This window comes from Labrus bergylta, chromosome 9 (assembly GCF_963930695.1).
Source record: "Labrus bergylta chromosome 9, fLabBer1.1, whole genome shotgun sequence".
Classification (NCBI taxonomy): domain Eukaryota; kingdom Metazoa; phylum Chordata; class Actinopteri; order Labriformes; family Labridae; genus Labrus; species Labrus bergylta.
Genome location: NC_089203.1, coordinates 21,730,414 through 21,874,592, shown reverse-complemented (window position 1 = coordinate 21,874,592; position 144,179 = coordinate 21,730,414). Strand labels below are relative to the sequence as shown.

The 144,179-nt window shown below is 39.4% G+C and overlaps 1 protein-coding gene across 1 annotated transcript; it reads left to right on the top strand.

Annotated features, from left to right (window-relative positions):
* Window positions 1-48,174: 48,174 nt before the first annotated feature.
* Window positions 48,175-107,679, top strand: LOC109986708 (complexin-2). Its single transcript, XM_020637473.2, has 4 exons — window positions 48,175-48,546; window positions 49,551-49,669; window positions 98,936-99,111; window positions 104,132-107,679. Exons 2-4 carry the CDS (start codon window positions 49,639-49,641, stop codon window positions 104,324-104,326), a joined length of 402 nt encoding a protein of 133 aa, XP_020493129.1. The 5' UTR covers window positions 48,175-48,546; window positions 49,551-49,638; the 3' UTR covers window positions 104,327-107,679.
* Window positions 107,680-144,179: the final 36,500 nt, after the last annotated feature.

Genomic DNA, 144,179 nt, shown 5'->3' with positions numbered 1-144,179 from the left:
GATGTTCAACCTTTTATTTCGAGGTGCGGCAGAATGATGAATGAGAGCGTGAGGGAGATTGAGCGATCAATGTTATCAGTGTTGTCAGTCCAATCTCCCTCCACCATTGATGTGAGGGTGCAGTCAGCTAGCATCAGTGTGTGACAGTGGAGCTGCTGAACAATTATCCGTCCCAAGGACAGTGGAGTTGTTTTGTTCTTTGCCATTATGAAAAAAGAAGTGCTTTTATTTTGATGTAACCTGTTTTGGATCCATGCCCTTTGGCCTAAATGTACCTGACTCAGTTTCTTCTACAGTTTGTCTCAAATACATGAAGGATCTCTGAACCTCCACGCTGTGAGGCACCAGCGCGTCTTGAGCTGTTTCGACTTAACAGCTTGCAATGACAGATTCCCAATCTGAAATGAAATACCTTCCTTCTTCACTTCATGTGACATATTTCTCTGACCCCGTTTGAGTTTTTTCATCTCACCCACAAGATTTGGATTTTTTTTAGTCTTTGCCTTTTCTTTTGAATTTCCTTTCAGATTACATTCCTTTTATGTGTAAATAAAAATGAAAATCCTTGCTCACCTACTTGGCCTTTAGATCAACGGTAAAATATTACATCTCGCATGAAACCAAACACAAAAAGAATAAATGTACATATATTATCACATATTTTCCAATGAAATCAAAAGGGAGATGGGGAAGATAAGGCCTGAATATAAATTAATCGATGTTACTGCTGTTGCGTGTTGTTGACCCCTAACACACACATGCACACACACACACACGCACACACACACACACACACACACACACACACACACACACACACACACTGTCACTCTGTCACCACTGCTTCATCTCGTCTCTCTGTTGTGATAGACAGCTTCAAAATAAAACCAGTTTTTTCGCAGCCTGCCTGAATCCTCTCAGTGTCACAGAGACACTGACGTCATCCCTCTGACTGTTTGGGATTTTTTTCCAGGCAGTTTTTAATTTGTTTCGCCCTAAGAAAGACAATAGAGGCAAAGTTTAGGCTGTCGTGTTCCAGCACTTGAGCCGCTTTGGAAAAAAAAAACTGTCACAACATCAGCAATCAGAGCTCGCTTTTCATGTCAAAGAGCGCATGCACACACACACCTACACACACACACATACAAACACACACCTACACACACACACACACACACACACACACACACACACACACACACACACACACACACACACACACACACACACACACACACACACACACACACCCATTCACACACGCTTTCACCGATTGCCGTGACATTTCTCAGTGTCACTGCATGCCAGCTACAGAGGCGTCAGGTGGGTGGAACAAATATCAGGTTTCTATAACCTTTATTTAGTCAGGAAGAGGTGGTTTATTCTCAATAACATGTGGCTTCACATACACACCTGATATAAATTATTTCTAGCTTACAGTAAATGCAGAAGCTGCTAAAGCACTTCAAAAGTAGCTGAAAGAGTTTCAGACTAATTTAAGACTTGAACCATTCAGTAGCAAACTAACATTTTTAAAGCCTATATTTAACTGGAATGTAAACTTATATTGCATAACCTTAAAGTGTTCTATCTTCCCTCAAAGGGGGAGGGATAGGGGCAGTAAGACAGATCGCAGGGACTTGGGTTGGGAACTGGAGGGTCACCGGTACAAATCCCATTGCGGTCCATAATATTGAAGTTGGTCTGGTAGCTGGAGAGGTTCCAGGGCACTTCCCGAGTACTGCCGAGGTGCCCTTGAGCAAGACACCGAACTCCCAACTGCCCTTGTAGCAGCTCCAATCTGACGTCTCTCCACTAATGCATGTCCACAAGTCCTGTTTGTGCATGTGTGTCAGAAGCATGTCTCTAAAATCACAGAGTGTAAAACCAGAACCAGAATTTCTACATTTCTAAAGACTAATAAAGTATATATATATATGAAAAAAAGTATTTCAAAGTTCAGTCTACAAGGCAAAACAACCCCTTTAAAGCTTCGTTATTTAAAAAAAATAATAATCAAAGACTATTAAACAACCTAAAGGGATTAGTGAGAGGTCAAAAGTTACTCCAAGTCTCTTTCAACATAGGCTATCACTACACTCTTTGTAACTGGAAGTATTAATCTTCATACTTTCAACATCTTTAACATACAAATAAACTACTCACTATTTCCAAATTTGATGCGTGTGGCACTCACAACTCCCCATCACTGTCACAAACTGAACACTTCCCTTCTGCTTCATGAATATTTTCCTGTTCTCATGCAGTATCGACTCTGCGACTGTTGGCTGTAAAAAGGCTCCGCTAATGATGAGAAATGGCCTGCAATGAATGACACAGCATGTCATAAATGACTCATTCCTGTTATTGGTCCAATGGCCTGTGATTTGACTAACAGCCTGTAATTTCTCCCTGAAATCAGGCTGGGTTTGAGCGAACAGGCAGGACCTGCGATTGAACTATTTATAGTAAGTGTGTGTGTTTGTGTGCTTATAATGAGAGGCAGTCAGTTGGCAGCTGGGTGGGATCACTCTCTGCTGCCATTAGTGGAAATGTCAACACGGAGGTAAATTCCCTGAATTATTCACTGTGTCGAGTATAGCAGTGTGAGTGTGTTTGCAGTCACGTTATCTCCCTCTTTATACATTTACACAGTCAGAACATAGTGCACACACAGTATGGCCGACAACAAACCTCTGTGGTGTCCTCTCTTCATGTTAATAACCCTGCTGGCTAAATTGTCTATCAGGCTTCAGTAGAAACATGTCAGTCATCTGAGCGGTCGTATATCTCATCTCTAATTAGTCGTCTTTCAGAGAGGAGAGTGATGCAGTCAGCTGTTGCTGTGGTTCATCAAAGATCGAAGCCAATCCAAGATGGCATCCTGTCATAGATGGAGAGCAGAGTCGGAATGATTCCAAATCTGGTGTTTGGTTTGAAATCAGATATTTGTCTTGATTTATGTTCAAATATAACAATGTGGCATGACATAAAGGACAAACTACACAATGTAAATTAGTTTAATTTACATGTAATGCATGACACCAAAGGCCTTTTTATAACTTATATTTTGATGCCTATTTCAGCACCATGGACAGAGAACTGAAACTCAACAGAATAAAAAAGAAATACATGAATGAAATGCTATTTTGTAGTAAATAATCAGGTGTTGTTTTTAATCAAAATGAAAATAGGCAGAAATGTGGTCACTTCTATGTAGTTTCAAGGAATTATTCTGACTCTGCAGGCTGATTCAGCCTGAATTACATTTTTATTTGTGGTTACATATTAAATTGTAAGGTGGCTGAACACTTGAAACACTATGTTAAGAGATATTTATTAACCATTAACAAACAGTTTATATGGTGAATAAAATGTTATAATGTGTGCATCAATAAACTGTTAACATAATGTCAATTATAGCATTAACATTGATTGTCCTGAGGTGTAAGGTAATTTATATAAGAAGAATGCAACTCAATGAAAAAGCAACACAGGCAGCTACAACAAGTACAGTGATGCAGACATAAGGACCTTTTTGAAAAAGAAACCACCATGATTTAACCCTTAAACAGCTGACCAATATGCTCTGACTTCCCCAAAGTAATTTGCTTTAAGTCCTAAAATAGCTTCCAAACTAGAAATATACAAGAGCACCCACACTCTTTTTACCCTCTGTTCTCTGACACAGAAACACAACCAAATCCACAGGAGAGTATAACGTTGAATTCACAGCAGAGACCCAGTGATTGTTTGTGTTGTGTGTGATTGAGGAGTGTGTGGGCGATTGCATCAGTCATGACAACAGCAAATGAGGCTTTTAGGAGCACTTTGTACACACGGTGTCTCCTGCATCTCACCGTGTTACACAAAAATCCGACAACCAAAGAGAGAGGCCAGGAACCCGGCATGGGGGCTGAACTCTCATTAGTGAGACGAGCATACGTAGCTGAGATGATCGGCTCTGACATAAAAGCTCTTTGGATAAGTTTTAGAGCTTGTTAAAGCCCTTCGACTTTGAGTCAACTTTCTGTGGAAGGCCTTTGAATTAAACAAGACTGTATGTTTTGCTGGCCCGGGCTTTCCCATTATCAGTATTTGCTCCTGATGATGGCAGAGTAGTCCGTCACACACAGAGCAACAGACTCCAGCAGGATGTGGATCCACTGAGGCATGGAGGCCTGCAGGCTGCTGTGCCTTTTTGACTACAAGGCCTCCTTTAAAGACGGTTTCTCTGACAGCAGCTCGAGCAATGTGAGTAGTGTACAAGAGTAAGAAACACGCTGTGTGGCTGCAGCTTGAAAGCAGAGCGTCCACTGGGGTACGATGCCGGAAGGCTGAAACTCTGCTGTGACGGAGCTGCCTTCAAAAATAGTTCTCCAAGCCAAGTCTCCCATGTAGCATATATACAGAAAAATGGGGCATAAAAATGTCGAGCCTTATGGATGAAAAGATTTCATACCGGCCGGCTTTTACACTAGCATGAAGTAGATTTTACAGTAGCATCTTATAGAACCCTTACAGCAACAAGTTCCCAAAAATGGGATTTATGGATTTAAGATATACATATGGACAGTTATTTTTTTATTCCTACTCCTCACAATTTACTCCTGTTTCACGACTAACTTGTGATAAGAGGGTGAAATTTCACAGCATGGCTTTCTCGCAGAAACCCTTGTAGGAAACTTTCTCCAGTTAGAAGAAGAATAAGCTCTACTTTATTAATCCTGCAAGGGGAAATACAATTTAAAACTTATTGAGACATACACACACATAGGCTGAAGTACACACATGCACAAACCGGATCCTATGGCCATGCATTAAGCTAAGAGCTGCTGCACAGGGAGCGTGCCAGAGCTGTTGGGTGTTAGGCCCCCTCGGCAGTACTCAGAAAGTGACCTTGCACCGCTCCAGCAACCAGAACAACTTTCATACTTTAGTCCACACTGGGACTTGAACCAATCTAAGTCCCTTCAGATACTGTCACCTACAACACAGTTGGGCAGAGCTGGGCCGGGCTATTTGGAACAAAAACAAAATAAATCTGCACTAGATGGGCTGGAGATCGATCACTCTGATCATACTCCATGCGCTTAAGAAACTCTGACGCTCAAGGAGTCTGACATGCCTGTGATTTTTAAATTAAGAAAATATTATTTAAACACAACCAAACTTAATGAGTTTGAAATTCAGGATGTGACAGGATTTCACAGCAGACTGGTGCCCAGATGTTTGATTCTCAGGAGTTTAACGTCAGAGTGAAACAGAGGAAATCAGACTCTGTGACGAGGAATGCTTAATGGGAACAAAACGGATAGAGAAAGAAATCACTCTGAGACAAAAGCGCATTTACCCCTTAAATACGCTGAATATTGTATATTTATTTATTATTGAACCAGGTTCTCTCAGTGTTACACAAGATCATATGTACACAGTCTGTAGAACTGTCAGTGTCAAGTTTTTTGTGCTTCCCAACTTGAGAGGAATGATCTTCTACACAAAAAGGACTGGACTCCACTCAAACAATTTCTTTTTCAGTTCCTTTTATTTTAGGCTTTCAATTTAGCTGTCAGCTTTAGCTGCTTAGGTGAAAAACCTATTGAAAAGAATAAATAAAACAACCAAACAAATGCAAGTTAACATGTGCTTAATTTAAACCATGCACCTCCACCATTCAAGCAGAATACACGCAAAATTAAATTGATGCCTTCAGCCCACCCTTTAACTTATTTGATGTATTATGTATGTATATGTATATGTATTTTTTGTATACATCACATTATAGACCAATATGTGACACTGCTGTGTAAATGCTGCAGCCGTGCGTGTGTCATAAGTGTTCAAGCACAAACACAGGATGCCCAGTGTGATTTTCTTTTTCTTTTGAAAACATGTTAGCCTTCACAAGCTGGTTTCCTGTTTGTGTCACATACTGTGCTGATGGAATGTGTACGACTCTGTGGGAGGCGTGTACATGTGCATGTGCGTCTTTGCCATAATGTTAAAGTGTGATGGAGCGTGGTGCATGTATGTGCATTAAATGGTGCCATGTTGACGAACTAACCTTTCAGTAACCACAGGAGTCTTCGGAGTCTGCAGCCAGGAGTAGAGTGGAGAGAGAGGAGGGTGTAGGGAAGGACGGGAATGAAAGGAGGAGGCAAGAAATAAAATGAAATGTTAAACAAGTGAGAAGAAAATGGTGGACTGAGGAGAGAAAAAAGGTTGGAGGAGAGGAAGGAAAGAGGGAAAAAAATGAGGACATTAAGGCAGAGATACGAGTAGAGGATGAAAAGGAAGAAAAGATGGATACAAGACATGATGAGACAAAAAAGCCTGAGGCACTGATACTTAGAGAAATAGTGAGAATGGATGAGAAAAAAGTGGAGTAAGTGGAGAGGAGACAAGGTAATGAGAGAAGGCAGGAGGAAACACTAGGGGGGAATAGAGGAGTTGAGGGAGGGATCAAGGTGAGAGCATAAAAAATGAGTGCGAGGCAAAGAGAGACACAAAAGATAAAGGAAATGAGGAAGACAAAAAGAGGAGAGGAGAATAAAGGAGAGGAAGGCAAAATGGGTGGAGGAGTTGTGAGGAGAAGGAGAGAGAACACCAGGGGAGAGGAGAGAAAGGAAGGTGGGTTGACACCATGGGAAGGAATAGGAAAGTAAAAGATAAGAGGACTGGAGGCAATCAAGAGGAGAAAAAAAGAAGGGTAGAGGGAAGCCTGGGGAGAAAAATGGTTGAGCACATGGAAGAGAAACAAGAGAGAAGCGCCCACAAAGTTAAACAAAAGATGCATCATGTAAACTGGAATGGGAAGGAGCAAAGAAAAGACAAAAAGAAAGAAGAGAAGAATGAGGCAAGGAAGGGTGGAGTAGAGATAAGTAGAGAAATGAAAGCCAAGACGGAAATTCATTTGGCAAAATATTTAACAATAATGAGATGAATAGTGGTGGAAATTACTCATTTGAGGGGCAGACGTCTGTCCTCTGGCTGCGCTGGCACATCCTCTGGGTAAATAATATCTGAGAAAAAAAGTAACTGAAAACTAATTAACAGAAGTTCAATTCCAGGAAATGTATTATGGGAAACCCCAACCTAAACATATCCTGTTCTACCAACTAATTAAGATTGGGCTAATTTAGTCTGATGGCCTTAAGGTGATCTTTGACTTTTTCCACTCTGGGGAGCATCCTATATACTTACATTTGATTTTACGCAGGGTTAAATGTGTCAGTGGGGGATGTCTCATTTGGAAAACCCTGGCTTTACAATACTGGCAGTGCAGCGTGGTACTCATGTGACGGGTTGGTGGGTTGGCTGATGAAAGTGACTGCAGTGTGACATCATGATTCATGGAGATATAAGAATGCAATCTGCCGCAATACTGGTTCATTCAGGAGTCACAAAGCAGGAGGTTCTGTAATTATACTCCTTTCAATGATACTAGTGGAGTTAATGTGGCTGCTGGATTCTTTTATCAAGAGATCAAATAAACTGAATATAAAATCAAGACTCTTTGTGAGTGACTGTTTGTACACTACATTTTTCTGGCCTTAAACTGGATCATACAATTGATATGAGTCCATTCTGAAGCTTTTGAATTCTGCTTCAAAATAAGATTATATATACATCATGAATCCTGTATCCCTCAGTCTAAGATCTCTCCGTCTTAATGGCCCACAGTCAACGTTGTAAAACAATGAGATCGCTTTAGGTAATTAACTCAAGCAAATGTTTTGTCAGGAGTCTGCAGGTGTTCCCGGGCTCAGCATGACGTCCCACTGTGAGGGATAAAGGCTAACATATGATCTTCACTCCCTCTCATTAGATGACCTTTCCAACGATTGCCTTGATTAAACTGCACATTAGTCGGGTGTTTCCAGTACAGCTGCTCAGTAAGCCCAGTGTGCAGGGAAATTATTGAGCTAAAGAGCATTTGAGACGTGCTTAGAAAGGGTTTTTACACCCATTTATCAGTCGCGGCAAAAACACAACGACTTGGGGCCTAAAGTAATAAGACCAGTGGCAGAGCTCGTAGTTGTTCCGCTCGTTCATTCAAAGTAAGGTTGTGTCCCTTAAGAGAATCTGAAAGGGAAATCACAGTTTGGCTTGATGGTACAAACTGAATGAACTATGCAAAACCAAGTTCCAAATGCATGGAAGGTAACAACGTTAAATCAGAGCTTCACTGTGAAAACTCCACACGTTCTCGGCAGTCTTTCCACTGATATAAAGGAGTAATAATGTGAAGTTTTAAAGGTTTATTCATGCATCTGTACTTCAGGGTTTGAATTGGAGAAAACCATATAGACTCTGTTTGTGTAGGGAGGATACACATGGACTCTGCTTATATTGGAAAAACAAACTGTGATGCTGCTGTGGGACAGACTGACTGTCAGCCTTAACACTGTTTTTTTATTATTCTTGTCTCTACGGTACAAAGTTGTAAGGTAACTATACGACACTAACTTCTTTGCTTTCGAAAAGAAGGTTTAACAGAATAAGATGGGTATTAAAGGTCAGCAGGGTTTGAATGGTAATGGGAAAATATTGTTTAAATGTGGCCCACAGTCCCTTTATGTAGACTTTTCTGAACAGAAGGTGACTTTTTTTATCCGCTCCGTCTATAAATACATTATAGGGCCAACACAGGGAACCAACACCAACCAGTTTTGGAAAGTTTCTGGGAAAGAAAACTCAATAATCAGAAAACAAGAGGTGAATGCAACTTCTATATCTGCAACATGACGAGGGCCCTGCACCTTTATAAAGCTTGCATATCTCCAGTAGTAATCTCTGAATTAAGTACAACACAGTCACCTATTTATTATCCTGAGCTGTACTTACTCATTTAGATTTTGAAATCTCTTTTCAAGACACTCAAGTAAACTTTGCTTGCAGATATATTTTTCTCATAACTCACTCATAACAAGCAATTCAGATTTTAATTTTTGCTCATCCCAAAATAAGATGTTTACCTGGACTATAAAGAGAACGTTGATATAGTTTGTTTTGGTGGTTTTAAAGATTTGATGTCTTTATTCCAGAGATAGGACAATGGATAGAATCAAAAACCGGGGCGAGTGGGAGTTGGGATTAAAATGCAGGAAAGGAGCCGCAGATAAGATTTGATCCCCCGCTGCCCACTCTCGAAAACTAAGCGCATGCACTAACCGCTAGGCTACCGGCGCACTGCATTTTATAATTCTTCTGGTTGTAGTTTTATACAAGCAATTTGTAGGCTGCTAACTGTGCTCGCACATATACTTTTCTGTATTTTTTCTGTGCCTCGTATTTGGGTTAGGGTAACTAATCCTATACATTTGTGAAAAAAAAAGTGATTAAAAAAAAAAAGGTATTGTTGAAAAGATGTTAGATGAACACACTTGCATCTTACCCTAACTTTTTGGGGGGGTCATGTATTTAATTAAATACAGTTACACAACTCAAATTAGGAATTTATAAAATACATATACAGATCTTCTTTCCTTTATTGCTGATTGAAGGAAACATTACTTATTTCCTTTTCAGTCTTGTGTGATTTGCGTTGGTTGGTTTTGTATTTGAAAGAATATGTGAGCTATAGCACACATAAATGTACACGCACTCACAAACATGCATTAAGTTAAGCATCCTATTTCTCCTGAGGCTTGTTTTTCCTCTTTTCTTCCCCTTTAACGGTGGATGTTTGATTGCTAAGAGCCTTGATGTCATGTCTCGTTCTTTCTTTCACTATTCATGTGTTGTCAAACCCTTGTTATCTTATCCTTTGTGTATCATTATTTGAAAAACAGCATGTCAAGGTATTTCTGTTTTGATGCTACATGGCACAGCCTCTCCTCTGTTTACATTCAACAGAGGTCATGGTCTATCTCAGTGTGCATTCTTGTATGTTCACCAGCTAGATGCTAACTGTGTCTTTCAGCTGTCTGGTACAGGGCAGGATGTGTATGGTTGTTTTGCCTGGAAAATCTGCATGCTGCACCTTCAAACTTCTCTGTGAGACTGAAACATAAACAGACCGGGCAGCTGAAAACTGAGCTGAAACTTACTACAAAGCTTTGTACAGCCAAGAGAAGCTGCAGAGAATTCTCTGTGGGTTCATCAGCAGGGACCCCTTTCATATTGCCACGGATAAATTGTTACTAAATTTCTTGTAGAGGAGAATTTTCTGATTTCCGAGACCATGTCCAAACAACTTTTGGGACGAGCCAGTTGGCAATGAACGCTGGACGTTTCCCAGTCTCACTAACACATCAGGTTGGCGTACTTCCTGCTGCCATCGGTGTTCTGCTGCCAAATAATGTTCTGATTTGTGATATTAAAAAAAGCGCTCAGCCTAATTGGATTCTGTATTCTGACAAACTGACTGCCAGTGATCAGACTGGAAGAATTACAACCTCACAGTCACAAAATCACTGGAGTGTGTGACAAATTGTAGCTTGTAGTAGTGCGAGGCATGACTGACTGACACATCTTTTCCCTCAGTGCTTACTGAAGCTGTGTGATCGCTTTGGCTTAACTTCACTTGACTCAGATGCTGGTTCCACATGAATCCCCTCCTTTTGTTTACGTTCACATTTCAGAACCTGTTTTCTGTGTCAGTTCATTGACCAATGCCACCAAAATGAAAAGTTGATTTGTCATTAGCTAATAGAAAGTTGACTATGCTGATAACAGACGAAGTTCATAGTGTGGAAAGGCAGTCCTCACTGAAAGTCCGAGGCACTCTGATGCAGTAAAAAAATCCTTTATTGATCAGAGATGTGTCTAAGTGTTTTCGAGTCCCCCCGGAAACGTTTATTACATAAAAATCTCCATCTCTTGGACATTTTTGTCGACACTTACTGTTCTATACAACTTTTGTGACTTACTGAATGCTACTTTATTCTGTACTCACTGTTTACAATAAACACTAAAAAACTACAGTTTTAAGTCTGGAAGGTCTAAAATGAATTTCCCTCGTGGCTCTGTCATGTGTTAGGTGAACAGTATTAGGGGACTAATTAATTACTGTAAGCTAATTCTTTAAAACCTCCTTTTTCCAAGGGATGATACTGTCCCAACCTTTTTGTATTTAAGTGGTTAATCAGTGTTCACGCAGTTCCTCTATATTTATTTAGTCAACTATTGTGACACAGAGCCATCAAAAACAGTTTGGTGTTACATCGCAAAATGATTGTGTTGTGTTTAACATGTGTTGTACATCTTCACTACTTTTCTTCATGTTTTCTTCCCTGACTTTTTGCCTGATAAAAGGTCTAGTACTGAAACGTTGCCAACAAATGTTTGTTTGCAAGTTAGACAGTATGGGGGAGTTAACCTTTAAGTATTTGATGGACACATTTCTCTCCTACGTGCCTGTCTTATGAAGTGGATGTTTTTTCCACTTCCCTGACTTGTAAAACCTCTAAATGGCTCTTACCTAGGCCTTGATGTAGGTACAGGATACAGAACAAAAGTGCACTCCTCTTTATTAAAGTAATGCAACAGAAAGGTTTATGGCAGCATAACTTCCTAATGGTCCTCCTGGAGCCTTTATGGTTCTATACAAAAGCGAAAAATCTCTTGATGACTGCAGGAGCTGTGTATGCTCTTATCCATCTTATCTCTCAGGAGATAAATACACCTGCTGCTGTGTACGTATGCAGCATCCTGAAACAGTTTGTCACCATTAGTCGAAACACTTCACAACAATCCTCCATTTACCTGCAGGAGAAACACTTTCTGTCAGCACAAAATTTCAGCTTTGTAAGCAGGAAAACAAAGCTTTTCATTTATAATTTCTGTTACAGTTCACTTATTGAGTAACTTGGGGATTTCAAACACAATGCAATTAGTCTGAGGAACTCCCAACTCGCTTCTTCAGTGAGTACCTACCTTGCCGTCTCTCTCTTCCCCTCTTCGGGTTCCCCAAAAAGCAACTGTCAGGAGTTGAATCCTGCTCCCCATGGAGCCATGCATTATTCAGAAGGCACTAGATATCTCCTTTTGATGTAGATAAATTAAAATGACAGAATCTGAGGCAGGCTTTACATCTGTGACATCTGCAAAGTGCCACCCAGGAGCAATTGGTCTCAGGACCTGGAGTGGTGGAGTTGCAAAGTTATCTCAAGTGAGTCTGAAAAGTGAAGATGTCACAAACAGAAGCCTGCTATTCTAAAGAAAAAAAAGTTTCTGAACTGTTGGCAGAGAGACGTGGACCCTGACAGAAGGGTTGTTCTTTATTTCCAGCCACTTTAAGTCTCCAGCTCTCCTGTCTGGTGTAATTACAGCATCCATCACACCTAAAGAGGACTGTTCTCTGTGGCTGACACCTTTAGGGCGGACATAGGAGGCATTGCAGCTAAATAGGCCATTTAATTACCCACTGCCTGTGTACCACCGTACACAGAGTTAAGCTCTCAATGCACATAGAAACCAAGCCAAGCATGAACACATGCCGGCATTTGCAAACACATACATGACACCCTCTTATTAGGCTCATTAGCTGATGCTAACACACGATAAAGCTTCACTTAAGGAGGGTGTCTGAGGGAAGCTTTAATTTTGGAGTGTTGAAATCATTCTCCAGTTCAGCTGGCGTGTCTATATGTAGAGAGCTAGAAGTTATCCAAGGACTGTTCTTGTTTCATGCTGGATGTTCAGAGTAGTGACAAGTAATGAACTAAATACAGTAGCCCAGGATTTCAACTTTCACAATATTGCCATGATCTTTAACACAAAAATAAAAGACACTACATTTTTGTTCAGTCCTTTATTACTAATCGATGTACAAAAAAATGCACCATGGAGTTCTGGTTAAGCTCAGTCAGCATCAGGTACCCCATGTACAGAGGGAAGTCCAGGATGCACTGGTCGCTGGTTCTACTCGTTATCTACAACCATTTGGCGCATGTCGTCTCTGCTCTCGCTTCCCCATTTTTTCCTGTGTCTCTTCAGCTTCAATCCAATAAAGGCAAAAGGTTAAATCAATAAATTATAAAAAGCTCTACTTTTCAAAAAACCCTGCGTCTTTGCCCTTTCTGACTGAACCTGTCAGTGTGCTAACAGTTAGCTAACATGCGAAGAGAAAGTCTTATGTTTCCTGCAGTGATACATAAGCCTTTCTCCTTCCTTCGCAGATATACTAGAAACCACAATGATGTGTTCAGGGCATGTTTTGAAAAGTACACTATATAGATGTGCTAAATGCTGTGTGTGTGTGTGTGTGTGTGTGTGTGTGTGTGTGTGTGTGCATGACCCTGTGATGCACCTAATCCAAGAATCCATTGATAATAATGTTTCTTACCAAGAGCATGAACAAAAATCATTCTTTCCCCCCTCTGATTTTCGTTCACTGTTTGTCACAGATGACATTGAGATGACATCACACTCACTAAATTGGTATTAGAGGATTAAGGAATGGTTGCCTTCATAAATAAATATAGACACTTTTCATTCATGAGAATAATAACCGTCATTAGGCTTTAAAATAAGACCATGCGACTACAAGAACAGATTTTTGGACCAAAACAATGCTCTCTTTGGACACACCTCCTTCATCCCTCAGCTCCCCCCTCTCTCTTCACCCTCCACCTGCCCTTTTCTCGTCCTGTTTCACCAGCGAGTGTCTGTGAGACAGAAAGCAGCAGATATGTGAGATCAATTTGAAGTACTGACATGCATCTCAAAGTTGATTCAAGTGTTATCTGTTTGTCTCTTAAGGCCAAAGGAAATCTATTCTTTGGTTTGGAAAGTCTTTTGGTTCTTCCTCAGTTCTACTTTAAAGAAGACACTCTTTAATTTTGCCACTGGTAACAGCGCCCTCGAGTGGGTTGGGCCGACTCCCTTACCCCACATGGTGGCAGAGCTAACGGTTGGAGAGAGAGGCGTTCATGTGGAAAAAGAAGAAGTATGAAACAAGAGTGAGCCTCTGAGTGAAACTAAAACAGGCTGAAGGAAGTGCTGTCCTGTCAGCGTGAACACAAAGGGGGTCACACAGACATCTTCAAGCCTTTCAGTCTCCATGCACTTTGGTACAGTGGTTGGTGAAGTTGTGGCAGTAAACCCTACTCTACTTCTTCAGTGTGAACAGAGAACTCAGAAAAACAAACCCAGAGGGAGTTTGACTTGACTCACTTTAAAATAAGTCATAACTCCACAATATATAAACATAGGGTATCTTTGATTTTTGCTATATTTATATTCAAAATGCTGCATATACCTTGAAGGGGTCCTACAGTTATCAATGAAATGATGAATTTAATGTAAAATATTTGGCCATAGTCTTTCTGTGGATACACCTTGATGATTTAACAAAAGAATATTACTGGAAGCCAATTCAAAAGCATTTGAATTCTAGCATTGCTAGCTTTATATTACAAGTTGGTGGTGAGTTTATCACCATTTTTCTATGATTAGAGTTTTTCAATCTTATGAATGCTATTATTGCTCTTTGTCTCTTTAGGTTGTTTGCCATCAGACATTTTTCATGTTGGCATTGCATGTTGTGTTTTACTGCCTGGTCTGCATTCTTTCTGTCTGCACTTATGTAAACATTTAAGTAACAGTTTGTGCTGTCCTCTCAGGTTATAATCACTCTCGGTACACTGAGCATGCTGTTCCTTCTTTAGTACACACAGTCTAAATAGAAACATAACCTGCAAAAACTGTTTTCTTTATGAAGTCCCTGAATAAATGACTAAACTGGCATTTAAGGGAATGTTTGTTTCTACAGAAGGTTTGTGTTTTTTTTACCTTAAAAATGTAAATATTTCCTGTTTGCTTCTCCTCAAAGCTATATTAACCTACATACAAACACTGTTGATAGAGTAAAATATCCAGATATAAAATGTAGATGGCAAGAGGCAAATGCATCTCTTTCACAGCAGCTTAGTCTCCAACACACAAATACAGAATCTTCTCTGATATTTGGTATGGCGCTCTCTCTAATCTCCTGTGATGTTCTGGATAGAGCTGAAATGTCGTTGCTGGTTGTTGTCCTTGAATGAGATCTATCGTGCATTGAACACTAAGCCTTATGTAAGCATGTTGAATGGGTAAATGCAAGGAGAAATGTATTCACTAGAATAGAAATATGTATCTTTTTAATAGTAAAACTCTGAAGAAGTCTTTGTACAGCACTGTCTGTACATTTTAAAACAGTAAATTGTGGAAATTGTGTTATCTGCGGTCTGACTGTTTTTTTTTCTTTATCTGCCTTTGATATATCCGGAGGCTTCAGATACAAGGGCAACTTTTCTTAAAAATCATATCTTTTGTCCTCATCTCAGAAGGAAAAAAAGGACAAAGTTATCTTTAAAATCGCTTATCAGCTGAGGACCACTAAACTCTGGAGACGTTTAAGGAGGTGGAAGATGTAGAAAAAGGAACAAATATACTGTACTCATGTTTGTTTGTTACTATACAAGGATGGTTTAACATCCCATTTCAAAGGCATGTAAATTTACCCCAAATGACCGTGATCTATGAACGCAGTTAAGCAGTGAGTACAGTGTGTTATTCTTATTTTCTCTAGTTCCTCAATTAAACAACTTTTATACACGATGGGGTGAGTCGGCCAGCCGTCCTAGCGATGTAAACAAACTGAAGATAGGACTCGGAAAGCATCACAGACAGTGGGACTCGGGTGTTACACCCATTGTAGACAGTCATGGCTCACAGAGTTATTTTCAGAGGATATACTTGATTTCTATCACATTTAAGTGTGAAAAATAAAGCATAAAGCCTTTAAAGCTAAAAATACAATTGCTGTAGCTACATCCACAGGAAGCTAAGCCTCAATCTGTGTTGATGGTGGGAAAACACCAGATTCAAAATGAGTACCACAGTGCAACCAATATACTCAAATCATAAGACAGGAACTGCAGAGATCTGCACTTTGCAAGGTTTTTGCTGATTTCGAGGCTGGTGGTAAGATGATAGAAGCCTGCAGTTTTTGAACTGCCATCCATTTAGCATAGTCTTTGTTCCTGAAGAAGAGCAAACACAACTTTGATGCAGACATGGCCAAAAGTTCAAATGATACCAGTAAGGTTTAATATGTTGTTTTAAGTTGTGAAAATGGCCTTAAATTATCATTTAATATGTTAACAAAACTGCGACCACTTCCTTCAATGTCGACTGGAAATGAAGATGATGGGGGAAATGCTGTATGTCAGTCAGTTTCAATAACAATCGGCCAAACAAACTGAGTGAAAAAATACAACATTTTAATTCAAAAATATTTTAAATGACCATAATATGACTATTCCATTAGCCAGTTAATAGCATTTTCCACTCTGTGTTATCATCAAGCTAGCCAACTAAGATACACATCCTGATTCATCTGTGAGAAATTCGACCCTGGAGAACAATGCATCAGCTGTTAACAGCTTTGAATCTCTTGTTAAGTCATTTCATGTCTTTTTATGAGACCAGGCTGGATGTCTGGTAAATCTAATAAAACTTGCAAAAACATCACTTTGATCTTTGCACAGATTAAGACCTGCAGTTGTCAGCATGAGCTAAAACATATTGACCAGAATTATATTAAACTTTTAGCAGAAAAAGACCTGACAGTGCTTATCACATTTTAACTCCTACATCCTCACAATTCCATTGAAGATAAGCACACAATTGGGAAAGAACATTCTCTATCTGTTCATAATAACATCTTATTGTCATTACAAGAAGAAGACATGGAAAATTCCTGTAAGGTGTTATCTCTCTCTTGCCATTGACACTTATAGAAGGATAAATTGCAAGTTATGTAAAAAGCTAATACGAAGCTTATAGGTGAAAGATGGCTGATTTATACCATTTTACTTGGCATAGTCCCTGATATCTCACAAATTATAACAATGGTTGTGCTGTGAATTAATGATCAGCAAGGCAACGAGACAAAATCTGCCAAAAATCCAGCTGGTGGAATTACAAATTAAGCATTCACTTTTATTGACTCTCGCTCTACGTCCTTTGTCAAGACAACCATACCAGGTGTGAAATATATAGAACTTCAGTAACAACACAGTAGTAAGAAGCAAACATGGATAATATGTTAAGTACACTTGTCCACACTTATTCTTTATGATACTTGTTGTTTTGAAAGGCTCTGTGTGGCCCAAATTGATTTGTCTCTCCTACATACTTCCTAATCTCACTGTGGGTAATTTGCCCTTTTTGCATTTACATTTATATTCATAGCAGGGACCATTAAAATGTTGAAGGATACAAGCCAAGAGAGAGAGAGAGAGAGAGCAGCAGCAGAGGCAGACGTGCAGTTTCCTCAGGATCGTTTACGGCTTCTGTCGATGCTCAAAGTTATCTTCATTACCCAGACCAGGCCAGGAATCAATACTTCATCAGGCCTGTTTGGACCATGTCTACAAGGAGCAGTGAGCATGCACACTCTCAGCCACATCCATTTTTATAAACCTGTGTGCCCTATTAACTCTCTCAGGACAGGGTCAAACATAGTTAGATATTCTGACACAGGACTTGCACATTTATCTCTGCAGCAGGACTCCGTCTGGAACTGGGGAGTTTGTATGCCAGAGAAAATATATCTAAATTCATTAGTGCTTAAATTTGTCTGAAGCAAATTCATCTAAAGAGTACCTGAAAATTAGCTGGAACGCCTTCAATGCGGTTTCAGCTGAACTTACTACACTTAAAGCTCTGAATATTTGAGCATAACGGCAAAAGTGGGAAAAGGAAAGTTTAACCAACAAACAACTTGTAGACGTCTAGACAGGTTTCGTTGCGTATGCCTGTATCACTTCACCTTCCTTGCCAAAGATTGAATGCATGATCAGTATTCTTTGATTTGGTTTTGTTTTAGCATTAACCTATATTCAGTACGTTAAGATAATTAAAAGAGAATGTCAGCACCGTGATTTTCAAGCTCCCAGTATTGTATCGATGCAGTCTCTTAATAAACATCATCTTTGTCAACTTTTTTATAGGTCAGGTTAAATTCAAAAACAAGACTTGTTTCACTCAAACTCAGCGCACTGGAGTTTTCTGGACCTTCAAGTGCATTCAGTCCTCCCTGTTTTATCATCATGACAGCCGCTCACTTCAATATGGCTGTACACTGATCAGTCTATTATCACACTATTAGTTGTTATTGCTAATAATACACATACTTTTACCATAATTAGTGACATTCTATTCATCTATCTTATTTATTGTTGTTGTTGTGTTTGTCTCTATCCATCTCCCTCTATCCCACTTTCCAAGCCAAACACAGTTTCTGAAGATGGCTGTCTGACATGTAACTCAAGAGCTTCAGAATCTAGTGTGATGTAAAACCTGGTGGGGCAACAACAATGATTCCTAAACAGATAAAACAGTTCTTTTTTCAAAGATTTTGTTTTTCAGACTTTGCTTTTATCTGAAAGGGAAGTGGACTGAGTTGGAAATATGGGAAGAGGCAGCGGGGATGTGCAGCTAAGGGCTGGATTCAAACCCAGGGCCAGTGCAACTAGGACTGGCCTTACTAGCTTTATGTCCTGATAATGCAAATAACAAGTTCCAGCAATTTAGAGGATAAGTTTGTCCACTGATTGGAAGATAGGGCGCTCCCTGTCCCTGTTGTATCTCCCCACTGTTGCAGGATTAAAATGTTCAGCAATCCCAGCATGAAAAAATGTGCCAAATTAACCATTTTTACCAGTGTTCATTTTGTTTGATTAGTCGCTCATATAGAAACTGGGAATGAAATACTCCTGCATGACTCTTCACTAGCCAAGATTCTGAGCGTTTAGATGTGCAGACTACTGATAAATAATGGTTAAAAACCCTTGTAACTTAAGTTAGTTCTCTTTTATCTGCTTCACCTTCTGATTTCTGCAGAAGAAAATAGAGACAAACTAACAAGCTTTAACTCTCTTTCTTAACAAGATGTTTAGATCTTGTTAAGGTTTAGATTTAGAAGATTTAGAAGTTCTGTGAACTTCAAAGATGAAGACAGGCGTTGATCATTAGATATTTTTCACAACTGTGAAGCCAACATTATTTGGGGAGTATGCAAAGTGAGTATGGCAGTTGGGCATGATGTCTGAGTCTGTGCTGTTACCAACCATGTGCCAGTCAGTTTCACCTTCAAGCAAATCACCGACACATACCCTCTCTCCTCCACCAACCCTCACCCTCAGGCAACTTAAGAGTATATACCAGCCCTGATTTTTATTTCATCAGAAACTTGCTTCGTGCCCCAATTTCCAAAAATATTAACATCAGATGTTGGGTTACATGGGAGACATGAAAACCAGGCGCTGCCTTTGTTCCTCACATAACCCAAACACTGTTGGGAGCTTCAATCTCCCATACAAAAATGGTAAAAAAAATTATGTCTGGCTTTAAGTGAAAATGAAAGAATTACATGTATAGATGCAGTAAATACATACACAACATGCATGAAGTGGATTTGGTAAATTATAAAAGGCTTATATTGCAACCAGAGCTGAGAAAACTGAGAAGGTGAGACACACACACATACACACAAACAGCATTCCTGTGACGTAGTTGCATTGCAGATGTATTAAGGCGTACAGCAGACGCCATAACTTCCTACAAGTTTCCATCTTAACTCTGCTGCGGTTTCCAAACCCTCAGAATGCTTTTCTTTCCGAGCAGAGCTTTTAACTATTCCCTCTGACTGGTGTAGTGTTACTCCCCTGCTGTTCCTTGGGAGAGTTGTTTCTGTAGTTTTTTCCTTTTTTTCCCTTTTGGTTGAAGGAGCAGTGAAAAAAATGAAGCAGTGCAGCCAAATCACAGGTTGGGTTGGATGTCGAGGGGCTGCAGGACACCCCAAAGGTCTTCAAGAGCAGCTTCAGAGGGTTCTCAGCCGGATGAAGAATAGTCCAAAGCTCCACTAATCAATAATGCTGTGTGTCATGTAAAAAGTGGTCAGTAACAAGCCTGCAGAGAAGTATGCCTGCAGCTTTTCAAAGCTTTCTATGATTTTATTCAAGGCCACTCAAAGTGCTTCACACAAGACATCAAAACATCTCGATGAATGGAAAGAAAAACACACTGTCCATTTAAAATCGCAGCATATTCTACATTTAATAGTCTTTGTGAAAATGTTGCCAAATAATATATTTGAAGAATCATGTGGTCTACTATAACCCTACAAAAATATCAAAAAGGGGGAAAAAGAGCTACAAGGATGAGGCAGAAAGCCAGTCAAAAATAAACGCCATTTATAAAGTTAGAGTGGTAGTAAGTAAGTGGTATAAAACTGGCAATACCTTTCATGTTTTCTACCCTTGTATCAAATCAAAATCCACATTTTTGTTCTCATCACTGACAGATGGCATATGAATCGAAACAAATAAAAGCTCAGTTATTCTTCCAAAATGAGGCTTCGATGAGACACTCCGATAAGAAAATGGGATAATTTAGGAGTTGACCTTTCCATCTGTAAAAAAGGAAAGAACTGTAATATAAATATGGAGGAAATGCCAGAAAAATGTATCTTTATGTCTGCACATAGAAGCAATATGTATGCCAATTATCATTGAATAAGAGTACATTTTATGCCGTGCACAACACAGTAACAACAATATCAACACAATAGGGATTATGGTGAATGATTAATCAGTGCATCAACTCTTTTATGTCAATCTTATATTGAGAAAATGGAATCCCTGGGACTGTATGGGTCTTTAAGTATGAGAATAAATGTGACAACAGTGCATGGAAACAACCAGAGACATTCAATACGGATTACATAGAGCTGCTCTTTCATTATTGTTTTTCTGCCGATAGTTTTCTTTCATTCTCAAAACAACGATGAAAAGTTTTCCTTACCATTGTGACAAAATCTCCAAAGAGTAGTCAGGAAGCAGACAATTCGTTCCTCCATAAAGTAAAAATCGCTCTGCAACTCCACATGCTGGGAAGAGCTTGATAATATGTCTGAAATGCTCTAATGCAGTTTACCCTTTTTTATTTTTTTTTAACGGGACCAGGCTGTGAGATATGAACTGATATCAAATTGAAAAGTACTTTCTGTGACTCGACTGATACCAATCTGCACCGGGATGATTGAAAGATGTATTATGTATTGAAATTCAAAACCCAAAATGCAGAGCGCTATCTTTGTTTGTGAAGAAGAGGTATGGCCTCGAAAAGTGTGCCATGAGTCTGCAACAAGGGAGATGGACTTTCAAACATTTCTGTGTTTTCAGGCAGAGATTCATGGGAGGCCAAACAACTCAGAGAAGCACTGATGTTAAATAAACCTGGAAACTTTCAGTCTGCCAAAGAAGATGAGACGTATTGAAGTCAGAATGGTTCAATAACTCTGCCAGGGATCTAAAGCCAGAGTTTCTTCTGAATGTCTGAAAGTAAGAAAAAGCTTTTTAGATTTAGGGAAGACTTTTCTCAGCATTCACACACAATGTAAGGTGTTATGGGAGTGATTCGGGATGTAGAAACTTTGACATGTTGACAGGAAACTTGAAATATTCGATTTAAAAGTTGTTATCATACCTAAATAGGTCATTGATCATTAATGCACATCGGTCTTTATTGCAGCTTGGATATAACGTTTCAGAAGGTGAAATAGTCGAAACATTTCCGAATTTTGGATGCGGCATGAAAGTGTTGCAATTCCCTTTACCTTGGAAGTCAGAGCTGGGACTGACGTCAGATCATGTTCCACTAAAAAATTGGCAAGAAGTCAGACAAGCTACATGGGCGCCTTCATGAGTACCTTTTGTTTCGTTAGCTTCCCAGTTGATAACAAACGCACGCATGCGATAGTTTGCGCTCAAAAATAACATGACACCAAGTCCACAGATAGAACTTGGACGGTACTATTCGTTTGATTGATTTCATTACGCACAAAAAAGACTAAGTTGCCAATCAACACTATAGTGTACATTTTGCAAAGAGGTAAAAGAGCAGGTGCAACCTTTTTCTTATGCAAAAACTTCAGTCTGATTGCATTTTTCCTGCAGAATTGTCCGTACATTTCCTCACCAACAGTAGTAAACTTGTTTCTATCTACCAACTAATTAAATACATACTAAATGTGCGCTGAACTCATTAAACTGAAATCAAATATTGTTATTTCCTCATTGTGAAAGTTGTTCATGTATGCTGAAATGCCAAATTGGCATGGAAGAGATTAGGTTGACATTCTGAAGGGGAAAAAAAATCTGTCATGACTGCAGGATCTGAAAGTTTTCTTCCTGAAATGTGTTTTGCCATTAGGAGTGAGTTGAGTGTGCGGGCGAAACTGGCAACAACAGTTTTTAGACTATTGCCGTTTTGTTGTAGCACTAATTAGAATGCAAATCAGGATGTACTGCCAGCAAACTGTTCTGTCACCACATCCTGCAGACAAAGAATACACTTCTCCAGTCATTACTGCTCCAATCAGACCCAGAGCTGACAAGAAATAAAACATGATTGGAATGCAAAGTGTTTTTTTGTCACGATATGTGTGCTTTAAGGAGGCTGATGGAAAGAGTTAGACATTTCTCCAAAATGTACTTCACCTCTGTGTGTTTTATTGCTTAGCATCTTAATATCTCTAATGTAATAATATTGTTCCTAGTTTATAGTGTTTATCAAAGATTACTACAAGTTATTCTTTGGCGCATCAAGTTGAATAATATTGTCATAAGTTCTCTGCCGGAAAACTGTGGACTTTTCTTCCTTCTGGGTGGGGAGTGAGTCTCTGCCTCAAGCAAAGGAGTTCAATTATCTCCGGGTGTTTTTCACGAGTGAGGGATCACAAGATTGACAGGCGGATTTGGTGTGTCGGACCGATTTACCGGTCAATCTGCGTTCTAACCCTCACCTTTGGTCATGAGCTGTGGGTAGTAACCAGAATAATGTCGTGGCTACAAGCGGCCGCAATGAGTTTCCCCCAAAGTGTGGCTGGGCTCAGCCTTAGAGATAGGGTGATTAGCTAGGACATCCCACTGGACCTCGGAAAAGAGCCGCTGCCCCTTTGCATCAAAAGGAGCCAGCTGAGGTGGCAAGGGCATCTAATCAGGGTGCTTCTTGGTCGCCTCCTTCTGGAGTTTTCCCGGCATGTCCAACTGGAGAGAGACCCAGGGTAAGACCAAGAGCTCTCTGTTGGCATTATATATCCCTTGTGGCCTGGGAAGGCCTTGGGATCCTGAAGTAGGAGCTGAAAAGTGTTGCTGGGGAGAGGGACGTCTGGGGCGACTTGCTTTGCCTGCTACTAACAGGTCCCGGCCCTGGATAAGTGAAGGATAATAGACCGATGGATAAGTTACATGATAAATGGACACAAGCTTGTATAGCGCTTTTCTAGTCTTCTAATAACTCAAAGTGCTTTTACACCGCAGGTCACACCTACACCTTCAAACCCATTCACATACTGATGGCATGGACTACCGACCGACTCTTCCAACTGGGCCACATCTTCTATTATTCATGATCTGGTTGGAAGTCTGTATGTACAAAACATATTTACTTCAAAGTTCCTTAAATATTGAGGAATAATACCCTTCATTTAATGAAAATCATAAAACAGTACAGGTTAATTTGAAAAAGAAACAACCATTATTTTCTATGAAAATAGAAATCTTAAAAGGCTCTGGATAGATATGACTAAGTACCACATCTTTTTCCATTGTTGTATCTGTGCTTGCAGACGTGGCCCCTCCTCAGCCCTCTGTTGCAAATAAAACTGTGTTCTTACTCAATCTTCCTTAAAAGCTAAACAAGCAAAGGCCGAGGCCAAAGGTTAGTACAGCTTTCAATCATCACGTCTCCAGAGTTTTGATGCTATTTACTGAAGAGTGAAGGTCAGACGGATATTGATGTTGGACAGTCAGGACTTAGAAATGTGAAGAACAAAGTCAAAGGGTTGTGAGATAAGGAGTTGGGGGATTCAAACTGTGCAAAGGACTAAAGATTGATTTCACAAGACAACTATAATGTTGCAGATTAAAAGAATGGTGTATTAAATGACACAGTTTCAGCCGCACTCTTTACAAAATGGTCATTCTCTGGTGTTATTAAACATTCCTACAAGTAAAGCTCTTTCCTGTATTATATACAGTATATTTATATATACCTTGAGCTAATTAAAACAAGTTATGTCTGCCCTGCTGTAAAGTATTTTATTATCATGAAATGTAATGAAATGCAAAGTAATGGTTCATTCAGTTCATGAGTCTTCATGTAATTGCCATAACAACAGGCTTGTAATCGCTGTGAAGCATCTAATTATCTCATTGAGGTTTGTTATAGGATTGGTATCCCTACCAGTAAGAGATTGTTGACTTCAAGCATTGTGTGAGTCTGAAGTTAAAAAATAACAATAGGGAGAGAACTTATGTCTCCATGCAACCTGTTTAAAAAAGCAAAATACTACTCACTTTTGTGCTTTTATTTTTTTCTGTTACTTTGCTTACAAACATTAAACGCTTTGCTTGTGTGCCTATATATGTGCAAGGCAACACCACCGTTTTCTATATTATCAGTAAATGAGTTACTGTCCATTTACAAAGAACATAATAACTACATGCTGACTCTGTGCAGGCTCCCCACAGAGCTCAGCAGAGGATTTTAATATTGTATCGGTGCTTTAGCTCCCACAGAGCCTGCGACATTTTGTAATACATGTAACCTATGTGAAGTTTTTGAGCAAGCCTGCTTTTAACTGTGCTGACGAAAAATGGAAAAGAATCAGAGTGAATATTCACAGCAGCATAAGAATGTTACCAAATAAACATTAGTCATGTTGTCCCCCCAGGAGAAGCTGGAAAGTGTTGCTTGGGAGAGGGACGTCGTGTTTTACTGTGCCTGCTGCCACCGCAACCCGACCTCGGATAAGCAGAAAAAAATGGATGGATGGATGGAGTCTGTTTTTTTTTCCTCTCACCCCCATTTTTTGCAATTTATTTATGTAATTTAACATTGTGTGGGGGCTTTAGGTATGGATGTTATTGTTAACACTAAGGCCCATTAATGTAATAGAACTTGTTTCTTTCTTTAAAAGTTAAAACTATTAAAGTTTTCTCTAAAAAAAAAAAAAAAAAGCTTTGATCACTACATTTCCAACACATGGAAAGTCTGCCTGCGTAATGTATTTTGTAAAACAAAATTAAGCAATTTTTGCAACTCTTGTACAATGATATTTTTTGTGCAATCAATCAGATGATATTATTGTGACCATTGGGTTTAAATAGAAGCAAATTATGGAATAATAAGTCAACAGATTCAAGTAACATCTGTTTGAACTGAATTAAAAAGTTTGCAAGTCCTCACATACTTCTTCGTGACAAAGCTTTCCCTTCAGTGATTGAATGCCATGACAGACTTTGTAAGCCAAGTGAGAGATCGGGGTGTTTGAAGAGTGTTGGACTCGCCTGTGGCAATGAGAGTTCACAGTCCTCCGACGCTCTGAATCCTCAAACTGGCAGCACACAGCGACTGACTCCAGGTTTCTGCCTGCCTATATTACAGAAAAGACATTTTTACTACATGCCAGAAAAAGGGTGTTTTAACCAAGCAAGATACAAAAAAATGCCAAGAAGACTACAAAGATGTGTTTTAAAAGAACTGATCTGTTAAAATAAAACAACACCAAGATCATATATCAATAACACACTGCATGTCATTCCAGGTGTATCCTTTCCAGTTAAAACCAACATGCAAGTCATGCTTTAGTTTATATTTTACTATATATGTGCTCCCATTATACCTTGTGAACACTAAAAGATTTCAGCTCAATTTTCTCAGCAGCTAGTATTTGAAGAAATCAAAGAAAAGGCCCCAGGCCATTCAGAGGCGACTAATAAGCGGAATGTGTATATTCTAAAAGATGGTATCTAAGAGATGTGTTTGCATAGGTGTTTAAGAGGTAGCCTATTACGCACGTTAAATACCTCAACCTGTCTGCTAGTCCAAACCCTATTCGGGATCATTTAAATTGAATGTGAGTAACAGCAATGACCTAATGCCAACGAGTGTCAATTCAGCACCAGGATCTCCCCACTCTACTATCACTTCACTGTCACCTCCGGCATGAGAATGTACAGCCACATTAAATTTAAACCATTGCTCAAAATAGATGCATATGCATGCAGTCCGGGGCTGCTTGAAATATTTAGATGAGGAAAGACACTTGAGATTACACTGTATGTGGCACGCAGCATGCATTTATTTAGCATACAGAAATGTAAAGGGATGAATCTCAACAGGGTTTTGGTTTGATCTGCGCCCTACATTTAGGATGGGTGGTGCCAGGAGAGACGGGCTTGTGAATTGAGACTTTCTAATGAATGTGTTGTAGCTTTATTAAACACTTCTTGAGGACTTAAACCAATTAATGTAAAAGTGCACACCTTACCTAGCATGTCAGCCAGAATATCAGAGGGATAACAGTCATGATGGGTAACTTTTCCCTTCATTATTTAAATCTAGAGCACCGCGGTGGTGCCGTGGTTAGTGCTGTTGCCTCAATATGGTTCCTGGTTTGAATCCCCGTCGGACAGGAGCTTCTCTGTGTGAAGTTTGCATGTTCTCCCTGTGCATGCGCGGGTTCTCCCCGGTTAATCAGGCTTCCTCCCACAGTCCAAAGACATGCTGGCTTGGTTAATTGGTGACTGTAAAATTGAATGTGAGTGTAGCTGGTTTTGTATCTATATATGTCAGCCCAGTGACAGGTGAACAGTCCAGGGTGTACCCCGCCTCTCGACCAATGACAGCTGGGATCGGCTCCAGCACCCAGAAGAGGAAAAGCGGTATAGATAACGGATTAATTTAGTTATATCAAATAAATTGTTTATTGCCAGTACAGAAAGTAGTATGCCTTATATTCTAACCATCCCATTAAAATGGGTCAGAATGGGTTGGACTGACCTTGAAGTCAAACCAGGGCTCAGCAGGTTTTGGTTTGGTTTTAGTTTCAATGGAAGCACCACAGAGATAAAGATCTAGGATACACTGGGTTACTGAGTGGCCCTTGATAAGGTAAACACAGAGCACATATTTGCAGATTAGGCCAACTTTAGACACCCAGAGTTTCCATGTCAGCTATCAAAAATAAATGCTCATTGTTTGCTTTTGGACCACACATTAGGCAACTCACTGGCAACTCACTTAGATCTCACTTAGAGCTCATTTTGAGCCATGCCCAGTTGAAGCACACTTAAAACAGGCATGGAAAACAACCCAGCTAAGCCAAAGTGGGCCATGCATCTGAGAATGTTAATGGGCTGGGTTGTTGTGGTATAAAAAGTGAAGGAGTTTAGGTTTTGGAGATGGATCGAGTCTGACTGTCAATCAGGAAACCAAAGTTCTGTCCCTTTAGAAAACTTTAAGTAATGTTCAGTTGTTTATTGATTGTAAGAGTCACCTTTCCCTAGGCTTAACTCCATTGGAGTTACCAAGCACAGAGAGCCATCATGTAAAAAAATCTAACCAGTGTAGTCTACTTTTCCATCCTTCCATTGAAGAGACATACTGTATATTATATATGAGTACATGTTTCACTGTTTTATTTTAAAGATGAAATAGTTGTCACAGTCCCTGATGTGCGCTGGTAATTACAAAATACAGATCCATACAGTAAAAAACAACAACATATAATGCATTTTTTCCATTTGAGGAAAATAATGTTTATCAAAATAACATTCCAAACTGTTGTAAGAAGGCAGTGTAGTGACAATTTATAACTGAGATTTATTGTATCTCTTAAATAAACCAGCTCTTCTTAGTGGAAAATAACAGGGTACTGGACAAAGAAAATGACCAACAATGTTCTCAAAGCTGCTGGCTTCACAACTCATACACTATGCAAACCGTGCAGCTTGTGGGCAGGAAAACACTGCATTAGAGAAAAAGAGAGAGAGAGAGATTACTGGTTCCTCTCGCTTTGCTTTGCAGCCTCTGTCATTTCCCAAGACATGAGCTTTTTTAATGGATTTTCTCATCTTTGTGTTTGAGGTTATATGACATGTATTCATCTGACTGTGACTGGCACCACATGGGGCAGAAGACTGACGGAGAGCTCGCTCATGTGCAAACAGAACAGGAATTATCCTACAACAATCACGGTACTCCAATCCTTCCTGCTCCTTGTTTCATTCATGGCACGTTGTCAGACCTCAGGCAGAACCTCCTGTCAAACAACACCACATCCTGCCCTTACCTTACCATTGCTTCAATAAGAATTTGTATTTATTATTGGATCATTTTAAATGGTATATGTAAAGGTTAATCTGAAAACAATCCAAAGGCAAACAAGAAGAAGAATCTCTGATTGGTAAAGTCAGAGCTTTTCACACAATTGGCTTTGCGACACAATTAACTCATCAGGAGGTTGGAATTGAATTTAACTTCTTCATTAACTGGTCTCATAATTTTTTTTAGCGATAATAACTGATTTAGAGGCATGACCAAAGGATTTAAGTTCATGCTGAAAATATATTATTGCTGTCCATGTAGGAGTGAGTATGCTTATGAACAGCATTCAATCTTTATTTATCTCCATGTAAATTATTTAATAAAGCTAGAGCTAAAACCTCGTCATCTGCAGTCACTGACACACAGGAGAAACATATAATACATGTTCAACATATCATTAAACCATTGCATTTTTGTAGGAAAGAGCAAACCACTTTCTAATTTAATCATTTGGCTGGTGGCTGGTGTTCATTTCCCATTTCTAAACATGTCACTGCAGCTGGCCTGTGTGGAACTTATCTCTTTTGAAGCTGCATTTGGAGACTTTAATGTCTGTTCCTTGGTGACAGAACAGAGCTTGGGGCAAAGACAGATAAGGGAAATACATTCTGATTCACTCATTCTGATGAAGCATAAATGAGTCCATACGAGGCTTTTAGCAGTCTCAGATATGAACATGATGCCTGCAGACCTAAGTGTAATATTACATCATCTGGAGAGGACTGGGAGAGCAGCCACTGCAGCTCCAGCCTCACTCAGGCAGGCTAAATGACTATTTGCATAATAACAATGCTTAGCTTTTGTTGACCTGCACTGAGGACTAAATGTGTGGGATTTAGCACAAAAAGCCAAACTGTTTTTTTTGTGCACATTGTTGATTGTCTTCCTAATTGTTTCCTGTAGTTGGTTCGAAGAATAAAATAGCAAAGAATTGTATCCAACCAGTCAAGCTGAATTTGTGTTTGATTCACAAGACCACCATCAAGAAAATCACAAGGAAGCAAACAATTACACAATAAATCAATCTATTAAATCATATGGTACATATGCAGGTTTAACTGGTGGATAAACAAGCAATTTTACGGTTTGCAACCTAATTTCGATCCAGGTTGCAAACTGATTCTTGTTTATTGTAGTTGGATTTATAAAACCAGCATATTTTTTTCCTTTCAAGATACAATTGCTGTCATGTCTGAGTTTATAACATCATCTGAAGGCACACCTATCTGCAGCTTCCGGGTATTTGAGGTTGACCAGAGACCAGTTTAAAAACCTGACAGCCAGCTGAGGTAGGGGGGCAAGGATTTCTAGGATGGACATCAGCCATCAATGTTCTGTTCTTCGGAGCACCTCTCCATCTTTCTCCAGTGAGAAGCAGTTTGACTCAGCTGAACTCAGGCTAACCATTTGAACCCAAAATGAACTGACTCTGCTTTGATTTAGTTGCAATGAACTAGTTGAAAGTCTGCTGTAAAGCTATATCCCCATACAGAGTTTAAAGAAATTCAGATCAATTGCTTCTGAATTATGAATTATTCAAACACTTGTGTCACTTGAATTCCTTAGTGGAAAGGTTTGACTCACCCAAATTTAACAAAATCATGGATATTTGCAACTTCTGATTTTTTTTGTATTGACTTTGAATGTAAATCTTTTATGGAATCTCATTTATTATGAACAAGTCAAGGCTAGAATAGATGCTGTGAGCTAACTAAACATGCAGAGAAAAAGGCTAGACCAGGGCAAAGAAAGATAAACTGATAAATGACTAACAGGTAAGATATCTTTTCTTCAGGGCTTATGGGATTGGCATGTTTTTATGCTAGAGCTGCCTAAAATCAGAACACAATGTTACTGTATTGAAATGTGTTTAAATGCAAACACTTCCCATAAAACATGATGCTGAGACAAAGTGTGACTGTCACTTGGTATTTGTAACCAAAGTGATAGTGATCGGTCGCTGGTACAGTTGCTCATGTGTAGAATATCAAACACAGGACTCAAAGATAATTGGAATTCCAAGAAAACTATTGTGCAATCAAAACTCATGCTGCCTAATTACAAACATGCTGTTGTTAACCCATATATGAATTGCATGAAGGTTGCTTGAAGGTCTTTGTTTACCTTAGAGCCATAGGATCACATGTTGATTACAGTGAGCCCAATAAAAAGTCAAGCATTTCACACTGTATGCTATAGACAAATAGGCTACAGGTGTTCTTAAATCTAACAAACAGAAATGACACAACTGCAAAACAGAAACATTCAGGCTGTAAACCTTCATTTTCAAAAGATATGATATTCATCACCATGGGAACCCCTTTGTATAGCACCGCTTTGGAGTATAGAGGCAAAGGAGAAAACACTAAAACTCCATTTTACAAATATGTGTCACCCCCCTTGTGATGAAATTGGATGTTTGCCTGGGCAAGCTTAAACAGGCTTTCTCTTTGAGTGTTTCTATGAGTGCATGAAAGAGCTTTTCATTTCATGCACAGACCTTAGCGAAAGATTGCATCTATATCAGCACAGATAATCTCACAGTAGATATCCATGCACATAGTCCAACTGTTTTCATGTATATTGTTGTTGTATTTGAAAGAAAGATCTGCCATTTGTGTTGAACAAAAGGGTGAGATTAAGTGTGTGTTGGTGAAACAGCTGAATTCCTCCCTGTAAGGATCTCATTGAGGGTGTTTACACGTGAGTATCACGGTTATGAGCCATATCCCAGTTTTGATTATAAATGGGATATGGCACTTACATGCACATAGAGAAACTTGGTTATTCATATCCCTGTACACATGACAAATACTAGTATCCCGGTTTCTGATTACTCTATCTTATTTGCGCAGGTGCCTGTGATGTTTAATTTTTACAATGCAAACCACTGCAATTTTGTAATTGGAGAAAAATTAGTCCTCTGTTGCTTATTGCGGGTGTAGCACTATTAAATACCAACTTCACGTTGCAGATATGCTCATTTCCAGAAACCGAAGAGGACTATAGCAAATATTAAACAAGTCCTCACCTCTGACCGGTGTTAGCCTGTCCCTGCCACTGCGTAGGACAAGAGAGCCAAGGGTGAATAAATGAAGCCATGTTTGCTGATACGTCACTTTGCTAAGACCGGGGGTGCAAAGGTAGTCGGCAGCTGTAGGAAAAAGGGGTAAGGCGTAAACATGCCACAGTATCCTGTTTTCTGTCATTTTCCATGTCTTGCTCAAGGACACTAAGACTGCTGAACTGGAAAGAGCCGGCATTCAAACCACCAACCCCAGGATTTATGGGTGACCCACCTAACCTCCTGAGCCACAGCTGCACTAAATATCTCATATTATGTCTGACTGTCGATTGCTGAGTTAGACTAATACTATAGTGGTATTACATGACACATCCATTGCACAATCAGTCCTAAAAGCAGCTGTATTGTTGCGTCCTCTTTTTTGTGGATTCATCTGTTTTCCTTTTTAATGCTATCTCTCTCTTCCTTTCAGCACTAATGGCATACATTAGCAAATCTGTCAAAGCACACAATTCAGTTCTTTGATGTTAAGTGCATAAAAATGCTTCTGCCTGAGAATGCCCCATCGCTACTCACATTATGTGGGTAGTAGTACCATTTATCTAAAAAAAAATAAAGAAAAGAAGCTATAAAAGCACTTCAAGGCAGCAAACTATTGTGTCATCTTTTTAAGAAATGGTGGAGGCTGGATGAGCTCCCAAAGCTGGTGTGATACTTTCACTGTATTAGTCATAATATACTAATGAGTACAAGTTAACAACAGGATATTAAATCCTTCTTTCTGTCTTTTGAAAATAGATGGCAAGTATTTTAAGAGTGAAGACGAATTATTTTCATTTGCATGAACACCTTATTATACTATCTTATTTCAGCGTGTGCTCTGGTAAAAATGACGACCTTCACTGTGAGCTGAGAGTCATGGTGAGCGAGCTTTGCCCTCATTAGCAGCCTGCATTCGATGTATGCTGGCCGTCTCAGCGGTGAAAAACAAAAAAAAAAAAGAAGACACGTCTTCCGACATGGTTTGGGTGAGAATGTCCCTGTAGCTTTCTTTGTCCCTAACCTCATCCATGTCCCTGCGTCTGCAGCCTGAACAGGGACAGAAATGTCAGCAACATAAGGTGGCAGACAGGCCTGCATCGTCTCTGTGGGTTCTGGAGACTATTTTCTGCTCATTACGAGGTATAACAAGATTTCACCCTTCTGCCCAAATCAAATAAAGGCAGTGTGATGATAGCCTCTGTGACCTTAAGGCTCTAATGAATCTGACAGGACAACATTTCTGCCTCCACTCTGTGTGTGTGTGTGTGTGCGTCAGAGAGTATCTGTCTGTTTTTGGAGTACATGTTGCAGGTGATTTGAATCTGACTTGACCTGCACATGTAAAGAAGTATAAACTTTAATGTGCACGGTGATGTAGAGCTGTAAAAAAAAAACTCTTCACTAAACTAATTACCTCTCCTGTTTAGACAGATTTCCATTAAATCTGTCTAACCCCCCATTACATATATTTTTAATAGAATAATTGATAAAACAATTGATGATTGAAGGCACATTTGTCATTATTAACATTTGCTGCAATATGTCAATATAAATCTCTGGAAAAAGAGATTGCATAGTCGAAAGTAAAGGAGAACAATAACTTCTCCAATCTTATACTGTATGTTGTTTTATGCACTTCTTCACTGGTTACACGTGAATAGAACAAGTACTGGTTAAAAGGAATACTGCTCATACAAAACTATACTTTGTCATTCTTGCTCAATGTTTTTAATCAAACACCCGCTTATATTTAAGGCTAGACATATTCTGGATAAAAGGATGTATCCATTTCTTGTCTGCACATCATGTTTTCGAGCAGATGTTCTGCACTGTGAGATGTACACAAATGACAAATGTAATGTGGAAGAAAGTAGAGCCAGAGTGCACTGAAGGATCTGCAGAGTGATGCAGTGAGTGCTGGCCTTTTCATCTGATGTCTGCACTTCCAAATGTCAAGCATGCAGGTGTTAATGAAATCACAAAATGACAGTGCATTATGTCTTGTTTTTTTATGTTCTTCAGATTTTGGATCCTGACCCAGGAAAAATATGTGTAATAATATGTCCTTAGTGTTCTTTTCAAACTAAAATCCATAGTTTAGGAACAAAAACAGAAAGTCAACACTTTTGAAAGATGGTGATAACCTTTAAGAAGTTTTTCCACGAAACATGATTTATTGAGATTAAAAGTTTCTCTCAGATTTGATATATTGGGTTCAAAAACTCCCCCCGAAGCACACCTGTGGCCCACACAAGTTCTCTGTAAGCCCACACAAGCTATCATTAAATATTAATAATTTCTATTAATGCAGTATGTGGGCATGGTGTGCAAACAAAGGCAAACCTCTGCTGTGTTCCAGATTGAAAATTTTAATTAAACTGGCTTGGGGAGAAAGGAACCTTAATGCATCATTGGGTAGCTGGTTATTTGTTTTCAGCGTTGAAAGATTTCTCAAAGCCTTTTTGAGTATAGAAGTATTTATTTTCACTGCTGGAACTGAATGCAGATTTCAAGCTTTTTCACTTTTTTATTTAATTTCAGTAACTAGAAGGGTTGAAGGCTTTACATATTTTGCATCTCATTAATCTTTGCTGTGTTTACATGTTTGTTCCTCAAAAAGCAGACTCTGAATTCAAGTTTCTAAAATATTTTTCAAACTTAACCGGCCTCTCTTCATGTATGCCAGGACTATTTCTGTCTGTCGTCTGGGAACCGGCTAAAATGAGTCAGCCCCTGATCAAACATTTTATTTTTACCATCAGTGGCCCCATGTCCTACTGAGGTTGACTGCAGTGCAGCGACAGCCCCATTGTGTTTCATGCTGGGATGCATGAGGAGCGGAGAAAGGTTTCCTACAATCAAGAAGTTTAAAAAAAACACAACCTGACAGCTCCTCACAGCTCTGATCTCAGGTCTGATTGCCTTTTATCGGTATAATTCAGCTGCCACAAATGCAGCCTGCCTTTGGGAAAGTTACCAGGAAAGAATGTATTTTCTTCAGCATCTCAGACAAGCTAGAGCGAGAATAAATGATAGAAAACCACATGAGATTTAATGAAATCTGCATGTGTTCTTATGATTGCTTGATAGATTTATATGTGAAGAAGTGATGAATCACTTCTTTTCTTTGACAGCTGTAAGTTGATGTTATTAGTATGAGGCTATTTTAGACTAAACAAATAAAATAAATATTGTGGAAATTTCTTGAAAATACAAAAATCCAGTACATCAACTTGATACCTTCACTGAATTTTACTGTGCCATGGCTTTTCGGGGGATCTAAAGAATACAAGAACCCAACTCAGAACCATGTTGCCAGGTCATATAACTTCTCAGCAGATTTGACCATCACCTTTACCCCCCTTGCTTGCCCTTAGTGTCAGCAGGCATCATCAGACTGACTACCTTGTAATCAGTTGGGAAGATTAGGACGTAAAGCTCACATATACCAACTACAATTACTGTGGCTTGTTATTCTTTTCTGCTGACCTGTAGCAAACTGATTAGTGCAGTGTAGTTGCTAATGGGACAGAAGCTAAAGAATCATGGGGGATTTACTTTACCCTCCCAGGTAAATCCTCTTAAAAGGCGGCCTTTATGCACACTGTGGTAAGAAAGGCCTATTCAGGTGAACTGATTCACCCGGTCATGTCATGTACATGGAGGGATTAAGACATTTATTGTGCAGGCAGTGAATAGAGATGGACATCTTAAGCATATTCCCCAAAGTCCCACTCTGAATCTTTTCTTGTTAAACACAAATAATGTGAATTAAGAAAGTAAATAAGCCAATGAAATGAAGCTACCTTGATGGAGAAAGTACATAGAGCATGCTATTGATTAGGTTTTCAAACATTCACACAATATGTGTGACTTATTGAGATTTTATGTCTTTGTTAGACTTGTGTATTTCACCAAATATCAGTCAGTACAGTCTAAGGACATGTAGCAGTACAGCTAGTTAATGTATTCTCTCGTGTCTGACTGTGACTCAGTCCCTGAAGTGTTTCTCTTCAGAAGATGTCTGATCCAGCATGGCACAGCCACAGTGTCTTAATGAACTTAAAGTGAACCTACTGTAGGAAGAAAAAAACACCTTCCTTCCTATAGCATGTCAGATATTAGGGGTTAAAATCTCTGAGCACTGTAATGTGGCTGCACTTTAGAAACCTGGGGTCTATTAGATGAGAAAGATGAGTCACAATAAAGCATTACAGCCACTAATAGCTCCTGAAATTGCACATGATTTGTCCCTAGTATCTCCTCCCTTAAAAGGTCTTATTCACAAAGCATATGAAGCAAATTAAGGCACAAATTTGCCCGAAAAGTCGTCCTTCTCTGTCCAGTTTGCTCTTTTTGTACGTCTGAATGTGAAGATTTTCTTCATTTTCATGAAAAGAATTTTACTTAAAAAATGTCAAAAATGTTCATAAAACAAATGTTGACTTCAAAAATGTTGAAAATGTTAATGAACTTGTATAGCGCTTCTAATCTTCTGAATACTAAGCGCTTATTTCACACCTGGACTGTAATGGGGATTAGCCCCAGACCTAGGAACCAGTTACAACTGAATTTGAATGGTAAATTAATGCAAGATCGAGCACGAATAGCTGTAGCCTTTAATGAATATTTTGTCAATTCTATGGCTGAAATTGCACAGAATTTTCCTCGAACAACTGAAAATATTCAAGTAGATGAAAGCAAGCCTTCTTTCAGCATTCAACCTATCTCTGAACTTAAAACTCAAGCAATAATTAATTCTCTTAAAATTTCAACAGCGAAGGATACTTATGGTATGGATTCTAAAATGCTTAAATCTCTGAAAGAACATCTAGTCTACCCCATCAACCAGTCAGTACTACAGGGGATATTCCCAACTACCTGGAAGACCACAATTGTAGCTCCAATATTCAAGTCAGATGACCCTCTGAACATATGTAACTCAAATGGTTTGAGTCATATTTAACTGGTAGAAGTCAACATGTTTCTGTGAACAACCAACGCTCATCAGCTCTTAATTTATGCACTGGGGTACCACAAGGATCGATACTTGGCCCACTTTTGTTTAGTTTATATATTAATGATCTGCCGCTGGTTTGCCCTGACATCAAAACACAAATGTATGCGGACGACACCGTAGTATATGTGCAAGACAAAACATCTGGCTGCTGCCCAACTCACCAAAGCCATTAATCAGATAACCAATTGGCTAAACCGTTCATGCCTTCAACTTAATGTAAATAAAACTGTAGGAATGTTTTTCACAAAAAGACAATGTAACATTGTTTCAAATATAACCGGTAAAAACATTAGTATTGTGCCGCAATTGAAGTATCTGGGCGTTATTATTGATTCTAATCTCTCTTTTAAAGTGCACATTAAGAAAGTGCAGTAAATTAAAGGGGACTGTCCACGAAAGAATAAAAAAAATAAACTAAACTAAACTATCTCTCCCATCCTGCTGTCACCCTGACAAAGACCTGAATGAAAAGATGGACTGATAATTAACTGTATTGAGGATTCATATCAATGTGTTTCAGGTTCTCCATTCTGTGAGTGTACGCACTGAGGACGCTCCCTGCAGAAATGATGATGCTTGTGCAGCCCACAATAAGTCGTCATCGCTCCAACAAAAGGACCTATTCACAGACTCCCACAAGAGCATTAGATTTTTTACCAAACCTCTCTTTCACTTCAAGACAAGGAGCCAATTACACAGTCCTCATACACATCTAATAAACCTCACCCCCACACAACGCCCCACGCTCAACACACAAGGGCGCAAAGATGGTTGTTTATCAAATTCCTCTCCAGACTCTGGATGTTTTGGAGAGGAGAGGAGAGGAGAGGAGGAGGGTGAGCAGGTTTCTCCCAGTGGCCCACAGAGATATCAATATAATCATGTTCTTCTTCTCTTGTTGTTGGCCCTCACTCCTCGAGTTAGTCCCAAGGAAGTTAGTGAAATGGAGCTCATTGGCTTAAAATAAGACGCTCTTTGTAGCAAATGTGAGAGAAAAACATGCTAATTAAGAAGGAGACTTAGAAATGATAAATATTATAGAAAAAATATAAATAGAAGTTGAAAGAAACTTTAATAGCAAAGTTGAAACAGTTTTTCTCTTGAACAGTAAAAACAAGTGAATCAGTTGTTAGATTGAGTGACTTTATTTGGATAATGGGTGAAACTTGAGAGGTCTGATACGAAAACACTAAGTGTCTGATTCACTAAGAATCGAATGTGGCCGCTTATAGCTCCAAAAATGATGCATCATTAGTTGCTATCTGTTCCATCTTAAAGTATAATTCATTGAGCATGTAGCGCTTATGATACGTTTCTGAGAGTGGAGAAAAGCTGTCTGCACCTTAACTCTGTGCGGGGCTGCGTATCATGCTGACGCAGCTGTTTTGTCCACATTAAGATGATGAGCTGGGAGGGAATGGTAAACTTTTTAGGGCATTTTAAAGCCAGACTTGAACAGTTGAAAATGTTAAATGAGTTGCACAGTTTAAAACAAAACTTCCTCACTGTCTCACCCCGCCCCCTCCTCCCCAAAGTCAATGCACACACAGGTTGCCATATTGCCATGAAAGCTTCAGTGTTTAACCTGCTCGGCATCGTTTTTTTTAAACCTTTCTGCGTTCTAAACGCTCTCCATTTTTCAGAAGCGTTGTATTATCCTAGCTTGAGTACATTTCTGGTTGTGGAGCTCATTAAAAAAGATGAAGAAGCTTTTTAGGTCGGGTAGAATCAGTTATATCTACACCAGTTCCCTTGCCCGCTTCGATCGCTGTAACACCTGTCTAAAATCCAAACTTAGGAGGAGGACATATATAAAGGTTTCTTCTTGTTTTTCAGTTGCTGTTGCACTTTGAATTGCATTTCATTTGTATGAAAGGTGCTATCTAAATAAAGCTTGATTGATTGATACTGGCTGCTTCATTGTCAGAAAAGCCAGCACTTAAACGTAACATGTTTCCTTATTGTCTGATGATACAGTAAAATTAATTTAGGATTTAATTCAAAAGATATCTTACATATCAAATTCAAAGTAATATTAACAGACTTTATATACTGATCATTTATTAAAAGTCATCGGGAGAATTGATTTTCTGATCACTGAAAATATTGTGTGTACTGCAGTGAAGTTACCACCACATCAGATGGTTTTTGCTTCATACTATCTATGCACGGCCCCAGTTTTTGTGAAATACTCTTTTTTTGCAATGATGCTTGTTTGCATATAAATGGGTTTTTCCTCAAATGATTGCCTAATGGCTCATTGAAATACCAACATTTATTCTGCAGCAAAATTATGGGTGCATTTAATCCCCTGGCTGTGTTTCATGATAAGGGGATGTGTCTATTTGATTCATTTGCACAAAGCAGCTCAATCCGTGAATCAGGGCCCAAGTTTGTTTTAGCTAATTCTCATGCTAGCATGGTCTGCATGGTGAATTGCCAAATAACTACTCTGATGATTACTTGGAGGTGAAAGAAAATTGCATCGCTTTAAGTAACAGTGATCAAAAAATATGCATTATTGCTTTCTGACTGCTGTAAACAAAGTGTTCTTTAAAATGATCAATATCTCATTTTCAAACACACAAGCATGCTGCATTGTCTTGTTATACAAGTTGTACATTGTTTGACAATTTGTTTGTTTCCCTCGCAGCTTCATGGACCATTACGTCTCAACTATTTTTGGATCGGAAATGATCTGAGTGCTTAATTAACATCTGCTTCCTATCTACCAAAACAACATTATGTACTGTAGTCTCACTGAAATTGAAAAACAATAAATCTGTTAAAAATGGGAATGATACATCTTGTTAACAGCATGCTAACATGATTCAAATTACATTTTCTACAGTAGAATATTTTTGCATGGAGAAAAAAACATTCCTGTTTAAAATATTGATGATACTCTCATTTTTTGTAAGTCAGCCAAAAAAAAGTATAAAATATACACAAGCAAATATTCATGTATGGCGATTTTATTGCAGAGTTTTTCTGAACATTTTGGCCACAAAGGTGTCCAGAGGGAGTATCTGACAGTATATAAAAAAACACTAATGCAATCAAATCAATTTTTTTTGCTAGTCTTTGACATATCCAAAATTCTAATCACCATTCAACAAATAACCTTGCACGTAAAGGGTCACAATCCTGAAAGTGATTGAATGTTTGGTAGTTCTGAGCAAGTCGGGAAGTTATGTATGAAAGAAAAACAGCAGAAAAATCTAAATCATTCTGAGGAGGGCACAAGGGTTAATGTTAGCAGTGGTGTTGTTTTACCTTGATATACTGTAGAAGAAGCTCTACTCCACTGTGGCGGCGATCAGCTCTGGAGCAGGCTCTTTGTCCAGAATGAAGAAACTCCACATGGCGTACACTTCCCTGTCAAAGTCAGTCCAATTAGAATGCTTACAGCCAAAACCAGCTTAAAATGCAGTCAGAAAAAACATAACTGATAATCTGAGTTAAATTTAAAATTAGGAAACTTTGATTTCTTGGATACATATGTACATGGATTAAATGTCATAATCCAGATGTTATGTACCTGATTGATGTTGAGCGCTTGATCTTATAGAAGTCAGTGTCGACTTCTTGTTTAGGAATTGAACTTCTGTCTTCTGGTGGCAGTCCTTTTGTTGTGTGTCTCAGCCAAAGCCTTGACTGCCCACCCTCACCCGTTTTACACCAAACAACAGGATATCCTACTTTTCTGATGTCATGACAGCCACTAAATATCAATCCGTTGATGTATACATTTAAATGTGACTGTGATAGGAAGCTGCACAGGGCAACAATATGTGTTGTTAGAATCCCATTTTCTGTTGGGACATTGTGTAAAATATTAAGAAACCATCAAAGACGGATGTGTTCCAGTGTGGATCAGTCTCAAGTGTTCATTCATTTAAAACCCCTCCTGGATATTATACTTGCTAAACAAATGTATGCTCTGAACCTCCTCTAAGGTCTGGTGGACTTGACAGTTTTCAGAAAAGAAGCTCAGTGACACAGAAACCACCTTCCTCTGTTAAATGCACTTTGCACGTTCAGTGTTCAGGGATCCATGTTCCCGCCCTGAAGTCTGCCTGCATGTATTATTTCTGGGTCAAACAGAAGAGCACAGTGTTACACATTGCTCAAATTATCATTAATTTCTTCAATCACATTTTGCACGCTGACACTGTCATCCCTCTTCTACATGGGGAATTACAGTATCAAACAGTCATCTGAAGACCTAAGTACAGGATATAATATGAATTTGCTCAATTTTTTTTCCCATTATCATTTTTATTTTCCACCATGCAGCCACAGCTCTCAATGAGGAGATTAATCATGGGTAATAATGTTCAGTGCAAGGAAATGGGCTGCTGCAATGAACTGTGGTATGATGTGGAATGGGTTCAGTTTGAGAGGTTGTCTGCTTAATTCACATGTGAATGGACGAAAGACGTCGGGATACATAGTGACAGACAGCCTATATGGTGACACTGAGGGGAGTTCACAGTCAGCTGAATCAGCGCATAAAAAACTTAAACGAAGTGGGTGAGAAGTTCTTCTCTTATTCACCACTTGTCACTTAAATCTTCATTTAATATCAAATCACATTAATTACAGTTGTGTATTTAGCTTTAATTTATTTTTGCTTGTGTAACATTGCAGCACTTACTATCCCGGGTTTGCTTGTGTCAGCATTAAGTTACAGTTCACATCAAAGTAGAAATTAAATTAAAGCAAACACACAGTCTTGATTTAGTTCAGTCATTTTGATTTAGTTTCTGGGATTGCAAAATATCATTGTTTGTCTCTTATCCATATTTACCTCTGTTTGTTCTTTTGTTCAGTTCCTCGTGTAGTCCCATGCAGCGAAAAGGGGCGGGCCGAGCACTTCCTGGGTATTTCTGAGATTGATGATGTCATCGCTGACATCACTTGGGCAGATCATCTGAAGGGGTTCTATAGCTGAGAAATGTTTTCTTTCTAATAATTTATTTCATGTTTAAGTTACTGGTCGAATGTAATTTAATTATTCAAAGTTCACTTAGTTGAGTAAATGATCTGAGGTTTATTTGAGGGTTTATTTAGATTTCTTTGCTTTAAGAGAAAAGTGTAAACCCACTATTTGATTTGTGCTGCACCCAGCGGCGACCATTTTGTTAATGGGGCCGTCTATAAAGTCAGGAGACATTTGTTCTTGCATGAGGAGAGGTGAGGACATGCTGCCTTTAACATGTTGCCTAGTCTGATTTAATTATGAATTAAGTTGCCTTAATTATTTTTGAACTTGTTTTGTTTTGTTAAGTTAACACGTGTTGGTTTAATCACTGTAAATAAATACTCACATCTTTGAAAACATCATCTGCTGAGTAGTCTTTCTACCACCTTCCTAGACACTTGTGCTAACTACTTTACAAACGTTGAGATTGACATTTCTTTCCATCTATCTAGCTCCGTGAAATGGCGATGTGGAGTGACGTCGAGCTTCTCACCAACGAGGATACCAACACGGTCTGTCTCGGTGTTGTGTCAAGGGAGGAGAACTGGAGCGGCTTGTACCAAAGTTGGAAAATTAGTTGAGGTGACATAAACGTATAATATTGAGTTAACACAACATTTTCATAGACTTGAAGTTAAACTAATTTAGAATTATTATGACTTTTTGTTTTTACAGTGCTATGTAATGGTCTGTGAAAAAATGCTCAGGTTTTTTTTCTGTATCTGCTGCTACTCCAATCAGAAAGAATGTCACCTCACCTGATTTTGTTGCTAAGCACAATTACCCAAAATCTATGTTGCATGGCAACATTAGCTGGGGGCTGTTGTACATATTGCTTACTGTAGATACATTAGGAAATACATACAGGTTGCTTTCTTTGATTTTAGGAGAAATATCTTTGAATGATGGTTCTGGTACATACAGAAAATGACTGCAGTGGACAAAACCTCCAATCCCATTGAACTGATGGGGTGATTTGAAACTTTTGGAAGAAGAACTGTCTCAATTTCTTGCTCTTGCCTTTAGTCAAAGTGAGCTGTCAGGCTAAAGGGGTGATGGAGAACAACAGCTTAATTTTGATAGTTGATGCCAACTCTACCACGATACATGCAGAAGACCAAACACGTTTTCAGGCTTTTGATTCTGTAATGACACTGCAGGCTGTACCTTCCAGGTTGCTGGAAATCATACTTTGAGATGCCCCCTTGGTGACTTATGCAGACACACATGGACTCCTTAGAGGTTCACGAGGCCTTTCACCAACTCTAGTGTTGACCCACTTGCGACAGTATAAGACGCTCAGGATAGGGAGGAGGACAGATAGTAAATGGAAACTGGAGACCAATATTCATGTTCTGTGAGAAACCAAAGGTACCCTTGACTGGAACCCATATCATTACTAAGCGGAAACCTTCAGGGTTGAAAAATGAAGCCAATGCTGGAGTGCAAGAAACTGAAATACCTTGGGTGTCCACTTGAGGCTGGCTCCAAAGGTCAAGGAATCCCCATTATGTTGCATATTATAATCCCTATCTATTATTACAGCAGAAATAAAAATGTTTACAGCTTGGTTTAAAGTAGTTATTTGGCACCAATTGGTGGTGGATCTCTTGGACGTGTTCTTTCCCTAGATAGCAAAACATTTTTTGATCGCTGTAGCTTAGCTGCTAACTTCTTCTGATTATATTTAGCTGCTGGAGGCTCATACACACAAAAACACTGCAAAACATCATGCCCTTACTTGTTATTTTGGCTGCCCTATTTACACAAATGTCAACTTAGCTTGGTCCTTCTGCTACCTCCAACTTTTGTCTATGCCTTTTATACAGAACAGTAAGGTGACATAAAGGGACAGCATTCCCACCTTAAATTAGTTGTAAAGGGGCTTTTTTGACTGAAGCTCCTTTGTGACCAAGTCTGTATTTGTTAATGATTACAGGTTGCTTACCCATGTGATAACCTGGAAAACTTCACCTCAACTGTACCAGACCAAAATACTTCTTAACCACAGTTCTGCTTTGATCTGTTGGGCTTTGTACTTCCTCCTCCCTGATAAAAATCAGAGCTCAGAGAGTCCTTTTACTCTGCTGATGTGGAAGAAGGCATCTCACCATGTATTGGACTGTCTGTTAGTCAATGAGGCCTTTGGGTGGCATATGATGGCCCAGTTCAACAATTGGTTTTATTATGAAAAACACATCCTTAATTTCACAGCAGCTCTTCTTGGTGAACAGTTTAATAATGCAAACTCAGTGACTATGAATAAATATTAATAAAGCTTAATTTCCTCCAGGTTTATGAAACAATAAAAAGCAACAACACTAAAGGGACTGCCCTCACAGGGATTATTTGTCGATAATAATCTTTGGTAAAGTGGCAGGTTCTGTCAATTGGCTTTATTGGCAGATTTTTCCCCCTTCAATTTCTTTGTCTGTAGGAGGCTATATATGTGTGTGTACTAAAATAATTGTAGCTATAAACTTCTCCCCATACACATTATCGGGACCCAGTGCCTATTTGAAGATTATTCCACACAAGGTTTTCCATCTGTACCAGAGCCAGGACTTGTTTCAGGGTCATGGCTTTACTTGAGGATTTCTGGCCATATTTTTCTGTCATCCTACCCAGTTTGCAAACGTTTCCTGAAATTTTCCTCCTTGGCTCCTTGATTCCTTGGCTCCAAACCCTAATTATCATAACAACCCCAAAACATACAAAGTAGTTATTTAAAAAAAACCTGACTTGAAATGGCTAATATATGCTAAATACTTTACCTTTACAGGGGGGTTAGATGGGAATGTAGTTAGCGTTAATAAAAAGTGGTTAAAATTAGCGATTGGTTAAAAAGACACTTTCTGATAGACGTTTGGATGTCCACCAACAGTTAACCCTTAAATGCTATGAAAGCACAATAGTTGGGTTATATTACAACTCCAAGAAAAATGTGGGTTCAAATGTAATGAATTACATTACATAATTATTATATAAAGGACAAGTTCCTTCAGTACATCATATCTTTCAGAAAAAAAGTCAACAATCACTGTTTGGTTTTACACACCTGTAAAACTGGTTGAATGTCCAGACCTCTCTATTGCCCCACTGCCATCCGGAGAAGACCCTTCCATTATTAATACACCATTTCTGGACCTCACCAGCAAATCCAAAATATAAGTGCCATAGTGCTCCATGCATACTTACAGAATCAAAAATGATCATTAGGATTGCTCAGAAGACATGATCAAGTAAAATAAATTAGTTTCCCCATTGACAATGCAATATTGTATTGACAGTGATAGCTTTAGAATAAATCACTTAATGTGAGTTACTATTGACTTCAGCTCTTGATCAATAGTCATCTCAGAGGCTGACGGAGGGGCCGTGTGGAGGCTTGTGAGTGGATGCACATTGACTTCTGCTTTGGTCAATAGCCCTCCTGGGAGTTGACCTGTGGTATCGGCAATGCTCCAGTTTGACAGCGGATGATAATAAAAATGAATGGAAAGCAGCTAGTAATGGGATGGGCAACTTTGGTCACAGCAAGGGCCACATTCATTTAACTTTCACTGCCAGAGGGCCAAATTGTAGGATAGAAAAATGATTGCAATCAATTATGTCTCAAATTGAACTCAACATATACCAGCGATCAAATATTATTATGGACATATTTCTGGGTTTCATGATTTCATGGCAGATTTTGTCATGTTTTTCTTCATGTTTCCAATTAATTGATATGTAAAAATTGACCGGAGGGCCACTTTGAGGGTTGATTGGTGCCGCATTTGGCCCCCGGGCCGCCAGTTTCCCAGCCCTGAGCTAGAGTGTTGTGAAAATATTTTATCTTAGCTCTATGTTGTAGTACAAGTTTTTAGAATAGACCAAACAGCCATTATCCCTTGGCTGTTTAAAGGCATTTATACTTTAGGATTAATGAAAACTATAATAAAAACTGTAAAGAAGTTGCCTGTGCTACTGTCGGCCTTGTGCCCATTAATGAAGTTTTTTTGTGCTGGCAATGCCCGTTCTCATTTTCAGAACTTAGCATCCTGTGCTCAAATAGCCCTCTTCTTCAGCTCATTTCCGTTGCTGCCCTTACAGCACTCTCTGTTGAAAACAAGTTCAACTTTCAGAACATTGTCGCTTGTCATTTTCACTTGTCCCTTATTGACCAATTAAAATCAGGAAGGAGTGGGACTTCTTTTATCAGCTATGTCAACAACAATTGCTGAGGAGAAACTAATATGTCTGGTCTTTTCGAGGGCACAATTTGCAGGTGTAGAGCTGCTGCTAATGCCAAGACAGTATTCATTAATGAAGTGAACGGCTGAGATAAAAGAGAGCAGGGTTTAATATTATCCACATGCAGCCTATTTCCAGGAAACGTATCACATCCCTGCTACACAGCTGAGTAGTGAAGAGCTTTCTAAGGTTGGCATGAATTTTACAAAGTACAATTCATGTGAACCAAAGAACACTGACAAAGGCCTAATGGGAGGCCAAATGAGACACAGCTCACAAGGTGTAATATACGAGAAATGTTGATGTCACAGTTTTGCATACATTTTCAGAACAAATGGTGTATCAGGAGAAAGTTTAATTCTAAATTACGGCTGGTTTCACAGAAAAGACTTACAGGTTAAATCTGCCTCTAAGGGAGGTCAGAGAAGGGAACATTGTTATACATTGAGAACAAAATGTACAAAGGGGCAATATGGACTAAAGCAAGCTAATACAATAATTTCATATCTGCCGCAGGTTCATACTAAATGTTGTAAATGTTCAATTGCAAAGAGATGAGTCAGTTTCTCCAACAGAGACCTACAACAGTGAGCTTACGAGGTAAAGGGTTTAATTATGGTTTCAATCAATTCTTGATTTCATTCAGACAATATTCAACATGGTTGTTTGTTCCTGTGTCAACAAAAAGAGGAAAGAGTTTAATGAAAAAAAGCTTCTGATGAAATCCGGCTCATTTCTAGGTCCCTTGAGGAATACTTTTCAGTGGAACAAATAATACTAGACTACTGTTTTTCAGTGTAATAACACAAATACACATCATAAGAACCTTAAAGTAAAGCAATAACTAATGTAAAATAAAGTAGACGTTTGGATAGTGTACATTGTACATACAGACAGTTTGACCAACACAAGCTGACTAAAAGTCTCAGCTATGATTTTAAAAATAAATAAATAGACAAGTAGCTTTTAACTCTGTTACTACCTTAAGAGAAATACCTGTCCTCTTTTTTCTTTTTCTTTTTTTCTTTTTCAGTGTTGAGTTGCAGTGATGTAGCTAGCCAGAGACTATCAGCCAATGATGCAACAAAACCAGTGAGTCCTGAAACAAATATGAATGGCAGATTTGTTACATGCATCCTCGTACCTAAACGTTAGTACATCTTAAACGATGTAAAACTGTGTTGTATGGTTAGATTTTAACACTAAAACTAGTTTGTTTGGTGAAAAGTAGTGGCTTGGGTTAAAATATTCAATTACATGCTAATTTGTCAATTAATTAGTTAACTAGTTACTACTTACTAGTTGAATAATGCTTGTTGTTTACCCTCCCAGTGGACAAAGAGCTTGCACTCCAGTCTCTGGGTAAAGGTCGTGACTCAAACCTTTTCTCTCATCATAATTACTGCGGCCACTAATAAACTTTATTTATAAGGTGTGAAATGAAAAAGAAATATATAACTGCGCCTCAGCCAGGAGTTCTGAATACAATTAATCAGCATTAGATCAGACAGTGTTTGTCTATAATATTAAATCTGATAACTCTGAGTAAGACAACAGATAATAATTTAACTGAATGCTTTATAAGTGAAAACAAACAAATAAATGTTCATGTAGTTTGTCTGTGTACTTTGGACACAAACAAAGAAGTAGAGTTCAGTAAAATGTTTACGTTGCGGGGCAACAAACAAGTTTAAATTAAGTTACTGAACTAATTAAGTTGGTAAAGAAAAAAGATGAAATGTTCTTGATTAATATATTTTACTTATATTTTCCACTTGTTTCACTGTTCTATAAAAGCAATACTTGCTTAAGGTTGTGATGTTGTCCTGAATAATAGCACTGTTGTGATTATGTTCAACACAGCCTACGGCCTCATGCCTACCGCCGAATCCCAGCAGTGCTTTTACTCGGAACAAATCACTCCCTCTTGTGTGATATTGCTTAAGTGTTATGGGTCAAAATAAGCTGGTGCACAGGCAATCTATAAGGTTGTAGTATCAGCAAAACAACATAGTGGTTTTAAAATACAAGGGGAAATAAGCAGGAGGGTGATAATAATATCTTTTTACAATTGTGATTCACCTAAAAACGCCTGCACTTAGTGGGCACAGGGGCTGTCATTACCACAACAGGACACCTCCATGCTTCATGTTTCCCTGAGAGTTCACGTCAGAGGGCAGGCTCAGCATCCTCTCATGTGACCTTGGGCAAGAATGAACATAACCATGAAAGGGTGCCTGTTTCATTTAGCTCCTGACACTACAGAGTCTTTGCACACCATGGTGTTGTTCATCATGATCTAACAATATAATACAAAGCAATATGATGTCACAATGAGCAGACTCTGGAATCCCCCATAGCAACATGAAAGGAAACCCAGAGGAACATTTAGCTAATTTCTTACACCGCCCACTGGATGCAATACCCAATGTGTGTGACACTTTGAACAAGACGGCGCAGGCAAACAATAAGACATCCATCTACAAAGCATTTGTCCTAATCCCTCGTTATATCCTGCTATACCGTTTTCAATGAGTCCCTCTCCCCGCTGCAGAGGAGGGAGGACGGTCTGTTGGAGCAGCCAGCCAGCGTCAGGGCTGAATAATTGATCTCTCTCTCTCGGTCAGGAGGACGTTAGTGGGACGTTTCCCTCTCTCTCTCTCTTTCTCTCTCCATCCCCTCCATGTGATTCAGTCGCTTCTTTCCATCACGGTGTGAACGACTACAGCTTCACCCTTCGTAAATCACCACCCTCTACTCCTCCTCTTCCTCTCTACGTGTGAGTGTGTAAGAGAGTGAGCGTGTGTGTGTGAGAGTGTGTGTGTGTGTGTGTGCAGGAAGACGTAGCACCAGCACCAACACCACCAAGGACGTCCCCTCTTTTTTTTTTCCAGCCCCGGGAGCCGGAGATGCAAGGGACGAGTAGTTAGATTAGCTCTTGCTGCTGTTGCAGGATAACTTGGTTGTGGAGGTTGTGCTGCAGCTGAAGAAGCTCTGCTTTTTTTGATTCCTGTCAGGTGTCTGAAGTGTGTGACAAGGATTTCTGCCAGTCGCCGGACGGAGGTAAATCGATGCATGATGCGGCTGCTTGAGTGCAATTCATCGGTTCTGAGGGGGAGCTATCCACTCGCGGTGGTGCTGAAAGCAGGCGCCGATCAAACAAGGAAGTGCATGTGTATTCCAGCTTGCACACCATCTCTGTGTCTTTGCGTTCACAATCAAGTCGATTCTTAACATGTTGAGGGGAAGTGTAGCGGCGAACATGCATGCATCTGCCGGTATTGCCGCTTAATTAACGCAATGTTCGAGCAGCTTTTTTTTTTCCGATGCCGGAGTGGGATGGCTGTGTCCTATGTCCCTCCAATGGAGGATGGAAAGTTTTACCACATGATCAGAAAAAAAAGAAGCATAGCAGTGGTTTGGTCCACATGCATGACTATATAGCGTCCTGCCAGGCTGGGGACTCGCACTGTACACTTTCTGCAAACTCGCGCTGCCACATAGAGGTTATTCCTGATTGTCGTGACAGGTACTCACATCGGTGCCTGGCACCAAACACTCCGGAATTTTTGAAACAAAGAGCCACATTTTTGCAAGAAAAAATCTGAACAAGACCAAGCAACAGATCTGATCAGCTGTTGATTTTGTGTCTTGTTTTGAGATGTTTTGCGTTTTTCTGTTTCCAATTGTGTTCAGGTTTTGTTTGAACCATTGACCTTGGTGTCCTTCATCGGCGCATTGGTGAAACGTGCCAAACACCCAAAACAGATCCGATGTGGCCGTTTGGCTTCGCGCCAGCTTTGATTTGGGTCTGATTTTAGACCTTTTAAACTAATTTCTGTAATTTCCTGTTAATAATTTACAGGTGGCGTGTCTGCAGTAGCTTACTCAAGAATGAGTTTGTAGTGACCTCCTTACCCTGTAATGGCTTTTACGGACGTGATTAATGTTCCTGATTGATAGCCATTGATTTGGTTGTCTTATTCATACATTTTATGATAATTATAAAGTTAGGTTATTGATTTTCTGACAGAAATCTACGTTTTTTTTGTCCTTTTCTTTTTCAGATCTGGCAATAAAGGACTTCAACTTTTCCGTTTCAATTGAATGTAACATCGCTCAGACAAAGAAGGCAGGGAATTAAAAGCCATCACCATGAATTTCGTTATGAAACAAGCATTGGGAGGTAAGAATTTAACAAACTGGTTTGCATTAATTTAACCAGTGTGTGTGTGTGTGTGTGTGTGTGTGTGTGTGTGTGTGTGTGTGTGTGTGTGTGTGTGTGTGTGTGTTTGTATTGTTTTTGGGCTTTTCCTGCTGTTTTTTCCCCCTCTTTTTTTCCCAAAACTTGACTTCTTAATATTCAGTTCAGTATTTATTTCGCTTATTGGTTCATGAACTCTCTCGTAATTTTTCAGCTCACTCTCTGACAGATATTGCAAAAGAATTTGGTTCATTTTTAACGTTTCTTTTGTTCCCCTTTACCTCCTCCCGCTTTGGTGTTTTTCCGTTTTCCCTGCACATCTGCTGCTCATTTGGCCCCTGGGGCACACTGAGCAGAGCCTGCTTACTGTAACAGGTTTGTAATGTCTAAGGTAGACTGAACCATGATGGCTCGAGGGGCATTTGTGTGCCACCTGTTTACCAAGAGGTGTTAAATCAGAATCAGAAATACTCTATTCATTCCCAGGCAGAAATTAGGTCATTTCAGTTGCTTAAACAAACAATATAGCAGTAGAAATATAGGAATCTAAATATACATAAAATATAGGTGGCTCAGACCCTTCGTTTCGGCACCCAGTGTTACAGGACCAGTCCATTTTGTTATCCAAATATACTCCCAGGTACCTATAATCCTCCACAATGTTAGCACTGACCCCCTGGATGCCCTTGCCTTTGCCCTCCTCAGATCCACGATCAGTTCCTTAGTCTTTCCACATTGACCTGGATATGGTTCTGTTTGCACCATGTGACAAAGTCAACCCCCCACAGCCCTGTACTGAACCTCCTCACCCTTGCTGATGAATCCATCTACAGCAGAGTACTTCTGAAGGTGGTAGGATTTGGTGTTGTAGTTGAAGTCTGTGATGTGGAGGCTGAAGAGAAAGTGAGAAAGGATCGTCCCCTGTGGGGCCCTCAGTGTTGCTGACCACTCTGTCCAACACACAGTATTGCAGGCACAAATACAGTGACCTGCCAGAAGAGCTGGTTAAAGCAGGCCTTTGCTGTGGCTCAGCCTTAACATTAATCAGGCTGTTGATGGTGCCTCTGACTGGACCCTGCAGTGACTCTTATCTCCACGTGCTGAGTACACATTTTCCACCTGAAGGGGAGAAAGAGATAATCAAGGCAGATTCTAATCTTCAATAATTTCATTCCCGCATGCAGGCATGTGATTGACTTTCTAATTGCTTGTGCTGCAAAAGGCTCCCCGGACATGAAATTATCATAACATAGTATTGAATTTTGAAGGAATGTGAACTTGTTAGTATGCATGAATATGCAAATTGTGTCATGGAGGTCAAAGGCTCTATATGGTTTTGACACAGCAGAGAGGCAGCACAGAGACAGAGACTCGCTATTATTGTATTTCCTCTTCACGGTCGCTATGTCTGGTTCTGCAATATCCGCGGTTCTGCAATATCCGCTATTTTGATTGGCGTCCAATTGATGAATTGTATCCATTCCCAAACTCACCTTGGTGCTGTCATTGGCTGGGGGGAACACAACCACTTCCCACCGAGGAGCGTCCAGAGTCAACCAAAACATACAATTACAGTCAGAGGACAGGGTCTCTGCAGACACAGTCACCGCCATGGCCCTCACTTATCAAAGGTACGTACGGCAGAAAAATGGGTGTACGGTCATTTCCACGCAAAGTTCGGCACTTATCAAGTTGGCTCAAATCTCACGCCAGGTCTCAGTTCGTGTACGTACGTTTTCAACTCAGTGTGGACTTGCGCTGCAGCTGATAACGATCTCTGTAGGCTACATTGCTTTTTAAATAATGTTGAGCGGCGCGAGCTGTCAGGTGATTTCTTTAGTTGTGTGTCATATTTGATGAATTTATGTTTGTTTAATCGATTTACTTTAAAGATTAAAGATTAGAGAGGCTGCTTTCGGTAATTAGGCCTACATGTTAAACGTTCATGCGCACAGGAATATCTCTGCAGAAAAATTAAAAACAGAAAAACTACAAACAGTTACTTCAAAAGGACAGAAAAACTTCCAGAGGATACTAAATACAACTTTAAGCCTCTGCAATATGAAATATTTAAGAATACAGAACAGCAACATTAGATCATAACTAATCGGTATGTCCGGAGATTTAAACAATCAATAATACGGTGATGTGCCACATGTGTAATTGCGCACAGCAGACGCACATAAGCCAGAGACTACATGTGACATAATAACCAAGACGGAGTCAGGAACTTCCACTATGCAAGTGTTAAATTCTTATGTTTGGAAAGTAGGCTAAACGGATGAGAAGTGCACAGCGTTTGATCAAACACTTTATTCATGTGATGCAGGACGTTTCAGGTTTCTCGTCTCTTTTAAAGTCTCATTAATGGCGAGCTGCCGGTGCAGCCGACATTATCCGACACAGATGCAGGATCTCCTGCACTACTTGTGCCTGATATTGAGGCTGAACCGATGAAGGAAGCCACTCACTCCTCGATCTGGGATTATTTCAGGTGGGGTCCGGCTGGCGTCCTCAGGTCTGGGAGCTGCTTCTTTTAAGACCCGCAACACTAGCCTATATTGTAGAGATAGTATGGTCTGACCAGGTTTTTTTAAACTAAAAGTATAAAAATTTGATCATATTATAGCCTAGATTATGTACGTTACATATCACGGATGTTAAATTAATTATTAAAAATGCCGCTGGAGTTCGGTTATCCACACCAACGCTGTTGAGATTTCATGCAGCCATATTTCTTCTGAAGCTCTTTAATCCTACATTTAAGGCTGCCAGACAACACAATGTTATTCCTCTTTACTTTTCTCTGTTATGGTGTCACTCACTTCATATCTCGTTTCTCTGGGGGCGAGGACAGCTGAACCGTGAACATATGGGGGCGTGGTATTTAAATGACAATCGTATACCACTGTGTTTTAGAAATGTGAAACCTTTATCTGTAGATTTCTGTATGATATCAGTAACTTCAGTTGTTTAAACCATTAAGTAAACATTGTTCAGCTCACCTGTTGCAGTCAATACAAACGTTTCAAGTCTTTTTGTTCTTAATGGGCCAAAGCCTTAATGTTGAAATTATAATATGCAAACTTCATATTGAAAAGGATGGATTTTACAGCAGTGGCTTCAAGAGTTTCATTAGTCTGATAAAAAGGTTTTTCTATGTAACAGAAATGATTGGAAACTTTGGTTGCCAGATTTGGTGGGAAATTACATCCCAAAAATTATCCATCATGAATCTTCAACTAATCAGCGATGTTCAAATGATTGGTAGGTCAGGAGTTAAAAGTTGCAAACCAACTGTTGTGTTGCTTTATGGCTGTTGGGGTCTGTGTTTTGTTTGTTTGTGTACAGTAGCTGTGTATTCATCTTGTATTAAGACAAGTGTGTGTGTGTGTGTGTGTGTGTGTGTGTGTGTGTGTGTGTGTGTGTGTGTGTGTGTGTGTGTGTGTGTTTGGTTTTGGTTCAGTGCTGGCGGGTGTGCATGTGGGAGTCCTGAAGAACCACGGCTGCCCACCACCGGGCTCGCACAAAGCTTCTCGTCAACAAAGAAAACGAGTTAAAAGCAGCTGAATAAAAAGAAATTTCACACATGAGGGGAAATAGGCAGTTTGTGCCAAGGTCTTCACCTTCAGCAGAGTATTTCTTTCCGTCTTGGGGAGCAAGTTTTTCCGTTTCGTTTTAGGAAGTAATGAGTTTTCAGTGTGCAGTGGATTAGCTGTGGGCTATTATCTCACTTCTCTCTCTCTCTCTCTCTCTCTCTCTCTTGATCTGTGAAGAAACTCACACTCCATCTGCTCCCATGAAGCCAGTGATTTGTATTCTGTGTGTTTTATACAGTGAGGAGCAAGGTCGTCTTGCTTGTCACCATGAAGCGCTCATCTCTGTCACCCACAAGCCTTTAAGCCTTTGAAATGCAAGTCAAAGATCAGAAGTTTTTTTTTATGTCAGAGACTCCCGGAAGATGAAGGCTCATCTGAAGAAAGATTATTTACTGACCTAATAAAGAAAACCATCTAGGCTTTTATCGTTTAACTGGTTCACTAATAGTCATGTGGATTTAAACGTTACTCAGCAAGACATATTATACATCTACAGCTAAATGTCTTTCTGTTCAGCTCTTCTACGGAGGGACAAATGTAAATCAGCCCACATGTGACTGAACTTAGAAGTTATTAATTGAAAGCCAAGTTAAACAAGCATAGAAAACAAACCTTAATTACAGGAAAATGAATGTACTTGAAGAAGTACGTCCGTGCTATGGTGTTTTCACAAATGCACAAAAATCCAGATAATGTCCAGAATATTTTGAGGTAAGCTACATGTGGAAATGCAAACAAGCCACATGTTTTGACCCTGACGTGAACTGGGATTTTTTTCCTGCCAGCCTCCTGGCACATTTTCCATGTAAAAGAAAAAAAAGGCGTGGTGTGAATATGTGAGCATCTGAGCTTGCTAGCATCAGTAGATTTGGGCTGTTGTGACTGGCCTGCACTAAGACGTATCCTGTTAGCCATGCGTGTTAGTAGTGATTTTTTTTTTTGTTTCGGTAGATGTGGATTCTCAAGCCACCTCAATTGGGGGGATCAGCCGAAATGCTCGTAAATAGAAGTCAGCTTTCTCACCTCTTTCTCTCCATAGAGCAGCGAACCCCAGCTCCTCCTACCCCCCCTCCTCCCTCTCCCTCCTCTGGTATCCCTGGCCTCTGCCTTAAGAGAAGAGGAGGAGAATGAGGTGTAGGAGGAGATGAAAAGTGACAAATTGATCTTTAAAACTGGGTGTTATATCATCAGCAGCTGAAGGCAGAGGTTGTAAAGTCGCACTGCACACTCAGCCTGCAGAAGCTGTAATCTCCCTTTAATGAGAGGTGTTTTCTGTTTTCCTCTGCGGCCCTGCAGTTTCTCTTTCTTTCCTTCTGTTCATTTCTTCATTTATCACCCTTTTTCCAACTTCCTTTTAACCTCCCCCATCCCATTAGTCATGTTTCTTCTTTCCTATTCTCACCCCATCCGTCAGTTTTGGCCCCTCATACCCTCTCTACTTTAACGCCATCACTCTTTGTCCCTCTGTGCTTTTTCCATCCTTCAGTTTGAAATGTATTTGCTGTCTTACCTCCCTCCACCCTTCAACGATTACAGTAAATCTAAAGGGCGAGGTAAGGGGGGGGGGGGGGGGGGTCCAGGAGGTGTACGTGCTTCAGTATTTGCTTGTTTGTGGCAAGAGAAAAAGGACGTGCGTGTTTGGGTGGGAGTAGTTTAGCTTGGACTTTTAGCTGCCTTAGAGAACAAAATGCAACAGTGTGTGTCTTTTGGTGCCTAAATATTACAGAGGAAAACGTCTTTTTTTGCCTGTATACAAAAAAATCCTCTTTGTACCTAAATACGATCTAGAGGGGTTTGATTCTGAGATAAATGCAAAGGAAAACACAAAATTGCTGAGCAAAACATGAATGCAATTCATAAAAATATCAACAAAAAACGACAGCACACACACACACACACACACACACACACGCACACGCACACGCACACGCACACGCACACTCACTCACTCAAACACACACACATGGGGATGATAAGTTAAAAAAAAAAAACAGAGTACTTGGGACAGAGCAGCCTGCAGTTGAGCCTTTCACACACACACACACACACCCACTGGACAAATGTGAAAACAGTCTTTAAGAAGGCAAACTTCTGTGCGTCAACAGAAAACAGCTCTGTATAATAAGAGAGGATATAGTGCAGAGCAAGGGGGCGGTAAGCAGATAAACACAGAGTCACACATATAAAGTCACACTGCAGCTGTCAATCATCTCTAAATTTGGTGTCTATTTCAGGATAACCGACATAACTCTTTCTCCTGTTTTTTTCACTTCAGCAATTTAAAAATGTGTAAAACTTTATTTTAAACAAAATCTCAATCCAGTTTGTGCCATATTGCTGCCTGTGTAAGATTATATTTGAGTAATTTTGCTGCACAGATAGTCTAAGTTATAATAAGGACGTACGTTAACCTTTTCAGGGTACTTTTACGCAACATGAAGGCCTCTCAGATCTGTTTGCACTATTGGATGGAGGTAAAGTATTTTGCTAAAGGGCACCTCTCTGGGTTGATCAGGGGCAGGGAACTGAATTATTGAACAATCAGTGATCAGAGTCATCTGCCCTTTAGGCCACATCTGCCCTTTGCATTGATTTCTACAAAGTCTAGATGAGAGACAGAATCAACTCATAAAATTTAAGAATGTATTTAGATTGAGGATAATCCTAAATATTGGATAAACAGATACTTATATTTAATTCCTGATATGGGTGCTTGTGGATCAAGAGTGATTCTTGTAGAATAGATAAAGAGAGCACAAAACTCTTGTCAAGTTTAATCTTTGGTAACCAACTTCATATTTTTTTTTTGACAAGGATTGCAGGTATACATCAGCTAATCTCTGTTGGTCTGTCAACACAGCCAATATGACTATAACAATGAAGAAAGCAAAACAACATGATTCTGCAAATAGACACTTTTTAACTAACTTTTCCATTTACCTTGGATCTGTCTGCTAAATACACAAGATGAGCAAGATTTACATTAAGAATTGACTGCTGGGGGCACCGGTAGCCTAGTGGTTGGTGCGCGGGCCCAATGTACGTAGGCTGTGGTCCTCCAGGCGGGCGGCCCAGGTTCAAGTCCGACATGTGGCTCCTTTCCCGCATGTCACCCCCCCCACTCTTTTTCCCCAGTTTCTGACTCTATCCACGGTTCTATCTCTAATTAAGCAGCCAGAATATTACAACCATATAAGTCTTTGACAACATTTTTTTAAAGTTGTTAAACTCAAGCTGGAAACTAAAGTGGGTGTAAAAGGTCATGTCTGCGTTCCAACATGTACTTAATTACAGACACACTCGTGGAAACATGCATTAATTGTAAAGTGTAATGACTAATATTGATTGTGTGAAAATTAAATGTGCAGTGTACAGTATGAGGCAATTCCCTGTGCTCTGGTTGTGCGGTCACTAAGAAAATAAATAATAATTATCCTGAAGGATTAATTAGGATTAGCTGCAGAGCCCTGGAGGATATATATTGCTATATGAAGATATATTACTCTAGTGTGACCCCCCCAGGTATATGAGCTGTTATTTGTTTACTACTTCCTCACGCACAAAATAAAAAGAGACACGTGCAGTTTTTGTGAAGGATTTCTTTTGTCATTTCTCTTTAGGCTGTGAAGGTTTTACATATGATGTAAATTCCCTCCCTCAAAATCTTTTCTGAAATAAATCTGTTACTGATTGGGGGTTTGGATGGACTTTTTCTTCATGCCCTTTGTCCTTGTTACTCCCCATTCCCTCTTCATCATATTTTCTCCCTCGTCCTCCTCTCTCTGCTCTTCGCTCAGTCCACTCCCTGCTAATGAGGCTGATATGGGCTATGCCTTTCTAAGCTGCAGCCATGGCCTCCGCCATCCTGCTGTCTTTAAAAGAGCTGTGGGACAGAGTTGATTGTAAAATGTAATAATTTTCCTTTTTATGTTAAGATTTAACAGAGGAAAATAGCTACCTGAAGCTGAAAGGGGATATTTATGCAGCAGCATGACTGTGATATTACTCTGTGGTATAAATGTCCTTCAGCCCAGAACAGTATCATTCGTTTGATTAATTGATTGTGTGCACAATTCTTTTTCACCAACATACTGTACATGACCCTCTTCACAAGAGTTGACCATTTAACCACACGCTTAGTTAACCCGACATGTAGATTGCATATAACACACGCTTTCTGCTGGATTTCATTTAAAGCCTTTACGCTTGGCTGGACAGCCTCTGTGAGCAATTCAAATGAGCTTCTCCATACTTTACCGGCTTTCGGCTGACTTGGCATGTATGAATAATGTTTTATGGCGGATATCAACCTATTTTAACCCGATTCAGAGAAATGAGCCGAGAAGGCAGGCAATGTAATCCTGATAAATTGATATGCAGTAATGATGTTTGCCCTCTGTAGACACCTAGGCTGCACAGTACAGTGGTGCAGAGACATAACATGGACGAATGTAACACAACACATTATTTTAAACCAAAACTAAATGTTTAACTGTAACTTATGATTTCAATTTTGTCCAATTTTTATATAATTCACCCTTTAGACTCCCCAATAAAAAATGGACTGCCAGTTGTGTTTTTAGTTAACATGACTGTATCTCTAAATGCTTCTTGTATGTGCACTGATTCTGTTCAATAAGCTTCAAGGTTTTGTAAATTAATCAACTTTCATAGATGAAAAAAGTTATACATTTTTATAGGACCGAACATGCTTTTAATTGGACCAAATATAACATTAAGTAATGATGCAATTAACTTGAGATAATAATAAACACGATGAGGACAGGAAACACAGAAGACATAGCTTTCTGTTACCAAAAAAACAGTATGCTCAACTTCTTAATTTTTTTAATCTAAAGATTATGCAAACATGTTCCCCCACAGCCAATCCGCAGCCATCTGTATTTCATCAACATCACATCACATAGAACAGAGAACAGAGAAATAGAAGCTCATAACAAGTGTTGGAGAACTACTCAGTTTAACAGTTAATCATTCATTTGTTTATTATTGCTTTTAAAAGCTTATTTTAGTCGAAAATAACCAAGTGTTCAAGTTAAACTCTGCAGCAAAAAAAGGACAACAGGCAACAACCTTTGGTTTTCACTGTAAGTATGACAGGTGTTAACACAGTGTAGTGGCATGATTTATTAAAAAGAGCTATAAAGTCTGAAAGAAATTATTGTCTTTGGCGACTGCTGAGTCAAACAGGACTTTCAGCCAAGGGGCTGGATTTTCAAGGTGGCAGTAGAAAAGAATCAGTCATATAACTGTCAAACACTTAACTGTATATAACTTAACTGCTGTGCCTTTTTCTTTTAAATCTAGTTATGCAATACAGACATATCAGTCCATAGCCGTAGCCAGCCAATACTGACCTGTAAATATGTATTTCAGTCTGCTTCTACATTTGAACCTTTGAAGTGTTTGACATCTCAATCAAACAGCTCGGCTTGATGCACATCTCATTGTGTGTACTCAGTTGAGTGGAATGATTACCGGCTGGCTTTTTCCATCTACATTTCATTTTCTGCACTGTGTGCCTTCTCACAGATGTTTGAGCAAACATCGCACAGAAGAATGTATTTATTCTATAGGCTCATTTTGTCACTATCTCCTTTCGATAGCTAACTGCATTGTTGTGAAATCTGGCTCTAAAATAATGCTTTTGTAACACTCTCACAAACTTCTGAACCTCAGACACAAAAGTCCTTCACCTGGCAGCTTTAATAAACGTGTCAGTCTGAAGATGATTGATGTATTAATATTTTATATGTCATCATGGTCCAGCAACTCTCCCCGAGGACTCTCCTGTTTGAGTCACACTGTGTGCGTCACTTGTGTTTTAACCACGGTGGAGTGACAGCAGCCAACCGAAATGCATTCTCAGAAATCCAACTTACAGACCACTGTCCTCAGAAGGGACCATGTCCAAAGATCCAGTTTGGTAACTCCTGAAGCTCCCCAAGGCTTTATCAGTCATGTCAGCGTTAAAAAAAATCTAAGGTTTTTACTCACATCCCACCAGATTGGTTATTGGGGCAGTGAAATACAGCGTTTTAGTACTTTCCAAACAGTGCAATTAAAATCTTCCACTCCTGGCAACTTTCTATGGTTTCCCAAGTTAGTAGAACCTGAGTCAACAAAAGCTCAGACTTTTCAGGTCACATTCCAAAGAAGAAATGTTTTCCAAGTGAAATAAGTAATGTTTAGATGGCTAGGGGATCTGCTAAAAGCATCGTATTTTACGTACACAATTAAAGATTTTACATGTGGTTAGTGAATGACTGAGAAATAGCTTAAACTATGAAAAAAGTAAGGGGAAAAGTCCTTCTGATTTCAAACTCTTTGTAGGTGTTTCTTGTTGAAGAGACAGGTTTTAGGAAATCTGACCTGCAAAATGTTGAAAAGAAAGGTCATGATCGAGACAAACTCCAGATCTTAAAAAGTTGTGAACAAATTAGACAAAAGAGTAAACAATTTATCACTTTGGCTCAATCCAACAAGTGCTTGGTTTACAGAAGAACTTCAAATCTTTCTCTACCAGAAAGCATGTCATTGAGCTGTAGACTAAAAAATGTGGAGACATAAGACAAAAACAAGATTAGCAGTATGCATCCCGTATTTGCATCTGAACCTGCCCCTAATTTTTTAAACATTTATGCTGCTGTATCTCAGTAAAAACTTGACTCATTGCTGAGCTTTATGTCTCCTTTATATAATAATGGCAAATGATTGACAATCTCCAATCTGTAGGGGTTTTCTCCTCTGCAACAGCCTGGCAGGGCAGTACAGATGGAATCCCCTTGAGGCAAACATGGCTGTCAATCAAATGGTTGTATTTTCTACATGAGAAACCCCTGACATACTCTGTATGTGATGTATTCTGCATGTGGAAAGAAATGCAATGACGTGAGAGGAATAAAACAACCGTAAACAGCTTGATGCAAACCTGTATGGACACATAAAAAGCTAGAAAATAAACTCTTGAAATAACCTTTGATTTGGGATTTACTGCTATTTAATATCAAACTAATGGTGAGTTAAAACTATGAAATAGCTATATACTCCAAAATAATCACTATGTAGTACATTATAAACACTATATCCCTATAAACTGTCGTCTGCTGCTTTTATAGATTTGGTTAAGAACACTGAGACTGAAATAAATGTTGGAGATTTGGGCTGTGACACAAAGTCAAAAATCTGACAGATGCTAAATACTTAGGCTAATAATTTCAATCTGTTTGCCACTATGTACCTTTTGTGGCAAGATGACTATACTCTTATCATCATATATGTTGTAAAACAAAAAACAATTAAAACCGTAACCGGTGATGAAGGGCCCTCGCACCCCTGTGCATGTCGGGGTGTGTCGCGACCGCAGGAGTGCAGCAGCAGCGGAACGTGGCTAAGCAGCAGGCCGTGTAGTTTGATTTGTGTAGTCGTAGTACTGGCATGTTGAAATAGGCAACATAATGAAGATCATATTAAATTTAGATGTAGAACAGTTCAGGCTGGCACTGTCATGATAGCTATGAAATTTGGAGGAAATTGAACATTGTATATAGGATGTAGTACTTATTCTTTGCAGTAGGGGGCACTATGGTTGAAGTTGACTATTGTTATGTCAGTGTGTTCAGAGGCCAACCCTGATCATACCTGAGAAATTTCAAAAAGATCAGACAAAGTATATAAGATGTAGTACTTACTCCTTGCAGTAGGCTGCGCTATGGTTAAAGTGAATGATTGTTATGTCAATGTGTTCAGAGGCCAACCCTGATCATACCTGGGAAATTTTAAGCAGATCCGACAAAGTATGTATGATGTAGTGCTTAGTCCTTGCAGGAGGGGGCGCTATGGTTAAAGTTGACTATTGTTATGTCAATGTGTTCAGAGGTCCCTGATCGTACCTAGGAAATTTTAAGCAGATCCGAGAAAGTATATAAGAGTTACAGCCACTTCCTGTTTGATGGCGATGTGATTTGTGGACTTCCTGTTGAGTTTTGGGTGTGGGTTGGAGAGGCTTTTTTGTAGGTTTTGTCATGTTGGAAATGCATATTATAACTCAGAATTGTAGGTTCAACGTGCTGCGGGGGCTGAAGGTTTGAAATATTGTAGGCGCCACTACGCCCACTCACTTAAACGGTATAACATGTTTGACTTTACTACCAGGGTTATATGTATGAAGTTTCGGGACAGTACAACTATGTTAAGCCCGTGAAAAAACTACTTCCTGTTTGATGGCGAGCAACACGTCCATATGGCGACAGCGTTGGACGTAGGCGTTTGAGTTTGAAAGTGTTGTATGGCCAAGGTGTTAGCATGGTCCACACCAATTTTGAGGGGAAAATGAGCTACCCTGTAGCAATGGCTAATGCTAATTGAGAAGCAGGAAGTTCCTGTTGTCAACAGGTGGTGCTGTGACTAATCAAAAAATGTCAATCATGGATGTGTTCAGGGCGGGTCCTGTATCATGCATGAGAAATTTTAATATGATTGAACACTAGATGGCAGAGATATAAGCATTTACTTTTTTGGCAACTTGCCAAAATGCTCAAAAAAACGTAAAACACACGCCACGGCCACGCCCTTTGACGAAATAACGTGCAGAGCACAACGAGATATGCTGAGCCTGTCTAGAACACACGGACACTGAGATTGCGTCGATCGGATGAGCGCCCTCGGGCACGTGCGTTCAAACAGGAAGGCTGAAATCGGTGATTTTGAGCGATTTTGGGCCGTTATCATGAAATTCAACTTTAATTTGTGGACTTCCTGTTGGGTTTTTTGAAACGCTGCAAGAGGATTTTTAGTCCATATAGCTTAATATGCATACCAATTTTCGCGAGTGTACGTGAAAAAACCCTTTACGGGGAGGCCATTTTGAACATTTCAAGGGGGCGCCACCGAGACCTGATGACTGTGGAAAGTTTGGTGAGTTTTCGGGCACGTTCAGGCCCTCAAAAGTGGAGGAACAATAAAAAGAAGAATAATAATCACTAGGGTTCCAAGAGGGTCATACGCACTTGTCAGTGCTTAGGGCCCTAACAATGTCTCCCTGCTATGTTTTATCTTCTTTTTATTTAGCACCACACAGACTAACAGGGGAAGAGGGTTGACAACCTAGGGCAAAAAACAGTTTGGATTAATTTATTATAATCACATTAACATCAGTTGTGTTTCAAATTCATTTTCACACTAGATATTGTCTGGAATAATAACTTGAGAGGGATTTCTTTATTAAATTTACTAGACTAGCTTCGGCATGACAAATAAAACCAAACGAGGCGACACAGGCACTCACATCTCAGACAAACGAGCCTCTCTGTCATCAGTTTGTTTTTCTTCTTGGTTCCCACACTCCACCAATGTTTTTTTTTTTTTTCTGATCTCGGTGGGGAGTTCAGGGAATCAAAACACTACCTGAAGTGGAGGAAGGGGTGATGAGAGACGCCGAGATGCATCAAATTATCTGATACTTATTACTGATTCACGCTTTGGCCTGGAAAGCAGTTCATAGCAAACACAGAGGCTGCATGACAGTTTGAAATAAATTATGTTTAGAGGGATGACTGGACCTCACAGAGCACCCTTTCGATTGTGTTTGTGTGTATAGCTGCATATGCATGCAGTGTTAAATATATAAAACATTTTCTACATGAGTGTTGCTGCTCTCAGTTGGCTTTTTCCACTGACTTTTTCAGTTGACCCATTGCAGTAACAGTTTTTAGTTGCATTTGTTAGTTGTTAGTTGCTGTTGCTATTTAATTATCCACGTTTTTATGGCTCCGAATGGAACGTTTCAAATGTATATATAATGTTGCTGCTTTAAAATCTGTTGTCCAGACAGATGAGACAGGAGCCTTTTTAAAACTAATATATATTGGACGGTAAAGGGTGTCGTTCCCAACAGGTTTGTTTGCTGAGCACCGACAGCACATACACTCCTCAGATCAATGCCAAGAATCTATAACAACACAAGCTGGCCTCCTTCCAGCCAGCCGGCTAGGATTATGTGGGGATGTAGCAATACATTTACAAGTGAAACAGTTCATTGGGGTTGTAGCGAAAAGGAAACCATACTTCTGGATTTCTTATACATCAAAACTTTAAAAAGATACATAAAGATGTAGACCCTGCTAAGTCAGGCTGTTACTTTCACAACCCCTCTTTCTTCCCCTTTTTCCTGTCCGAAGTGACATGGCTCCCCAATGACAGCCTGTTGGATTAGTTTGGAGGATATTCTTCTAACTCTAATGTATCATTATATATATTTTTATTTTCTTTTATAACCGTCATAAAGTCAAGAAAGGGACATTTCAGCCCAAGCTCCCAAGCTGTGAGATAGATTATGGACCTTGTGTTGATATTATAGTGGAGCAGACAAGTGCTACAATCTTTCAATTTGTGATACAAGCGTGAAAATTGGCACGAGCAGTCGCCATGGGTCACTTGACAAGAAAATTGTCCGAGACATTTGAAATTTAAAGTGGCTGTGGGCGGTTTCTTGTCAAATGACCCTTTGAAATGGCTCATGGCTATTTTCATGCTTGTATCGACCAACTAAATTATTTCTTAAGCCTAACTGCTCCACTAAGGTGGTGGCCATCTTGAAAAATGGCCGCCACCTTGAAATTTCAAGTAGCTGTGGGTGGCTTATTATCAAGTGACCCACAGAGACTGCTCATGCCAATTTTCATGCTTGTATCACCAAATAAACCATTACATCACTTAACTGCTCCACTAAGATGTCGGCCATCTTGAAAAATGGCCGCCATCTTGAAATTTCAAATGTCTCAGACAATTTTCTTGTCAAGTGACCCACGGAGACTGCTCATGCCAATCTTCACGCTTGTATCATCAACTGAAAGATTCTGACGAAAATAAGCACTTAGCCGCTCCACTATTACACCCAGACAATGCTTTCAAAAGAACTCAGCGTCGTCTTGAATACCTGACGCCAAATGAGCTGTTTCAGCCAATTCCATCACATAATTGTATCGAATGAACATATGAAAAGGAAGTGAACCATTCAAATGAATTCCTTAGTTTGTAGGAAATTACTGAGGTTTCCCAAGTCCTTCAGCGACACCATTTGCACTTAAACATTTTAATATAATGAAAAGAACGGTCAGTCATGAGTAGTGTGAACAATAGAGTGCCTTACAACCTCAGCTTTAACCTGACAAGCTAATGGAGCTTCAGGAGATGCTGCCAAGCTTTCATTCAGGAGTGAGTACGAGTCACTATCTCAGACAAATAATCAATGATGCCTGATATATACTCCTTTGAAATGTAAAAAGGGGACTGGCACTAGCAGTCCAATATCAGCCACTTCTGCTGTGGATGTAAAGATTTTCATTTTATGGACCTGTTATTAGATTTATCCATCAGAGATGTCAGACACACTGCCAACCTGCCACTTACTCTTGGCAAGGTTAAAGGAAACTACAGGCCCCATTTAAACTAAATGTGTTGAAGGGTGTAACATTGGTTCATGTTTGGTTCAGATTTAGATCCATAGAGGGAAGTGATAGTGGATTGGATTTAGAACAATCCTTGTTATTGACTAAATGAAAAACAAACTACGGCAAAGTAAATGATGAAATGAAACTAAAAAGATGTCAAGATAAGATAAGACATACTTACATTTCCCCGTAGGGAAATTTGTATTGGACTGTGTCCTGCAGTCAAAAAGAGAATAAAACTTGTGAAAATATAGAGATCACACAAAACACATAACGATAAATCCCAAAACAGCAGCAATTCCATGTAGCAATTATTCACTTATACATCAATATTTCTGACAGTAGGTACATATGGCATGACCCCTTGGCATATCCTACATCACCTGTTATACAGTATCTTAATGGACATGGGCACAAATGAATGTTTAGAGAGGTTCAGTCTGGTGTGAAGGATCCTAAATCTTCTCCCAGAGGGTTAAAGCTGAAACTCTGAGTGAAGAATGTGGTTTGGATCAGACTGCTCATGGAGTGTTTTGAGGGAGGGGTATTTTTTAACACTCTTGATTTTCATGGCAGTCTGCACGAGACGAGAGCCATATAAGCCACCTTAAACATCTCTGTAGAAAACAAATAATACACCAGTTAGATATTTATGTGGGTTGTGATTGCAAATTTACTTCATAAACGACTTAAAGTCCCTGTGACATAAAAAATATGGTTTTAATCCTGCGTTATGTGATAAATGTTAATGTATCTGCCATCATTGAACAAATTTATTTCTAAAAAGCGTCTGAGAATTTTTACATCACAATAGCTGTACTGCACTCAGGGCCGTTTACACATTTTTGACCAATTAAGAAGCTTTGTCTGGGGTGCCATGTGGCTTAGCAGTTATGTCGCTGTGGTTTTGAACCGTTGCTGCATGTAATTTCCCTCTCTCCCCTCCCAGAGTTTCCTGTCTCTCTTCAGCTGTCCTATCCAATAAAGGCAAAAGTTACCCAGAAATAGAATTTAAAAAATGAAACAAAAGCTTTGTCTAATTGTTTTGCCCCTCCCCTTTTATGATAAATTCTGTAAGTTATTGCCCGGTGCATCTATGAGTAGTTATAGGTCGTCAGTGTGTTTTGTTTTAAACAGTGCCATCAAATTCCTCCCAAGATTATGTCCCGCCTTCTATCTTGAGAATTGGCTTTATCCTGTTTCATTTGGAAATACGTCACAAAACAACAGGTAACAGGCAGTTAGAGTTCCTTTTGTGGGGAGTTAATGGCCACAATGGAAGTTTCCAAATGCCCTTCTTGTTAATAGAGATGAATGCATTTTTCATTTTGGTGTGTAAGCACTGAAGAAAAATAATGTTCAACAACTTCCCCCCGTAATACACAGATACTGTACACTTCAGAAAGTATACTAACAATGTAAAGGTTTCATTTTAGAATTTTCCCCTCTGTGAAACTTTAAGTTATAAAGTATGTTGCACTTTGAGGAAGGCGTTGACTTTGCAAAAGCACACAGATGGAGAGAAGACAGATCTTTCAAGAACAGCAGCTTCTTTAACCCAGAACTTTCTGTAGGGGTCAGTAGCTGTTTTTTTGTGAAAAACACACACAAATATGAACCCGCACGCACGCACACACACACACACACACACACTTCAAAAACTCACTTCACGACCCAACTTGTGTTGGAGAAAAACAAACACACACACACACCCACACACACACACACACACACACACACACACACGCACACACAAATATTGGCAGTGGCAGGGCTGTCTGACCTAAGGGCAGAAGGAGTCAGTGATGTGTTATGGCCTGCTGAGCCACCTGGAGGATCCTGATGCAAAGAGATGCCACCTGCTGCCGTGTCACACACACAGAGGGGCGTGAAGGTATCAGTGACCGCTGCGGGAGCGAGAGAAACTGCAGAGTTTGTTTTTCTCCAACACAAGTTGGGTCGTGAAGTGAGTTTTTGAAGCACATGGCCAAGAAAGCACTGAGTCACTGCTGTTGCTCAAGAACCTTGACAACCCCTGCAGATGTACTGGGGGCAGTTTGTGCATCCAGGCGGCAAATATCAACTTATTGCTGCGTTCATGGTAGTGAAACAAACACTCATAAACATATGCATATCCAACATGACATATAAACATTAACACAAGATACAAAATGTGTATGTGCAAGTCATTCAGACTGGAGAGGCGTAATAAACTTTCATACACACAGACAAAAGCACAAACAAATACAGCGAACGGATACACAAATGAACAAACTGGTGTTGACATGTGTAATAAAAACAACAGATTCATACTGTATGTACACATTTACATACATAAAGATCCAAAACCCATATACTGTAATCAACAACAATCGTGTTCAAACAGCAACACATTAGTTGCACACATGCATATCCCAGATGGGCTCCCTCTCTGCCTCTGCAGCGACTGTGTTGTGAGGAAATGACTCATGTGTTTGGCCTGAATATTTGCACCTACATTATGCAACATCGCTGTGCCGACCTCCACTGTCCGTTTATGACGATTTAACATCAAACAACGCCGTTTCGTTTGGGTCAAAAGAGTTGAATAGATTAACAACAGAGGTAGCTTTTTAATAACTGAAGGGCGACATGAGACCATAAATATTAAAACAAATAAACAAAACACAGTTAATCTGCCCTGCCACTGAAGAGTGAGAGACACTCAGTGGCTCCATATTCTCAGCAGGAATTTTCTCTTAGAGCTTTGTGGAATTAGAAAGAGGGATTTGTAGCAATTGATGTTGTTGGTACCTAAGATCTCAACATATTTTCATCAGACATGAGATTAAAATGTCTTGTAGAAAACACCAGAAATTACTCATTATCCCGAACTGGATTCATAAAATGTATTATTGCATGTCTGTTAGGGATTTCATAAACGTAGGCTATATACATCTAGAGTACCTTTTCTGCTAGGGGATAGGGAAGGCCCTCCTTGATCCCCACTGAATCAAAGTCTTCTTTGTATCTGATTATCTAAAGGAACCCTGGTTTCTTAAAATAACTCTTGTGATGTATTCCCTCATTAGATAACCTCTCATTTTCCACTTGGCTCTCTAACACAGCATGCTGGGCTGCTCTGCCCAGTGAGGACAATGAAAGATTCTCTGGCAAGGCCAAAAAGCAACAGATGACCTTCACGGCACCTTTTTGACGGGCATCCAAAATGGCTGCTTTCCTCAATATGTCACCTTGGCATAAAATGACTTTCCACTCCGTTGCTTTCATTACACTGTAGTCAGCAGACACTTGAATGATTAGGAGCAATTTGTTTTAAGTTTCTGCCCACACACAACATACCGACGTACACACACTAATACACACATGCACACATTGGAACGGTCTCCATTAAAAACAAACAAAAAAGGCTCATCAATTAGGTCTATGACAGTCTGAGCTGCTGTAGGTCCATTAAACTGCACCGCTCCATTTGGTCTGCTCTATCATCAATCAAAACACTTCCACTGCTTGCTGCAAACTGCCGCTGCAGGTGTGTATCTGCCCCCTGCACACTCATATTCTTCAGATATATTTGTGGTACTGTTGTGGGTTTGAGAGGTGGGGAGGGTCTATAATCATCAGAGCAGTGACTTTTACTGATATTAAGCACAAGGTTGAGTTGAAAGCCTTGGAGATCAAAGACATAGAGCAGCAAAACTCCCACTGAGATTACACTCAAGGTGATACAAAGGCTGAAGCTTTGCCCACTCTGTGACTATGAGAAAATATCACTGTAACAACTTTAAATTGAAGGACATTGCAGAGCAACTGGAAACAACTTTACTTAATTTGTGCTGGCTTAACAAATTCTTTGAATTGATTAAATGACTCAGATACAAGTGAAAGTTTTGCAAATGCATGAGGACTGAGGACGACGAAAGATCAAATACTTCATTAGACCCAGGCACGTTTTGGCAGATTGAGATCCAAACACACACCTGAGCATGCTCTGCTAGCAATTTAAACACCAAACTATGAATTAGAAACATAGCTGAGATTATGTTTAGGGAGGTTACTTTTCATACCAATTCACATTTGGTTGAATAAATATGCCCAGAATTAAGCATAGGGCATCCAATATTCAGATTTAAACATGGAGATGTCTGATTAATGTGAAGGCCAGAAGAGGATCAAAACTCAGTCTGTTTTAAACAGGAGTGGATTAGATTGGTTCTAATCACTGCTCAAATATAGTGTAGTGGATGCAGCCAACATAAAAACAAAAGCTAATGTTGATAATCATCGGATCATTACAAAACATTTGAGGTGGGGCAAGTTTTTCACTGTACTAAACATAATACTTTTTGGGGGCTTTATTGTGAATTTGTGTGTCCAGTCCTTGGACGGCCCTTGAAAGCATCAGATTGTTCAGGTTTGGCCACCACCTGAGGAAAGTGGTCAGCAAATATTTGCAGGGACTTCTGCACATTTTGGAAGTCCCTGCAGATACATGACTTTGCCTCATATACAGATATCTGCTGTTGACCAGATAGAGACAAACACGTTTAATTTACATCTAAATCCGGACCAGATAAATCACCTCCCTTGTATTCTACAAAAGCACTGCTGGGGTTCCATGGTGACCAGTTAATTGATGTTAACAGCATCAGCCTGTCCTCCCAGGTGAAACTCAATCCCTGATTAGCTGACAGGAACAAAAGCCTGCAGGTCTCTTGAGCCTACTGACTTAGCTGATGACTGCTTCAATGCTTATCATTAACTTTACATTTTATGAAAATGATCTTAAGTCAATAAAATAAGTTACTTACTGAAAATAAGTCAAAAAACAAATGATACAAATATTGATATTTGAAATCAGTGCTGTATGTATTCATTTGTCAAAGTCATAGTATTTTAGCCTTTTTGTTTCTCCACATGGTTCTCTATAAGCATTCCCTCGATACAGTCTGTACAGGCCAAACCGTATCTCCTGCTGGTTGTCGTATGCCGAGTGTCCTTAACAGCCCTTAGTCTCAAACACTGCCAGGGTTTCTGTTGTTTGGTCCCCACTGGGTTAAGCCATGCTGAAAATGTATGCACTCACGATATTGTAAGATACCACAGTTAAACTAGTGGTATCTGGCATATATAGCCACAAGATGGGAGAGACATGTGGACTATTGGAGGGTGGTAGAGCACACAGCACTGCCCTGACTCGGCTGATAAGATTGGTGTTACGTCATCGACAATCTGTCTCGGGGAAATTCCCCATTCATCACTCTAAACTGAGCAACAGGAGAAAATGGCTGTAGCGTTGCAAACAAGCCGTGCCCTGTATGAACTAACACAAAGCTTCATCTGCATGCAAGAAGTCCAAAGGCTGAGGGTAATCCGTCTTTTTGTAGGCCTAAACTGGACAAAAATCAGAGTAAATATCTCTTGTAAAAAGTTACAGAGGAAAGTTGGAGGGCTTGTAGGTGTAAGAACACCTAAACCCTTCTAAGAGACCCTTCCCAGACATCAAGTGTATTGATTGCTCAGCTTTTTTTATGGACTGGTCTCTTATCTCAAACATAATCTGCTTCAGCAAAGTATGCCGCACAAGTTACCGTGCATTGAATCACCAGTGTAAAGCTGAAATTCCAGGGTTAAACCTGAAGCAACCGCTCTGACCCCAAGTCCAGCATCTTAGCTCTGGCCTCAAGGCCTGCCTGCTCTTCTCAAAACTGTTGAATTTCTTTATTTTACCTGTTTGGATTCTGCAGTTTAAAGAGGAAATCCCTATAGGCCATATTTTAGCATTTTTGAGATAACTGTAGCCAGAGTCTTTTGGTGCATATCCCTTCAGTGCTGAGTCATGGTACGATTCATCTATCTCCCAGCAAACCCCTGAGCTCAGGTGATGCCTCTGGGGGAACAACTCTCACCTACCTGAATGCTGTTTCTAAGATTTTCAAAGGCTCAATGTGCTGTCAGCAGGCTACAGTCTGGGCTTTTATACTACGCAGGTGTGTGGGGACTTTTACGTGCAGTCTCTGGACACACACACACACACACACACACACGCACACACACACACACACACACACACACACACACACACACACACACACACACACACACACACACACACACACACACACGCACAGGGTTTGCCTGAAGCATTCACCTTTTGGAAAGTTTTGTGTACTTGTGAGTGAGTTGAATTATAATGTAAGACAATTCAGTGACCAGCAGTCGTGTAAAACAATAAAACATCATGAAGTTACTTTAAATCAAAACTATATATGTGTTGTATTACATTAGCACCACAAACCTTTTCATTTGCATTGCATATTTGTTTTATGGCAATGCTACTTTCCATTTATGTCATTTTTGTTGCAAGTGATATCAGATTTCAATCTTTCTCAACAAAAACAAATCTTCGTCCTCTTATGGATACACAATACATGATTTTTTTGTTGTTGCAATAATTCATAAAATGTGTATGCAGGACAACAATTTTTACCAAAAGGTTTTAGTTTGAAAAGCTAATTCGGATCATAGCTAGCCATAAAAACAGAGAAAGGAACTGTTTGTAATGGACGTTGAGCACTGTGAAAGCATTCTTATTAGCCGCAGAGGTGTTGAAAATCAATACTTGTAGGGCTTATTTGTGTGACAGTAGAAAAGGGTTTTTGCACAACAACCACTTTCAAAAGGAACTTTGTCCTAGATCATAGCGCTTTGCCCTTTCTCTGCGGGTCGTTCGTTGATGGGGGAGAAAAAGCAGGCTGTGTTATAAACATGAATAGAGGAGCTCTGTGCTGAAGCTGTAGGTCTCTGAGCTGCGTCGGTTCCTCTGCTCACTGTGAACCTTTGTGAAGGTACACAGGCTCCGGAGCTGTGGGTGTTAAGAAAAAGAGGCTGCCATGGCTGCCGTGTGTGGGAGTGCGAACTTCTGCTGACTGCTAAAAAGCTTTATGAAGCTCCCCGAGCGCTCCTCCTAAAGAGCATCATCTGAGAAACCAGGTTGAATCATTGTGAGTGGATAAGAAGGTCACAGGTTAGATACCCCTTAAACTGACTCTGACTTCATATCTCTTCACTGTGCTTCAGGGGAGGGGGGGGGGGCTTTATCTTGTGCTATTCTTGTAGTAAAAATGCTTCACTGCAAAATTGAAGAAGAGAGGGGCGCTTACAGTATGTGGGCTTCCACAACCGGAGGAATTTGGTCTTCAATCATATCATTTCTCAGTTAAACACTATGTACATGCTGTGTGAGCAGCTATAAACAAAAGAAACACTCAATCACTGATGGCCACTGAGCAAATATATCCTCCACAAGACGCCAAACAACTGAAAAGAGAGAGAGTCTATTAAAACAGACGGAGAGGGAAAAGACGGCAGCTGACACAATGGAGCTCTAATTAGTTTGCAGATGTGAATTGGAACGCAAGTGCCTCCGTTTTGGGGGAAATGTGTCACAGTCAGTGACGGAGAGAGGCATGAAATGGGTCTGCTCACATAGCTGGTTTAATGAATCACTGAGGACCATCCAAAATAACATCAAGGTGAGAATTTAACATAGACACCTACATTCCCAAACACCTCGACAAGACAAGAAAATCAAACCACTGGATCACACAGACTCCAGTATTAGGAGTTTTTGAAGTGTGTAGAAAACACGTTTGTGAGAGCGAGGAGCTGCTCAAATGAAAAGAAAAAGTAATAAAGGTTGAAAGGGAGTTGTTGGGGATAGGTGCTAAATCTCCGGCCAACGTTAGCAGTGGGTATGTCCTTGTTCTATACTACTATTTTGACGCCTTTCATCTAAAAAAAATAGCCTGTCAAACCTTGGGGTACAGTGAAGCGCAGCATATTAGAAGATCATTACTGGTGTGTTGGTACAGAGCAGCTATCTTCTGCTTTAGCTTTTTCTTTAACTCTCCAACTACCACAAGAAACCAGCAGATTCACTTTCCTATTGTGGGCTATTTGTGTAGCATTGAAATCCTTGTAAAAAAAAATCATGTTGAACAACATATGGTTTAGGATGGGGCTGAATATGAACAATTCAAAGGCATTTGGGTAATTTATTCGCTCGTGGTGAGAGGGTCAGGACTGAGGGCGATGAAGGTGACCTCCTGTCAGACATTTAATACAACCTGGTGGCCCTGAAGTCTGCCAGGCTGACAGTGAACACACAAGCCGGAATTGGCTTTTTATGATTGGAAAAGAAAAGTGGAGACAAAAGCTGTGCTGTAAAGGTCAGAGCTTCTATAGGGGCTCAAACTATCACTGACTCTGCGCCAGCACTTCACATACTATAACACTTTGCGTGAGTGTGACATTGCTGCAGTCATGTAAGCTCTCTGACTCCCTGGAGGTAAAAATGATTGAATCAATAGCAGCCTGGGGGTTAGGCTGGAGAGAGGAGTTGCCCTTTTTGTTACCAGAGTGATTATGAGAGTGAATTGGCAGCTTCGTTATCAGGGCGGTGCACAGTTCACACATCAATGCCAGGTTTTGTCCTCCAAGACAATGAGGAGAAGATATCTGCTCAATCCATATCTGCAGAGCTATAAAGAAACATGTCTCCCTAGACCAGAGAGCAGATGAAAAGCACCTAGTCGGGTTTGCTGGAAAAGAACTGATAGCGAAGCAGAGTTGGAAATCATATACGATATGTTAGAGGCAAGATTTTGATTTTACTTCAATATGAGGACAATGTGTTTGGAGAAAGTGAAATGAGCCAAGGGTTATACAGATCAGAATAAAAATGCTTAATGTAAAGAGCAGAAAAGACTGATCCGATCCGAAACACATTGCCTTCCAAACGAGATAGATTTATGCCGATCATTGTTTGGATCGATGTACAACCTTGATCCCATTGTGTCATCCTGTTTTGGGTATATCTATTCTTACTGCACATGTCTGAAGGTCCTGCAGACTTAACACTCTCCCCCTGTTTAATCGATTGAAGGACAGTTATGACCTGCTGAGCTTGCAGCTTAAATAGGAAGACGAGAAAAGGTCAAATACAAACGTTCAAAGTAGAGGAGGAGATCTTTGGTGCTAGGGGGACAGAGGAGAAACAACATCTGGAGATGTCCAGCAACAGTGGTGTTAGTTTGAAACACAAGGGGAGTCAACTTGCACAGTGACCCTGGCGTGCTTCACAAAAATTACAGGAAAATGTTAATATTGGAATCAACACAGCGGGCCTTGAGTTCTGCTTGAAATGGATCTGACTCTGGATAAAAGGTTTATTGACACATGCCCATTGACAGAAACACCAAAGATCAGAGATCAATTTTCACAAGTTATCACATTTTTATTCAAGTTACCACGAAGGAACAGCTTCTTTTGCTGCTAATGCCTGATGGCTGCACATGTACGTCACAATTGGACCACTTTCTTTAAAGAAAACATTGAAGTTGGAATCCCCAATCAGGATGATTTGAATCAGATTCAAGAGAATTTGCACATGTAAGCTACTGACTGTGCTCCATGTGTCTGAGCTGGTCAGCAGCATCAGCGAAGCCAGCGCTCGCTTAGACCTTCAGACAGGCTCCATGTCTGAGAGCCGACGGCTGAGTATGACTCACAGTCAGCAAGAGGCATCCAGCACCCGGCATCGGGTACATACCAACACACAGCCACTCCACTGTGTATGAGTCAGAACATTAATGCATGTGACAGGAGCAGCTCACTTGGAAAATTAACCTTTATTCCTCGGGGTTGAACGGGGGCTGCTGGTCGGTGGCAGACTGTGTCGACCCGGGGAGAAGATGCTTGTGTGGGCCAGGTTTCAGAGGGCTAACTGCAGCTATGAGGTGTCAGATGGGGAGCGAACTGATGTCAGAGAAGCTTAGATCGCTAAGCTTGATAAAGGCCCGGCGAGGAACTCTAGCTGCTGAGAAATGAGAAGCTAGAAAGTCAAAGTTTGAACAGTTTCTGCAAACTAGTAGATCTATATAGCAGAATATAGTGGTATTTATGTATTGTTTTTACCATTCAATTACTTTTCTTTTTGTTTGTCCCCTAACATGGTGCTCTTATGTGATATTAAGTACTCTTGCTTAAAACATTAAATCCACTGTTGTACATTGCATCTTAGATTTTGAGTGTAAAATACTGATTTTCCGCTTGTTTTTGTAATTTAGGATTTAATCATCAACATCAAGTGCATAGTCCAGCACTTTAAGATCTGTCTCTGTTTACATTGTTCACACATTTGGCTGGAGTAGAAAGTGCTTCGGGTCCAATAACTGTTAACATGAAGTGGATGTAAACAAACCTGTAATTAAAGTTGACAGTCAGCACCCAAAACAACTTAGGACCATTGTTTCAGTTCACACCAAGAACACAGAGCCAGAGAAGCCAAGAGAGGAAAACACAATGTGTCACTGCAAAACAACCTAATCTATCATAGTGCATTTTTCTGAATTAGATTGCACATGAATATGGTTCATAATACATATAATAAGATATTTTTGACTTGAAATTAAACAATACTCTTGCTAAGATTTGAGTTTTTGCAGTATGCCTATATCTAAATTCTCATATAATGTAAATGTGATATTGTAAATATTAATGGTCAAAGCCTGAGTGACATCACACATCTGTTACTGCAGAGGGCTCTGGAGTCCCATTGATGACAATCACTATGCTGGAAATGCTCTCAGTCAACTAACTAATTCTGAGAGCTGGAGCTGAGGCGAGTTTAAGCCTCTTGACGAACCGCTACATGGCACCTGCCTGTCAATCAGGTCAGCTATGCGCCTTATTGTGAATAACTCGTATCCACCATATCCTTCCGTCAAATCAAAACGGATGAGTTACCAAAAAATCCACACCCGTACAGTGTGTGCTGAAGGAGACATGAGCTAATCAGACCTATTTCTTTTTTTTGTACCAGGCTGTAAACATGTTAATTTCTGCTGTAAAACCTGACTTGAAAAAAAAATGGATGTGTTTGTGACTTCCAGTGTTTCTGCAGCCAGCATCAAGCGATCAATTGACGAACTGCAGGAAATTTCCCTTTCCACATCAGCTTCAACTCTGGATGTCGACGCTTGACTGACATACACAGTCACAGTCATGATTTCACTTCTACTCAGTTGAAAAACAAACTACAACATTCAAGAGAGCGAAGAAGCTTGTAAGTCTCGTTGCTGTAAATCAAGGTCTTACAGTCTTGTGTGACTTGAGTTGAGCTGCTCTGAACCGGTTGACTAAAGTTCAGTCTCTTGGATGAGATGCATCGCTGCAGCTGATGTATGCTGCACGCTGCACGAGTGATTCCCCTCCAGGGCCGAAACTAGCACAAACTAATTAATCAACACTTCTCAACTCACATGAGTCGATACCATCTCTCTTTTCACCCCAGCTGGAATCAGCAGTAATCAGCAGCTTTACTATTAGCATACCATCAGCACTGCATTGTAAATGAGCCTCCTTCTCATTTACAGTCTCCCCATGATAACGCCCCAAAGCTCCGAGACTGACGAGACACAGACACACTTCAACTGCAAACTCTTAATGAAACTTATTTGTTTTCTTTTTGAATATGTAGTCTAATTTCAGAGTTAAAGTTCACAATATTCTTCGTCACAAGAAATATTTACTGTAGTCCCAAATGCAACTGTTTTTCAAAACAATGGGATAAAATAAGGCTGATGGTTTTGTAATCACGTGACTTAAAATATATATTATTGCTGACCTTAATCCTGAAATTTGCATAAGCAGAATCAGACTTATTAACATTTAATAATGTTCTATAAGGAAAATAATGCCATATATCTAACCACAACAGACTTTGTTTTGTCTGGTCTGGACTCTTTGTAAAGTCTACAGCTGGTCAGTGAAATGCCCTCATAAAATCTTGCAAGTATTGGCTGTGTGCTCTGTAGGAAGCAAAGTCAGTGGTCAAATAAATTACCTGAAGGAAGGAGGGAATTTCACTTCTCAAGTGATGGTGATTACAGTAGAATACCGTTTAATAGTAAATATACAAATGCAATGTTTAATTGTTGTAACTATGATATGTTGCCCAATCTTTTTGTCCCTTTTTTATTTGTATCTGTTTTGTCTGTTATTGTTTCTACAACTTTCCAATGGATTGCAGATTTAAATGAGCGTTTTTTTCTAAACCAGCAGACCTTCGTTTAAATGGTGAATGGTAAAAGAACTTGAGCTTCTGAAGCATTTTTCTAGTCTTCTGACTACTCAAAGTGCTTTTACACTGCAGGTCACACCTACCCATTCACACACTGATGGCAACGGCTGCTGTGTAAATTTTCCATCAGTTTTAGATATTTCCATTTATACACCGCTGATGAAGCAGTGGGAGCAACTTGGAGTTAAGTGTTTTGCCTAAGGATACATCGGACATGAGCCTGCAGGAGCTGGGGATCAAACCCCCAACCTTTCAGTTGAGAGACAGCCATGTAATAAATGAAAAACTAAAATATTATCAGCATACTTTAAGATGTGTTTTATATTAGTAAAGCACAGAATAATTTACGATTTAAGCAAAGATCAGGTTTGTGGAGGAGAGGATGAACTTTATAGTCGGATGGTGAGGAACAAATGTATTCACTAAAAGAACACAATCAGTTTCAGTAAGTGAGGCAGCTTATCTGACGACAAAAATAATTCAGACAGACTGCATGGTGACAGACAATTTTGAATCATTTGTCTCCCTGCTTTCTTTTTCAAAGTATATTTTGCCTTGCATAGATGGTTAAGTCTTTTGAAGCACTCAGCAGGAGTGCTTTGAATGACAAAGATATTAAAGTTTGGCAGCGAGTCATCTCAAATGCTCCTTTGTAAACAAACAAACAAATCCTGGAACTATGGTGATAATCCTCAGTGCAAGTTAAAAGGATAGACTGTCAGTGCAAAGGAAAAGCCCCGGTTACTGTGAAAGAATCATCCCACTTCACATCGCTCCCGACGTCTTACTTCAGCTAGTTTAGTCTTCTGTCTTTATTGTAAAATAAAGCCTCCAGAGCCCCTACAACTCAGTTTGTAACTTCATCTGTAACTTTGCAGCTGAAGAGAAAACATGTCTTGCTGTTGATACAGTATATTTTGTGATGTATTGTGATTTGTCCTTTAACTATTTGCTAGGGAAGATAAAGAAAATGCACTCAGTATGTGGGAAGTCATCTGCAGAGAAAACCTCTGTATGAACCCCCTCCACTGGGAAGATGCAGGTTTACTGAAATACCCAGACTAATAATCTTGCACTTTAAGTGGAGAATCTCCCCTTTTTATGAGCTAATTGTATCAAGGTTCATAATGAAGACATAATAAACTGCATTAATGATCATCCCTGAGAGGAGAAGAGCTCCACTATAGAACATCCATCTTTGTTCTGTCTAATAATACCTGACAGCGTCCTCCCTGACCTTACCTTGACAGCCTCCCTCGATACATCAGCCATCCGTTTCTAGTGGAGGAGCTTTGAAATGTGTTTTCATACAGCTGCTATTCAGTGGTCGAAGCCTTGGAAAAAAACTCACCCACTTCACTGGAATTTTCTGGTATAATGAAGTTGAAATAATAGATGCAACAATACTTTTTATGCTGCTTTTCCACGTTACTGTCCTTCCTCTAATATGAGGTCAGACGTCAGAATAACAGCAGCTGGAGGTGATCAAGTGTCTCGCTGGAGAACGCTTTCAGCCCTGAGGGGCGCCACAAACACAACTGCTTTTTCTACACATAATGTACCTGAAGTGTAGCCTCTTTAAAAGCTGCAGCCACCCACAGTCCACACGGCTGAACCAAATATAAATCTGTCAGGACAAACTCAAAACTGAGCTGACAGGAACATTAGCACCATCGGGCTGTTTTTCACCTAACAGTTTATGTAATGAACTTCTCTGAATAGCATCCATACTGGAGGTCATATTTCTGCTAAGCAACAGCTGTGGACAGGTGAGTGTGTTTTTTAAAGACTGGCTTCAAACGTTGGTTCACATTAGGTTAGTGCCTGTGCTGTTTTCATGTAGATAAAGTCCATAAAAAGTCAACATTAAGTTCTTCAGTATCGCCGATGGATACAGTGTAAGACAGTAGTGTCGTAGTCAAGACCACACTAACTGAGACCAAGACATACCGGAGACCAGAGTGCTCCGAGACCAAGACCAAGACCAAGACCAAGACCAAGGCAGGGTGAGACAGAGTCAAGACCAACACCATAAATGTCAATGAAAAATCATCATCTTGTGTGCAGGGGGAGTGTCACTCACTTAGACCGTAACACTGGGAAGGTTGCAGAAGAAGCCGTGGGATAAATATCAAGTTATAATTGAATTGAAATTATTTGTTATTTTAGAAAGGGGCATTTTCCTTCTAATCACATTAATGACTTGGAAAAATAGCCTGTCAGTGGTGGTCTTTACTTGTCTTGATTTAAGATCCACAGTCCGCCCAGTCTTAGACCGAGACAACAGCTAGTGAAAATGTTTTCGATTCCGAGATGAGACCGAGACCTACAGAAAGTGGTATCGTCTCAGGTCCGATTTTCGAGTTCTACAACACTATTAGACGGACTATGAAAACCTAATTGCACTAATTAAATTACATTCATCAGGGTTGTGTTTGACGGGCCTTGATTGATGACGCCTTTGAGATCATGTCAGCTGGTTAACTCAGACCAGCATCACTCTGTTCAAGCTGAACTGGTTAATGACTTTTTATTAATTCGTCATTAAAGCATGTGTGTTACTATTCTAGACCTTTTTTTTATATTTAATCATTTTTCAGTAGATAAACTTTGAAACGTTAGTTGAATGTATTTTATTGAACTTAAAACAGGAGTTATTGTTTCACAGCAGTAGATTATTCAGGCATTACACGGGAACAGGAAAGGACAGATAAACATACAGTATATCTAAAAAAGAAACAAAAAATGTTAAAATAAGAATGTAGAATAAAGCCTGTTAAAACAAAATACACAGTGAGGTAGAATGTGGTTTTGGTACATGTGCAAACACACCATGCAGAGTTGAAGAATGAGCAGAACAGTGTAGTCTGACTGAGACAGAGGCTATCAGGATGTGAGCTCCCTGTTTGACAGAAGTGAGGTGTTTTTGTAAGAGTTATTGCTTTTGGCAAGAAAAGATTTTCTTTTTCCTCCTTTTGACACTGAAGCTGAACAAGTGCTGCAGCCTGCAGATATCACAAAATATCCAACTTAAACACAGACATACTTCATACTTTTAAGTGTTTTTATGATGCAAAATCTGTCTAAAATTATTCAGAGAAACAAAGTGATTGCATTCATCTCTCTCAAATTGCATCACTTCAATAAAATACGGATTCTCTTTGACACAACCAACAAGGTAAGACAGCTTTCAAGAGTGTTAGAAATGAAGTCACCTATTACTGCTTCAAGTTAACACATTTTTAAACTTAAAGATTGCATTGAAACTTTCATACGTAGAATGATGTTATATATGATATAATGTCACCCACAAGTATTTCTCTTTGAATTTGAATCCAATGCTTCATGTTCTTGCTAAACACACCCTAACAATGATGGATAAGCAAAAGCTATTTAGTTTATCTTGAAGTGAAAATATTTTTGTCATCATTATGCTGGTCATATAGCTCACAAATCTACTTATGTCAAAAGTAATCCTACTAAAAATTCAGATTTATTTTAGGTTTCAAAGCCAGCCAGGCTCCATCAATAAATAATCTACATCATGAGATATTAACCTTATATCATTGATGATCAAATTGATATATGATAGAGCCTGTTGGGGATGTGAAGCCTAATAGTCTCGTAAAATAATCCCTGACATTCTCTCTAAAGCTTATTCAAACCAGATTTGGCAGATTCTGTCAAACATGGTTAACAACACGTGAAGTGTGGCCTATCTCTGTAATCTCCACTGCAGAGGAGGAAACATTGATATTCTGTACAACTCCCACTTTTCCTCTTACAGCCAAGGTCACTGCCATGGATGACCTGGCATCCCAAAACCCGCTGTTACACTCTACTTCCTCCTTCTCCCCGACGACAATCAACTCTGAGCCTCACTTTCTCTCCACTATTTCCCAATTTCTCTTTTTCTTTCATTTTCCCTGCTTCAGTCTCTCCCTCTGTCCCCAATGCTCACCTTCCTTCACTCTCGCCCACCATCTCTCTCTCTCTCTCTCTCTCTCTCTCTCTCTCTCTCTCTCTCTCTCTCTCTCTTGTACTACATCACATGGGGATTATATTTTTTGAAATTCAGGAATGAAAGACGGCAAGGAGAGATCAGTGAGTGCCTCCTCACCACTTGCAGAGAATCCAATGCTGACCTCAATTCTCAGCTCAGGTCTTCCACTTTTCTTTCTACTCTCTTTGCCTGAGAAGAGGTTCAAAGAGCCGAGGGAGAGGCAGGGGTCCGGTCGCCTGGAGAACATCAGAGGACATCTGGAAATATTCCAACATGAACCCTGCCTGAAAGAGTGCCAGAGCGTGTGGTGTGACTGAAAGTCCGTCAGGAGAAAGATGTTTTTTTTCTGGCTGCACTCACAGTCAGACTTTTCACACCTAAATGGCTGGATTTGCCACACCTATGGTTTTCAAATTAGAGGTCAAGACAAGATTCAGGGTACAATTAGGACTTTTAGTAAAAAATACATGACCTTTTTCTGATTTACCTTCAGTTATTAAACTGAATATTTGCAGCTTTCAGTCAGAACACAGCCTGAAATATAAAATCAGAGCCGTTATGGTCGGGAAAGTTCACCTTACTGCTCGATTGCAGTTGGACTCCTCTCAGCGATGCCTACTTGCCACTCACACGAGGTGACAAGTAGGAGTTTTGAGAAAGGCATGTGAGCCAAAGAAGTTGAGCATTTCTGAATATCTGAAATTGAAGAGTAAAACAATCTATGATGGATACAAAATAACCTAATCAAAAAATGGATCAATTGGCAACAGTCTGATTCAACACAGGGTATCTGGAACGAGCTCTATAGCCTCTGTACACAGGGCAAAGCTATTTGGCGCCACCGGCCTCAGCTCTGTTAAATACTTTTTTATTCCATGTTCGCTGCCCTTGTCCCATATAAAACCATTGTTTACAGAAGACAGGAATCCGCACACTTCGATGTAAAGCTGAAGTAATACAAATGTTGCTGCCATCTTGCCAACATTCACAGTCTTTGTATTTATTGCAGTAGGAGGTAGATCCTTTTATTTCTAGGAGAGTGAATTGTGTAGCTGGAAGATCCTCAGATAACTCGCGCAAAAAGTTTGCAGACCACTGCATGCCAATTACAAATGGAAATAGAGGGTCCAGCAGCAAAACAAGTTAAATGGGGACTTCTTAAATCTTTACAAAATCCAGATGATTGTGCACATTGTTGTGATTAGTGAAACTTTACCTTTAAGCATCAAGAGGCTTACTGTTGCATAATCCTTAAGTTCTGTACATTTCGTGCAGTATTTGGGCTTATGAAAAACTCAAATATCAATTACAGATTCATCTTTCATCTTCTCACATGTAACCAAAACACGGCTCCATCATTATGAACTTTTCTGGTTTGCTTTTTTTTTGCTTCCAAAGCCTAGTGTTTTATGCAGACTTCTTGCATAATGAAAACTTTGGGTATACTGTTTTCAAAAAGAAAGCAAAGAAAACCTATGCGGTTTAAAGTGTTAGAACTCAGTATGAATCTGGAACACAGTTTAAGTTGCTTGAGTTTATAGCTGTAACTGGGGATGATGGTTAATACGTCTATCAGCTTTGGCTAACAGGCTTTTAATGAAATGTTTTATGCACTTGCATCGTGCAAAAGTAAAAGACTAAATCAACATCCCTGAACAAAGGGACACTCCTCATTCTCTCCTCTGCGTGTGAGATGAAAAAGAAGAAGAAACAAGTCAATATGCAGAAAGGAGTCGTGTGCAAGCTCAGGCTGATAATGAAGCTGTTCTTCTGCTTTGATAAGCATACAAAATTTTAATCAGAAAAAAACTATTACAAACAGCACGCTGCAAATTCATAACACTAACAACTATTGCTGCAACGCCTTTACAGAGGTACAGGATGTGTTTTATTACCTTCGATCTCATTCTGCAGATTTATAGAGTCGAAGAGAGGCTGCAATTGTTCAGCCGACTCTGAATCTCAGAAAGAAATCAGGTCTGCTGTATTTCATTACCGACTGCTATTGTGCTTCCAGACAGGAAAAGGTGAATAAGTCAGAACTGGAACTTTAAATCAGAGTCTGTATCCAGCTCTGTGACAAGACTTAAAAATATATGGCTGCTCACATCAGATTCAGTGCACCTTTATTCATCTCCTCTGCCAGGCAGAGCTGTGTTTCAAGGCCGGTTTGGCTTTGAAGTGGAATGTTTTTAACTTTCTCTTGTTTCCACCAAGTCTCAAGTGTCACTAAATGTATTAAATATGAGGGACACTTGGTCTCTTTGAAATGCAGGAGCTGTAACAAGAGAATTCAAGGGACTGATATGATCCCCTTTTTTGGTTTTCAAATCTAAAATTCCCTCTGTCGACTTCTGAACCAGACAGGAGGAGATTTAAACCTTGTGATTTGAAGTTTGAAACTGGGGTGTATGAGGACAGATGGCTCGGGGCGTTAACAAGTCTGACAACACTTTGTGGTACTCTTACTTCAGAATTATTTTTCATGCAGTAGTGGATGTGTTGGTCTCTTACCAAAGTAAAAGCAGCCCCTCCTATACCATTCATACTCTTGTGCAGAGTCCTTCATTCATAGTTTTTACGTAACTGCTCATTATAGCAGTGTAATGGAGATGGATTTAAAAGAGGTTCGCTAACTTAATCCAGATTGCATTTGGTTGCACAGTCGCAGTTTAAAATCACAGTTTAAAACAAGATCTAAAACACATTTTACAACAGGTGCTTATTTTGGAAAAAGATATAAAAGTTTTAAAGATATAAACAAATGCAGAAAGGGAAATTACCATGTTTGTTGTCTCTGCAAATTCAGGTCAGCATAACTCGGATTTCAAATAACTTGTTTGAGGTATTCTCCGAAGACAATGCTGTTCAAATGAGATCAAGATTATGCTGTAACGATAAAGGATTCAGAGAAGGAATTTGATTTAAGCTGTTATTTTTGAGCATGTGATAAAAATAAATGTTGGAGAAGGTTCTAAATACGACAAAAACTCATTTTACAACAAAAAAGGCACCTGCTGGATTTTTTGATTATATCACTGGAACATGATTACAGATGCAAAAGATGCAATCTGTAATTAATTGTTGTAGCTGGTTTGAATGGAGATATTTTTTAGCTGCATTATATACTGCTGGGTGGATAATGTGGTTAAATATTGTATGATGAGAACACCACATACTTTTGTTTGTCCAATCTTTTTCCATCTATCTTTAAAGTTGTCTGTAGTTTAAAATGGAACAAAATGTACAGTATTGATCCTTGTAATTTAGTGTAGTCGATTTATTAGGTAGTATAAGTGTCGTAATTACCTGGCAAAATGTATTTATTGTTAATTTCTAAAAACTTACATTAGGTTTCTTTACTCTATCATATTTATTGTAATCAAAAGCTGTATTTAACTGTAATTATTCAGTTTTCCCCCCCTATAATTTTATATACTTTTTCTACTATACTGTACATAACAGGACAGCCTGTGTTGGAATGGTCCACCTCTTGCATGTGCACGTTTACAAATTGCAGCCCGATCTGAGCCACGCAGAGCTCCACAGTCCTGCTCTGTATGTGCGCTGCACCATCTTTACTCCTGCATGACCACTCATGCTGCGAGAGCGAGTGGCATGAATTGCATTTTCATATTTCACACGCCCATAAGTCGCACAAATCCAAGCTGCAGGTGACATAGTCGGAGGTCACCTTGGTCTCATGTTTGAGAAATAGGGTTGGTTATTATTGAAATCAGTTTCCCCCAACTCGTGACTGATTAGTATACTTAAATCGTAGCAGGAGAAGATGAGTCGAGGGTAATTATGCGTGGTAGGAATCCGAGGATCCATTCAACGAATTCACAGGGGGCACAGAGTCTAGAATCATAGTTCCTGATATTAGCATGGAGGCGACATGGGAGCTAAAAGCATAACTGGAGGGTGAGAAAGAAGCAGAGCCTCGGGTCTTAGGGATCAATGTGCATGCATAATGTGGAGGATACATACCCGAGGAGAATCTCAGCCAGCTTATCTCCGTGGGGGTTTTCATGGCTAATGCCTATTTCAGAAGGTGACAGCAGCATTGCAGAGATCTCAAAGGGGCAGAAAGCTCTTTGCATTTTCAGTTCTGATACAATCCTCTGTTTACCTTAGCTGATAAATTTCCTATTGAATTTCAAATCATGTCATCTCAAGTCAACTGTCAGAGGTTTATTCCTTCAAAAAAATACGGCTCCTCCTTGAAATTAATATACACTTCAACCCTTTGGACATCTCAGAAATATGTTTTTAAACATTCCAACGTCTTTTTGAAATGGATCTACATTTTTTATTTGAATCACTTGTTGAGTTTACAAATTTAATGTCCCTATAATGTCAGTTTTTAACACTTTTTCATACCTATTTATATTACCAAATAATCATCAAAATATCCCCCCTCATTTGGAAAATTTCAAATTGCCTTTATGTAGATGATTGAGGTATACTGCTTCTTCTATCTCCATTCTCTGTTTTTTTATTTGAACCTTTATTCTACCAGGAAGTACCATTGATATTAAAATAAATATATTTTACAAGAGAGACCTGACAAAGGCATCGAGGGCAGCCATACAAAATCACAAACACATTAAAAACCAATTCAAACATCACAACATGGGAAATTACAACAATTTAAAACGGTGTCTTTTCAAGAAAAAGAGAAAAACAACCACATGCCACTATGTGCTTTTGTCATTGACTCAAACTGATGAGAGTAAAGAGAGTCCCCCCCCCCAATGATCTTTCAGGTGAAAATAAAGGTGGACTGCCCCCTATTTCTTGTCAATAAAGTCAACTTCTATAAAAGTTTTAGACCAAATAGAACAACTCCCTGGAAGCTTTTAAAGCCCTGTAGCTCATGATTGTCTTCGCTCATCTGACATCCCGACGAGACAGACAAGCTGGAAGCTTAGATTCTCTCAGCGCATGGTTTATGACTTCCATCCACGCTTCACATATCTATTTCAGTCTTTAAATCCCTTTCAAATGGATTTTGATATCATCATGGCAGAGCTTGGATCATTTATTTTTCGATGATAGATCAGGAAACTGCAAAATGAAAGCCAATTCAGAAGCTGCTGTTGTCCTTAATGTGAAAGATTCTCTCAGCTGCACAGGTGATGTGGAGTTTTATTGCAGAGCGAAAAAGAGAGACTTGCATTAGTATTTGTATTCATGTGGGAAATACTATGACTGGAAATGCAAATCTGGGACTGATAGATTCTCCTGGATGTAGCCCTGGGTTGATGGATTAAGAAAACCCCCCTTTTTTCATTCATGCAGAGGAAGAGTTCAAGCGTTTAACTCTCAGACTCTCAGCTAAGGATTTCCAACAGCCAGGCCTATGCAGGAGAAAATTCAATATTGCTTTTGCTTTTCATGGAAATTTGGTACATGCATACACATTTAACACTGTAAGAAAACATACTGAGACCTACTACATTTTCATAGCTAGATTGCAAAAATAGACACAAAATTAATGAAAAGTATCAATGTCCAAAACTAATACTGATCAGATATACAGAAGAGCTGGGGTACACTGAAGATCTCTTTAGGGTAAGTTGTGTTTAAGACATGTTTCATGCTTACCTTCATGTTTGTTTGGATACACAACCACAAAAAATAGTGTTTTAAGGAATAAGTTAAACGTACAATGTGCAGAATTCTATTAGAATGTTTACACTGAAATATCTTAATTAATTAAAAATGGACTAAACATATGTTTTAAAAAATGTTTGTTGAATACTTACATTACCTCAAATATTAGTTGAACAAAACCAGATAAATGATCAATTTTATAGTTATAACGGGACGTGTCTTGTTGTGACGGTCGCCATGACAGACACAAAATATTTACTGTAGCCATGGAAAAAGGTCTTAATTAATTTCAAGCACTTTCATGTTCATGAACAACGCTGAAACAAAGCTGTTAAAAAAAAGCGAGCTGAATTAACCTGTCAACCTGTTAATTGGCTCTCTGATGATACGAGTCAAAGGCGTTAGAAGTCACATCTGGGGTGTAAATAAAGTGTATGAATGGAAAACGTTAATAAGAGTGAAGATTTTCAGGCAACTGTGTGATAAAGTTAATCAACACAGTTAAAATCAGTGATCACACTCAATGATTTCAGAGCAAAGAACAACCTTACGATGCTTCCATTCTCATTAATATTTTCTTTTACAATGTCTAATATTCTTAGGCTTTCCTCAATTCCTAACCCACTTAGAGACAGATGCATTATTCCAATAAGCGTACTTAAGCAGTAATTAATGTCTGCTTACTTGACAATGTGTCACTTATTCCTAGATCCTATCTTAAAGGCAATTATCAGCAGCAATTATTGAGCTCTGTAAACAGTGGAACAAATCTTTGTCACATCGGACATAATTGCTTCCAGGTTTCTCACCTGACAGAGCAAAGCAAACGGCAGCGGCACAACAACAAGGCAGTTATAATTAGTCCTTGAATAATTTGTGTTAGCATAAATTAACATGCCTGCAAGGACTGTATTGATTGACATTGATTGTGTTTAAATAAGCATAAAATAGATAAAAAGTCTCTTTATTACCAGCATGAACAGTTTTTTCATTCGCTCATAGGAACTATAGATTTGTTCAGACAATCATAACAAATTCTGCCAGAAATAATCAATAAATTCTCTGCTTGAATGTGATACTGTACTGCTTTAATGTTGGAGCTTTTCCTCTTCCTCTGTCACAGAACAGCATCTTCATAAAGTTAATTGCCTTTCTACTTAGTCATCATAAGTGTAGAAAGGACCTGTAGGTAAACAGAAACCTCCAGGTGTAATTGGAGGACCAAAAATATTGAAAGTTGACAGAATAAAACATCATGGATTATTCTGGAGAGAAACCAAGTCACAATGAGGTATTAACCATGCTGCCTTACACACTCGAAGCTAGTGGTAGTATTTTCTTTCCCCAGTTTAAAAAAGGGTTTTAATTCCAAGACAAAATGCTGTTCATGAATAATGAAAACGTTGCACTTGACCGTGAAACACGAATTGAATTAGGTCAAAAAAGCCAGCAGCTCAGAACCCCCACCATATAGCGTTGTTATGTTTGAGTATAAACGTATTGCCTTATGGTTTTGGATTTTTCTATAGGTCTGTAAAATCAAAGGCATGGTGTTCTCTCTAGATTTTTAAGGAGCCTGTCTTCTGTGGTTGTCAACAGCTGCTGTTTCATCCACAAACGATATAGAGAAGATGAACAGGAGCTGTGTTGGGAAACACTTCAACACATACTGGTGACTTTAAACATGAGGTGAACAATCAAACAGACAAAGTATGATCAAACAGTAAAGAATAGCATCAAGGTTGAGAACTTGGATTTGAAAATAAAACACATTATCAGACTAGCTACATTCCACAAAGTAACTTTGCACAATGCAATATTATAAATGGGACTAGAGTCAATAAAATAAAAGTCCATTTAGAAATACGCTGTCATCTTTAAGACTGCTTTCACTGAGGAGTAGATATAGTGTTCACAGAAATGGGACTTACTTGATGAATCAATGACCATTGGCCACATACATTTACTTAATTCATCTTTCATTTCAATTGGATGGTTTTGCCAAAGTTGAGGAAATTCTCTGCAGGTATTTCTGAGATATTGACTCTTAAGACTGGGATGGATACAGTATGAACAGACCCATAATGCCCCCATACATATTTAACCCAAGCCTATTGGGAATAAATATCAAAGAATAGACACCTAGAAGAAGCCCTTTATACTTTGTTTCTTCAGGCAGTTCTGCACTCTGGTGTCATGTGAATTACTTCCAAGGTTGTACACCATCAGGGACCACTAGATTGATTTACTGTAGCTCACTGAACTGTCAAGACAAATGAACGTGCTTTAAAAAATGACGGGTGGAAGGAAGTATTTCCCCTCACCTTGGAAGAATCCACCTCTACAAACTTAAATGTATTCCAGTTCTGACCAGAAATACAAGCTGCGTGAATAATTGACTACATCAAAATGTGCATAATAACCATGAAACAACAAATATTTTATTACTGAATATTTAGCCCCAAGCATTTGTCCTCGAATGTACTAAGACTTTGCACAACTACTCATTATGTTAAAGAAGTCAGCCTTAATACCTTTTTTCTCTCACAGATGCATTTAATGAGCTGTCTAGTAGGCTATTTTTAGATATTCTCTTTAATGCAAGCACATGCAGGGATCAGAAAACCAGACATAGCACTGGAAAATATCTGTGGAGTAAAGATTATGCCTTTAAAGTACTGTCTGATACCTCATTGATCCCTGTCGGAGTAAAAAAAGAAAAACGATCTCCAATCCCTTTTCGACATGGTGATCGAGGTCAGCAATAACAGATCACTGTTCTAAATCAGCTCAAGGGCACTTCTGCATAGACATGACAGCAGCTCAACACTAGAAGGGACAAACATCTATTGACCAATAGGGACAAACATATTGTTCAGTGCATTCTTTATTTTTTACCGAACAGTTGCAGTATAGTTTTGCAACACGCCCAAATGTAATAAATAATCTACTACAAGCAAAACTGCTCAAATTCTGAGTCTCGGAAAAAAACAAAAACATTTCAGTACAAAAAAAAAAATACTCTTAACAATTCATGACAGCAGCAAGCACCCTTTCTGGCCATGGTATTACAGTCGAGTACATACATTGTTTCTCATTAAATTTAGGTTTGTTTACTATGCCTATAATAACAATAACCTTTCCTCTGATTTTAATGTTTTACCTCCTGTTTGCCTCTGTGGTGGGTAAAGCCTGAGGCAGCGTCACATCTATAGCTCATTACTGCAGTGACTCCGGAGTAATGGCTTATGAAGAATATGAAGATTCTTTCATGTGATCTCTGGCACGCGACCAAACGTGCTGACCCAAGCTGTCATGGATTGTTAGATCCTGCTTAAACACACATAGTACTTATCTCTAATAGTTCAATTTCATTTAAACCTGGTTATCATTTAATGAGGGATGATAATCTTAATGACAGTGGCTGCAATATATATTTACATCTGATGATATTGTTGCAGTTTGGTGCTTTTTTTTCCTAATGTATCATAGTTTTTAAATGCAATCTTTAATCTGCATGGTAAGAGATTCTTTCCACAAAGCTTTCTGAGATCTGTATCTTTTGTTATCAGTCATCTTTCCTGGAGGATATTTGGTTTTCTTATGTTGAGTTCTCAAATCATATCTTCGTTTTTGATTTTTCAATCTAATTTGATATATTTTGTCATTAACATGACTGACTGAGCGTTATTTATCCAGTTGAATGTCCTCTCTCTGCACATTTTCTAAGGACAAACTAGGATATCCAGAAGTAATGGCATGTTTTTGTTGACCTGCATCCTGTGTTTGTGTGCATGTGGATCGGATGGATGGTTCATCTCGTCCCAATAGTGCCAACCTCAGGGCTGATAAATGTGGCTTGTCTCTGCACACTTACCGCCAAGGCCACAGTCTGTGAGGCTGTCATCCAATGATAAGGTTCGCAAAAGAGAGATAAAGCACAAGAACAGTGCAGCCATGGACTGTATTGCTCATATACTCCAGAGATTAGTGAGTTACGCTGTGACAAGGCCAGCACACTACAGGTCTCTCTAGTGTCCTCTTTTTATTTTGTTTCATTCTGCTTTTCCAAAAGCTTCCACTATCACCTTGTGTTTCCTTATAATTTCATCAGCTCTGCGACTGAGGTTCCTACTTCTGTGCATCTACACCTCCGTTGGATAATTTGTGCCATTAAGTAAGTGTAGCTTCTCAGTTAAACAACCAGTTTGTGTCCCTTTGGGGATGGACAGTGCAATATTCACATTGTGCTGCCCTGGAGTAACTCTCAATCTTGGATAAACCTAAATCAGTAAAGCATCAGGCTTCATATTCCCATTCACTGTTTCTTTATCAAAGTATACATAATGCATTTTTGAAGATAAGCAAATGTTCAAATGATGAAACATAAAGGAACAAATTGGCAACCCACCGCTAACAGTATGGATTTTATGACGCAACTAGTTTCTTTTATTTAGTTACATTTTTTAAGCCTTTAAGAAGGTCTAAGTGAGACAGTTTGGCTTTCTTCTCAAGGACATTTTTAACAGACACACAAATTCATTTCAAATCCGAAAGGCACCCTCTTAGCAATGTGAACTAACAAAGAATAAAATGGAAGAGGATATGATGCATAATCAAGGACACTTTAGAGGAGATCAAACCTGGCACCATCCAGTTATAAAGCAATCTCTCCCTGGTCAGCCTGTCACTCGAGCCAATATAAAAGCAATGTTTTGTACTGAGCCGCATTTTTTCTCTATCCAAGCCAAAGTGTTGTTTAAGCTCTCCAAGGACAACTGTTTTCAAAAACCAAACCATTCTCCGTGATGGAGTCAATAGTTGTCAAGGACCGGCACAGACAGCTCAGTGTGAAAAGTGACTCAGTGCTGCTTTAACAAAAGATTTTTTTCCTAGTCTTTTCGAGGTTTGACATCGCTAAAAACTCGGTGTGGGAGTTGAAACAGCCCCAGACTTTTGAAAGCATCACAATGACAACCATGACTTCTGTGTGTCCCTTTGAGAAGTTTGGCTATATGGATGTGAACTTTTGTAACTTTCTAAACACCCACCTCTGTACCTGAGTTGTTCCTTCAACCTTAGAAACTCTGTTTTTACATTTGTCAAGGCAAATCCAAAAGCAAACAACAAAGCAGATGGTGTTGTTCTCGAGATGGCATTACCAGCAGAGACATGCATGTGCAGTGGTTAAAGTCACACAGATTTATAGGATGATGCACTGTGTATGTGTCGGGTGAGAACGTTTTTCCTGTGGTTTCAGAGACATCGATTGACCCAAAGTGAGGCAATGTTTGGATGCATAGTGGCCCAAATACACTCAAAGGATTTTCTCTTTTGAACAATCATGAGAGGAGATAAACATGAGTGCATAACGCACCCCAAAAACAATTTTGTTTCGCTCAACTCTGTTTACATTGCAATATTGGAAGAAAAGGTATTACTGAAAATGTATGTTATGTATTTCCAAGAACAATGCACATTTTATGCAAAAGATAAAACACTACTTACATTTAAATGCCCCCATGCTGTTACATGATCGAACTACAAGAGACAAACAGAATCAAAAACACAGTTGTATTTACATCCAATAAAATGTAAGGTATCGTGGTGCTAGTGGCCTAGTGGTCAGTTTGCGCGCCCCATAGAGGCTACAGTCCTCCAAGTGGACAGCCAGGGTTCAAATCTGACCTGTATTTACCTGCATGTCATTCTGCACTCTCTCAACTGCTTGATTTTCACCTTGTCCACTGTCCTGTCTTTCTAATAACGGCATAAAAAGCCCAAAAAATAAATCTTTAAAAAATGTAAGATATTCAAAAGAGCCATATCATTAAAATATTTGTATGAGATCATTTTCATGCCAGAGGAAAGAAGTCTCTGACACCCAAACTAACTTGGCCATTTAAAAACACAATCGGCTCAAAGGCAAACTGAAGACAGGACAACAACCAAAAAGAATCTGATGTTTCTTGCATGTAAAGACCCATGAGAATGAACCATACTGTAAAGAAAGACTAGGAGTTTTTGTCTAAATTTTTTGTGCAACCGTTGTTCCGGTGACCTGAGGGTACCTACTTCAGCTAAAAATGAAAGACAGAAGAACAGAGCTCATATTTCAAACTGTTCTCTCTGTACTCGGCCATGTTGTTGACTGCTTTAAGATTCCCTCGCTGGTCTCCCCAATGGGAGTCTGGACCACCTTCCTGCCCGGCCCGGGGCAGGAGGCTGATGATGAAGGTCTGGACATCTAGTGTTGGGCTGTGGGGGTTGAAACAGGAACCCGCTGGCCGGCAGCCGTGGGACTGCTGAGGACTGGTGACAGATGGGAGAGCAGGAACACAGAGTCCTTGAGCTGGTCCCGCTGTTTCCTCTCGCTCTTATACGCCATTGCTTTTTTTTCTATCTTTGCAAAATCCCATTTTCCTTCAATACACTTGTCCTTTACTATTATCTGTTTCCTGATCTCTTTCTCGAAATCTGTTATTCATTACCTCCGTCATCTCAACCTCTCAAATGTCTTTATTTTTCAGTTTTCTAACATTTTGTCTTACTCTTCTCTTTTGTCCCATTTTGATATCTCGATTTTCACATGATCATCTTCGTCTCTTTCTTTTGTTCCACCTCACTGTCCTTTCTTTATGCTCATCATTTCTGTTTTTCTTTGTCCTAAATACACTCATCATCTTTTCTTCTTCCTTTTGAGTCACTCCCTTTTTCTCCCTTTTGCGCACTCACTCTCTGTTGAATCCTCTAATTTGCGTAGTTGTTTTTTGAAAGGGAAGTCTTGTAACTAAAATTGTAGTTAACCGTATAATTCTGTCCTTGATTTTCTTCTTTCCTCTCCCCCATCCCTCCTTTACTCTCGCCGTCATTCTTTGCGTGCCTTTGGGCTCCGCAGGGGAGCTTCTTCTCATGTGGTCTCACTTGTCCTTCAGCGTGAAACATGCAATTCATGCACCCGCACCAATACACACAAGTGGAATTCTCTCTTTTTGTGAAATGCACCTGGAGGACACACACTCGATCAGACTCTCTGCTGTGACAGTGCCTGTGCACTCTTGCTGTGACACACTCCTCTTGCATGCACACAGGCAAAGTGGGAATTTAGAATTGTACATTTTGTTCTCAATTTTAACACCCAGTGGAGCTTCATCTACACACAGACACAAACACACAGAGTAAAAAAAAATACTTCCAGAGACTTTCTCTCCTCACGTTTCAGCCCACTCTCTGAATCTAAAGTTGGTCTTTATGTAACTCTGCACAGTTAAATCCAACATGTGACCTGACCGTCCATAACTATTTTTTCAATTTCAACACTTCTCCCAACTTTAACACGAGCCCTTAGACCTCAGCTGACCCTGGAAGTCCTTTTAAAGCTGTAATGAGTTAGCACGGTTACTGAGCTCTCCTCTGTCCGGGCTCACCGAGACGTCACTAAGCAGGTTAGCTGTGTACTGTGGGGTATTGGAAATACTTCAAATGTGGTTAAAGCTGCATGGTTCACAGAAGGGCCTTAGATTAGATCTTCACATGTAGACCAAAAACTCTTGAAGTTAAAGACCAATGAACGCACATATAGCGTGGCAGGGACGCCAAAAGCCTAGAGGCTGTGACGTGGGCGCCATTTATGGGGCAACGTCCTCCCCTTATTTATTCAGGCTATCTCAGAATAGGTAAATCCAGAGGCTGAAGATTCTGTCTTTCAATGGTTATATCTAAGTCATCTGAACAGTAGCCTCTTTCTTCATTCAATGCTGGTGTTTTCCATTTATTCCATAAACATGCTTACATTTTGAGACAGAAATTGTCCTGAAGCAGAACCTCGAAAACTCCAGTAAAGACCTAATTTGTAGTCATTGTTATAAATCAACATGTTGCCTTTGTAACGCTCTTCAGAGTGTTGTTGAAATGAGTTGTCCATTGTTCTTTCTAATTAAGTACTTTCGCCCATGTCTCTGTTTTTTAACCGTACCCGCGGCTCTCAGCTCTTCCTCTGGGGCTTTCTCGTTGTGCTTACAGCTCCCAGAATCCACAGCTGGTAGCGCTTCATGACACCGAGGCTTTTGGGAACAGCAACTGTCTCACTCGGCTACACAGCAACTTTGTCACAATCACACGAGCTAATTAGGCTTGAGCATCGAGATTAGTCATGTGGAGTTTTGGGAGAGGCACTGAGATATGATAAAGTGGCATCAATTGCAACAGCGGACCAGAGATAAGGCATGGAATCTGCCTGAAATTAGAGCTTTTTTATTCAGAAAGATACTCCATTTTTTAAACTTTATGAACTAGATAGATCCTGCACATTGTACCATGAAGATTTGAAAACTCAGAAAGACCACCAACTGAAAGAATATGCTTTAGATTAGAGGTTTTCATAAGAGTGTCATTGTATTTACTGTGAAATTACAGTAAGGTTAAAGCTACTACAAGACTGTGCACGCATTTCTCTATCAATCTAGTTCTAATGACAACATGAGAATGGTCCATTATGGCAAGAAAGTAGAAAGACATATCAAGGCTGGAACAAGATGTAAAGCGTGTCATGCTATTTTTTATTTGAATCGGCAGGCTCTGAAGTTTAACAAGTTTTAATTTCCTGAGTTTTTTTGTTCAGCTCGGCCAAAGATGAATTTATCATCCCTGAAGACACGTGGGTTATTCTCAGCAGACATCGACTCAGACTCTATAAAGATCACTATGAACACCAGTCAGGGAAATCTCCTCAAGCTACAGGCTGCAAAGTCGGAGAAAAAGTTAGCAGACCCACTCGGCGGTTCCGTTTGGCCAGAGGCAGAGCACAGGGGGAAAACAAGAATCTTTAAGAGATATTCATCTGAGAGTTCCTGCAAGAAAGGAACTCTCAAGGCTCTGCTTTACAACACGCTGATTTGCATTTCATCAATAATAGAGCTAGAACTATCAGCTTTAACGCATAAATCGTGATGTGATTAAGGTCCGAGATTAATGCATACCTTTTTTTTTTTTTAATTGCGCGGCATTCTGTCTCTTTTGTAGCATAGTTATTAGCATCTTCCTGCTCTTGAAAAACATGATATCCACCTTGTGACATCACATTGTGACGTCAGACATTTCCATTTTTATTTGTTCCCTTTAGTCATTTTCATTCACTTTTCCATTCATAGCAGGATTATTTCTTCGGTGGTACCAATGTCGTAATCTTCGGTCTACCAAAGGTTCCTCATTTTCTTTCAAAGTAAAATAAGTTTATATAAAAAAAGGGAGTAAAGTACCCTTAGCACAAGACAGTAAAACATTCAAAATAAAAGCATACAATTATCTATTGGATTTCAGCAATTGCTTAGGCTTAAATGTCATAGTTTGACATTGCAAAATACAACTATGAATTTAGCTGACTGAAATCTATGAAAAGCATAGAAGCTGATCTGTGTTAAGACGTGGTGAAAAATGTCTTCATGAATGACTAACCACAGGTACAGTCAATTCATGAATTATTTCTGGGTTATAAAAACATGGCTGACCCTAATAAGCTACTTAACGTTTGATAAGTAAACTGAGGAAAACAACCAAAAAGACAAAAAGATCCAATCAGGAGAAAACAATAAAGGAAAGAAAAAACTTCCCCATAACCATTTACAGACAGATTTATGGCACAGCCATAGAAAAAACTACATGGGACTCTCTTTTTAGACAATGTAAAGTCATTTGTTTCGATAGTATGGCCATGTAGAGGTTTATTCTATTATTATTATTATTATCATATATTTTTAGAATAAAGAAAAGTTTAAAGAAAACTGTGGCTACACATCAACAATATGCAAACAAATGATTAGTAAGAAAAAAAGGCAAAGCTTGAAAACTCAACAGAATCATGTTACTTGATCTTGTACACTTGTTTAATTGACATGAAAAAGCCAAGAGATACTGACTGTAATACACTCTTTGCATGCCAACGTGTCCTGTCATCAGCACACAAAGAAGTTAATGTAGAAACACGAGACATCAGCATGTCTGTTTATTAATTAGTAGCTGCTCTGCTTCGTGTGACCAAGGACTGGGGCTTGTCCTGTCCTGGCCCGTCAACATGGCGAGTTCGGACCACAGCCAAAGACCTCAAGGTCGCTGCTGTCTCATCAATTTCACGGCTGAAGCAGATGGCTGTGTCTTTGAGTCGTCCCTCCAGAGAGCCTGCAAGCCTCGAGTACAGACCGGAGCACAGACACAAGGATGCGTAACTATTGAGAGGAAGAGAGCTGGAGTCTGAGCGGGAGAGAGAGAGCCAGGTGTGGACCAGGAGGTCCACTTCTTGTTAAAGTTCATTTCTTTCCTGTGAGATGGAAGTGAGCATGGAGTCAGGGTGAGTTCAAGGATTCGTCAGGTATCTGTTAGAGCGCTCCAACCACTGAACAGGAAAGAGGAGCTAATGCCTCTGAAGTGAGAACACACCGACAGTGCACTGTATCAAGGTTATGTTCACATCTCAACATGTGTCTATGCTACTTCTTCAACTATGGCCTTTCATGTGATTATAATTAAAATGGTTAAATACAAACACGATTCGTTCAAAGGGTTTTATTCATTTCATTTAAACCACACTGTTTTTATTCCTTAAGAGGTTAATGAGAGTATGATCTGTTAGTTCTTCAATGAAACACTCACAGCAAATCAGAGCAAGACAGTTGATGTCTACTTTCTGATAAGCATGGCTATATAGTGTTTATGTTCACATTCGTCATCATCATGTACAAGACAGCACAACTTTGCATCTTCCAACAACTTAAAAAAGCAATGGCTGTGCAGGTCCTCAAAAATGAACACTATACGCGGTTGTAAGATGCAGTATGCACATGAACAATAGGGGGCAGTGTAGAGGCAGAGGTTGACAGGATCAACACAGCAGCAGGGACAAAAATGGCAGAATGGTTTTGAGGACAAGTGTTGTTAGCGTCATGCACATCAAGAAGTGGCATACAGCCTGATTTCTCTGGTGTGGCCTCTCGAGACATCCTTGAATAACACTTTTAGTTCATAGTCAAGTATGTGAACAAATGTTCATGACGCAGCTGATTGTGTACTCAAAGGTGAAGTTTATAAAAAAACACTTTGGTCTCAAAGAACTTCCGTTCACTTGGGAAGCTTGGATCTGTTCCTATGTTTAAGGGTGTGTGTGTGTGTTTGTCTGACATGTAGACATCAAACTTGCGGAAACACTTCGAACAAAATTGAAAAGGAACTTGAACCAGCACAATAAAATGTTTACTTTGAAGGGTCATCCATCTCTCTCTGTCCAAGTTGTTTTCATTTCGTACTAGAGTGAAAGGCAGAAAATGGCTTCATCTGAGACCTGACAGCTCCAACAGGATTGAAGTTGTGCACACAGCAGGACTATTGCACTGTATCACAAGGTTTCATATAGCGAAGGAGTCGCTAATCTACCCGATGTAAACTGCCTATAGAGCATTTGTATATGGACAGAGATTTGAAAAGACAAAAAGAAAACAGGACATTTGATATGACAATATATGGTCAATTGAGTGGTAGCTGGAAATGACTATAAATATTTTCCTACCCGTTATTTACCTCCAGAAGTATGAAGAGTGTCATTTGATGCCTGTAGCTCTTAACAAATACTCCACATGACTAAAGGAAAAATTGCTAAAAACAAATAAAGCATGTATCCATATTGGCCTGAGAACTCTTTTTGATGGTCTGTCAACAAAAAGATGTCTAAAGGACAGGAAAGCCAAATAAAATGGCATTTTATAGATGTTATTATATTTATATTTGTCTTATGAACTGTCTGCTCCAGTGCAAATAACAGCTTGTGCAAAGGTAACAATCTTAGCATTTAAAGCTATCTACAACATAAATAATGGTCATGCACTAACAATTGCAGGGGGAAAAAAAAGGGATCAGTAGCAGAGAGGGCTCCAATCTGTTTATTATTGTCCTTTGTACAGCACTCTAACCTTTGTGTTCCTAGGTCTTGACCCAATGTCCAAGTGGATGCTTTGCTTTGGATGGAAAATCTAGTTGTAGAAAGAAAAAGGCCAGTTTGAGCAGCACGAAGGCAATCAAGAGACTTGCTAATAATTGATAGCGGCGTCTTTTATCTCAAGGCTTTTTGTCTGGGCGCTCACCTCTTGTTCTTTTTATTGTCAGACGCTTTTGTCTTTGGTTCAGTCAAGGGCTGATCAAGCTGCTCTTTCACTGGCATGAAAGAGAACTGGAATACAAAGACGTCTCTGTTGAATAATCTCAGTTTGAGATGTTCCACAGTCACACCAAATGCTTAGCAACATCTGATTGCTGAGATCTATTATTCACAATTACCGTAAATTGCCAGTGTCATTGGTCAAAGATTTCTGTCTTGATGTTTGTTTAACTCATCACCTTTCCCTCTCTCTCTGTCATCATCAACAATAGGTGCCACCAAAGACATGGGCAAGATGCTCGGCGGGGAGGAGGAGAAGGATCCCGATGCGCAGAAAAAAGAAGAAGAAAGGCAAGAGGCGCTGAGGCAACAGGAGGAGGAGAGGAAGGCCAAATATGCAAAAATGGAGGCAGAGAGAGAAAACATCCGACAGGGAATCAGAGATAAGGTAAGACAAAACAAAAAAAGTCCCAACTCACTTTATAAACACAACATTCACATTTAAAAGAATGCTGTTGTTTTGAAAAGAAAGACATTATTTCACATCCAAATCTCTGTTTAGTTCAGAGTTCAAGTTTTTACACAGTGCACAATGGAGACAGAATGAATCCAACATTAAGTCTCAAACGTCTGACCAGGAGAGGGTTTTGGACAAGACTCCATTCAGGATCACAGGAAACAACAGGTCTAATACAAGATGTGAGCTAAGCAGAGCTTCTGCTCTGTGAATAAATTAAAGTAGGTATATTGTTAGTTTAAATCTGTGCTGAGCATCACGTATGTTCCATCAGTGGCTTATAAACAGCTGAAAAGTAGTACCCAATGACATCATGCCCCTTTGTGTCATATTAAGTTTGCTTTTAAGACAGGTCAGGTTCTTCAGTTTACGCGTTAAAAGATTTCTTGGTGATGAGGCCTATATCAAGGCCAGTTATCAAGCCTTTGTCTCAAAAGGCCTATCTTGTCTGTGATACCAATGATTAACATTTTATTACAAATGAATTAAACAGTAAGCATACATTTATCAAAGCCCTTTCATATGTAAATGAATATTCATCTTGACATTGCTAATATTTAATTGAATATCTGACATGAACACTCCCTAAGACCAAGCTGAGTTTAAAACTTTCCCGTCTTTGGAGTTTGAGGATCGGCTGCACACTCCACTGAGTCCTCAGAGATTGTTTAGTTTGTGTTTGGCACAACTGGAAAGAAAAGGGAGGAGGGCGACAGAGCAATATGACAGGATATGTTTGGAAAGTGTTTGATTATAGCGAGTGGAGAAGGACTGACTAAGCGTGACTGTCTTCACTTCCACTGATGCAGGCCTGTGTCGCTGTGAAACAAGTGTGAACGGGAGAGAGGGAGACAGAATTTGACAGATTGCAAGAGAAAGAATCACAGCGGCATGAAGAGAAAACAGAGAACAATCAAGGGAGCAGAAGGATGTACAAAGGAGAAATCCATCAATCAATACCACCAATGTTTTGTTTTTTACAACAAAGCAAAAAAAAAAAAAACCTGAAATCTCTACCAGGTGTTGAGCTGCAATTTGTGATTGTACCTCTCCAACTACTCAGTTACTAGATCTGCTATGTTTGTCTAACTCTCTATCAGTCTGTGTAGTCAAAGTTAGCAGAAACATAAGCTTGATTTTATGCCACAGGCTAAATAACTACATCATCTACTTTTCTAAATCCGCTCTCTCTTTAAGTAGCATCTGTTGTGAATTAGTATGAGTAGCCATTAGGGACATAATTCAGACTGACCTGTACATTAACTAAACTCTTTCATATACTTTTCATCAAACTTGGCTCATCTTCAGGGGTAATGCTTTTACATTTACAAGTAAAAACTCGTATAAAACACAGCAAACACATCAAAAGCTTTCACACACAGACTACAACTACAATTTATGAATACATAGCTGAAATGCTCTGGTTGTGAGACAGCACTGTTTTCTAGCAATTACAAGTTAAAAGGCAGAGTCATCCTTGTAATCTGTAGGAAACAGGGAGACTTAACACTGAGGCTTTAATATGCTCCGGCTGCATTTGAGGTGTACTGTGTCTGTACTGTGTCCCTGCAGGCTGGAGACTTTGAATGGGAGAGGTAATTGTCAATCTTTTTTTTTTTATTTGGCAAATCAGAGGCCTACAATTGAATGTCAATCAAAATTAAATTTCAACAATACACAGTCTTAGCCTCGTTGTCAATCACTTGGTTTTAAGTCTACAGCTAATACTGAGCCAACAAACTTGGTCAAAGTAAAGGAAAGCTACTGCCGCTCATCTTTACAACAAAACAATGAATTCAATCATTCACACATTTATGTGATGTGCACTAGTTTCACTGGTATAAAGCTATTGCAGCTGTAAGCATGCCAAAAAGAAGGATCAGAGTGTAAAACATGTTCTGCTTTGTCTTTCACTGCTGATTCTAATTGCTGCAGCTTCCTGCCTCCCCACATTGACTTGGATGATAGTTTGCGTTTTATTGATGGTGTAATGGTGTTGAGGGTTACGATTATGGTTACAAAAAATAAAGGGTAGCAAAATAGTAGAAGTGCATGAAGAATTTGGAAGAAAATGATTCCAAATGGTCTCAAGGTTGCAAGATGACTCATTCAAAATTAAACCAACAACTTGCTGATATCCATTCTGTTTTGGCCTTGAAAGTTTTCCATTATAAACAAATAGTTTTGGATACATATATGGGAGACTCCCCTCACAGACTTACACTTAAAAATTGAATCTGAGGTACTTAGAAATATTAAACTTGACAAAAGGATGGTAAGGTTTAGCCAGATGCAGAATTTATTAAATTGAAAAACATTTCAGTTTTGGCTCTTAAAGGGTTAAAAAAAAAACTCACTGTCTGCTTACGTTTTGACTTTTCTGTTCTCAACAGCACAAGTCCTTCCCCAGAGATGTACACACTGCCCCTTGCACAACTTCACAGCAGAAATGAACACTAGCAGGTTCCCTTAAAGCTATTTATTGCTCCAGAATCACATTAACGTGTTCCTTGGAGAGCAGGAAAGAGGTCATGCCGGAGTCCAGCTCCTTTCCTGCGTCCCTGCCTCAAGATGAACCTTTCACTCAGTGACCTGTAACCCTTTTCCTGAAGTCCAACTGTATTGATTTTTTTTTCCTCCAACTGGGACCACACATGCACAAAATCCTACAGTAGGGAACTGCTGCGGCTTCTGATTCATTTATAGCTGCCCACAGACACCAGGTGTTTAATGTTTACTCACTGCTTGATGATCCACTCTGGTCCTGGTAGTCTCAGATTTGTATGAAGGTTTATTGAAGGCTCTCATAGTTTTTGTTATGAACTGCTTTGGCGTACACGAAATCTAAAGCCCAAACAAACAAATTCCAGGATTTACAGGCCTTTACAATGAAATCAATGGTGGGAAATAGACAAATGAATCCAAACAAAAACTGAGGTGAAAGAAATCAGCTCCCCAGTTCCATTGGCGTCCTCCACAGTTTGCTTTTCTTTCACACCTGCCTTCATCATATGGCTCCTAAAAGGCAAGGTCAGGTGTTGCTTTGCCTTTGGTTCAGCACCAAAACAACCACTATGTGCTGCCAAACTATTCACATGAACATAAAATAATACAAATGGTTTTAACACACCGGCCACAATTGTTATGGGCTTTAAGCATAACAAAAAACAAAAGTGATAAGAGCCATAAAACAGAATACTCCTTTTGTTAAACATCAAGCAAGCCCATTAGTCTCAGTTCTTAGGTGCAGGAATTAGCGAACACAGTTTGCTTAGGGGTCATTCTAATGTATTCGTTTTGGTTTTCACAAGTACAGATCGTACTAATCCTGTTGCCCCCGGTTGGGTTTCAAGGACTCTTACAGTCAACGGAGAACCACATAGAGAGCATTAGAGTCTGTTATTACTATGTGTCCTTCCTGAAGAGTTCTCCTAACACTGTACTATTTAGTCTTTGCTGCATCAGTGGTAACTCTCTGACCCACCATGTACAGAACAAGACAGATATATATTGTATTAGTCTCCATCTGCATCCTGTAAATAGATCCTTTGGTTTGAATAAGGCATGGTGGTAAGTTAGGTTGAATCTTGGGTCGTCAAGATGGTTGGGTGAAAGAGGTTCAAGATCATTAAGATTATCTGAACCTGTAGTTAATGGACGACTGAGTATGCCCTCTGCCTCACAGAAGATAGTGTGAGTTTGCTGTTTGCAAACTGATGGCAATGTTTTCTTTACAAGGCGATTCAGCCTTTCCCAAACACCACTGTGGTGTTCACCTTAGGGTGGGTTAAATATCCATGAAACTCCCGTCTGCATGCCCACAAATGGCTCTAACAGTAACGGTAAACATCCAACCAGAACCATCTTCATAAAAAACACAAGCTGCCAGAATATTTGTTGCTAATTATATTCAAGCTAAAATAATTATCCTCTGCTCACCATCTGTTTGGATTCACAGAACCTTCAAGCTCAATTAGAAAAGAAGCGTTCAGACTGACATGCAGCATTATGGGTAAATTGTCTGAGCTTGTCTGGACTTGTTTGTTTCCTGCTGCTGTGATTGTGCAAAACTTTGTTTTGCCAAAGTATAAATTTGTTGTTGTTGCCTAGCCTGTTGCCAGAAAATAATAGTTTTTTTTAGGGACATAATATATATGTGACTCAAAGCAATACATGCAGAATGGTCAGTTAATAAGATCAACTTTCAACAACTTTTAAATTGCAAACAATTACAATCAAGGTGCAGGCTTCCATATCTCCATGCTGCTGCTGTTTTGCCACTTAATGTTTTTAGTAACAATTATGTGCTCTGTGTCCTTAAAAAAACACTTGAACAGAAGTTTGTGCAGCCAGCATTTTGTTAGCTAATTTTCTCCACACATCCAGCTGAGCTCCTCTCCTGATAATTGGTACATAAAATATCCTGAAAGTAAAAATTAGAGCAAGAAGCTGTGAAACTCACGATCACAAACACTCTAAGCCCAAACTTCTTTCAGTTCCAACTCAACATATAACTGCTCAAATTGATTGTAACTGCTTCATGCAGGACCCACACATTTACAATAGACAGTGCTTAAACTTCATTAAGCTGCATCAGCTAATTTGTGCAGATGGAGAAATGTGAATCACTCTGCAAGTGATGCAATCATTTGAAACCAATTTACCTCAAATGCATGAAATGATCATGTCACGCCTCTTTCGCCTGTTTTCAGAGGAGAACAATTTGATGTCAGTCTCTGTATTCACAGGAAGATATGCAGCAAAGGCAGAGCGCCAAGCTGTTGAAGTGAAGGGACAAGTTGTTCCCACTGCATAAAAATCATTTACTGTTTGATGGCGCCGGTGGACATGTGGTTGGTTCGCGCCCCATGTGAAGAGGCTGTTGTCCTTGAGGCGGAACATCCAGATTGGTGCTTAATATCATTCCCTGCTCTCTCTCCTTGCTGTGTAGTACGGCATCAAGAAGAAGGAGGAGAAGGAAGCCGAGGCAGCGGCTGCGATGGAGCAGGCCTCCGAGGGCAGCCTCACCCGTCCAAAGAAGGCCGTTCCCACCGGCTGCGGGGACGAGGAGGAAGAGGAGAGCATCGTGGACACGGTCATGAAGTTCATACCAACCCCACTCATGGATATGTTCAATAAAAAGTAACAGTGCTTTGGGTGTTATGTGATAAAACTTCTTACAACGTTCATCTAACTAAGACTAATGCTGTACGATCCCACCCCCACCCAAACCTACAGTCACACTTTTCTTCACCCCCAACCCTCACCTTCAAACCCTTTGACCCAACTTTTAATCATCCTGGACTTGAGCAATGTGCAATGATTTTGCCCTTGATTTGAAAGACCTGATCCCTTATGGTGATATCTACTTTTAAATAACCTGTGATTAAAACTGCATTTTAAGAGTATGTAACACCTGCACAGATCTTTACCTCGGGGCAAATCGTATGCCATGCTTTCCAGGACAGAAATCACCCATCATCCACCCTTTTTGTTTGTAAATAAGCCTCGGGTTATAAAAAGAGAAAATATATAAAAGTGAAATGTGACATATAACAAGATGAATAAGAGTATAAGCCATATTTTTGACTTTTCAGAAATTATCCAAATCATATCAAAATTTGATTGAATTTTCCTGTTATGTTCTTGCTAATATTTGATACATACAGTGTATATAAATACTTATTACATTTTTATTAGTTCTCCGTTGTGAGGATTCACCCCATTAATTGTTCCTTATGTTATGGGTTTATTGTGATTGTGTAATATGAGCGCTGGTGGAGTCAAAACATAATCTGTAAACCAGAAAGTGAAGGAGTTCATTAGAAATTATACTTTTATTATTTTCATTTTCCTGTTTTAAGCATGCAGTAAAGTTTTGTGAAGTGAATTACAAAAAATGGAAACCATTTCCTTTGTTACGATGACACAAAATACATTGATATTTGAGGCAATAACTGGTTTTCCATTTTTATTCCATCGACATCTCGTCCATTATGTACAGTAGGTGTCTGAAATGTTCTTCCATTGGGGAAACTATAAATGTTCTCCATAATGAAGTTTGTCTCCAAGAAGTTAGATGGAATTCGTACGATAAATTCACTCGCTTCACATGTTTGTTGTTTGAATATTCAGTTTTGTATGTCCTCTGGCAGATGGCACTCGCTCTGCTTCTGCTGTAGGACTTCCAAATCTTTAGTCCAGGCTTGTATAATTTTATTTCTTTTTACATTTCCATCATTTTTTCTAAGTAAAAGAAACTTCACAAACACAACTATGTTGTGAACACAATATATGTGAACAGACAGTGACAATAGTGCAATATATTGTTGGAAAATGAAGTTGTCCTGTGTCCGTTGGTTTAACTGATGGGAGTGAAGTCCCAAATCAGCAATAACAGACAATCTTCATTGTTATGTGTTTAAAGTTGCTCCTTAATGTGTTAGTTAATGTAAAAGGCACAGGTGTGTCTGCATAGTGACAGTGATGCCTTCGTAAAGGTCAGACATATTTGATTAAAAAAGAGAAAAGGGGAAAGGTGGGACGTTTTGTTTGTGTCTTAAAAAAAAGTTCAGTCACAGTTTATGGAACGATTAGCACAACCAGGATTTGTGTTCGAAATAACAAAACTAAAAGGTTTCCTAAAGGTAGGCAGTTACAATACATGCAGAGACATGAGATTAAATAATGAGGGTCTTTTTAAAAAGTATGAAAGCTCCATGATCGACCAACAGATAATGTTTACCTGCTCTCTGTAGAGTTCAGTCTGTCCTGCTGAATTACACAGATGCACAATTAAAAAATCATAAGAGGATGAAATCTAATGTTTCTCCATATGCCTTGTTTTTTAATTTCATCGTCATTCCTCGGTGTCTTGTTCAAACATTCCAGATATTTCCGACATTCCAACAGACTCGTGCTGGTAACACACAAAATGACAGTGGGCCTCAGCCGATGCCTTCGTTAGCCTACGAGTACATCGCAACAAAGAAGACAAATCCGACACTATGAAAGCTAGGGAAAAATAATGTAATGTTAAGATTCCTGTCTTGACCAAGTAAATGCAAAGTAATATTAGCTTCCTTGTATTGAAAAAAAATCCCACATTAAGTTTGAGCACATCGTCAGTGTTACTATTCAGCTAGCTAAACACTGATATTAGCCTACTCTAACTCAAAACATGTGCATTCCTGTGGCATAGATAAGGGAAATGTAGCTTTTCTAAACGCTTTGTGAGCTCTGTAATCATGTTGAATATATGAAAAGAACATCTAAGCCACCTATAGAGCACATTTATTGAACTCCCAGTGTTGTTATTGTACTCTGTAAACTGCCTTTGCCAGCCTCTGTGTTAGCAGATAGTCAGCAAACCGATAGTTGTTTACATGCATCAAAAACACTCAAACCCATTTTCAGAGCAGTTTTCCAATCAAACCAAAGAATAGTGCAGGTAGTAGTAGACTTAGACAAGATTTTCCATGTTGTTTATTTACTGCATATCTGGTTTATTTTAAAATTCTCAGGTATTCTAGCTCTTAGTTTTAACAGAACCGTATCTAGCCTTCTCTTAGCATAATTAGCCTTCTCTGCAAACAATTAAATTAAAACTCTTTTTTCCAGGGGCCGAGCAAGCCTACACAATTCTTTCTTTTTGAATCACATATTTCTTGTTTGGCCCAAGAATATTCCAGAAGCTAGAATAACTGCCCATGTTGATCCATATTTAACACTTTACTAGCAAACTCGCAGACCTTCAGGCTACCAGTTACCCTTTGTAAACTGGTTGGCCCTGAAACCAGATCACCCTTTACATCTCGTCCATGAACGCCATCACAAATCCATTTACCATCATCTTGTAAAATGCAAATTGATTGCGCTCTAAATGGCTTATAGACCACTGCCCAAACAAACTGCCCAAGTCATGCGTAATCAATATTTAGCAGTCCAGTAGACTCCAGTTCGGTCTGAAGTCGCTCTTTTGTGCCGCTCATACAGCCATTAGTATGATTAAGAAACTGCCTGAAAAATATGCCATTAAAAATAATCCTTTGATGTGACTTGAATGTAACTGTCTGATGTATCGCTCTCGTTGCATCTGTCTTACTCTGTTTTGTACTTGTTGAGAAGATGCTTACTCCTGTGCGGTATTTAGTTTCTTTATTGTCTGTAGCCAGTCCTGTTTCTGTCCGCTGGTGGTTTGTATTTTTAAGAAGAAAAAAAAAAGAATGATCATTTAGTGAATTCTTTTTGTACTGCAGAAATATTCTCACCCTTCTCCCTCCTTCTCTCTATCTCCCCGTTTGTTGACAAAATGTATGCATGCTTATGGTGTGCGATGTAGGCAAGGTTGTTGATAAATCGTTATGTGTCTTCTGTGTGTTCCGAAGCTCCACCTGTTAGCCTCACTGCATGCCATTTTAGACAGATGTTTCAGTCTGTAACCTTCCTTCAAAAATGGAATCACCGCACACTCTGAGAATAAAGTGATTTCATATAATTTTTCATTGTCTTGTGTTTCTGCATTCAAACAACTCTGCGGTAGGCCTTTGGCTGCTGCTGCTTATCTTTGTAGAACAAGAAATCAATGATTGGAAGCTGTAGTAGTAACATACAGTGCATTTATAGTTTGAGGAGGCGAAATCATTCCTTATAGAGTAGTCATGTAGTAGTCTGTAGTCTTGGATCATTGCATGGCATTCAATAAGGACGTACAGTATGTGCAAAGACCTTCAATGTATATCACATGGTACTGTTTCTGTCAGTCAATCCTGTGTTTCATCTCAACATGGCTGTTGTTTTTTTTGTTTTCTTTTCTCAGAAGGATTTTTAACATCTATTCAATAAAAGCGAAAAGGGCTTTAAACAGAATGCACTGTTGTTGTTCAAATATGGTTTTATGGAAAACCCCACAGAGACATCAAAGCAATGCAAATAGAATCTCTCTCAGAGCGGTTTGTTTGACATAAGTGGGTCTGTGATACTGGTATCTGCAAACCTTTAATTCAAACAAATCCACTTAAAACTATGATGGAGAAACGCCAAGCAAGGATTAGGGACAGCAATGGCTTCAGAGTTGGGTTTTATTCAACACAATAGGAGGCCGACATTCAAACTCAATTGATTGTGATGCTTTGACATTTTCTGGGTTTATTGCCTGTCAAAGTTTTGGTTCTGATTTTAATTGAGGTTCTTTGAAAAGGTTGTAGTTGCAGACACAGTGCTTAGTTATTTAACTCACCTTCCACTCGTACATTTTACTTTGAAAAGGACAGCTGCCACTGCTTATCTCATTTGCTGTAGCTGTTTGTTTTTACCAAAAAGCACAATTTGTCTAAGGAAAATGAATAACTTAACATTCAGTTGATGCATTAATAAGTATTTCATTTGTCTGATGCATCTGACAACTTGGTGGTAAGCTGTCGAGCTTCAATAAACACACGGTTTGCAGAGCAGGGGGGAACAAAATCTTTCTTACTGTCTGTTACAACAGATGTTTACTGATTTATGCTCTACTGGTTGCTCTACAGAGATTCCCCATTAAAAGAAACAGGTTCATATTGTTCACATGCTAGAGGAAACAGCAACAACATTAAGATGAACTACTAAGTACTATTTCCTAACTTTCCCTGAATTTAAAGCCATTTATCTCTTGATACATAGGCTACTATTGGTTATTAAACTACATGAGGCCATCCTCAACTGTAAAGTTATGATCAAGAAACTATAATAAAATCCAAATCCAATCATCTTTCCACAGGTATATACTTAAAGTCCAACATTTCCTGTTAAATGCATGTCAGATACTATACTGCTCCCTACCGAATGAGTTAACACATGATGATTGAAGCCATGGGCCGATGCTGAAAACCTTATTAGTCTTTGGTATGAAAAATTGGTTGTTGATTGACATTCATCTAGAAAAAAACAAGCTGCACCCGTCTGCTAGCAGTGATATGTCTGCAAGAGAGCGATATCAGAAAAGATGTACCGTACTGTTACTGTCTGTGGTGAGTAGCAAATCCAAAGAAAAGACAGACACTCAATTGGGTGATGTTTGGGTTTCTCAGAGGGAGGTTCAAAAAGGTGTCTTGTCACCAGGTGCTTCCCAAGAAAACAAACTGTAATCCCCTAGATTACCAGCAGTTTTTAAAATATTTTTTTTGTTCAGTATCTAAACTTTTGATACCTGTATTCTGAGATTTTACTTAGAGGGTAACTTTAGAAATTCAGTATGTCACTTAAATGTAAAACTTTCATTTATATCAACTTACAATCTAAATGGAACAAAAAGCAAAAAATAACACAAATATGAATCAGGTAACAGGTAACATCCTGTTATCCAATCACAACACATCCCTTTATCCATTCAGTCCATTTCCTCCAGTGTCCCCTGTTCTTGCCAAAGTTTTTAAATAATGAGTCGGTTTTTCCATGGAATATGTTTTTTCTATGTCTAACTTCTGTGCTGGGATAGATGGTTTTTCCTTGTATGAAAAAAATTGCCATAGCTGGGAATGAGATATTCTGATTTTCGTACATCTAGTCACTAAATGCCAAACTTGGGAAACCCTGGATTCTTCGCCTCTCATAATGCAACTCAACTCTGTCATTAGTACGAACACCACTCCATTACTTGTAAACACAACCATTTTTTAATTCATTGAACGCCTCCAGTTGAAAAGGACCCCGATGACATCAATACAACAGCATCCGGGTGTTTTCTCAGATTTTTAAAGGTTTCTCAAAGCCACTGACATTTTACAAGTATTCTATAAAGTGAGTTATGATGCAATGGTATTAACCATTAATCCTCTCAAGCAGAATGGTTCCAACTGAGACCTCATGTAATGTCAGCTTTTTATCTTTCTTGGCTAACACTCTCTTCATATCATTTTCTTTAGCACACATTATTATATATAAACCTGACTGTTGTAAGCTTATACATGAGAAACTGAGTTAATAACCCAAGGCTCTTTTAGTAACATACAAGGACAAGACAGTTTTATCTGCAAAATACATCTTAATAAGGATGCAAATTTATCTTAGTTTCCCCATTTACCAAAATTTGCTGGAGTCCAAATGTACCCCCACCAACAGATTCATGAGGTTTCTCTTCTTCATGCAACACAGCAACTGTGTGTCATTATATTCACAGCTCACATTGGAGCTCCGTGATAGCACAAGACCTGGTTGCTCAGTTTGTAACAGAACTGCAGAGCCATTTCAGGTTTCACTGTTCAGCTGCTTTTCCTCCACTACAGGCTGTTGAGCACACTCTGGGGTCTTGGCTCCTCCTTGGCAATAAAAGTCCACGAGTCTCCCTGCAGGAAATGGAGGTATAAATCAATTCCATTAGCATTCATGCTCTGAGGTAGCCTTTTCAGAGCGAGCTGCCTTTATGCTCTCTGAGCAGCACTCAGGCTGCAGGGGAGCCGGAGCTCTATTGGTGTCCTGTGTCCCAACAGTCAATGTCAATTAACTGCTCTCCACTGAGCACCAGAGCCATAATCCAGCCAGTGAGCACAGACCTGAACTGAACTCTGAAGAGGGGATTCTTTTCTTTTTCTTGGGTTTGAATGGAGATGTTTTCCGTCATGAGAACATGGACAGAACTACTGTTATCAGAAACAATCTGCACCTTTCTTTCTATGGTCATTTACTAAAGGTCAGCTGTGTCAGACTCCCAGGATTAATGTCACAATAAACATAATAAAAGCACTGATTAGCCTACCAGTGACATATTGACTTTAGTGCCGATCTGATGGATGGTATATAACTATCGGAACAGCTTAGGAAGCAGAAATCTGCCCAATCTCTGAGCTTAATATCATCGGATGCACCAAACTTGGAGTCCTACATCAGTTTCTAACAAATAGGGTGACAGGCAAAACATTCTTATATTGTAACCAGCAGAGTTTTGCAGATAATTTAGGTTACAGCCGTCTTCTTATTTATGCTAGTCAGCTTGCCATTGTTAACATTAGCTTGCAGAAGGGAACAGATATTGTGAGTAGAGTTGATGGACTACATCTATGATTGTATTGTTGATGGTATTGAAGCTTAAACGTGTTAATGGGGAAAAAAAACTATATCGTCCATATATAGTTGATTGTTGCTGGGATTGCATAATGGCCAATACATTACGTTTCTTTAGCTCTCCTGAATGAATCTTTGTACAACCAGTCAGGTCAATAAATCTCAGATATTAAACTGAAACCAAAATGCTTGCAAGACCAAAAATCGTGTCCCTTGCCTTGATTAAATTTGTAATCAACTACAGATTGCATTTATATTCAAATATCTGTTTAAAGAGAGAGAGAGAGAGAGAGAGAGAGAGATCACATTTTTTTTTAAGAATCCCTCAATTGTAACTCAGTTACATTTGTGTACGCATGACTAAAATAAGTGTTCTATATCCTCCGTCTGAAGTCTCTCCAGACAGCACACAACACCTAAAGACAACAAAAACAGCATCATATATTCATAGTTTGTTTACATGTGATATAGCTTCGTGTGTGAGAGCAGTGTGAGGCACAACAGGGTCTCAGCTGTAGATAGAAATATTCAGTTCGAGCAACAATGCATGACCAGCAGGACTGCATTTCCATATTGCAAAACTAATACTCAGAGACAGGCAGCCACCCAGAGAAGCTTTGTTTATTTTCACATCAAACTGCATCCAATGGGCACACCATATGCTCCTGACAGAAATGCAAACAGAATCTCTTCTCTTTTGCATATTTTGATTATATGCAAATGAACTCTTGACAGGTAAATGTGCAGCATTCCAGCACCGGCTGTTTTCCTTCTGCCGCTTTCTCTTTCATTCCGCTTAAAGACTAGGAGACCTCGATAGGTATCACAGGGTCCTTGGGAGAGTCTGATTGACAAGTCCATTGACATGAGATCACAGCAGCCGTGCCAGCTCAGATGAAGCTATAATAGGTCTGTTTAATGAATAAAGAAGCCCAGTTCCCCTTCCGTATCAGCATCAGACCTAGAAGCTGCTTTTCCATCCAACTCGGGGACAAAAGGTGTAAGGTATTATAAGGCATTTAATTTCAGCAAAGGACTCCGAGGGGACATTCTTCTATTTAAGCGTGTTAAAAGGAGCAGACAAAGGGGCTGGAAGGTTTAAAAAAAAAAGTTAGGTTAAAGAGCACTTCTGACCTCAATTAGTGAGCATTTATCCTCTGAGTCTTAAGTGCTAGCTGGGATACGATGATGCTATGTCTTTGACACACAACCTGCACACAGTATAATCCTGTAAAGAGGCCTACATTAAATATAAAACATCCTCCTCAAATAGAGCATGAATACTGCATATTCCTCCTTAAGGATTGGAAGGAAGTAAACAGGATGTTTTGCTGGGTCTATAAATACTGCCGCGCTTCAACCTGTCACTCCCATACTGTTTATGTGCTGCTTCTCCCGTCTACAATGAAATCATCTCACATTTCATCAGCCAGCTTTCTCCCTAGATGTTTTACTTAATGTGTCTCAGAATAAAAACGACTTTTTGTGATGCAATTCAGAGCACCAACTGTTCAATGCAATATTGTTGGAACGTCATTTTCTTGAATGCTCTCCAAGGGGTTTCTGTAAGGCTATTGAGTGGGATTTCCTATGTTTGTGAAACTGGTGGATATCGACTGCATTCTGGATTGACAGCTCACTTTGCTTCAATGAGACTGGTTTACAACATTGTGGTGAATTCAGACTGGTTAAGGTGAACAAGTGATTGGGTTTTTCATCAGACTAAACATTGTTCAGTGATTAAAATGAATGAATTTCTAACAATTTATGCAAACCAGTGCTCACATTCATTCAATGGCAAATGAGTTTGCACCCGTGTTAGCAGGGGTGTGATCCAACACAAAGCTGAGGACTCAGAAACATCCGCGCTTTAGACCAGTAAAACCAGATTCAGACACTGCCTCGAATCGTAAATCGCCTGATCAAACTAAAACATGGTCCGACATCTACAGAGCTGCACAGGGAGATGACAATGTTCCCCTCCTAAGTTTTCCTGCCATGTTTATTAGTCATCTCTCTCACACCTATGGGTAACTGCCTCTCCTAACACTGGATCATACATGACGTGTTCATAAACAGGCTATATTTGTAGCTTGTAAATGTATTCCTCAGCATGCCTTTTCTAATACGACGCACTAAATATTGCAGCACGTTCCGCTGGTTTAAATCTCCAGCCTTACTTCCCAGGAAATGCTCCTTTTAGATTAAGCTCTGCTGAGCTGCAAAATTGAACTGCAGTCATCTATGGAAATTTGATAACAGAAGGTAATGCTCTGAGCCTGACATCTGAATTTTGACTCTGAGGCAGCTGTGACAGAGTCGTGTGAAGTAAATTGTTCTCCTTGTGGCTATCAAGGCGTTTGCTATGTTGTAAAATAATAGGGAAATGCAAGTGTGAGATACTAACTGCAGTGGTTCCCAGTGGAAACACTGTGATATCTTATTACCAAACTGTTTGATGAAACATCTGGGACTCCTCAGCCCATGTTCCCTTGATGCATCTTTGAATCCGCCCACATCTCCTCTCATCCAGGCCTGAGCTGTGACCGTCTGATCCATCCAGAAAACCAATTACATGTTGCAGGCACCCTAATTGTCTCAAATTTAATTTAAGGCACTCATTTGTTCCACAGTCAAGAGATGGGCCAAGATTTATGCAGAGAGGCCCTGTGCTGCTTCAAGCAAATGGGCTGCTTTGAAATTGAAATACTGGCTTTTGTGGAAGACGCACTGGCCATCTCATGATATTTATTTGAAGTCAGGGGCTTAAAGAGGAGGTCATTTAATTTCAGATCCTTGTCATTGCATGATATTCTGATAGATATGCGTGATTTAAATGCAGAGTTCCATTACTTCAAGTGGTCTTGTGCTCCTATTCTGTCTTAAATGGTTAAAAAAGAAAAGGACAAATTACTATTAATTGGACACACACACACACACGCACACACACACGCACACGCACACACACACAGGCCTAAAGATACACATGAGAAGGACCTTTAGCTGGAAAATTGTGGGGGAGATGTGTTTGAGTGATGGGCTGCCACAAAGTGCAAAGCCCAGAGCTGTTAAGGGTTCCACTCTGGAAATATTGAATAAGTATGCTTCAGAGCATAGTAGTAATAATGAGCATTTCCAAAGTCCAAAGAGGAAAGAGGGCCACCTTTATTATGCACAGCACATCCCCAGAAAGCTCGACATCCATTGAAAAAAATCATCATCGGAATCATTACTGAAGTTCAAAATGCTCAGTAGAAGTTTTTACATAACCTCAATTGAATGTTACCTGATTTTTTGGAATGTGCTACTTTTTGAAGCATGAAAAGACAGAAACCTCATTACAGTAAGAACTAGGACAGTCCAATCATGATCAGCCATAACTTGTCCAGTTAGAGATAAAAATGGGACGGCAGGATTTCCATTCTTTTAAAAAAAAATTGTTTTTGGCACACTGCTTCTCTGTGATATCATACAGTACGGATGTTTAGCTTTGGCAGGAGTCAACTGCAAAAGTCGGAGAGATGATTTTACTGATACATCAGAGGATTCTCTGAGGTAACGGGTTGGATTTTCTGACCCAGAAATCATCGCAAAGAGGAAATGAAAATGATATTGGTGTTAAGTTTCAAACAGTGGCTGTTCAGAGAGCTGCAACATGCTAGTTGTTGAAGATGGAAACAGTGGGAAAACTTAGATGACTCCTTAGGTTTGTGTCAACTAGGGACTGAAAACATTTTTATATTGTGTTTGTTAAAAACAGATTTAGAGCTGCGCAATATTGACATCATGCACTGCCTTCTCAGATATTCATATTATTACAAGTTGAAGATAAGACTGCTCATTAAGTCAAGTCATACACTGAAGAATTGCTGTTACTGCACGTGAAACAAGTGCAATGTTGTAAGCAGGTAGTGCCAAAAGATTTAAATTGGACTTTTAAATAGACACTGAGAGGTGATAAAATTATCACATGAACCGGCGTGCAGCATGTGAGCTAGGAATGTGTGTGGGGGTAAGAACAGATATGCTCCATTTGCTAAACTGCCAAAGAGTGGTGTGAGGGGTTATAATTGGGATGTGGAAAAAGGGAAGACATGGTACTCCAACAGTAGTTCCTATTAAACGTCAGAGAGTATCTAAAAGCATACTGAACACATAGCTAGTGTCACACCTAAAGAAAATAGTGAAGTATAGTGTTTGTTATCAAATGTCCTTGATTGTAATACAAATTTAATAAGAAGAGGAATAATTTCCAACTGTTTCAAGGTTTTTATTTATCAAAAAACCCCATTCAGATACACATGACTATCTTAGCAAAGTTGTCATGGCAACATCAGGCTCTGCAGTCAAAAATATCATCAGAACATGTTGATCTTCGTGTAACAGCATACTTTCTGGCAGCCGTGTTGAAGGTTGCAACACAGCAGACACAGCTAACTTCTGTCTTCTACTTTGCAGACTTGTTAAGACTTTCAAGCCAAAAAAACCTTTTGGGTATACCAAGATTGGGTCCAAGGTCATTTTTCCCCAGCCCCCCTGATGTCAGCTGAGAAAAAAACAGCAACGTGTAATTCTTGACACGGATTCAAAATGTGTGCCCCGTTGATTTGTGATCTGTGGGCAGAGTTTAGGAAGCAGAGGGCATGGATTTGTTATTTGTGAATTGGGTATTTTTAAAGAACAATGAATGACTTCAAATGTATCTGTATTTAAGATTAGCATTTGATGCGTTATTGCTCTGGTCTTTTTACAGCTTGTACTGTACAGTGAAGTGTTTCATTTATTGTGCTTTTCACTTATTTGGACTAATACTTGGCTGATGCCTTCGCCATGGAAATGGTCCATTCCTTTTTTTCCAGAGAAAGATATCACGTTTTCAAATCCATTCCTATAGTTTACAGAAGCCATATATTGCATATCGACCAGCATGGAATATGCATCTGATTTTTAAACCAAGTATACATTTAAATACAGCTCTTTATTTTCCTCATGTCACACAAGAGTTGCCCCCTAGATATTCGATGCAGCAAAAAATATAAATAAAATACACCTTTTCACAGATTTCACAGGTGGTTTATGAAGTGCTATCAGTCCGAAAATGTGTTTAAATGAGTCTTGGTGCTTTGGAATCTTGAACTGAATTTCAAAATGTATTCTGCATTACTCATAGCCCGGCATCCAACATCCAAGTTCACCATGCAGCAAAGCAAAAAGCCCTGCTGCTGCTAGCAGAGGAATACACTGCACAACTCAAAGAACATAGTGAGACAGGACAGGACTGTTCACGGGGGTATATGTATTGTTATCTAATAGTGTTTGTATTTTATTGTACCTTCATATCTGTAGTGTTATGTGGTTTTATGTTACTTAACAGTGCATATTTTTACACTGAAGACCCAGAGAGGGACAAGAGTTGAATTGTGCAAAAGCTAAAAACACATCAGTGTCGTGCTCTGTATTGGAACTATGTTAAATTGCATCATCACTACATATGAAATAAACTACATTAAGTCCAATAGCTAATGCACATAGTTAGTCATGCCTGAGAAGTCACAACTCTCTACTGGCAGATATAGATAGGTCAGCACTTGTGATTACTTCTGGACGGATGGGCTTCCTGTAGTACTATAAATCCCAAGTGTTTTTTTTATTCATCATAATTCATTGAATGTGTTTAGCTGGAGGAATTATTTCTGAAGAAGATTAGCTCATTAAAAATACGCTACAAGTCTCGCAGTTTCTTTCTAATGTCTCTCCTACACAGCCCTGGTCCACTGGCGCAGGTGATGCTGTTACTAAAATGTATCCTGATGTTACCTCTTTTGACTGACATCTCCCTCATTCTCCTCTCAGTTATTAGATTAGTTAAGAATATTTGCTCTCCAGTTATTACACTGAGAAGGATGGTGGGGCAGATTTACGTCCAGCCAGAAGTTAATTTAGCTTCATTTACCTCAAGCAGAGTTCAAATGGAAGTCCCATTAAAGCTCTGTCCAAACTTACAGCTGAGGTCTAACAAGCCTTTAAAACTTTTTGGGGGGGCCTGCGGAGGCTTGCTATAAGTTTAAAAAACATATGCTGCCTGATTTTTACTTGACCTACACAAGCAAAATCTCCAGAATCAGATTCTTTATTTTATTCATTCACTCTGTTTAAAGTTGCACAAGAAAAAAAAACAGAACAACGACTATCAGCACACTTGAAAGTTTTCTGTTACACATTTGAAACCCAGAAGAGATGATTATTAAATGTATACACCATGGGAGCCACTAGCATGCTATTTTAAGTCCAATCATGGATGTTTCATTCTGTAAATAAAGCCTTACATATGAACTGTCCAGTGGGCTCAATGTGTCTGCAGGAGTGAAGTGTTTCAGTTGATAACAGAAAAGATTTTGAAAGGTTACAATCTTCTCTTTTCAGAGCGTCAGGAGGCTGTAACAAGAGGTTTGGTATCTCTGAGATTTAGTCAGTACAGCCAAGATTCAATTGTGTTCCACTTCAATTGTGAATACTACAGTGGTCTTATCTTTTCCTCTCTGTCGCCTCAAGAGGAAGATGGCATTGTGACCCCCGGCAAACAAACTGAGCAGATAAACAAAAGAGTCTTTGTGTCCGCTTAGACTCCATTTTCCTCCGCACAAAAGCAAGCGCTGACTTTTATAATAGCTGCAGCTGAAAGGCCCTTTTTTCCCCAAGTGTCATGGCGAGAAAATACCTTATTTCTTCTTGTTACTGAAGCAGTGTTGCACAAAAGATGCCCCGCAAGTGTTTGTCTCTTTAGCGCTGCCATTTTAATTGGATTTCTTTGAAAGTTCAGATTAACCTCGAGGGGGGCCGGTGCCTCTGGTTGTGGCCTGACACCAACCTGTCTCTCCATGAAGCTGATTGAATCGCTCCGGGTTTTCTCGGGGGCTGATATTCATCATGTCTAGACTTGACTTTGTTGAGTAAACAGGAAGTGTTGTAGTGTCACAGGGGATCGATACCAGGATCTACATACAGGTAAACTACATCAACTGCAAATGTGCCTGTTCTCTTATAGGGAGGGGGCGGTGACGTTTATATCCTGTGACTGGACTATAGAATGGAAATATGGGCTCATATTTTATTGAAAAAGAACTTCATACAGTCAGCTTTGCAAAGAGTTATTTAAACTTCCCTTCAAAAGTTTGGTTTAATAAGACCTTACAGCCATGGAACATGATATATCTTCATTAGAAATATACAAAGTAATTATGTCAGGTTTTTCCACCCTCATAGATTAAGTCATCTTACTGTAGATACTTAATTGGCCTGCTCATTTGAATCTCATGTGGAACTTGCTTTACACAAGTATCCTTCAATAATGGTCAATTATTATGCCTTATAAATATTCAGTTTGTCCATAATTATCTCTAATATAATCAAGTGTTTAACAGTCATTTGTGATTAAACGCTGAACAGGTCATCTGTCTGTCTAATGCACTGACAGTAACCTCCCAGACTTCTCAGAAGTCAATCATTGAGTTCATTGACAAAAGGAAAATGAAAGGGTTTTTTTTTAATAGTTGACGAGACAACCCCTGAGAGAGATTTAGCTTGATCGAATGATCTTCTTCAGCAAGATATATGTTATCAGGTATCATATGTAAACTGTTGTTGTATTTTTAAGAATGGTTGCCCATGTTTGCTTCAATCATTATTATACAAATGCTTTTTAAGTAATGAGCTTGCATTGTAAAACAGTAGTCCTCCTACAGTAATATTTTTTTGATATTCCATCCATGACAGCAAAAAGAACAAAGAATTAAATGTGCACTTATTTTTTTTTAAATTGACTATACAGAATAATGTCCCTTCTGGTATCCAGACAGGAAAGAGGTTGTTTTAATTAAATGTAAAACGAAGACTACCAGGAGAAATAAATAGGATATAACCTTCAACCCCATATGACCAAATTTGATCTGGATAGAAGTGATCACTGTTTGAGGTTTTCATTGCTTTTCAGATGTTTAAAATAAAACACTGCACATTGATGTATTCAATCAACCTGCATATTTTTGAAGAATGAAAAAAAAACAGTCTAACCTGCTCCTTGTTTCTGATCCAAATAAAGCGGAGGAGGTTTTTTTTTAGTCATTTGCATGCATGTGAAGGATTAAAACTACTTACAAATTGCAGAAAAGGAGGAGCTGATGCACATCTACATGTCATAGCATTTAGCACTCTATGCTAATAAATGCTCTTGCGTTATGTCAGATTTTGTTACTTGACCTTTTTGTGCAGGTTGATGCTCAATTCTTCTCGATTTAATTACAGAATTGTAATGTGTGTGTGTGCACGATGGCCTGAAGCAAGTAGGCAGCAGAGAGCAGAACCCGGGCCTCTGAAACATTGATGTTAAAGCCACACATGCACTTGTCCCCTGATGCTGCCTCTTACTCAGTCACCTCCAGAAAACACAGGAAAACCTGCTAGAGTGCGACACTGCCCCTTTAAATAAGTCAGAGCGCTCAATTTACTATTAATCTCAGTTTAACGTTGAGGGCATGGCCTGAATTTAATTTACAATAGCACCTCCCCCAGCAGAAAACTGTTTCACTGTGACTGAGCTTGAACTCCCTTCAGCTTTCTGCAGCATTTGGCTAACTGTAGTCATGTGACGGGCCATACTGTAGTGAGCTATAAATGCACAAATCACAACTTTTATAGCCAAGGATCCCCTGCGAATCTGCTGAACCACTCAGAGTCTAGCTGTGACTATAACAGGATGACGAGGAGAACGAAACGATCTCATTAATTTTCTATCATGGATCCTCATGATGTCTGATTACCCCCCTCTGACGACTTGTGACAGCTGCCAAGTATCTCGTGGTATCTTGTCACACGCTGATGGAAGCTGTGCAGGAGAGGAGCAAGACTTTACAAAGGAAGTTACATATTGATCTAATGGGGAAAGATCCAGCAACCTTAGAACGTTCCCTCTGCAATTTTGTCATATGAAGAAGCTCGGTCTGTTGCCCTATGTTTTAAAAATGCTTATCTAGAAATGTAAAGTAATTTGTACAACATAAGCCTGCCAAACACCTCATGCTAATTCAATACATTATAAGCGGATGTTATTCTTTAAGTATAATCAACACATTCTGTAGAAAGATTCAATTAAGATTGAACTTAATTTAATTAGGTTAGGTTTCTTTAGAACATATTTTGATTGTTGAAAGAAAAAAGGGAAGAACTAAACACTGTTATTACTCCTTAATGTCTTTAGCACAGAAGATCCTACCTTGTATGACCCTGATGAAGACCACAAGGCTGGTCTAATAAAGTAAATACAATTGATCTTCATACTACAAGTGTTGCTGGAGCTTTTTGACCACTTCAAGCCTTTCACTCTCCAAGCACCTTAAGTAGTTGCTGTGCCAGAAGAACCTTCTCTCAACTCCTGCCCTGCAACAAGCATTCAGTCTGAGGAGACGGATATTCCAGGTGGGAAGGACAGACTCCCATCCAGCTTAATGTGATCAGCATTGTGTTTTCTGGGTTTTCACATCGGGGATAATATTTTTCTCTTGATCTACCATCTCAGCTGAACAATACAGCCAAACCATGTGACTGCTTTTTTTTTTACAGGCTTCTCTGTTCTGAGATCAAAAACATTGTGCAGACCTGGCATCAAAGCTGCGACTGCAGAGCTAAAAGAGAGCTAGTTAATATCCAGTGCTATGAAGTCTTAACGCACAGAATTACCACCAGCAAAGCAAAGGAGGTTTTTCACCAGCTGTCAGACATGTTGGCCTACTTCTGCGCTAGCTCCCAGCAGAAAAGTGTGTAAGTAAATAATAAACCAGACCACTAGAGTGGCTGAAAGGGCACGTGAGCTGCTGTCTATGAAGAAAAAATCCATACACTTTGCTCTGAAATCAAACATCCTGAGCTCCCTGTGACCGTGTATCACCTGCTTAATCAATAGGCAGTGGATGTGGGAAAGATTTGGAAAACCAAAATGATGGATTACTGCAGTGAAGCTTGTGACTCCCTCGTTGACCAACACCCACTCCTCCTCCTCCTCTCCAGCATTGATCAGTCCCCTTCAGAAGCCTTTGGACGGCATACGATACTCTTTAGTGTGACATGATCTGCTGTATAAGATTGCACTCACAAGGGTTTCATCATTATATGGTCCTAGAGAGTGACAACAATATTTTTGTGCTATAGTAGGAGGAAAATTGTAGGTTTCCCTATTTTTGTTTAGTAATTTATTAAGATGGTGATGTTATTGCCTGAGTTTATTAAATGTATTAATTTATAAATATTCTTGCTAAAAACAGAGGGTCAGATAAAGAAAGACATCGTCAGTTTGGTTGGTATAGTTTGATGGACATTAAAGGAGCAATATGTAACTCATAATCCCTAACCCACGTAGCATTAAAATAAGTGCTGCAGTCAAAATTGGTGTGTTACAAGCCCCAAAGACTGGGTGGATAGATGGAGATGATACTGATACCATTTGACACACCTTAAGAGTGTTTGCTTTGATTTAGGGTTCCTTTATTTTCCATTTGTAACAATAATTAAAACAATGTAAAACCATTAGAAGACTCAAAGACTAACATTTCATAACATGTACTTTATACTCTTTAAACAATTGAAAACGTTGGTAATACTAAACTCTGTTCATAGCTGTTGCCTAATTATACCAAGACTGTTGGGGCTTTATCAGGTAGTGTAACATAAATTTGTATTTGAACTGCAAAAAAGTAGGCCGATCTCTTGACATTAGACTACTCTAAAACTACTGTGTGTTTCTGGTGCCAATATTGCACGTGGTGTAATTCAGCTTATATGAAAAGGACACTGTTGGCCCCTTTGAAATTAAATCACTGTGTGTCTTATTTAACTGATACCAGTGGATTATTTACTTGATTTAAAGGACTTGCATTACTTATTCAGACTTGTTTTATTAATGTATTTTATCCATCATAATAGTTCCCACATCAATCTCTCTAAAAAGTCTTACATTTGAAGAAATGTCCCTGTATGCAGAAGTAAACAAGACAATAATTGTCTGCCAATAAAAGGTCACCTTTTTGGGAAGGTACTGGTATAGTGCCCTATAGTTTTTCATTCAACATTTGGTATGGAGTTCATCCTATTGTATGACATCTGAAATAATGGGATTGTGAAATAATGGGTCATAAAGCCAAGATTCAATGCACATTTTCAACAGGCTGGCGAAAACTAATCACAAGGCAAACATTAAAAAAAAATAACCTTGAAGACTTCAGTAGGACTTCTTTCATTTGATCAGTGTCTCCACAACACTGGTGACGGCAATTAAAAAGTAAGATTTGAAAGAATGCATAATGAGAAAGATAAAAGAAGAAGTGAAGTGAATCCATTCACTGAACTCTAATTCTTTGTAGCCTGCTTCACCCATGACTTCCCATAATGCCTAAAAAAGGAATCTCTGACATTGTGCTCAGAGATGTTTTGGGTGAGAGTGATGGTACTGAATTTTCAATTATTCATTTGAATAATAACAGGATAATGAAGAGGATGGAAATTAATGATAAGGACCACCTTTAGCTCAGAGTATCAATTTGTTCCCATGCATAATTTAATCGATTCCCCGTGGAGCATGTTGGCTCCTAACACGTGTACGGCGATATGATTGAAGGGAAATGGGAGAGTAATGGGCCAAGGCTCTTAAAATATCTGTTGTCTCATTTTGGAAGAGCCCCCGAGGCAACGTTTGTCTTTCTCTTTTGTGGAAGTGACCTGCTGCAAACTAAATGGTAAAAACAGGATGAGGTTATTGCTCTGTTATCTCAAATACCAAAATCAAGACAGGCAGGTCCCACATGCAAAAGTCGTGGCTTCTTATTTATTGTTTGGTCTGTTCACATCTGCCTTAAATTAAATTAGCTGAGTCACTTACATACTAATTTAAACCCCAGCCCAATCACTAAGTATCTTTGTTCACAAATCTACCAAAGTGCAACCATGTCTGAAAGTTAACCATATATTTCAGGTGTTTTTACAGTATGGATGTGTGTCAGTATGACAATACCTTTGTCTGTCTTTGGAAGTCATTCATACAGGTGAAATGTTTCAAATTGGCTGTGGGAGGAAAAAAAAAAAAAAGAGTCTTAAACAATCATCTCTAACCGACTGTTCATTAGCAATCAATGATGAAGGGTTTTTTTAAATGTCATGCTCCTTCCGTATGCTGTCTTCCCATTGGTTGAAAATCAAGCAGCAACCGTTTATAGAAAATGAAGCCAATGTGGAAGTGGAATTCTTTCAGTGTCCATTTGAGGCTGTCTCCAGATGTCACAACCACACCCTGTTAAGATGCCCATTTTGACAGCAGGACTTATCATGTTCACAGCCTAGTACATAATAAAACAGCACACATACATTGTTTGTATTTTTAACTAAAAACGTTTTGATTTTATGACTGACACAATTTATCATTAAAAAAAGGGGCCTGGCTACAGAAAGTACATTTGAGACAGCATTTCAGTATAGCAACCACAGTGGGTGAAATCACTGAGACATCACTGAGACTACATATACATACAGTCATGTGCACATGTCTGTAATCTTGAGGTTTCAGTACTTGTCTTTGTTGCTTTACCATATGTTAAAGTAGAGGTAAACACAACATATTCAGTTCCATTTGAAATAGGACATATCTGCCCTAAAATGAGTCAGGCCCTGTTATTAGTGAAACAGCAGAATCTCAATTCACTGAAGTATGTCCGACTTGTTTCATCAGACTGACAGAGAAGTTATTCAAGCTTCAAAGACTCAGCAAGAGAGGGGGAGCTCTCGTTTAAAAATCGGGAGCAGCTGCTCTGTTGTCCAGCTCTGCTTTTGATGGGCAAGATTATCATTGAAGCATGGGAGGCAGTGATACATGAGAAACAGCGGCGCATCAATCTTCCGTGCCTTTTATTCGCACCAAGGCTCATCAATCGGAGCAGGGCACCAAAACGCTGCTGCAATCTGAGAGGAAAGGAAATGTGGCGTGCTATTATCCACACCTGATACCCAGACGGATTAAACTTTCAAACTTTCTGACATTCAACTTGTGACCTTCTCAATCCTGTTCGCAAAACTGTCAGTGTACTTCGTTGCTCCCGACTTCCTCCTGCATAGTTATCAGATAACACCGGAAGGTCATCAGAGAAGTTCATGTTCATCATGTGTTGATGTGATAAAGGTTAATAAATATATGAGGAAGGAACTCAGGTGGAAACAGCTCTCCTGGGGCTTCTGTTTTGCATTCCAATTATGCACTTTAACTTTCTGAGAGACAGCATTCATCTTACATGAGCTTTTCATTGCCTTTCAAGTGCCCAATTAGTTGTGATGTTTGATGTGGGCAGCAGGGGGTACCACAAGAACTAATTTATTAGTGGCAGACCTGCACTGTTGACTGACATTAAGGTTTATGGATGATGACCCCAGTTAATTGCTCATTTGGATGAGGTAGTGAGGGCAGAAGGTGCACTGAGAAAAAGGTGAAATAGTTTTTCCAGATGACGATCTTGGACACAGTGAGGTCTCTGAGGTCTGGACCTTGGATACTTTTCTCCATTAGCTGCTGCACCAACTTTATTGCTCTGAATTTGTTGGTGTTGCCCCTGTGGAAATAAAGCCCGTTACAGCTGTGATTCAACAGTCCCAAAAAAAAAAGATCAAGAGACTCAAGTGAAGGGACTACCGAAATGTAATGTAGATGTATCGGTCATGATGCATATGCATGTGCTGCTGTCAGTTGCATATAAAGATGAAAGGTAATAATAAAAGCAGTATGAGTTAGTAATGTCAGGGTTGTATCTCAACTGGAACTCATTCAGTACAACCAGCTCATTTGTGAAACAGATATTCTGATAACATCAGAAAGATATCGTTTGCGGTCTCTTTCACTCTCTTCTAATACTCAATTAAAAAAATGATTCCGACCTAATGCATACATTTTGAATTACTGGTCCAAGTATGGGATCTGTTCTGTGTTATCCTTGTTCAAGCTTTGTCGTAAGTTTAGTCATTGTTTTGTAATCATTTCATGTTTTAAGTTGCTGTATGCTCTCTAAAGTTTCTGCACTTCTTGCCTTAATTATGTGCCCTGCCCTTATTGATTTCACCTGTGTCTTATTAGCTTCACCTGTGTTTGATCAATCAATGTGGATTTAGTGTGTGTGTTTGTTCCAGTTGGTTTTGTCAAATTTAATGTGAATGCCATGCCCCTTGTGTTGATGTCTTCTTTCGGTCTTCCCCACTTAAGTTGGACTTTTAGCTAAAACTTTTGATGGACATTTCATTTCCTGAACAATTCAGTTCGCAGAATAGTCTGCATCTGGGTCCTTTCCTTTTGTATTGCGCCCCAAATTATTAACTTAAATTCAATAACCTGTACTGTAATCCATGGCTCTGTAACAACACCACAGGTAACTGAACCCAAAAGCACGACTCACAACGCAGTCTTTGGTTGGGGGGGAAAAAAAACAGTCTTCACTCTTTAAGCAGACAGAATCCAAAAAAGTGATCAAAGAGGAAACAAAAGGCTTGAACGCTTCTCACCGGGGTCAAAGACAAACTGGCACAGAAGGAAGGGAAGCTACAGACTAAATACTAGGGTGAGGGGGAAGACAATGAGATGCAGCTGGGAACAATCAGGCAGACAATCACACAGGTGGGAAACACATGAGGGCATGAAGTGAAGGATTTGAAACGAGAGGAGAAGTTAGTGACCCAAAACAGGAAATAATACAAGATAGAAATAAAAACAACCTAAGACACTGAGCTGGACATGACAGGCTCAGTTTCAATAGGACTTTCAAAGGTGATGGGGGATGAAGTCTTTCAGAATGTAGTGCACCCTTATGGGGAATTAAAGGCAAACAGTTGTTGAGATTGGACCACATTCTCTACCCAACATTTGGTTAAGTATTTAGAGTTCCAAAAACCCATAAATGCATCATTTTGTCTGTGGCTGTTGTTCATTTGTTGGAGTAATGTCTACTTTAAAAATGTTTGTATTAGTAACCTTTACTAAGGTTTTCAACTTTCTACTCATTAAGTAATTGAGCAATTTGAGAAATACCCACTGGGAAATATTACTGTCCATCGAAATATGACATCTTGGTTTGTTTGGTTCCTGACTGTTCCAGAGGTGCTGCTCTGTTGCAGCATTTAAGTGTGTTTATATGTGGTTCAGACCATTCAGTCATTCAGTATGCAAATCTTGTGGTGACTTGCCTTGATATATTTACATTGATACACTTTACATAACTAAATTATTTGATTTAAAATGCAGTCTTCACCTCCCATTACAGTTTTAATGTAAAAAACATCACGTTGCTCTATCTGGGTCATCAGGTAGTTTCATCCATTTTCAATTTTCTGCTTCATGAGTTTTTAAGTGCATGCAAGATTACGAAGATGCAATGATGGCATTCTGATATTTAGGTCACAGATCAGTGTTCTGAGTCTCTGCTGGCAGTAGTCTTCAGTTGAGACCCTACTGAGACCTGCATCCCTTTTTTACAGTACATCTGATGAACATGGATGAAAGTCAAAAACTTTAAATATAATTCTGATAAAATGTTGATAGGGTCAATATAACTACCAATTTACAACTGCTTCACATAGGGTTCTAAATTAAGACGTTTTTACTCCAGGCCTTGTGTTGTTGCACCTGGGAATATGTGTGTTCCTGTAAATTTTAAATCCGTCTTGAAACGTCTTGAGTAATGTGAGCTCATGCCTCTAGGAGACATATGGGTTTGAAAACTGCTGAGGTAGACGCTCTTCACACCCTGAGACACCTCAGAACTCGTCTTTTTGCCTCCAATGCTTCCTGACTTCCTAATTGGCATAGCCTGAAGGATAGGACTTGCTTTGGCTCTTCTTTGTCTCTCTATCAAAATACAAAGGGAAGAAGAGAGTTGCCCCCTCAGAGCATAGAAGTATAAAAAAGTAATGAGGTTTGAAAACAGATAAATCAGAATTAGCTCTTGTGGGTTCCTGCTATGAATGCTGGGATCTTATCGAGCAGCCAGCCACAAACTCTCACAAAGTACTGCATGGACTCTTGGGTTTTTAGAGGGCAGCAATAATATACAACATTGTTCTAGGAGGCTAGACCAAACCCCACTCTCCTCTGCATGACACTTAAAGAAAACAAGTGAGGCAGCCAGCTGAAACACATTGATGGTCACGGTGTCTGTTGGCTGTCATCACAACGCCTGGAGGCAAAATAAAACCAGCTGAGGGCAATAACAGAGGATGGGAAAACAAAACAGGAATCTACAAAGTTATTGTCTTGTTTTTAACCCAAATTTATGGCTCCCCTTACATTGGCAGTCTTGTTAACCTCAGTCACAAATTGTGGCTTCAAAGACATTTATTTAAATCTTTCCAGGCCCTCCAGACCCCTCTAGGGTACCTGTTGTACCACTTCACTTTTAGATTCATCCAATGAGGCCAATTATTGGTTTAACCCACATAGATTTATTCAAAAATAATATCAAGGACAACGTATTCAGAAAATGTAATTTTAGATTTGAATATTCACCTGATATATGCAAAACAAAGGATCAACATATTGTTTGGAAAGTGGAATATATGGTAGCTTGGTTTGTGGCCCCAAGCTTATAAAATAACTATAAAGGTACCTCATTATAGAAACATTTCTGGATATCAGAATCAGAAATACTTTATTAATCCCAGAGGGAATTTCGATCGTTACAGTTGCTACAAAATATACAATATAGCAGTAGAAATATAGTAATAAAAATGTTAATAAAATAGAATAGGAATGTAAGTAAGATATCAATAATAGGTACAAGAAATATTTACACGAAAACGGATACGAATACGGATACTCGCCTCAAACTCAATCTAAATTAAGATGATCAGTAAACATGCATTTCCAGCCTTTCAGGAAAGTTTAACATTACTACCACAGTTCAGCACAGCTGTACACTGAGCAGCTGCACCAAATTATCTGAGACTGCACATTTCACAAAAGAACACCTCAAGTACAGCAGCCACAGCAACATTCACACTGCCTTCACCCTGCTGACCCTCGGGCATCGGTTCTTTAAACTTCCCAGCTTGAGTCTCAAATAGGAATTTCTGGGCTTTTGCCCGAGGGTAGAGGACAGTGTGATCACCTACAGGTTTCTTAAAGGACATACTGTATGTCGAGCTTTCTGGTATGGTTTTGGCTAACAATTCTCTTGACCTTATGTCTTGCCCATTGTAGACTACACGTATTTGTGGCATGCCCTCTGTTATTGAGTCAATTCTGCAAGAGCTCAAGACTTCATGCCCATATAAACTTTTGTCAGGCAAGCCAAGAGAGACCCAAAAAATAGAACGATTTTAATGACCTCTATAACTTATACTACATTTCTCAATCAGGAGGCCTCAATGAATATTTTATTTTCCAAGTTTATAAAAGGATGAGACTGTGCAATGACTTTGACAATTAGACTGCATCGTGATGTCTTCATGTACTCGAAGGGGTAGGGAGGCTAACAGCAGGATAGGATTCCGCCCGATGGAGTCTAGACACTGGTGGTGATGAGCTGAGGAGCTGAATTTGGACACTGATGAGATGGATTGGAAACAGCTAGGTTGGAGTAGAGACTCAACGATTGAAGAGAGACTGATTTAAAATTTGACAGCAGCTGGGCGCTTGATAGGTGAGCAGATATGTTTCACACCCCATGTGCAGCGACTGTAGTCCTCGAAGTGGGCAGCCCGAGTTCCACTCTGACCCTTAGCACTTTACTGCATTCTCTCTTTACATTAAATGCATAAAGCATCAATGTTGCTGCTCGGATGTGTTACTTTTGGTTAAACAATTATACACATGAATACTAAATCTCTATAATACTTTTATATAAGTGGTAAAGTAGATGTTTTTAGTGGAAATTGGGTAAATCAATGCTTTTCAATCTTGTTTGTGTGAATGCCAACAAATTTCAGGCCACTGCAGCATAAGTCGGTGACGCAGTTGGTCCATCCTGATAAAAAAAAACAATCTAGATCCGCCACTGGCAGCAGGATAATTGGTGTTGAGATGTTGTGGCTGGACACTGGGATACAACCTAAGGCACATTATGAAGTTTGGATGCACCAATGGACACAAATGTTACTTGTGCTTAAGATATATCTTTTCATTTTCTATGATGGGATAAAGAATAAAGAAGAAAATATAGAATCTTCCAGTTACAGTAGCTGCAGGTATGTGTCCCTAAACTGCTTCATCTGCAGGTGAAGGCATTTTATCTTTCAACCTGCATACTGCCTGAAAGTGAAAGTGTTCGATATTGACTAACATTCAGTAGATGGGATTTTGCTCTGCTGGAGTTTGTGTCATTGCTATTGTTCTCAACTGCAGGTTACATGAAAAGTATTGGATCTTCCCTGTGCCTTTGTCCTTATCCAACCAATTTAGCATTGTGGCTGCAGTGTGCCATGAAAGCATTGTCTGGTGGCGCACTCCCAGGTGGATTGATTTATGGGCCTCTGACTCTAAAATCTCATCCAGCTGTCAGGACGAGTGAGACATAAAAATCACAGACTACAATGGAAATAAGCTTTTCTTTATCTCACTCGGTGTCTTGCAGCGGTTATCTTTACCCTGCAGGGGCTGAGAAGGTTGAATGAAGGTCGATTTCATAACATAAGAAAGGAAATGTTGCGCTTTATAATAACCATTCATAGAAGAAACAAGGGGCATGGGCCCTAGGGAATGCTTTTACCTCACAGCACAAACTGACCATCGTTTATTTTTCATATATTCGTGTAATGGGGTTTAAAAGGATATTTCTTAATACCAAAAACTCAATTTTAACATTAAACCATCAGGGATTGATATTTCTGTTTGTCAATACTTTCACAGATTTCAAATAGAAATCAGTCTCTGAAATAACTTTTTAAATAGTGAGCCTACAGCATGAACTTCCTTTCCTTATCAAATTTACATTATAGCTAATCCATCTATGTCATCAATAAACCAGCTCTGCATTTGGCAAGTAAAAAATAGAAACCAAATACTCTAACGGAAAGCAAAAACTTCAAGCTCAAAGTGCAATTCTGACTCCAATAAAATCAATTCACTGCTGAAAGTGCTGAGTGATTAAATATTTAAATCTTTGTCTCATAATCCACCTCTCCCGCCTTCTTTCTCCCTGAACATAGTTCAACAAGAGCAAGGGTAATATCATGTTCATTTACAAGAGTCAATGCTGAAATGAAAGGTCCAATTTACTGCCGTAATATCTTCATTCGAATCACATAATTTATTTATTTTTCATGTTTGATTGCAGCCAGTATAGCAGGGGTATTATAATAGGATTCACACTGATTAGGTCTAAGAGAATGCAATGAGTTTCTCTGTTCTTATATGTATGGAAATTTTTATTGTCCCTAGAGTCACAGGCATACAAAATAAGACACAATGATTTATTATTCTGAAAAGAAAATGAACCCTAGACAATGGGTGTATCTTCACAATTAAGCTTCTGCATCAGTGTATTACGAGTTGAGTCTTAACCTCTGTCAAAGAGTCACGTCTTCTAAATATTTTTGATCTGTGACTCACTTGTCAAACCTGAAAATATTCTATGTAGTCAAATTGTCCAGAACCTTTAACCAATTTTTTTAAGGTATTCAATTGGCCCACAATCAGCCAGATGTTTTCTTATGTTAATGTTACTTAGCATGTGTCCTATCTAACAATAAGAAAAGATGAGCTCATTGTGCTCATTTTTTTATGTTTTGAAATGTTTGGTGGTTAATGGTTTGGTACTTGTTTAAGATAAAGAAACAGAGTAAGTTTAAATTCTGCATATTGTTTTCTTCTCTTGGAGAAGCAGCTAGCTGTTAGATTAGCAAATTCCACCAACAACACTGTGTACTGGGATATTAGAGACTAAAGACAATGTTTTCTAACATTAAAAAGTTCAACACTTTCAAAGCAAGTTTTAAGATACTTGCACAAATGGCGTGACGTTTTCCAATAGCACTAATGACATCAACGGATACCTATTAAGCTAAAAAACATTGGTTATTGTGCTTCTGTTTACTGGAATACACAAGACAAATAGTAAAGACACTGTAGCCACTACAACTCTGACAATAAACTTTGCATTTCAAGGTGTCTAGATAGATACCAAATGCATTTACTTATGAGACACTTTCCTGCTTGAGAAGCTTCAGAGTGTGTTACTCCTGCAGGTGATGTTTAAATAGAGTGGGAGGGCTCTTCATGCACTGGATTGGATGCATCGAGTCAGTTCAATATAATATAATATAAGATAATATAAAATACCAATGAAGGCTTAAAACTTGCTCATGATTTACAGTGTTTCTAGTTCTCCTTACTCTTTGTAAATCTGTTTTTAAATCTCATATACACACATATTTTTTTTAAAATGATTCCACAGTAATTTAAAAAATAATTTAAGATGAAGAAAACCAATCCTCCAAGCTTATTACATGGGTGTGACAATAAGTAAGCGAGGTTCCATATTCAAATGTATGCAGTGAACAAGTGACTCGAGAGGGGCCGTCCTTCATAAGCTTCTCACATCTACTTCCCTGGGCGATATGCACAGCACTGATGGTGTCTAGAAACATAATTACAGCCCTGATGCATACACTTAAACTCTCCTCCTTAGAATTAACAAGTTCACTATTTCAAGACGCCGACTGCTTCTGAAGAGATGATTTACATACTGCGACTTTACTCTGCAATGTGTAAGATGTTCTCCATATTTGATCTGAGTTTGTATTCTCCTGCCGCCATGTCTTTATTTTCTTCTATTCTGCATTTTTGCACCTCTGTCCATGTAAATAGAAATGCCCAGCACTCGTATGCAATTGATTCTTGTTGCTGCCAACACCTGCTGCTGGTCTGGGGCTTTAGATAGCCAGTGAGGAGCTCCATTTGGAGTGTGCTGATGGTGATGTCCCTCCTCTGTGCAGGTGCCAGTATATAATCCTTCACTGGCTTCCCACCTGCAGATATTCCTAGTTGTGTGCCCATTGAAAAGCTCTGTTTTCTCTTCCTATATGGCAACATTGTTTCTTATAGCTTCTATCTTTTAGCTGGCCATGTTATGTACATCCTGTTCTTACTCCAAAGTGTTGAATTCAGTCCTTTGGTTGGTTTTGATGTGCATTATACATTTCAAATGAATGTGAAAGTGTGGCTTTTGAGGAAATAAAAGAGTCTAAAGTTAGTACCTTTATAAAACTAAACCATTATAAATAACAATGTCATCATATGATCATTGACGAAAACTGACCAAGCAGTTTCAGTACCTAACCCTAATGAACTGGACTCTTCAACATTTATCTTTGTTCATTCAATTATGAAATCCTATCATGTTTCACAGGAAGACTCTTTTTATTTGAAAGTATTTAGTAATTAAGGAGAGGAAATTAATCTACATATCAGCAAGACAGTGTAAACATGTTGGAATTAGCATTTAGCCCAATAGCTAAATTTAAAATGTACAACGGAATTAACAATGAGAAAACACCTCCCAGGACAGTCCACCAGACAGCACATACGAAAGATCAACAACAAAATGGACACTTGAGTTACATTACAAATAACCGAGCCAGATAAAGTAGCATTGAGATCTACATGTTGAACTTCATTTGTGAAGCCTTTCACATGCAAAACTGACTCTAAGGGGCCAAATTTTGACTTTTTAGTGATGGACACATTGCATGTAAAAAAAAAAAAAAAAAAAACATAGGATTTGTGTTTTTGATTTTTGCCTGCATGCAAAATAAAGATGATCTGAATGTAAAGTGGAAAATGTAAGAGTGTCAGATATAAAATGGGTATCCCAAGGAGAGACAGACTTTATTACTAAAGTGTGTGTTGGGTGGGGGTTTATATGCAATAAATCAGGCGTTCAGCTACTGGAAAAACTCAAACATATTAATCTTTTAGCTGGGCTTCTTTATCCCTTCTTTTCATTCTCAATGGAGAAGAGCTCTTTACGGATCTCGACAGGAATCATCACTCCTGTCCTGACTCAAAGGTCAGCTGCGCCCTGACGGCAACAGAAAATGATTGGTTACTGGAATGACACCAGTTTCAACCTCTAGACCAGTTGATAAAAGCTGGTCAGATGCAGTGGGTACTTGCCCAGGACTATTTCTAAACAAGCCTTTTTGATTCTGGATTCAGAAGAATTTCTCATCTTGCAATCCATGACTTTCATGGATTGCAAGACTTCTTATTGTTGCATCAGTCAGTCATCTCTGCATGATGAGCTCATTCTCCTGCAGCAGATTTACATTCCCGACCCATGCATAATGCAAAAGACAGGGTCCATGTTAAATATATAGTGCTCATCATTTGGAATATAGCTCTTGTGACATTCAAGGAGGCATCATTAACTGCCGGAAGTTCTGCAGAATCCTGGCCAGCACTGCACAAAAATCCTATTTACAACATCTTCACTGTATGCACATCCTTAATATAAACAATGCAAATGATAGTCTGAAATGCAATAAACAGAAAAAACAATACATATAAGCTACACGCATCCATCATTAACAATGACCTATTACATGGAATGCAAGGTGAGAAAATGCATTCATGCCTTTTGGCCAACCAGATCAAACCTGAGCTAGCTGTCAGCTAACTCAGATTCATTTCTGTCAATTTGGTAGCGACTGCAAGCTTTGTCAACATGATGACTTTGTAGGAAGGAGAGACGAGCGGGGTGAGGGTGGTTGATGAAGATCTTTTGCTAAAAATCAACCTCTGCTTGAAGGAGAGAAAATGTTACAAATACAACTAATGTGTAGATTGTGCCAAACAGCAAAAAGATGTACAAAATGTAAATTATAGCTAATGTGCATATTCCAATATTTATGTATTGCGTGTCATATGATTGACACATTATTGAACAATCTTGTCAATCTTTCCTTGCATTATGCAAGTGTTTGGACTGCCAAAAAAGACAAATGGGCATTTTTTCATCGGTATTTGAACGATAAATTAAACACTGATCACACTTTCAACTCCCCTTATTCAAAACGACTACCAGTCTCGTGAAATACAGACCATGCCACTGAATCTGAACCTAAGCCGACACAAACGCACTGAAATCTATGCAAATAGGTTTGTCCAAGTAAAGAACACACTATACATGCATGCCTTTGAAGTGTAGATATATAGCCTGAGGATATACCTATACCAAAGACACCATACATATTCAATACATGAACTCTTGAAACTAAGTGAGGGAATATTGTGAGCCAAAGGCTACAGATGGAGAACAGGAGGTAGGCTGTAAATGTTGACCCTGAATGTTCTGCCAATGTCACAGCAGCTGCTGGTAAACAGGACTGTGTTTGCAAGGGTGCAGGGATGGATTTTGTTTCAGCAGAAACACTGGAATATATTAAATTTTTGCCCCAGCAGAGGAAGAATCTGTATAAAAGTGAAGGCGTTAGAGGGTATTCAAATGAAAAAAAAGGCTGTTTGTTCAGTCTGTGCCTTTCACAGGCAGCACACCTGATGGGGATTTCTCTCCTCTCTGATGACGACACTAAGCTTTGAAGTGTGTTGACGGTTTGATGTTGTAGTAGTCAAAAGCTTACTGAGCCAGAACAACACAGAGTCTGTGCTCACCCTGAGAGCAGTATCATAGTGCACTCCCTCCCGTCTGTCTAGTGGATAAAACACAGGCAGGATCAGCTCAGTAATTGGGGCAAAAATAGGTTTCCCTGTATGTGCTTTAAAGCCCTCTAAACCATATCTCACTCCTCGTTTCAACAGGCCAAAAAAAACCTTAGTGCAGAGATGACCAAAATAATCCAATCAAGCCTGTTCCATAGTTCTTCATTTGCTGATAATTGCCTTGCCAGCGCTTAGAGGTCACTCGCTTTGGTGCAGAGTGGGCCAAGGGCGCCACAGACTACATTTCCATAATGGCCCCAATTCCCATCGGGATTACCAGCGACGGCAAACTCCACATCCTGCACGCCTGTGAAGCCATTACCCTCACTCTAATACCGGGCCCTGCAACACGTCAAATGCTGTTATTGCACAGCGCTGGAGCCATTTAGAATCACTTGTCGTATGCTATTTGCTGTTTGGTGTTTGAGCAGAGAAGCTATACATCTCTTTTCAGCATTGTTTTTTTTTCATAAAAGATGCAAGTCCTTTAAACATGAAGACCTGAACAAGTACAGCAGGAGAAAAAAAAACACAATTTCAAACATTTTGGTTTACTTGCATGACTCACTATACAAGTTTTTATTTAAGGCCCCTCTCTAAATTGTTCGTGGCTGTTGGAGTCGTACAGCTTAATGTTGATAGGCTGCAACAGCTTTAATTTATACTTCGTCACATATATCCATTGTTTTATTTCACCCTGACTAAAGAGCACAGGGTTCTTTTATCAGACTGAATGTGGTGTTTGAAGCCGCGGCTGCTTTTACAGCTTTCCCCTCCGCAGAGAAAAAGAGAGAGAAAGAAAGTAAATGTATGGGAGCAACAAAAAGCAAAAACTGCAGAAGAAGAGCAGCGAGCGGGGTACGCTGTCTGCGCTGAGTGTGTGTGTACACAGATAAAAGTGGTTGTTCAGGGGAAATACATTTATTATACATTGAAGAAAACCTTGAATGAGAAACAGTCTCCCCCTCTACAGAGAGATAAGAGTTCAGAGAGGAGCTTCAGAGGAGCAGACTGCGGGAAGCTGTGCATTCACACACAGCGACCACATGTTTCACAATGATTGTTATGTTATAAATTAACTCAAATCATGCCTGAAGGTCGGTCTCTTCTGTGCTGAATATGTGTTGCATCATCTGTTGATTGATTTGTACTTACATGTGCACTAATATCTGGAGTTATTTTTAACACAGACAAATTATACAAAATTTGTCAATTTTAGATGTTTAGGCAACCTAAAATGTTCCTCTTTTCAATTGAACAGCAAACATGTCAACTGACAAGCAACTTATTATGTATGAAATCATGCATTTTAAATACATCTGTGGAAAAAAAAACTTTTTGCAGTGTGCAGTCTTTAAATGTATAATTTGTAACACTTCACAATACGGTACATTCAGCTCTGTTGCTGAAGAAAATGTAATGATATAGCAGTTACCTTGAGGGTGGGGGGGTTTCATCTAGGCGTACCTTTTCTATTATAAGACCACCGTCTATGCTTTTGTAACATGTGGAAGTGGACCCCACTGATAGTATATCTTTGCACATGCAGTGAATCTGCCAGTGGGACAATACAAGCTCTTATGTCTTTGTCTGTGTGAACTTGTGCCATACAGCCCCACCTACTTCTCATCAGCAGACCACGGCCCGCTGCCAAAATACACAGTACTGAAAGCAGGCATCCAAGGCGCTCTGTGTAAATGGGATAGACGTCATTGTCCCTGTTGAAAGTTATTGTACCGTCAGATTGACTTTGAAAGTACTACTTTAAGCTGTAAAGGTTACATATTGTTGCTTGAAATGCAGTGGATGTAGGGAAACACTTCTAATCTGTCCATCTTTACCAAAAGCTCCTCCACTGGAGCGGGAGGAGAAGAGGAGAAGAGGAGAACCATCGTCATCTCGACAAATGGTGTCCTGACCCTCTACTACCTCTGTGCTGAGTGTTTTCCACTGCAGAGTGGCAGACTACTGATCTAAACATAAAGAGATGTTGCATTTTACTGCAACATTACCTGACAAAAAGACTGATAGTGGTTCATATTCATGTGGGTTTGAACCCTCAAAAGTGTTTCTCAAATTTCGGCCTTCATATAACTTTACAAAAGTGATCAAATCTTTTATTAATTTTTCTTTTGTGTGAGGGAAAAGTGAACGGGTCCTGAACTATTTACAGCATATGTGCAAGTTCAATTTGTCTCAGATAAGTTTGGTTACAGGCCTGGCAGAAATAAGAGATGAGTCGCTGTCACTAATTTATTAAAAGCAATAACATTCACATCAGTAAATGAATAATCGCATTTTCAAATGTGACTGCAATGTGGTTTCATGACGAGGTGTCAAGAAAAAAAGTGTGTTTTGTATCTGTAATGTAAACGCTCACAGATCAATAAGCTGCGCTGTCTGTTTCTTGATGAAAAGAGTGTCAAATATGATTTATAAGGAAGGATTTGTTCAGAATGACGAACTGCTGGGAAGTGAACAGAGACACAGCTGATGGACGAGGGATGACAGAAACACAGAGAACAAACAGCTCATTATCACACACGATGAACGCAAACAAACAAACTGATCATACTGATGCATTTCCACTCAGTACTTCATAATGACATGCATTCACTTTGAACATGTTTGCTGCAGGACTACGCTGGAGACTTCAGCAGATGAGAGGATGAGATGGATCGGCCCCTCTTTAGTTGTGAATTCACTGAGGAGTCTAAAAAATGTGATGAATAGCACAAGTGTGTGTTCATGTGTGTGGGCATATGTGTGTGTGTTTGCATAAGGACCAAGCTCCAATGGAGGATGGTAATTGGGATCTGAATGACTGTTGAGTTTGATGATGACGGCTGGATGTTTTATGTTTCACGGTCACTTGCTTTACATTGTGAGTTTAGTTGTACAACCTGTTTAATGTCCAGGATTATTCTTGGTGGTTTAGGTCAAGCTGCCACTTTGTTTTCAAACTAAAATCATCCTTAAAAAATGAGACTTCCCCAACCTTCAGCAAGGTGATCTGACACTAATACCACCTGACGTCCGTGACGCCCAGCCACCACCATCAGACCGTGTAATCTCTCAACCACTGACCGACGCCCAGCCTCTGCCATCGGACTTTGTCGACCCAACCAACGCCTGACGCCCAGCCACTAACATCAAACTGTGTCGTCCCTCTACCACCACCGCCGTCGTCATTCATGCACGGCCTGCTCTGACCTCCACTTAAGTGGCAAGAAAGTGTGGACAACAGGAATGCGAGGAATACAAAGGAGATACTGCATATTTTCCTATGTGCTCTTTTTGTAAAGCATCTCGAGATACCACTTGTTATGAATTGGCGCTATACATATAATGATTGATTGATTGATTGAACCTGTATGAAACAGCCTCAGAATTAAACAAAAAAAAAAAAACCTGAGGGAAGCGCCGTCCTGTCAGTGTGAACACAGAGCTGAAAAACAACAAGCCCTGACATCCCTCTTTTTTAGAAAGGCATTACTTTCCGATATAGTTAGTTGGCATATATTTGATATCTGCTGTATTGATGTTTAAAATGTTGCATCTTGTACTTTTAGTTTTCAAATAGAAGTATCACCTTGCTATGTCATTCCCAGTTGAGACTTAATTTCATTTCTTAACTGCCGTCTTATCGTATTGACAGGACTCTTGACTCGTCTTTTCATGTATGCCATCAGTCAGCCCTCCAGCCGTTTTCTGAGAGCTCGGGGTCTCAGGAGACGGGGAGAATTACTTCAAAGACGTGAGCTCAGCTGCCTTCTGGGCTCACTGAGAGAAGAACCCATCTTCACTTCATGGAGCGAGAAAGAGCAGCGAGATGAAAGACACGCCAAGTTTTACTGAAGCATTTGAACTTGTGACTCTTAGCCCATGTGGGCGTTTGGCCGAAAGACCTGCTGTCACATTTTAGGATTTTGGTTTCAGTTCAAAGATCACAGTTGTGTGCAGCTAAAACCAGGTCACGTCAAGATTATACCTCTAGAACTGATACAAGGCTCAGCTGTGAGAAACACTGTTTTTATTCTCATTGCTACATGATACAGAATGTGATCACACTCTTTAGAGTTAGTCTGTAAATAATTACAAGCTATCCAGCAGTCTATCTTCAAGTGGGAAATCCCTCTGCTAACTTTAAACACCGTCAATATTGATGCATTTGAAAATTCAAATTAAGATGTTGTCAATTTGATCGTTTCAGAACCAAACAACACAGCTGATTATAAAATACTCAAAAAGGGCAGGTTATATTATTGCCATACATTTCATAAGTCAGAGAAGAAAAGCAGCTGAATAAACTGTAACTAGTCAGAAGTGCTGAACTAACACATTGCAGGCATCATTTAAATAGGGTAGGTATTTAAATGATGCTTGCAATGTGTTGCTTGATGACCCTGATTAAGGCCGAGACCCGAAACGAGTCGACCTAATAAAGTGAATAAGGTTGATCCTCATACTGTAAGTGTTGCTGGAGCTTTTCAACCTCTTCAAGCCTTTCATTCTCCATGCACCTTGGTAGTTGGTGAAGTTGTGCTGGAAAGCTCTACTCTGCTTTGTAAAGTGTATTTTGCATAATATGTGACCTTTAAAAATAATGCTTAAGTCAACCATCGCAATCACATCGTACAACCTCATAGCATGTTCACATAAGGTGGTATACTTTGTATTTTTATGTGCAGTCTTTGCTTATATTGTCATGTGTCATACAGCACATACAGTGACTGTTAATCTTCTCCCTCTTCTTGAACTGTTCCACAGCAGAAATCAATTTCCTGCCGTCACTCCAACAACCTGAAGCCTATATTAATCGAATCAGCGCGTTCACCGACATCAATGTGTGCACAGTAGATAACACATGTTGACCCCCTCAGGCTACATACATGTAAATATTGACTGAAGCTGAGTGTGGTGGAGTGCTACCTGTGTAGATTACAAACAGAAAGCTGTCAGTCACTTTTTCTTTTCTCTGTGCAGATGAATCCACAGAAATGTTGACTGCCAAACAAAGCTGAAAACGCTTGAGTTGGTGATGGAATCTAATTATCCTCACCTCTATTTGGATCAGATAGAGATTCCCTCCAGAAACTTTAGTTTTTGTTAACTAAATACTGATGTCTGAAGCCCTTAGACTTTCCTCCTTCCCTCTTGTTCCTCTGTTCTTTGTTGGGCTACTTTCTTACCTTCCTCCACCTCTTTTCCTGCACACCTGTTTGACATTCCCTCATTAAGCACCATGTATTCATACCCTCCCCCTCCCCCTCCTGCTCCCATTTTCTTTTTGCCTATCTTCCCTGATGACTGTTTACTGCAGCCTCCAGCCAATCATCCCTGATCGTTCCCTCCATTTTGTTAGTTACACATATTGGTAATTGGTTATACATCGGCTAACTAGCCTCTTTTTCACTTACCTCTGTAACAATATAACGTTTTAAAGGAGGATTTTCTTATTTGAAAAACAACACATCTTGCAGTCGTTTTCTTTCCATACTAATAAATATCTACTTGAAATTATTTAGTATTCACATTTGCAGTTCTCACTACACTTTGACATCACACCAAACACTAAAAACAATAGAAAATGGTAATATATTTGCTTTCCTTAAGTCTTTGCCCATACGTCTAGATCAAGATGTGTTTTTTAGGTAAGGGTATAACAGCTGATATTTGAAGATGGTTCAGGGTGGGGCAGTGTGCTTGTAACAAACTAGACCTTATTTGTTTAATACCTGTTCCAAGTAGCCACATTGAAACCTCAAACTATTTGTATTTAAGTATTTTTATTTGTAAAGTGACCATGTACAATATTAAACATATGTTGCCATTTGATGCATTGTACCAGCTAGTTTACATCTGCAGTACCTCGGCAGGTCACAATTGAAACATTAAACAAATTTGGAGAAGTCTGCAAAAAGGCTGCTTTAAAGGCAGTCGTGTTGCACTTGAATACATTTAAAGAATTTAAAAAAATTAGAGAAACCCATTACTCTCTCACCTCTCTCTACACCTGCCACATCCCTGAATGAAGTGGGTGTGAAACAGCATTTGAAATTCAGAGAAATCCAACAAGCACTTAGTTTGAAACATACTGGGAGCTACTGAGGTGGGAAAACCACAAATAAGGTTTTACACTTCTTTCTCAAAACAGAAATCAGTCCAAAGCTCTCTTTTCCATCTTCCTGGACCTTGATAGTCACTAAGAAGTGTCTTCATTGGAGAAAAGTTTGTTTTTCTAGGTTGCAGGTTTTCAAGATCAATACAGCAACACTTTGGTAGATATATTTGTATCAAACATTCAAGTTTTCTTCATGGTTCATGAACCAGTGCTGCACTTCCACCTGGATGGTTTAAATAGATAGTCCTCCCAAAATATATTTAAAAAATAGTCTTTGCAGGCAGCTTATTGTAACACATTGTTCTGTTGTTAAGCAATGATATCTAGTAACCATATTTTTCACGAGTGGATACTAAGGACATGGCGCTGATGAAAAGATCAAACCATATGACTTTCACCAAGAGAACATTCATGTGACTCAAGAAAAGGCACCATTGTCTTAACTTCTGTACATGTTTAAAGTTAAGACACATAACTCATGTCATACATGTAGAGTAACTGAACCAGCCTAACATATTTATTCATCTTGATATTCCACTTTTCTTTTTTTGAAATCAGGATGCAGAACATCCCAGATGGGCAGACTCAGTACTTAACACTGAACATTTTCATAACTGACTAACTCAGTATGAGTGTTTTTGGAAAAAGAGACGAGAAAGGATTTGTTATTCATTTTCCACTCCTGCACTCCTGGGTTTTAGCAGCTTCTACCAAATTTCAAACTGGACACCCTCCAGAAACAAAAGCTTTTCTATAATTTTGTAGACGTCAGCCTTCTGAGACGATTTAATTTGAGAGCTTTTCCAAAAACTGTTCAGAGGCTTTGAAACATTTAGACCAGTGCTTTTCAAACATCATTAAAATGTCTGAATTTTGCCAAACTTAATCCAGCTCGCTCAGCTAAATCATTCTGAGTTATTTGATGCCTATCTGAAAACTGAATGAAGCAGGGAAACTTTTTTTTAACAGGGCAGTTTCCTCCCCCTGACACACGTAATCGATTCTTTCAGTAGTTTTAAAAGGCTTTCCATCGCATTTTTCTTCCAGTTCTTATGCATGCTCCTTTAAAGATAATGTATAGATTGTCAACCTGATTTCTTCCTATGTTGGTTAAGTATAGTGTCAATATAACCTGCAGTTCTCCTAGGCATAGTTTGGCAACGCTGAAAAACACAGTAGGTTATACAGCTTGGAGCCAGACCCATATGGGGGTGCTGTGATGTCATCTGTTAGAACCAATGAGAAGCATAGCTGCTGGATTCTGAACAAACTGGGGCAGGACAGTGACATTTGAGGTTAATTCAGGTAAGGAGGGAGTTACAATAATCGAGTCAGTGAAGCTGAAAGCGAGGACGATTTTTTTCAAGTTCTGATGTGTTAGCAATGGTTTGATTGACGCAGACGATACGCAGTGGACATCCCATTAACATCGCAGAAATTCCCATTAAACATCACCTTCAATATAGTTCCAAATAATGTATACTGAGATGTAGGTCAGGAGTGAGGTGGAGTGAAAGCCTTCAGATATTGTATCAGAAACATTGATAACACGTGATGTGTAACATGTGATGACAGGAAGATTTCCCTATAGGTGGCACAGACCTGCCTCTGTAGTGTTAATAATGTGACATGTGTGGTCCCTTTTTTATGAGACTCAATGCTGCCAAGTCACATGCATGACGGACATGGGCTTAGTGTTCATGGAAATATAGCCTTTTGTTCTGCTGCAGGACACGAGACAGCCAGAAAATCACAAAAGCCCCGGGTTTGAGCTTTGTCTCTGACATTTACAAAGGGACGGACAAACACAGAGGCTGTGTAACTCCTCAGAGGCTCGTTCCAAAAACGCTTTCCGATTGAACTGTCACAACGAGGCATGGTGCCACGTTAAACCCTGGGTTTTTTTTCCGCCAGTTTGCTTTCCACCGTCTGGCTCTGCGGCCATGTTTCCTGGCGGCCAGCTCATGGATGGGCACAAAGATGCAGAGCCAATAAATAAGGAACAAGGGGGGGGGGGGGTTATACAGTATACAGAAATACAGCAGCAATGATGCACCTGGGTTTCTATTATTGGATACATTTCACATTGAAGACGCAGATGCAGTATCATCAGCTTATGATTCGTTCATTGTATACCAGAATTCCTCCATGGGGGGAAAACAGATATGTTCCCTTTATAAATCTTCTGCTGGCATGAAATCAAAGCACTAAAACCAATTCCTCTGACACTGAAAATATTTCTCTCCGACTGTAAAAAATAACAAGCCAGGGAATAGAAAGCTACAAACATGATATCAAGTGTTTTGGGAAATAAAACTCCCCAACAGCAAACACCCTCATCAGGAGAGTGCATCAACTTCCCCTCCACACAGACACATTTTATATTGAGCAGATTGTTTTGTGGCTTCACCGCCTCTGGTTGTCACAGCAGACAAACTATGTGTGCAGCAAATTGTTTCCAAACAATATTTTTTATTGTTGTTCGGCAGATTTTGATGAAAATACAAAGGATACTTGAGCCTTTAGACTGGTGTGCACAACAACTTAATCATGCTCCCGGCAGCCAACACATTTCTATCCTCTTGTTAGAACAACGGGGGTTTCTGCAGATTATTTTATTATTTACATGTTGGGGAGCCTGATTTGAATCTTTCAAGTAAGCTTCAGAACAATATGAGGCAACAATTCCCTGCTCTGACGTATGCACAGTTAAGCTGCACATGAAACGTGATTAGATTTTCATGGTTTTATACAAAATTATGGAAACTCTAAAGGGGCTCTGTGCAATATCAACCTAAAGCTCAACTCAATTACTGCAGATATTATTCTGAAGCTAGGGGAGTTAGATGACTTTCTGCACCCGGTAAAGCTGCTGAACATGAGACAACGATGACAACGATGACGATACAACCTAATGTTATGTCGCATTCTGTTATTAATAAAATCAGCAAGGATGTGCATTCTGCTTCTTGCATGGTAACACCTTTTTTTTTCTTTTTTTTTCTTCATCCGTCACCGTCATATTCCGTCCCTCAAGCTAGCTGGCTTCTTTTCTATTATTGAAGGTGTTGTTTGTGAGATGACCTCCGCCCACTGCCAAAGTTTACTGCAGTA

Bases quoted from the DNA above. Each gene is read 5' to 3' on its own strand.
- LOC109986708 (XM_020637473.2), top strand. From the start codon at position 49,639: ATGAATTTCGTTATGAAACAAGCATTGGGAG. The intron at 49,670-98,935 runs GTAAGAATTTAA...CATCAACAATAG, and splicing joins TATGAAACAAGCATTGGGAG to GTGCCACCAAAGACATGGGC. The intron at 99,112-104,131 runs GTAAGACAAAAC...CTTGCTGTGTAG, and splicing joins GACAGGGAATCAGAGATAAG to TACGGCATCAAGAAGAAGGA.